A 109,872-nucleotide genomic window follows, 5' to 3' on the forward strand; every position below is an offset into this window, starting at 1 on the left:
CTCTCACCTCCTTGGCATGTCAATTTCCCACTCTTGAGTGCATCATCCCCCAAAGCATATAAGCATGTTATTGCTTTTTCCCTAAGAAAAATATTCCTCTCCTGATCCCATTGGTCATTCATAGATACTATTCTATGTTTCTGTTCCCCATTTCTGCCAAAACTGGAGATACCTGCATTTTTTTCCAGTTTCTCTCATCCATTACTCCTAGAAGATTGTTTTTTCAAGGTCACCAAAGACCTCCATATTGCTAAGTCCCTCAGGCAATACTAGACTTCTTTCTTTATTCTTAGTCTTCATCTTACTTGACCTATCAATAATATTTAGATCCATGCAGATGTTCACTGTTAGGGACTGAATGTTTATGTCCTACCCTAAAAATATATGTTAAAAATCTACTCTCCTGTATGATGATGTTAGGAGGTGGGACGTTCGGGAAGTAGTTTTAGATGCGTTCATGAGGATGATGTTCTTAGGGATGGGATTAGTACCCTTGTAATGAGTCACGAGCGAGCCTGCCTCCTTTCTCTGCTTCTGCCACATGAGAATACACAAAGAAATCTGCACCCCAGAAGAGAGCTGTCACCAGAATCTGACCATGATGCTCCTTGATCTTGGACTTCTAGACTCCAGAACTTTGAGAAATACATTTTTATTGTGTATAAGCCACCCATGTGTGGTATTGTGTTATAGTAATCAGTACTGACTAAAACACTCTCCTTGGTACAACTTCACCACTTGGCCTGCAATATACCACATCGATCAAGTCTCTTCTTCCTCAGTGTTTTCTTTGCTGGTTCCTGTTGTGTCCCCAAACCCTAAATATTAGAGGCTTCACGTCTCCATGCTTACATCTCTTCTTTTTGCTGTTATCACTCTCCTAAATACCTTTTCCCCTGATGATCCTCAAATTTAAATCACCAGCCCAGACCTCCCCCTGGACTCCCATCTCCTATTTCTCTACTTGATGCCCTTGCTAGTATGTCTAACAAACGTCTCTGACACATTATATTCAAAACCAAAATCGTGATCCTGTTACAACCTTCTCATTCCATAGTCCTCTTCCCATAGTAAATATGAATCCTGGGGCGCCTGGGTGCCTCAGTCATTTAGGCGCCTGACTTCAGCTCAGGTCATGATCTCATGGCCAGTGAGTTGAAGCCCCATGTCTCGCTCTCTGCTGACAGCTCAGAACCTGGAGCCTGCTTTGGAGTCTGTGTCTCCATCTCTCTGTATCTCCCCCTCTTGCACTCTGTCTCTCTTTCTCTCTCTCAAAAATAAATGAACATTAAAAAAAATTTAAAATATATATAAATTCTATTTTTCCAGGTGTAGGTTTTGAATATCTTGGAGTTTTTTTGACTCCACACTTTGTTTATACCCTACCCTCATATCCAGTCTGTCAACAGGTACTGTTGGCCTTACCTTTAAAATATGTCTAAATCAGACTCAGTTTCATCCTCTCTGAAATTACCACCCTGGTCCAAGCTACCATCATTCTTCATCGAGATCACTGTAACCGCCTTCTCATTGGTATCCTGCTTTCTCCCTCTTTGGCTCATAATTTTATTATTTTTTTTTAAGACAGAAGCCAAACTAGTCCTTTAAAAACTGAAGTATGACTATGTGACTCTTCCACTCACAATTCTGCATTGTCTTCCAGCTCTCTCAGAGTAAAACCCAAAGTCATTACCCTGTGGCTTACGAGATCTTATATTGTCTGCCCCCATCCTTGCTAGTCTTTGACCTTATCTTCTACCAGTCTCTCCTTCACTTACTTTGCTCCACCTATATTGACATCTTTGCTGGTTTTCAGACACATCAAGTTTTTATCTTAGAAACTTTTCAAGAAACTTGGAAAGGATTTCTTCAACTATATACATGGATTGCAGCCTTCCCTCCTTCTGCCCTAGAGCAAAGTCTGTCTTGTCAATAAAGCTTTCCCAAAAATCCTAACTAAATTACACCTTCTTTTCCAACTTTGAATTCTCATACCCATTTATTTTTTTCCAAAATAATCATCCTGAGCTCATATATTATATCATTTTGCTTATGTTTTGGTCAATTATCTGTTCCCCAATTCCCCCATTGAGTATTAGCTCCATGAGGGCAGAGAGTGTGGTCTGTTTTGTGATGCCTGTATCCCTCTTGCTTTGAACACGGCTTAATAAATACATGTTCAAAGATCGAATACCTTCATATCTTTGTATGAACTCTTTCCTCTGGGTTTTCCTGAATGCTGCTTATTTTGTAATTTTTTAATCTTTTTGTAATACAGCACCCTGTCATAGAGATTTTCCTCCCTTATGAAAAGAGCTTCTAGTCGCTATTACTAAAATAAGAATAATAATCATAAGCTGTTATATTAATTATACTTACTCTGATCTAAATGCTTTATCTATTTTATAGGCACCATAACAACCCCATGAAGTAGGAGCTATTGTAATATCTATTTTACAGATGAGTTGACACAGGACATTTAAATTTACACAGGTAGTACGTGGGGGAGCCAGGATATTTTAAACTCAAGGAATGTGGCTCTAAAGGCTGTGCTTTCAGCCACTGTGTTATGCTGCTTACAGATAGAAGTTGTGTTAAGGAGGTCTGCAGAAAAGGTGGATAGAGACTTTCATTTGACTTCTGGAAGCCAGCCAGTTCCTCTTAGTGATGGCATCTGAGCGTTCTCGGAAAGGATTGGATAAATTTGCATAAAGGAGACTGTGGATATTTCAGGAAGAAAGGTCGAGTTATGATTTCATTCTGGTACATTATGGTGTGGGAGAAGGTGACAACTCTTATTGTCATGGTGAGACATGGATCAGAAATAGTTCTGAGTTGTGGCAAGAAGCAAAGAGAGTGCTCTGTTTCTATGATGTGGCAAACCCTGGAACTAGTCCTAACCCAGCCAGCTAGCTCTCCTGTAAGGATCTGGGCAGGTGAACTGAAAACCTGACTCAGGGAAGCCTTGAAAACTGGGCCCATTAGGGCAAGACATCATCTCAACCGAACCCTATAGCCATCCTCATAGGGCCTTTGGGCAAAGTTTCCTCTGCAGGAGCACAGCACCCTACAGTCTTCTGTTCAGTTCTTGCCATTAGTCCTAAAAAAGGTTCCTCTCACAGCCTGAACTCCATAATGACTAACCCTTGAGGTGACAGGCACTCTGTAATCACCTGACTTGACCTCACCACTCTGGGGCTGCCTTTTGCCTTAGGAATATGCATAGGCGAGGGAATGACAGAGCATTGATCCTCAGAGTCCTGGCCCCTTCTCTGAGCATAATGCTGGGGAGTGTGTTCTTCCATCCTCAGAATCTTTATGGCTGTGAATAGATGCTGCCTTACTCCTTGGGAGAACTTCTGAACCCCCACTACCATGCTTCCAACACAGCCTGCTGATGCCAGGTTTTAAATGTCAAACTGGGTTAGGGCAAAACTGAAACCCACTGCTGTTTTGATGTATGAGAGAGAAGAGAATTTGGGAGATTCCGAATGAGTGAATGTTCTGTTATAGAACCTGATGGTCGGTAACTCCAAGCATAGCAGAGATAGCGTCCCATTAATTGCACACAAACCTTAAAGAAAAATGACCAGGTGGACTTCCAAATCCATCACAAATGTTATCTAATTGACTTCCTTCAGGCTAAAAGTGAAACGGCTGTTTCAACATTCCTTGCCTTGATCATAATGCTGTTAGTCATTAGTTGATATCTCTGTCTCTCCCCACTAGCCAATAAATTCCTCAAGGGTAAGAACCATCTCTATGGATCTACTTACCCTTAGAGTTAGTCATGCCTGACATGGTAAGACTGTTAATATATCCTTGATAATTGACCGGACAAAGGAATGAGTCATGAGTGGACAAAGAATTTCTCTTTTCAGATTATGTTATTGCTACAGGGTATACATTTTGTTTTAACAAAAACTTTATCAAGAGACGGTGTCATATCGAAGGAGGGATTTATGGCAGATATTTTGGCGCAATTGTTCTTTACAAACATTATGCTTCAGAAGATGTTTCCTTTATACAAAGTTGGTATCTAATATACATATGTGAAAACAACTGAACTGAATTTATGAAACAGTAGAAAAAGCAGATCTGGTCATAGTCCCATTTTTGCCACTGACCTTGAACAAGGAGGTTGCCGTCTTAAGTCCCTTCTGGCTCTTTTGTTCTACAGCTTTGTGAATTGATATGTGGAAGTAAACTATGCATTTGTTTCCTAGTAAAATTAGTGAAAAGGCTGATAAAAACACCCAGCCCCCCTCAAAGCAAAGCCTACTTCTCTAATAAGAATGTAAGGATGTCTCTCTCAGGCTCCATTGGGTATGGATTATTTTGCATTTGTGTCACTAATCTCAGAAAAAGCTATTGTTTGAACATTTGGCTCATGATAGATATAAATAGAAACCCATATACTTTCTGGTGTTCAAATGGATGTAATTCTAACACCTTCAGAAAACCTCATAGATTGTTGGAAAAGCTCCATGAGAACAACAGTGACATTTTAACATAACCTATTGTTGGATTTGGAGGGCTTTATAGCTCCATTGCTAAGAGAATAGAATAATATCTTGGTAAACTGGCATCTCTGAGGATCACTAATTGTTAATTAACCTTTACATTGTTATCAGTTTACTGAAAATACCATGATAGTATTGCTTTGACTGATCAGAAAAATTCTACCACATATGTCCAATAAATACCTGCATATAAGTTCCTAGCACAAAATCTTATATTGATTCACTTACTGATATTAATGACTGCATAATGACATATATGTATATTTTTTGCAGCTCTGCTGTTACGTTTGAACAGATTCAAGCCTAAAGACCTGTGCCCTGAAGCAAATCGAATGCTGCTAGTGTAGAGGGAAGAGGACAGGTGTGATGTAATCAGAAGGGCTTAGAGTCTTAATCAGATAAACCAGTGAATTTTTGGGTTATCTCTCACGTTGAAGTAATTTTCAAAGTAAATATACTTTGCAATAATAAGATTTGGGGTTAGAAAGTCATGTATATTTGGGCCATTAGTTTTGCATCAGAGAAAAAAATCTCCAGGTTTAAGAACTGTCAGGAAAGAAGGGAAAATAACCTCAGCCCCCAGGAGTAGAATCTGGGACTGTAACAATAAACCAGGGGTAGAGAAGCCATGGTCAAACATCAGGAAACATTTGGGAACCTTGCAAAAGTTGTACCTGCTCAGAAACTCAGATCCAATAGGGCTGGTTTGGCATGGGCTTTAGGAATCCGAGTTTTTAACAAGCACCCTACCAAATAGAAAGTTCTTGACAAGTGAGGAGTGATTCCCATGTAAAACTTCAGTCATTTGTGTAAAGACTTATTTTTCCCAAGAGAATAAACAGATTTTCTTTATTGTGTTCAATGCCTCAGACTTTAAGGGTGTTACGTATGTAGGCATAGTGACCTCAGGATAACTTAAAGAAGTTATACCTTGTTGTCAGCTCAAACAGAATTTTTAATTTTTTTAATGTTTATTTATTTTTGAGAGACAGAGCATAAGCAGGGGAGGGGCAGAGAGAGAGAGGGAGACACAGAATCTGAAGCAGACTCCAGGCTCCGAGCTGTCAGCACAGAGCCCGACGCAGGCTTTGGTCCCTAATTGCAAGATCATGACCGGAGCCCAAGTCGGATGCCTAACTGACCGAGCCACCCAGGCGCCCCTCAAATAGAATTTTTAAAGCATGCTTGAGAAGTTTGAGCCAAATTTCCCACATCAATTTTTTTCCAGTTTGAATTTTTCTTGGAGAGGCAAAGTTTATTGATTCATTTCCCATTTATAATCTAATTATGTCAAACTGTATTTTAGTAACTAAAGGTGTCAAGATGAATAAAATAGTCCCTGTCCTCAAAGAGCTTATAATCTCTTAGTGGGTGACAGGTGTATAGGTAAATAAATGTAATAAAATGTGGTTAGTGTTATTACCGAACCTATTCCATAGTATGGTTGGAACAGAAAAACTGAGTCAACTCTCATGGGATCAGAAAAGTGTCCCAGAAAGGCTGTAAAGGAAGGAGATGCTTGACCTGATTTTTTTTTCTTGCTTTATTGAGATATAATTGACAAATAACATTATGTGAGTTCAAGTTGTACAATGTGATGATTTGGTACACATATATATTGTGAAATAATTACCATAGTAAGTTTGGTCAACACATCCAACACCTCACATTGTTACTTGTTTGTGTATGTGGGGTGAGGGGTGGTAAAAATACTCTTGTAGCAATTCTCGTATTGTTAACCATTGTCACCATGCTGCACAATCCCCAGAACTTCCTCATCTTCTACTTGAAGGTTTGTGCACTTTGACCTACATCTTTCCATCCCTAGCCCTTGGCAATCACCAGTTTGCTCTTGGTTTCTATGAGTGAATTTGACTTTTTTAGATTCATAAATAAGTGGTATTATACAAGATTTGTCTTTCTCTGACTTATTTCACTTAGCATAATGCTCTCAAGGTCCATCCATGTTGTCACATATGGAAGGATTTCTTTTGTTATGGCTGATAATATTTCAATATGTATATGATTATTCATATGACATATCCATATGATATGTCATATATATATTGAAATACTATCATATGACACTATGATATCATATGACATATCATATGTATGTATATAAATCACACACACACACACACACACACATACACACACACGCACACACACAAACACATCTTCTTTATCCATTCATCTGTCAGTGGATACTTTGGTTGTTTCCGTGTCTTGGCTATTTTGAATATGGCTGCAATGAACATGTAGGGGCGGATATCCCTTGGCGGTAGTGGTTTTGTTTCCCAAGAGAATAAACAGATTTGGTTGTACATCCAGAGTGGGTTTGCTGGATCATATGGTAGTTCTGTTTTCTGTAAGTTAGTTAGTTAGTTAGTTAGTTAGTTAGTTAGTTAGTTTATGCCATCTCTACACCCAGCATGGAACTCAAACTCATGACCCTGAGATGAAGAGTTGGATGCTCCACCGACTGAGTCAGCCAAGTGCCCTGGTAGTTCTATTTTCAATATTTGGAGGATCCTCCATACCGTTTGCCATCGTGGGCATACTAATTTATATTCTTACCAGCAGTGCACAAAGGTTCCCCTTTCTGTACATTCTCACCAACACTTGTTATCTCTTGCCTTTTTAATGATAAGAATCCTAACAGCTGTGAAACAGTATCTCATTATGATTTTGATTTGCACTTTCCTGGTGTTAGTGACGTGGAGCCCCTTCATGTATCTGCACGCCATTGTGTGTCTTTGGGAAAATCTTTGGGAAAATGTCTATTTAAGTTCTTTGCCCATTTTTAAATTGGATTATTTGTGGGTTCTGCTATTGAGTGATATGAGTTCTTTAAATATTTTGGATATTAACTCCTTATCGGATATATGATTTGCAAATATTTTCTCTTGTTCCGTACATTCACATTTGATTTTGTTGATGATTTCCTTTGCTGTGAGATGCTTCTGAGTTTCATGTAGTTCCACTTGTTTATTTAGTTTTTATTGCTTGTGCTTTTGGTGTCACATCCAAAAAATGTTGTCAAGACCAATATTAAGGGGCTTTTCCTGTTGGTTTTCTTCTAGAGTTTTACAGATTCATGTACAACATTTAAGTATGTTGAGTTAATTTTTGTGACTAGTATAAAATATGAGTTTAATTTCATTCTTCTGCATGCAGCTACCCAGTTTTTCCAGCACCATTTATGGAAGAGACTGTCCTTTACCCATTGTATATTCTTGCCTTCAATGTTATAAATTAATTGACCACCCATATGCATGGGTTTATTTTTGGGCTCTTTATTCTGCTGGCCTATGTGTCTTTTTTTTATGCCAGTACCATAATATTTTGATTGCTGTAACTTTGCGATACAATTTCAATCCGGAAATATGATGCCTCTACCCTTATATACTTCCTCAGATTGCTTTGGCTATTTGGAATCTTTTGTGGTTCCATACAAATTTTAGGGGTTTTTTTCTACTTCTGTGAAAATGCCATTGGAATCTTGATAGAGATTGCATGGACCTATAGATGACTTTAGGTAATATGGACATTTCAATGATATTAATTCTTCTGATCCATGAACATAGGATATCTTTTCATTTGTTTCTGCTTTAATTTTTCATCAAAGTTTTATAATTTTCCGTGTACAGCCCACTGTCTCCAGAAATGTGGGTGCTACCGGGTCCTATAGAATATGTAGATCCTTCAAATGCCCCCACTCTTCTTCGTGTTGTGGCCTCTGTGGCCTCTAGAGGAAATGGGGGAAATTCCCTCTGATGCCTAATATACAGACAGGTCTAGTTGGGGAAACCCACGCAGAGGAACTCAAGTTGGTATTTAGCCCAATACTGACACCATCTGGATGGAAACAGGAACAAGCTAAGCAGCCACTGGGCTGAACTCAGAGGGATTTCACTGGTGATCACTCATGCGTTCTAGCCATTAAATCCTTTGCAATGACAGGTGGGCTGTTCTAAAGAGATTAGCCTCAAATTTAGACGCTGGGAAGCCAAAGGGCAGATTATCATAACTAAGCCCTGTGGTATCAGGATATGGCATCAGGACATCTGGCTCACCTGCAAGAGCCTGAGGTGATCCTCCCTGTTTTCCATGTCCTGGCTCAGAAAGCACTGGTTGGTAGAAAGGAAAAATGGAATATTGAAGCAGCAGATTAAATTATTAACAGGGAAAACCACCTTGTTCTGGTGTACTAATGTGCTGTCACAGGCTTTAATGCATTTGAATGATCAAACATATGCCCCATATGTCAGACTGGGGACCCCTGCTAAGGCACCCAACACTATAAAGGTATAGAAGTTAGGGAGACCACTATGGCCCCAACTCTCACTGTGGATTCATATGTTATGCTGCTGAGAACACCAAAAGGTGTTGTCTACTGGAATTTGCCATGGGATGCCCCCTAGGATAGGTGAGGTACTTTGTGCCCCTGGGTGAGAGGGATCTATTCGATCTCTACTGGGATCCTGTTGTTCTGCTGAAAGTCAGACCTGTGTAAATGCACTATACCTGGAATGGAGCACACCCCATCGAAAGAGGGAAAGACATGGGGGTCCTAGTATGGCATATTCTGCCCCAGTCTATCTCCTCGTGCCTGACAGTGCTGCTTCCCCCTGCCTACATGTATGGCATGCACAATCAGGTGAAGTTCCTAAAGCTGCTGGTCTCCCTCTCCTTCAAGGCCATAAGACACTGACACACCCCTGACAATCACGAGGCTGATCCCTACCCTGGGTATAAGCCCTAGCAACTGACTGTGCAATACATACAGCAGATCAAGTACAGTTACTGTGGAGCCTTGGAATGGATGGATTGGCTATTGCCAGGATTTGCCCTTAAAATAGAGTGACTTGGCAAATGTAGTAACAGCATGTACTATGTTTGTTTGTTTGCTTGCTTGTTTGTTTGTTTCTTTTTTTGGTGGAACCTTTGGGTTTTCTCTATATACTAAGATCATGTTATTTGCAAATGGGTGATTTTACATCTTCCTTCCTGATTTGGAAGCTTTTTATTTCTGTTTCTTGCCTGACTGGTGTGGTAGGACTTCCAAGACTACGTTGAATAGAAGTGTAGAGAGTGGACACTGTTGTCACCCTTGTCTTGCTCTGGATCTTATAGCAAAAGCTTTCAGCTTTGACTACTGAATGTGATATTTGCTGTGGGCTTGCCATATATGGCCTTAATTATGTTGAAGTAAATTCCTTTTATACCAAATTTATTGAGAGTTTTGAATTTTAAGTTCTTGTGTATCTAAGTTCTCCATATCCCTGGGTAAGGGCTCAAATGGGGCCTGGGTAAGAAAACACTGACATCGGCCTCTAAGGTGACCTCGTGTTGTGCTTTTATCCTGAGAATGAACTGGCCCTAAATGCTGTCCCTCCATAATTCTCCCCAAGTCCCATCAGAGAAGATTCCAGGGCTGGGTTCTCCGTCCTGGTTCCAGGGGCCCTGGGTGACTCCTTATGCCCATTCAACAGCTAGGACACAGAGGTCATGGGAGACACTCCTGTGGCCCCAGGTACCCATCCCTGCCTGGCTTGCCCATGCCCTGCTGGAGGGTGATGCCAGGGCAAGAGACAGTGAGGTGGCTGGGGCAGGGGGCAAGGGCCAAGGGCAGCCCGGCATGGTGATTCCCTTTGCTTGCAAGACCATGGCTCACTGCTCCATCCACCAGCCCAGGGATCTGCTGCCCCTGCTGCCTCTGGATGCTGTTGCTGCTGCTTCCCGGCCCCAGCCTGCACCAGCACAGGTGAGGAAGGGATCTGCCCTTTGGGGACCCACAAGTCCTGCAGAACACCTCCAGCTCTTTCCTGGGGTGTCCAATGCTGCCTTCCTTCCATGGGAACCTGCTTCGGATTCTGTGTCTCCCTCTCTCTGTCCCTCCCCCACTCATTCTCTGTCTCAAAACTAAGTAAACATTAAAAAAATTTAAAGGAAGTGTGCTTGTATCTCTGCCTTACTTTTTATTTTTTTTTAATTAAATTAAATTTAATTTTTTTTGTGCCTTGCTTTTTAAAAACAATTATATCTTCATTGAAGATCATTTGATATATATATATATACACACACAGTATGTATTTGTATAGAATATGTGTACATTATGTATATTATCAATATAAATTTACTTCCAAGTTTAATATTTGTGTTACTTATATACATTCATATAATAAATATATATTTATATATTTTAATAAATAAATGACAGCATATTTATTATATATTTTTAAAATACATTTAGATGTATAATAATATGAATGACAATTTATTATAATTTATACCATGTTTAGATTATAAACATATTTATTTACTAAATATGTAAGTAAGGCATTAATGCCTAAACTGAGTTCTCTATTTTATTTTATTGATTTATTTTGAGAGAGAGGTGGGGGAAGGGCAGAGAAAGAGGGAAAGAGAATCCCAAGCAGTCTTTGAGCAGTCAGCTCAGACCCCTACGCAGGGCTCAATCCATGAATGGCAAGATCACGACCTGAGCCGTTATCAAGAGTTGGATGCTCAACTGACTGAGCCACCTAGGCACCCCTAGAATTTTTTTTCACTGATCATTCTTTTCAACTGCTGTATAGTATTCCAATATGGAAGTACCGTGAGTTATTTAGCCAGTACCTCACCGATGGAGCGATCTCTCTGGGAGACTATCAGTTCTCTCACCGATGGAGGTGGTTTTCAGTCCTTTGCTATTACAGACAATGCCATAATGAATACTTTTCTACATCTTTGGTTATGTATGCAATGACACCTTTCTCTCTTCTTCCCCCCCCCCCCCCGCCTTCCCCTGACCTCTCCTCCTCCTCTCCATCTGGCCAACTCATGGCATTGGGGAGGAGAGACACAAAATGTGACAATTGGTGGTGATGTGACAAAGGCCTGAAGACAGAAACTGGACACACGGTATCCAGGCCAGAATTATAACAGGAATCAACTTGCATTAATTTCGGCAAAAACAGGAGGAAGTTAGGAGGACTTTATTGGGAGATCCAGGAGTAGCACGCAGAACCCCCAAATCTCAGGATCCAGAAAGCCATCAGCCAGGTAGTTAAGTTTCTCTTTGTCTTGTTTCTGCTTCTCTCTAGAATCACATCCATTTTCCCTTTCTGTTTCCCAGCACTGTTTGATCCAGTCTGTGCATGGAGGCCAATGGGATTCCCCACAGGACTCGGTATAGATGTTCTCAGCTCAGACTAGTTGGCTTTTTCTTGGTCCCAGAAGGCTGATGAGGACCAGATTCGCTGGCAACATGATTTGCATAAGATGCAAATCTGAATGGATGTGTCTGTCTTTGTTTTACATTGTTGGACAAGGTACCATCATTATAGAAAGCAGTCTTGAGCCCCTTAGCAAGGAATTGAAACACTTTAAGCTGACCCCCTACTTGACCTTTATTTCCAGTGTTTTCTCCTCAAAAGCTCCAAGTTCTGGCCATGCCAAGCATCAAATCAGTTTCTGTATACACCAAGAGTACATGCTTCAGCCAGGACAGTGTAGGTTGGATTTCAGCCTCAGCTCACCCATCGTTTGGTTAGCTGTACAAGCAGCAACAGGAAGTCAGAGTCAGAAGTGATTTGGAGAAATAGAAATCCCTTGATCGTGGCGTGGGTGGTGATGAAGGTTAATGCTGGGTTTCCCTGTATATGGGGATGGTGCTCTAACTATTTTACTCAAATTACAAAAGACATGATGGTGTTGGCAATACAGGATTTGGAAGAAGGCATCCAATGGATGGCACCCGGTCTTCACAGGCACCTTGCCTGTTCCTTTAGACTTCCCTAGTTTGTCTCAATTCCGGATAGGTGGCTAAGCAGGTTACGTCCTCTGCAGGTACCATCGACCATCAGAGTTGGTGCAGCTGATGTTGCTGATGGAGTGGATGTCTCTTATCAGAGGCGGGCCATCACCACGTCCCGTTGATTCCACTACATATTGCCAGGACCCTGGAATATTGCCTTTCTACTTTTCTCCTGGGATAAAGCAAATAAATGACTATCTTCTGCCACCAGCACTGGTTCCCCTGATGTGTTCTCCACAGAGCAGGTGGGGTTATCATGCGAAAATGCAGATCTTGGTCAGGTCACTCCTGCTTCAATGGCTTTCTGGTGCCCTCAGGCTTAAATTCACTGCCCTCCTCCCCTCCCTCTCCTCCCTGGCAAATCCTGTTGGATCTGGACCTTGCTACCCTTCAGCCTTAACTTCCACTTCTGGCCCTGTCTTCCAGTCTTTTTGCCTAGCTCACTAATGTGTGATCCTTATCTGGAACTTAGTGTAGGCATAACTGCTTGTATTAGTTTCCTCTTGTTGTTGTCACAAATTACCACCAATTCAGTATTTGAAAGCAAGAAAACTTTATTCTCTTATACTTGCAGAGGCCAGAAGTTCAAATTGAGCCTTAACAGCCTAAAAGCAAGGTGTTGGCAGGCTGATTCCTTCTGGGGGTTCCAAGAGATAATCTGTTCCTTGCCTTTCCCAGCTTTTTAGCTTGTGGGGCTTATTGACCCTTCCTCCATTTTCAAGCACATCACTCCAGTCTCTGCTTCTGTCATCCCATCTCCCTTTTCTCTTCCCTGGTCTCTCCCTCCATCTACCTGTTAGAAGAACACTCATGATTACAGTTAGGGCCCCCTTGGATAATCCAGAGCAATTTCTCTGTCTCAAGATCCTTAATCACATGTACAAAGTCCTTTCTGCCAGGTACTAGGTTTGAGGTTCCAGGGATTAGGACTTGGATATCTTCGGGGGCCATTATTTAGCCCACCGCCCTGCCTTCCTGAATCCAAGGCTATAGTAAATACATTAGACCCGCCCCTGGTTCCCTTAGGATGCCATACTTCCCAGTTACATGCATGACAATCATCCATTGAGGAAAGGACTGGTTATACACTCACCAGCTCTCTTTCCTGCTCTGAGCATGTAGGAACACTACATTTCCCAGAGTCCTTTGTGCTTAAGTTGGGACCATGTGACCGAGTTCAGCCAATGGAATATGGTGGGAATGATGTATGCCACTTGCCAGGCATGGCCATAAACTACCTCACTCCATCCTTCTGCTCTTTCCTTTATGGCTCTATATGGCCTCCACATGGCTCCCACATGGCTCAAAGTAAAGGATTTTATGATGGTGGAGCTACATGATGGGAGAGACCTGGATTCCTAAGTCACCATTTACTGGGTTAAGCCACTGAGATTTTGTGGTTATGCAGTACAGCACATGACCTGCCCTGACGGATAAATTAAGTCTTTTTTGCTTCTTTCTTTTACCAAACTAGGGGCTCTCTTATTTCCTGTTGTATCTGCCACCACCAGCAGAGTGCTTGGCACGATGTGAGCATTCAATAAAGGCTTGTTAAGTGAATGAAAGACAACTGGATTCAGGATGAGGACATGAGGGGGGGTAGGCAAAATTAGGGAGAAGTGTCATCGTCACCATGAGAGATGATGAGGGCTGAAGTGAAACAGGAGGAACAGGGATGACAGGAAGGAAGGATCTGATGTTTGTTCAGGAGGGAGAATTGACAGAACTTGGTGACTGACAGGATATGGAAGTTGAAACAAAGGGAGGCACCAAGGACCTCCCGGTTTAGTGTTTGGACACATGGCTGGCTGTTTGGGTACCAAACTTTCCAATGTACAGGGGTTCTGATTATGTAGGTGAAAGTACAACTTGTATAACGTTATGTGACTGTTGCTTCTTTGCAGACAGTACAAACGTGTGTATAAGTTTCTCCTGGAATACTGTCGGTGAGGCAGTCTTGGTGATAGGGGGATTTTCATTCTACCGTGGTTGGTAGTAATGCCATTTGAACTGTTTGGTAGGTTGAAGCTATCCTCTAAATGTTTGTGTCCTCTCAGGGGCGCCTGGGTGGCTTAGTCAGTTAATCCTCGGATTCAGCTCAGGTCATGATCTCACAGTCTGTGAGTTCAAGCAAGTCTGTGAGTTCAAGCCCCACAGTGGGCTCTGTGCTGACACCTCAGAGCCTGGAGCCTGCTTCAGATTCTGTGTCTCCCTCTCTCTGTGCCCACCCCCCATGCTCATGCTCTGTCTCTCTTTGTCTCAAAAACAAAGACAAACATTAAAAAAATTGTTTTTTAAATATTTTTGCCCTCTCAAAATTCCCATCTGGAAATCTTAAGGACCAATATGATGATATTAGAAACTAGGACCTTTGGGAGATGGTTAGGTCATGAGGGTGGCATCTTTACTAATGGAATCACTGTTCTTCTAGAAGAGACCCCACAGAGCTCTATCACCCCTTCTGCCATGTGAGGACATAGTGAAAAGGTGCCACCTATGAACCAGGAAGAGGGCTGTCACCAGAATGTGTCTGTGCTTGTGTCTTGATCTTGCCAGCTTCCAGAACTGTGAGAAATAGATTTCTACTATTTACAAACCAACCAGTATATGACATTTTGTTACAGAAGCCAAAATGGACTAAGACAGTTGGTATAAAAAAAAATAGCTACAGTGATTCACACATTCTGCATGCATGTCCCTTTTCTTTTCTTTCTTTTTTTTTATTTTCAGAGAGAGAGAAAGAGAGAGAGCAAGTGGTCAAGGAGCAGAGAGAGGGAGAGACAGAATCCCAAGCAGCCTCCCGCTGTCAGCACAGGCCTGACAAGGGGCTCGAACTCACAAACTGTGAGATCATACCCCAAGCTGACGTCAAAAGTCAGATGCTTAACTGAGTGGGCCACCCAGGCACCACATGCATGTCCCTTTGCAATGCAGCCTTGCCACTCTTCCATATTCTCCTTGAATATAAACTGCCTTTGTAGCTTGTTTTGTGCCAACAGAATGTGGCACAGTGATGACGTGCCTGTGCTGACCCTGGGTCTCAATAAGTCTCACGTGCTTTATTTTGGTGACTAGGAACCCTGCCCAGGCATCATGTGAAAAAGCTTGGGCTAGCCTGATGGCTTATGAGAAATCTCATGGGACAGAGAGGAGCTGTCCCAAATGAAGGCTGTCCCAGACCAACCAGCACCCTGGTGACCTGGCAGTTTAGCAGCAAATGCATGAGTGAGTCCAACCAAGACCAGAGGAACCATCCAGTTGAGGCCAACCTAAGTTGCCAATCGACGGAACTGTTGGTTAAATAAGGAGTTATTATTTTAAGCCACTAAATGTTGGGATGATTTGTTACATGGAAAAAACTATCTGATACAATCTGTATTTATAGGCATTTGTTGGAGCAGAGAGACATGGGTCCGGGGAGTTGTGTGCTTTGCATCCAGCCGTAGCTAATTCCTGGGTGTATACCTCATCATTTTAGCCAATGTAGCTAGCTGGAAAATGCATGACCCTAAAACCTATTTTGGTTTCACAGCACAGTTGGAGGGACTTAAATTATTCAGAGAATTGCCTCAAACTACCACTTAACTTGTGAACAAACCCTACTGTGAGGTTCTTACATTAGTCATCCCAGACTCTGGTATTTCGTCTCCTCCTGAGCATGGGTTGCTGTAAGGCTGTCCAGACTGCATGCCCAGGAAGCTTGCCCTGCCTCTATATTCTATCTTGTCCTGGAGATCTGAGATCCTGGAGAGCAAGGATGTTGTCTCAGCCTTCTGTCTCCCCAGGACTCAGGGCAGTGCCTGCCACCTGCTAGGCTTCTTCAGGTTTCCTGTCTTAAGAATGACTGTTTACTAAGCACTGCCAAAGTTCCATTTCACTGTGCAAAGTGGTCTATGCAAGATATGGAGTGTTTGTGAAGGTTGGAGGGAAGATGGCGGCGTAGGAGGACGCTGGGCTCACCGCGCGTCCTGCTGATCACTTAGATTCCACCTACACCTGCCTAAAGAACCCAGAAAACCGCCAGAGGATTAGCAGAACGGAGTCTCCGGAGCCAAGCGCAGACAAGAGGCCCACGGAAGAGGGTAGGAAGGGCGGCGAGGCGGTGCGCGCTCCACGGACTGGCGGGAGGGAGCCGGGGCGGAGGGGCGGCTCGCCGGCCAAGCGGAGCCCCCGAGTCGGGCTGGCAAAAGCGGAGGGGCCGGACAGACTGTGTTCCGACAGCAAGCGCGACTTAGCGTCTGGGAGGTCATAAGTTAACAGCTCTGCTCCGAAAGCGGGAAGGCTGGAGGACAAAGGGAGGGAGAGCTGCTGAGCCCCCGGACGGCAGAGCTCAGCTTGGCGGGGAACAAAGGCGCTCGCCAGCGCCATCTCCCTCGCCCATCCCCCAGCCAAAATCCCAAAGGGAACCAGTTCCTGCCAGGGAACTTGCTCGCTCCGAGCAAACACCCAACTCTGTGCTTCTGCGGAGCCAAACCTCCGGCAGCAGATCTGACTCCCTCCCGCTGCCACAGGGCCCCTCCTGAAGTGGATCACCTAAGGAGAAGCGAGCTAAGCCTGCCCCTCCTGCCCCCGTGCACCTTGCCTACCCACCCCAGCTAATACGCCAGATCCCCATCACCACAAGCCTGGCAGTGTGCAAGTAGCCCAGACGGGCCACGCCACCCCACAGTGAATCCCGCCCCTAGGAGAGGGGAAGACAAGGCACACACCAGTCTGACTGTGGCCCCAGCGGTGGGCTGGGGGCAGACATCGGGTCGGACTGCGGCCCCGCCCACCAACTCCAGTTATACACCACAGCACAGGGGAAGTGCCCTGCAGGTCCTCACCACTCCAGGGACTATCCAAAATGACCAAACGGAAGAATTCCCCTCAGAAGAATCTCCAGGAAATAACAACAGCTAATGAACTGATCAAAAAGGATTTAAATAATATAACAGAAAGTGAATTTAGAATAATAGTCATAAAAGTAATCGCTGGGCTTGAAAACAGTATACAGGACAGCAGAGAATCTCTTGCCACAGAGATCAAGGGACTAAGGAACAGTCACGAGGAGCTGAAAAGCGCTTTAAACGAAATGCAAAACAAAATGGAAACGACGACAGCTCAGATTGAAGAGGCAGAGGAGAGAATAGGTGAACTAGAAGATAAAGTTACGGAAAAAGAGGAAGCTGAGAGAAAGAGAGATAAAAAAATCCAGGAGTATGAGGGAAAAATTAGAGAACTAAGTGATACACTAAAAAGAAATAATATACACATAATTGGTATCCCAGAGGAGGAAGAGAGAGGGAAAGGGGCTGAAGGGGTACTTGAAGAAATTATAGCTGAGAACTTCCCTGAACTGGGGAAGGAAAAAGGCATTGAAATCCAAGAGACACAGAGAACTCCCTTCAGACATAACTTGAATCGATCTTCTGCACGACATATCATAGTGAAACTGGCAAAATACAAGGATAAAGAGAAAATTCTGAAAGCAGCAAGGGATAAACGTGCCCTCACATATAAAGGGAGACCTATAAGACTCATGACTGATCTCTTCTTTGAAACTTGGCAGGCCAGAAAGGCTTGGCACGATATCTTCAGTGTGCTAAACAGAAAAAATATGCAGCCGAGAATCCTTTATCCAGCAAGTCTGTCATTTAGAATAGAAGGAGAGATAAAGGTCTTCCCAAACAAAGAAAAACTGAAGGAATTCGTCACCACTAAACCAGGCCTACAAGAGATCCTAAGGGGGATCCTGTGAGACAAAGTACCAGAGACATCACTACAAGCATAAAACATACAGACATCACAATGACTCTAAACCCGTATCTTTCTCTAATAACACTGAATGTAAATGGACTAAATGCGCCAACCAAAAGACATAGGGTATCAGAATGGATAAAAAAACAAGACCCATCTATTTGCTGTCTACAAGAGACTCATTTTAGATCTGAGGACACCTTTAGATTGAGAGTGAGGGGATGGAGAACTATTTATCATGCTACTGGAAGCCAAAAGAAAGCTGGAGTAGCCATACTTATATCAGACAAACTAGACTTTAAATTAAAGGCTGTAACAAGAGATGAAGAAGGGCATTATATAATAATTACAGGGTCTATCCATCAGGAAGAGCTAACAATTATAAATGTCTATGCGCCGAATACCGGAGCCCCCAAATATATAAAACAATTACTCATAAACATAAGCAACCTTATTGATAAGAATGTGGTCATTGCAGGGGACTTTAACACCCCACTTACAGAAATGGATAGATCATCTAGACACACAGTCAATAAAGAAACAAGGGCCCTGAATGATACATTGGATCAGATGGACTTGACAGATATATTTAGAACTCTGCATCCCAAAGCAACAGAATATACTTTCTTCTCGAGTGCACATGGAACACTCTCCAAGATAGATCATATACTGGGTCACAAAACAGCCCTTCATAAGTTTACAAGAATTGAAATTATACCATGCATACTTTCAGACCACAATGCTATGAAGCTTGAAATCAACCACAGGAAAAAGTCTGGAAAACCTCCAAAAGCATGGAGGTTAAAGAACACCCTACTAACGAATGAGTGGGTCAACCAGGCAATTAGAGAAGAAATTAAAACATATATGGAAACAAATGAAAATGAAAATACAACAATCCAAACGCTTTGGGACACAGCGAAGGCAGTCCTGAGAGGAAAATACATTGCAATCCAGGCCTATCTCAAGAAACAAGAAAAATCCCAAATACAAAATCTAACAGCACACCTAAAGGAAATAGAAGCAGAACAGCAAAGGCAGCCTAAACCCAGCAGAAGAAGAGAAATAATAAAGATCAGACCAGAAATAAACAATATAGAATCTAAAAAAACTGTAGAGCAGATCAACGAAACCAAGAGTTGGTTTTTTGAAAAAATAAACAAAATTGACAAACCTCTAGCCAGGCTTCTCAAAAAGAAAAGGGAGATGACCCAAATAGATAAAACCATGAATGAAAATGGATTTATTACAACCAATCCCTCAGAGATACAAACAATTATCAGGGAATACCATGAAAAATTATATGCCAACAAATTGGACAACCTGGAAGAAATGGACAAATTCCTAAACACCCACACTCTTCCAAAACTCAATCAGGAGGAAATAGAAAGCTTGAACAGACCCATAACCAGCGAAGACATTGAATCGGTTATCAAAAATCTCCCAACAAATAAGAGTCCAGGACCAGATGGCTTCCCAGGGGAGTTCTACCAGACGTTTAAAGCAGAGATAATACCTATCCTTCTCAAGCTATTCCAAGAAATAGAAAGGGAAGGAAAACTTCCAGACTCATTCTATGAAGCCAGTATTACTTTGATTCCTAAACCAGATAGAGACCCAGTAAAAAAAGAGAACTACAGGCCAATATCCCTGATGAATATGGATGCAAAAATTCTCAATAAGATACTAGCAAATCGAATTCAACAGCATATAAAAAGAATTATTCACCATGATCAAGTGGGATTCATTCCTGGGATGCAGGGCTGGTTCAACATTCGCAAATCGATCAACATGATACATCACATTAACAAAAAAAAAGAGAAGAACCATATGATCCTGTCAATCGATGCAGAAAAGGCCTTTGACAAAATCCAGCACCCTTTCTTAATAAAAACCCTTGAGAAAGTCGGGATAGAAGGAACATACTTAAAGATCATAAAAGCCATTTATGAAAAGCCCACAGCTAACATCATCCTCAACGGGGAAAAACTGAGAGCTTTTTCCCTGAGATCAGGAACACGACAGGGATGCCCACTGTTTCACCGCTGTTGTTTAACATAGTGCTGGAAGTTCTAGCATCAGCAATCAGACATCAAAAGGAAATCAAAGGCATCAAAATTGGCAAAGATGAAGTCAAGCTTTCGCTTTTTGCAGATGACATGATATTATACATGGAAAATCCAATAGACTCCACCAGAAGTCTGCTAGAACTGATACATTCAGCAAAGTTGCAGGATACAAAATCAACGTACAGAAATCAGTTGCATTCTTATACACTAACAATGAAGCAACAGAAAGACAAATAAAGAAACTGATCCCATTCACAATTGCACCAAGAAGCATAAAATACCTAGGAATAAATCTAACCAAAGATGTAAAAGATCTGTATGCTGAAAACTATAGAAAGCTTATGCAGGTAATTGAAGAAGATATAAAGAAATGGAAAGACATTCCCTGCTCATGGATTGGAAGAATAAATATTGTCAAAATGTCAATACTACCCAAAGCTATCTACACATTCAATGCAATCCCAATCAAAATTGCACCAGCATTCTTCTCGAAACTAGAACAAGCAATCCTAAAATTCATATGGAACCACAAAAGGCCCTGAATAGCCAAAGTAATTTTGAAGAAGAAGACCAAAGCGGGACGCATCACAATCCCAGACTTTAGCCTCTACTACAAAGCTGTCATCATCAAGACAGCATGGTATTGGCACAAAAACAGATACATAGACCAATGGAATAGAATAGAAACCCCAGAACTAGACCCACAAACGTATGGCAAACTCATCTTTGACAAAGCAGGAAAGAACATCCAATGGAAAAAAGACAGTCTCTTTAACAAATGGTGCTGGGAGAACTGGACAGCAACATGCAGAAGGTTGAAACTAGACCACTTTCTCACACCATTCACAAAAATAAACTCAAAATGGAGAAAGGACCTGAATGTGAGACAGGAAACCATCAAAACCTTAGAGGAGAAAGCAGGAAAAGACCTCTCTGACCTCAGCCGTAGCAATCTCTTACTCGACACACCCCCAAAGGCAAGCGAATTAAAAGCAAAAGTGAATTACTGGGACCTTATGAAGATAAAAAGCTTCTGCACAGCAAAGGAAACAACCAACAAAACTAAAAGGCAACCAACGGAATGGGAAAAGATATTTGCAAATGACATATCGGACAAAGGGCTAGTATCCAAAATCTATAAAGAGCTCACCAAACTCCACACCTGAAAAACAAATAACCCAGTGAAGAAATGGGCAGAAAACATGAATAGACACTTCTCTAAAGAAGACATCCGGATGGCCAACAGGCACATGAAAAGATGTTCAACGTCACTCCTTATCAGGGAAATACAAATCAAAACCACACTCAGATATCACCTCACGCCAGTCAGAGTGGCCAAAATGAAGAAATCAGGAGACTATAGATGCTGGCGAGGATGTGGAGAAACGGGAACCCTCTTGCACTGTTGGTGGGAATGCAAATTGGTGCATCCGCTCTGGAAAGCAGTGTGGAGGTTCCTCAAAAAATTAAAAATAGACCTACCCTATGACCCAGCAATAGCACTGCTAGGAATTTATCCAAGGGATACAGGAGTACTGATGCATAGGGGCACTTGTACCCCAATGTTTATAGCAGCACTCTCAACAATAGCCAAATTATGGAAAAAGCCTAAATGTCCATCAACTGATGAATGGATAAAGAAATTGTGGTTTATATACACAATGGAATACTACGTGGCAATGAGAAAGAATGAAATATGGCCTTTTGTAGCAACGTGGATGGAACTGGAGAGTGTGATGCTAAGTGAAATAAGCCATACAGAGAAAGACAGATACCATATGGTTTCACTCTTATGTGGATCCTGAGAAACATAACAGAAACCCATGGGGGAGGGGAAGAAAAAAAAAAAAAGAGGTTAGAGTGGGAGAGAACCAAAGCATAAGAGACTGTTAAAAACTGAGAACAAACTGAGGATTGATGGGGGGTGGGAGGGAGGGCAGGGTGGGTGATGGGTATTGAGGAGGGCACCTTTTGGGATGAGCACTGGGTGTTGTATGGAAACCAATTTGACAGTAAATTTCATATATTAAAAAAAAAATAATGTAGCAAAGGACAAAAAAAAAAGATATGGAGTGTTTGTAATATTCCTGGGAAAAGCACCATTCTTTTTTTAAAGTATTTGTTTGTTTATTTATTTATTTATTTATTTATTTATTTATTTATTTATTGAGAGAGACAGAAAGAGCAAGCAAGTGCATGGGGGAGGGGCAGAGGGAGAGAATGAATTCCAAGCAGGCTATTCGGAGAGACATGGGTCCTGGGAGTTGTGTGGTTTGCATCCAGCCATAGCTGATTCCTATGGATACACCTCACATTTTTAGCCAATGTAGCTAGCTGGAAAATGCATGACCCTAAATCCTATTTTGGTTTCACAGCACAGTTGGAGGGACTTAAATTATTCATAGAATTGCCTCAAACTACCACTTGACTTATGAACTAAACCTGTGAGATTCTCACATTAGTCATCCCAGACTCTGATATTTCGTCTATAGTAAAATGACCAAAGATTAGGCATGATAAGTTTACCATTTTTTCTCTGGTAAGAAATATTTACACACACACACACACACACACACACACAAGACTAACATAGTTTAGAAAGTGATTGTTACACAAATAGAGTATACAACCTTTAAAAGAGCTACTTATAGAATATCTATTTCATCAACCATAATTTTTTTCAATTTTCTATGGACCAGTGGAAACTTAACTATGGAAAACTTCAATATAGTTCTTGGGACTGACATTTGACAACTACCTGGGTTTTTTTTTAGTTTATTTATTTATTTTGGTGGGGGGTCAGAAAGATAGGGAAAGAGATAATCCCAAGTGGGCTCCACACTGTCAGCTCAGAGCTCCACATGGGGCTTGATCTCAGGAATTGTGAGATCATACCCTGAGCCGAGATCAGAAGTTGGATACTTAACCGACTGAATCACCCAGGCACCGCGAAAACTATTTTTAAAGAGAATCTACCAAAATTCTTCCTGCGGTGGGGTGCCTGGGTGGCTCCGTTGGTTAAACTTGATCTCAGCTCAGGTCTTGATCTCAGGGTTGTGAGTTCAAGACCAGCATTTGACTCCACACTAGGCATAAAGCCTGCTTAAAAAAAAAATTCTTCTTGCTACATTGCTGAGAATGCTTACATACATGTAAGCTAGGACTGATTTGATGTCAACACTTTAAGAGATGCCTTTGCCTGTGTAGGCGGAGCAAAGCATCCCCCTGTAAGTTCCCAAATGCTTGACCCCTCATTTTTCCAGAGTTGCATCCCTTACATAGAGGACTCGCTGCAGAATTGGTGAGGCCCCGTGTTGAGAAATCATTTAAGAGTTTCACGACAATGGCAGAGCAGCAGGCGAAGCATGGGGCCCTCCTGAGCATGGGTTGCTGTAAGGCTGTCCAGACTGCATGCCCAGGAAGCTTGCCCTGCCTCTATATTCTATCTTGTCCTGGAGATCTGAGATCCTGGAGAGCAAGGATGTTGTCTCAGCCTTCTGTCTCCCCAGGACTCAGCGCAGCGCCTACCACCTGCTAGGCTCCTTTAGGTTTCCTGTCGTAAGAATGACTGTTTACTAAGCACTGCCAAAGTTCCATTTCACTGTGCTAAGCGCTCTATGCAAGATATGGAGTGTTTGTAATATTCCTGGGGAAAGCACCATTCTTTTTTTAAAGTATTTATTTATTTATTTATTTATGTATTTATTTATTTATTTATTTATTTATTGAGAGAGAGAGACAGAGCAAGCAAGCGCATGGGGGAGGGGCAGAGAGAGAGAATGAATTCCAACCAGGCTCCTCGGTGTCAGCGTGGAGCCCAACATGGGGCTTGAACTCACCAACCATGAGATCATGATCTGAGCTAAAATCAAGAGTCAGAGAGGCTTAGCCGAAAGAGTCACCCAGGTGTCCCGGGAAAGACCCATTCATATCCACATCTTATAGGTGGGGAAACTGAGGCTTAGAGAGGTTAAGCGACTCATTTGAGGTCATAAACCTCATACAGAAAGAACTAGGATTTAAACATGGGGCGGTTCTCAACTGATTTCGCAATGTCTGCTCATCACCTGTGTTTAGTTGTGGCAACTGGGAGGTGCTACTGGCATCTAGTGGGTAGAGTCCAGAGATGCCTCTGAACCTTCTACGATGCACAGGACAGCCCCCCACATCAGCTCCCCCCATCACAGAATGATCCACTCTAAAATGTCAATAGCATTGGGGCACCTGGGTGGCTCAGCCGGTTAAGCTACTGACTTTGGCTCAGGTCATGTTCTCACGGTCCTCCAGTCTGAGCCACTCATCTGGGTCAGGGCTGACAGCTCAGAGGCTGGAGCCTACTTCAGGTTCCGTGTCTTCCTCTCTCTCTCTCTCTCTCTCTGTCCCTGCTCTGCTCACGCTCTGTCTCGCTCTCAAAAATAAATACATAAACATTAAAAAAAAAATGTCGATAGCATTGAAGCTGAGAAACCCTGTCCTCATACCAAAACCCACGTTTCCTAAACACAAGACACTTCATCTTATTTTCTGCATTTTTCCTTTATTAATAAATACTATAATGTATTTATTCTTCTTCTTAAATGGACTTTAAATTGATGTGCACCTTAAATGTTTTTCCCCTGAAGCCAAGTGTTTGATGTGTCATTAATTTTTTCTGACACACATTAGCAATAAATATAAAATTATTTACAAACATGTTTGGGTACCACCAAAAAGCATCTCACCTACTACTTGTAGTCTGGGGGAACCAAAATTTAGACCCACTTCACTTCTCTTGTAGTTTCCTTTCTCTTTTCAGAACAAGAGAATAAAATATATCAAACCAGCGTGTTGCCCCAGCACGGCAAGGTGCTGGCCACATTTTGGCTTCTGTTGGAGAAAGTCATCGAGGGGACATGACCTTCAGTTGACCCCTGAGCTGGCGGTGGGCAATCGGAGGCTCATCATCCCCTCCCCTATCCTTGCAATGTATATTCCAAACACTGTTCTGGCACCAGGAGTCTGCTTCAAGGATGCAGCCTTGAGAGAGCAAAGTGCTGCTGAGACCATCTGGACGATATACTACTGACCCCTACTGCGGGTTGTGTGTAATATAAACTTGTAAGATTCTGGCAGGCAGGTGGAGAGATCCACTTGCCTTGCAGGGCCCAGGGCAGGCCTTGTAAGTTCCCTTGCTTATTACCCCCACCATCCACCCATCTGGAGACATCTGCCTCTTCCTTTGGTCTCTCCTTGCCCTCTGTACATGGGGGTCCAGTTTTGATCTCCCCCAGCCCCCAGGCAGCTCTTAAGGTTTGCAACCAACAGCTTGTGTGTCATCTCTTTTCTTTTTTGCAAGGCTAACAGTTGCTAAGAAACCTTTTTGAAACCCTAAGAGTCACCCGATGAGGACTATTAAGAATCAATGCCTTCCGGTGAGGGCCACAACACAGAGAGTCTAATTTGTGAAGTTGCATATAGACTGACGTGGGCTCCGAGTCCTGGTGAGCAAACCTCCTTTGTAACATCGGTCCTTCCCCTTAATTATTGGGGAGTATGGTTGCAGGTTCCTTGCAAATTGTGCTGCAGACTGACATAATTAAGCCTAGAGCCAACGAGATTCTTCCTTAGATACTAAAAGTGCCTGTGTTGTAAATAATAATGTCATCATCTCTTTCATAGAAAGCACTTTCCTGAAGAGCTGCATGTTAATTTCAACACATTTGCAGGAATTCATTTGGGTAGTGGTGGGGGTGGTCTTTGATGATGATTTTTCATCTTCTATGAACTTGACAGGTGTTTCAATTAGGAAGTGAATAACCACCACCATCCCTACACACACACACACACACACACACACACACACACACACACACACACCCCGCACCCCTCCCCACCGGGAACCCTTACAGAAATGCTTTCTCAACCACATCTTCTAAATGGGGACATGTTGTCAATAATCACACTTCTGTTAGGAGGCAGTGACTCTATTTACTGAGTTGACATACCCAGAGGAAAGTGGCTTTCTTCCTTTAGAGAGGAAAATGAACCTGATTCCCCCCTTCTTGTACATATTTTTCAAAGGCTTGGGAAACAGGTGTGGGCAATGTTCCAGGCGGGAACAGCAAGGGAATTTGGGGTGGATGAAGTTCACAGAGATAGCAGGTTTAAAGTTTGGGATCTGGCAAATAAGCCACAAAGGGTCCTTCTATCAGGTTGGCTTCTTTCCCAAGCAGGCTCCCTGCACTCTCCTTGTGACAAACAGGGGGCAGTCTCTGTTAAGTAAAGCCTGGAATAGCAGCCAGAGTAAATCTCCCCTGGGGACCGAACTCAAATATTCTGGTGACAGGCAATATTTTACAGATTGGAGACAGATTCTAAAATGGACTTTTCTGTCTAGATTTTGTCTCTTTTCACGAAGGTGTTTTTTTCTGTTTGTTTGTTTTGTTCTGTCTGTCTTGTTTAAAATCAAATTTAAATGTGTCTGAACAACCCCAACTCTTGCAGGAAGGTGTCTGTGACCTATCCTCCTACCAGGCCCTTGTCCTAGGCTCCCAGCCCTGATGCTTGCTGGGAGGTGCCTCGGTGGGGTGCAGTGGGGGTGGGCAGGCAGGAAAGCAGAGGTTAGGAGTCTGGCATTCTGCACCCAGCCCTGGCTTTCCCATTTGCTGACCATGTGACCTTGGAACAAAGACCTTAACCTCTCTGAGCCTCAGCCTCTTGGACCTTGGCAGGCCTGCTGGAAGGGTCCTTTCCAATTCTGATTTAGTGCCTAGAAATATCCCAATCCTTCTGTGTGGTCCTGACAGCAGAAACTCCATTGTCTGTCCCTGTTGTTTGCATTTCTTTCCTCCCTTGGTTTCACACCAAGGGTCTTGCATAAGAGTTTAGTAAGTTCATCAAAACAGCCTATAAATAGTTTTTGAGTGTTTCTCATGCTTCTTGCTGCTGTAGGTGCTGGGAGATGCTGCAGGACTCAAGGCCCCTTTCTGCCCTGGAGTTTACCGTTCAATGTGCGGAGATAGGCAAAAACCAAATACATAATGTAATGTCAGATGGACAGGGAGTCTGGAGGCCCAATTTAGGCAGGCACTACCTGCAATGGTTACAACACAGACCCTGGAGTCACATTTCTTGGGTCAGATGCCAACTGTGTAGCGTCCCTTGCTGCTCTACTGTGGGCATCTGGTTTAATCGCTTTGGGCTTCAGTCCCTCCCTCTGTTGTGTGGGCCTCGCAGTATCACCTAGAGATAGAGTTACAGGAGATCAGTCACTCCAGTGGTTTAGCAACTATTCCCAGATTGTCTGCGAGATGCTAGGCATGCTTTGAGCATCTGTGAGGAGGTGACTTTAGAAAACACAAGCTTAGTGGGTATATTGTAGGCATCAGATGTCAGCCATCATTAGTTCTCACACACCAATGCTTGTGTTTGTAGAGGTTCACACAGTGGTGGTGGGTGTGGGTCGACCCATATGCCACACTGCCGTATTTTGGGAACCTCATTCCGATGGCTCTGATGCATTTAGACTAAACAATCTCACACTTTGTCCAGGTGGGTTTGGGACATAATACAGCCCGCGATTCAGGGAGTCTCTGAGGGCTGGCATACTCCTGGATATGCTGGGTCAGTGTCAGCCTGGTTCATTTTTTGCTGGAACAGGGTCATTCTATGCTAGTCTTTCAGAAGACAGGAGGTGACATTCTTCCAAGAGAAGGCACAGTGAGCCAAACTCCCTGTCATTTTGAGAAAACTTGCAAAGGAGTTCAGTAACCACCTCCCCACCATGCTTTTTCGGTTAGAGAACCCTCTATGTCATTTTATTGGTGGCCCAACTTTTTGGTGCTTTGAAAATGCCCGGAGAAGCCCCTGACTGACGCCCAGTGGAGGGGAGCGTGGTGGAGACATCATTCCCCTGCAAACCGCCCAGCTGACTGCAAGGTGTATACTTAGTTAATGCAATTTAAAAACAAAACAAAACAAAACAAAACACAGGGGCTTGTGGAGATCTAAATTCAGTGTAGCAACTTTGGTGCAAATCCTGTTTTGGGGCTATTGGAGTCAAACTCAAGCAGAGGAAAGAAGTGGGATAAATGAGAGAGGGCCAACTGATTCCAGCTGGAATCAGCTGAGTGGAGAGGGCAGATTTGGAAATGCTGAAGGGCAAGGACCAGAGGCTGGAAGCCCAGGAAGCAAGGCCGGACTGCACCACCTCGGGTGAGGATGTCTGGGGAGCTCCTTGAGCAAGGGGCCAGCTGACTCCAGAGACCCACGCGCGAGCTCCAGATGCGGGAGGGTGGCTGAGGCTAGGTGTCCAGGCTTTGTGCTGCACTGGATCTGGGCGTGCTGTGTGCCCTCCTGTAGAACGCAGGGAACGCCCCCGCGAGGTCTTAGAAGGACACAAGTGGCAGGTCCTGGGGCCTGGGAGAGTCCCAAGGAAAGACCTTCCGGGACGTGGGACGTGCCCCTGCCTGGGCCTGGTCTGCTGCCTCTTCCTACCCCCTGGGCTTCTTTGACTTCAGTTCCTCCCACGGCCCTCCCCCGGGGGTCCTTACCCTGGGGCCAGTGGCTTGCCACCCCGCCTTCCCAGCTCAGTCTTGGTCCTAGGCAAGTCCCAGGGAGTAGAACCACCCCGGACGCGCGCCTGGCTAGAGGGCTCAGTCGGGGAAGGGAAGGGCGAGACGGCCCGGGCACCCTGGAGGGGCGATCCTGATCAGACTGTGTCTCAGTCTGCCTTGGAGTGGAAGCCACTTAGTCTGTCCCTACCTAACCCCTGCGAATCCCCCCTTCCCTGGAGGGCAGATTCCAACCGCAGCTCCTGCGCACTCACGCCTGAAAAAGCCAGGGGCTGAGCCGCCTCTTCGCCCGGAACAGGTCTGAGCCGCGCCTCCCTCCCGGAGAGGGCGCGGGAGGTCCCGCAGCCATCCTCCACCTGCTGGGAAACCCGAGCGGTGCCTTCAGCCCCAGTGGCTGCCGACGCTCACTCCTCCCCGCCAGCTAGCCTAGCTCAGCTCTGCACCCCCGCCCCGCCCCCGCAACTCGCTCCCGCCAGCCCTGCAGACTCACCTCTTCGCGCCCCCGCCTCTTTGGAGCTAGCGACCTTTCCACCCCTCGTTCCCTCCTGCCCCCTCCCCCTTTCCTCCTGCCCTCTCTTCATACCAAAAGCGTTGCTTGGCTCTCTCCAGGGGACTTAGCAAGCTGGAGAGCTGAGAGGGATCCTGAGAGCGGGCGCGGGGCGGCTAGTCCGGAGCGACCCACTCGCCGCTGCTCTCCGGCCTCCGCCTCTCCCTGTAGGGGGCCGGACCTGCACCCGGCGCTTGCCCCCACTCGTCCTCCCCCAGCCCCGCCAGGCGCGCTCCTCCCCGCCTGGCCCCTCCCCTTAGGCGCGCTGCGCGCGGCGCCCGGGAGGCGAACGCGGGCTGAGCCCAGCGCAGGGGCCGCCCACCACCGAGCGCCCCGAGCCTCTCCCTGCCTGTGCGGCTGGCGGCGGCTCGCAGCCCCCGGCAACAGCCTCGGCGGCTTCGGCCGCGCCTGGAGAGGCGGCCGGCCGAGCCCAGGCTGGGAGACAGGATCCGTAGCGTCCTCCGGCTGCTCCTCGGCAGCTTCTCCCCGAGCTGTGCGCCCGCGTGTGCCGGGCGCAGGAGCGAGCGGGGCACGGGCAGCTGGCTCAGCTGGGCTGCGTGGTAGTGCTGGCGCGGGGAGGAGGGCGTGCAGCCGCTCTGGGGGCCGCCTCGGAAGAGGCCAGCGAGGGCGCGGGGGTCTGGGACGCGTTCCCCACCCGAGCGCCCACGCCGAACTTCTGCCGGGGCTACTTCGATATCAGGGACGAGTGGGACCAGCCGTTCAATTGTTCCTCGGGCGACTTCATCTTCTGCTGAGGGACTTGTGACTTGCGGTTCTGCTGCACATTTTAAGAAGCGGCGACTGAACCAGAGCACCTGCACGGACTCTGACATTCCGCTGTGGCTCAACACCCGCAAGCCCCCCGCGCGCAAGGACGGCCCCCAGCACCACCCCACGAAGGACAAGACCAACCTGATCCTTTACATCATGTGCGGGGTGCTGGTCGTCATGCTTGTAGGCATCTTCACCAAGCTGGAGCTGGAGAAAGCGCACCGGCGGCAGAGGAAGCCAAGTCCAGGTAGGCTGCCTCCCCTCCACCCAACTCCGTCGCCTCCCCTCCAGGCGCCGCTCTCCCTCCTCTTCCCTCTCCACCTTTCCTTGGGCAATGGCGCTCCCCCCACCCCCCAACCCCCATCTCCGCTGGCGGAGATCGCCAGGGCAGCCAATTTCGGCTCCAAGCGCGGAGAAGGGGCGCTGGGCTCCGCACAGGTGTGGACTTGAGCGCGTGTGTATGTAGGGGGTGGTCTCTGCACCACCCCTCACCCTCTCGCTGCCCTTTCCCACCTAGGATTCAAGCGGATCTGAGACACATAACAGCCCGGGAGCTCAGGGCCCCGGAGTCTTGGGTTTTGGCGAGGGGTCTACCCCTCGAATTCCAGATGCCAGCTTCTAGGTAAACAGGGCAGGCGGCCCGAAAAGGAAGGGCGGCCGGTGTGAGGGAGGGAAGCAGTGTGTGCCGCCTGCAACTCGTAAGGCTCGCGAAAACGAAGCGAGGGAGGTGGAGAGAGAGAGGGGAGGGCGAGAAGAAAAGCCTTGCCTGGAGCGGCCTGTTTCTCTCCCTGAGCTGCCAGGTTCCTGGAATTGGGACCTTGGTTGTCTCCCCGCCACCCGGACCCCTGCCCGCTTTCCGCTGTCGCCACTTCTCCCTGCTGGGCTCCAGGGCCTCCTCCCTGTGCTGCGCCCCTTGCAGGGGTTGGTGAGGACTCCAATGTCGGGAGGCCCCCTCCTGCCCCCCTGATTCCTCAGCCTTCCCGGTTGCCTTATTCATTATGCAAGTCCCAGCGGGAGCGAGTTGTAGCAGATGGGAGAAGGCACTTTGGGGATTAATGGAGCGATTTTCCTTTTGCTTTTTAAAAAAGTGTCTAAATTGATTCGCACAACCCATAACTTTGGAGGCAGAGGGCGCAGCCACCGGGAAGCAGCCCCCAGACGCGATGCAGGTCAGGGTTGGCAGGAGGTCTGGGCGGGCGGGGTTGGAGAGCGACTGGCGGTCTTGGAACAGCTGGATGGCTGGGCGCTAGCTAGCTGGATCTTGCCCATTGTGGGCAGCGGGGTCGCCATGTGTTCCCCCCCTCTACACACAGACACACACCCTCCCCACACCTCTGGCGGGGGCCCATGTGTGCTCGTGTGGACACAGGAACTCGGTGCGCCTGCCTAAAAAACCTGAACAAAGAGACCCACCCAAAATAGGCGAAGGAACATTACCACCTCACTAGTAATTATTTTCTATTTATACGCAGAGTATCTGATGATTTTTTTCCCTCCAGAGGGGAGGGATTTGGGCCAAGAGGTGAGAAAATTCCTCTTGGTTTGGTTCAGCAGGGAGGTGTGGGTGGTTGTTGGGATCTTGAAGCACAAAAGTTAGCTTGGAGAGGATTCAGGAAACTCTGACCAACTGAGAGAGTAACACGCTGGCCCCGCCCACCTCCTGCATCCCCAAGATGCCCTGTCCCCAGCCCCACAGGCGGGAGTTTCACTTCCCCGCAGTCCCTGCCAGTCCCTGTAGTTTCCCTGGGGTCTGTGTTAAGGTGAAGGAAACTAGGGCGGCGGGACTGTGGCAGGCGACGAGTGTGGCCTTGGTAGGGAGAGAGTCCCCCAGGGATAGGTAGGCTGCCTTGCAGATTCGTATTAATTCCTCTGATGAAGTATCCACTGAGCCTTTCCCTTGCAAACCAGAGCTTCCAGGAGCCCTCCTGGGTGTTTGGGTGGGGGGTGAAGGAGGGTAGGAAAGGCAGGAGAAGGGGAGGTGGGAACGTGGGAGCTGAGCTAAGGGTGGGCGGCTCCCTTTGGCCTGCAGAGGGGGAAGGTGATGTGTGATCTTCAGGCTCTGTGTGATCTGGGTATTCCTGTTGAGACAGAGCTCCACTGAAGACCTGAGGGCTCAGGAGGGAATCTTATTCCTGTCTTGCCACCTTGCAGCTCTGTCTGGAGAAAGAATCCCCCCAGCTTAGTTGGTTGCAGCCACTTCTTCAGGGACCACCAAAGCGCTGGTTGGGTGTTGAATATCGGGGCATCCACACCTCTGAAAGAGCCTGGACACAAGACTCTCCTGATACACAGTTTGGGAATTCCAGAATGCCATGGAAGGACATTCTCTTGAAGAGAAAGGATAGTTGATTTTTATTGGCAGTTTCCCAGGTGTGGTTTACAACCCCAGCTGCTGTTTAGGACCACCTGGAGTGCTTTAAAAAACAAAGCAAAACAAAACAACCCTCTTGCTAGGGGCCCACCCCAGGCAATTTAGATCACAATTTCTAGGGTTGCTGAGTCTGTGTACTTCTGTAAAGCTCTCTAGGCTTTCCAGTGTGTGGCCAGTTACTGTTACTGAAAAGGAAAGAACATTTGCCAGGCACTGCACTAGAGTGGTGTGTGTGTGTGCGTGTGTGTATGTGTGTGTATACACTCTGGTGCCTGTGTGTGTAAACACTCCTTTAGTGTGCATGACCACCTTAGGAGACAGGTGCTAATAGTTCCTGCTTATAGATGACAAAATCATGGCTCAGGTTGGGTGGCTTCTCCAAGGTCACCCAGTTAGTTATAAAACTGCAGTCCCCAGCCCCCTGATTTCAAGTGTGTTTTCAGTTTGAGTGAGCATTGGGTGGGGGTGGGCAGCTTCCTAGAATGCATATTCTTGTGTTCTGTCCAGAAAGGGAAACATTCCGGGTCAGTAAAGGTCTGGGATGAGCCCCAGAAATCCACATGTAGCAGCCTCCCTGAATGGCTCCTCAAAAGTGGCCTACATGTTTAAGGAAGACTGTTCTTGAGTTTGGGACTATTTTACATTCTTGGAGATGGATGCATTAAATCCAATGCCACTCTCTTATTTGCATTTGCTTGTGTGTTTTCTGCACGTATTTCTGCTTTGAGTATTTGTGTATTTGTGGTGCTGGGGGCTGCCCCCAGGACCGTCCAAATGCATGGTGCCCTGTGTATGCAATTAACCATTTCAAGTCCCAGCCACAGGTCAGGGGGTACCTGGGTGGCATACAGCAGCTACCTGAGAGCTTCCGGGTGAAATTACCATCTTAGCCACAGCCTCTTAATTAATTTTGTCTTGGGCTGTGCGGGTCCCTGAGATGAAGGGTTCATTCTCATTTCATCGGAAAGCAGCCCCACGTCACTGACTGCTCCTCGTGACCTGTGCACTTGAGGCATCCTAGAAGAGGCCTCCGTGATGTTGTTTTTCAGACCCAGAATCCTGGGCATGTTGGCTGCTCCCTTCTGGGCCGACTGGGACCTGAAAACAGGAGAAAGTCTCTAATTCCAGGAGCTGCGGGGGTCTTGCCCAAGATAATAGGAAGAACTTCACAGACCCTCATTCACCAGCCACAGTAGCGTTACATCCTGTCATATGTATCGGAACAAGTGACTGCAAACAGTGGCCGGCTCTGGTTACCCAACCACGTAGACATGTTTTGTTTGTCTGCAAGGTATTGCTATTTATGTATTCTTTTTAAAAAAAATTTTTTAATGTTTATTTCTTTTTGAGAGAGAGAGAGAGAGACAGAGCATGAGCAGGGCAGGGGCAGAGAGAGAGAGGGAGACACAGAATCTGAACCAGGCTCTAGGCTCTGAGCTGTCAGCACAGAGCCCAACACAGGGCTCGAACCCAGGAACGGAGAGATCAAGACCTAGGCTGAAGTCAGAGGCCCAACCAACTGAGCCACCCAGGCACCACTATTTATGTATTCTTATTTTTAAGTTTGTCTCTCTCTCTCTCTCTCTCTCTCTCTTTTTTTACTGTGAAACATTTTACACATACAAAAGACAAAACTTGAAAGAAGGTAAAAATGTCTTTAGGGTTTTTCACTCCCGGTACGACTGCCATTGGGCCGGCTCATTCTCGGTTGTGGGGGGCTGTTCTGTGCATCGTAGGGTGTCTGGCAGCCTGCTTTGACTCCCCCCACTAGGTGCCAGTAGCACCCCCCTTACCACCCAGCTGTGACAGTTAAAAAAAATGTCCTCAGTCATAGCCACATGTCATCCAGGAGTAGAATCACCCCAGTTGAGAGTTACTAATCTAGGCCACGCAGTTACGAGTATCTTGTCATATCCGCTTTAGCACCCACTCTGTATTTTCATTTGCTCTCTCCCTTTTTCCCTAAATACTTCAGCGTGGATCGCCTAAGAACAAGGACATTCTCCCACACAACACAATCCCAGGATCGTACTCAAGAAGCAGGACAAAAACTCTAATACCATCATATAGCCAATCACGGTAACATTCTCCTGGTCATGCCAGAAATGTCCTTTGGAGCTTGGGCTTCCAAACTCTGATCCAGTCAAGGCTCACTGCATCTGGGCTGTAAAATTTCTTCAGTGTCTGTTATGTATTGTGTTTGAAACCCAACTTAGAACCAAGGAGATTTCACATAGAAATCCCAATTTCTGACTTCTCTTGAGAAATTGGTAGAACCGACAACACCGGACGTGCGTTTTCCCAGGGAAGCTGTTGGTTGCCTCCAGGGGGTGACTTCCCTCTTTAGGAAGCTCTCAGGTTCTCCTCCGTCTCCACCCCCACCCAGTTCCCTTAGTGCTGGTCGGCCCAAAAGGGTGGGCCTTTTGGCCTGTGCGTGCCTTCAACTGATTAGACGAGGCCCACCTGAGTGATGGAAGGCCATCTACTCAGTCTGTTGAATGTCAGTGTTCATCTCATCCAAACACCCATTCTCAGAAGCATCCAGAATGACCTTTGACCAAATATTTGGGCACCCTGTGGCCCAGTCAAGTGGGCACTTAATAGTTACCATTATAGTTATTTTAGGAACTTACTACTCAGAGTGTGTCCTGTGGAGCAGCCTCATTTTCATGACCTGGGAGCTTGAGCAGAAGAATCTTATGCCCCGCCTCAGACTTACTGAAATAGAATCTGCATTTTCTCAAGGCCCCTAGGTAGCATGAATGCACATCGTTTGAGAAGCACCCAAACTATGTGCCACAAAAAGATGGCAAATCCTTGGGAATTTTTTGGTTTACAGCACATAGTTGGTGATTTCCATGGTCTTTTATTTATGAAGCTTTATGGACACGTATTTTCAGATGTTTTTTCGTATGTACCCTAATCCGTATGCATTTGTTGTACTAATAAGTATGTGCGTGTACCAGTGAACAGTTATTAAGTACATTATAAAGCATACCTAAATACAAATTTTAAACTGAGCTGAAGGTGCAGTAAATATTATTTTAAAATTTGTTTGTAAGGGCAGTGACGTCATGCAATCATTAGCTAACATCAAAGCATGATGTATGTTGAGGAAGAAACTTACCATTAATAAACAGTCCATATTTTGAATATTTTACAGGAGAGTTTTGGTTATTCTTGGCTGACTTTGCTTTGATCTGAATAGAACATCATTGTTTGTAACCTTGTGACAAGCTAGCTGTTGAAGAGAAGGGGAGAGTCGATGCGATTGTTTTCTTGTGCTTCCTCTCTCAGTATTTTCTTCAGCCTGCGGTTATGTTATGGGGTGGGGAGGGGCGGTTTAAGCCTTGTGCCTGCTTAGTGATGGTTAGCCTCGCTAACCCTAGATAATGTATCTGCATATCTCCTCTTGGGGGGCACATAGCTGTAATATGGGCAACATACACCAATGATGGTCCGCTGCCAGTCACTGTTCTTGGTCTGAGCTTCCCAATTCTCACTGTCTGACGTGGGCATATCAAGTGAGGGTGCCAGCATCCATACACATATTGCGTTGATTCCTCACTTTAACGACTAAAGACCATACACAGGAGTTCTCAGATTTCCTGTCCTTATGCCGAATCCTTTTATGTGGTGCGTAGAGTGAGTGGACTCTTCTTTGATGACTGATTTTCCAGGATATGGAGGAGGCCTCTTAAGAACTCTCATCTCAGTTGCATGTCCTGGGAAGGGCTGCCTTGGGGAAAAGCATCCTTGGCTTTTGGGCTGGGTTTTCAGGAATTTCAGCACTCCGGGGAAGCCCAGGGGATTTGCATAGAGTAGCGCTGACCAAGTTCATGGTAGCTGTCCTGATAACCTACTTTGTGAACCTCTTGAAAGCCTGAATAACATGGAATCTGGGGGGGATTCCTTAGAGAAAGTGGTGAAAGCTATGACTTCTTGCTCGAGAAAAATGCACAAACAAAATTTCCACTCAGCTCCCGAGGGGTCCAGGGACCCCCTGAAGCTCATGATGAAGAACCTATTTAGAAGTGAAAAAGGCAAATCAGGTTTGGAGGGGCTTTCTTTACCTCAAACATTCCCTTTCCTGCAGCCTCCTTGAGTTTCAGACTCTGCTTACAGCACAGAGTGGGGAAGGAGGCTGAACTCTGATTTCATAGACACTCAGGTTTGTACCTCAGTTCCTGCAGTGATGCGCCGGGTGACCTTGAACAGTTTTTTAGCTCCATAAAACGGGTAGGATAATCCTCAGGGACCTGTGCAACACTCCCATGAAGCAAACCCTACACACACTGGGCACACAGAAAACACACATACACAGTTGTGGTCAGAAACACCCAAAGTGTCAGCAAATTCACACATACAACCAATACACTCACAGACATGAAACACAGATACGCACAGATACTCCCACAGGGACACATGTACCCGAGAGATACGGGTAATACAGTCACAGACACAGAGATTTGCACAGCAGATATATGCTCATTCAGAGACACAGATACAGATACACATGCATACAGATAAACACAAGAGGAAAATAATGAGGGAGCATAAAGCAAGCTGCCAGGCCTCATACCCCAGCCCCCACCCCCAGGTGGGCTATGTGTGATAGCCCTTGGGCACTCCTGGCTGCCCAAGAACAAAGCAAAAGGAAAAAAAAAATCCCAAATGGTTAACTGATAGAGATCATAGTCCTGCAGGGCTTGTCTCCATCTATTTACAAATATCTTAGTAAATCATGAGAAAAAGGCCATCGTAATCTCCAGAAACCTATGGACTTGGTTTCCTAGAGCCCCAGCAGCATCCCTCCATAGTGATGTAGGAAACTAAGGCAGAAAGAAATGGGAGGTAGAACTACATTTCCTTATAACCTGCAGCCCATTGGCTTGAGGCCAGCAGAATGAAACATCTCTCCCTCTGTCTTACTGCTAATGCTTTGCTAGAGGGCAAACAACCCTAGTTTGACAATAGCTAGGCAGCCAGTATCCTGGGAGTATTCTTTTTTTTTTTTTTTCTTTTTTTTCTTGGGCGTCTTCTTTAGCGTATGAGTCTCATTGGAAGCTTCCCCTGGACTTGACCTCCTCCCAGCTCCATAGTATATAACTAGTCTCTCCTCATGGTGCCTGGGCAGCTCTTCAGCTAGGGCCACTGGTCCTGTCCCCATGCTTTAATGAAATCACCACCTTTTTTGCACCAAAGACGACTTCAAGAATTCTTTCCCCATGAACCCACTGTCACCCCAAAACCTCATCAGAAAACATGAAAACAACCAAGTAACAGGAAATTCATGTCCACAGTCAATATACCCACAGACACAGAACTCCAACTCACAGGTGCATGATGCAGATTACACACACACACACACACACACACACTCACTCACTCACTCACTCACTCACTCCAGGACAGCTCTGGCACTCTAATGGAGGCCACTACAAGAAGAAGGGGTGCACAGACCCTGGTATGACCTGTCCCATCTAAGTTGTCATGGAAGGGGGCGTTTTCCTGGTTCCAACCCTGTGCTGGGCATGTGCCCCATGTCAGTGCCTTACCAAGGGTTGTGCCCAGGCCTGGATTCCAGAGAGTGGCCAGGGTAGGGTGGCCACAGGGACAGGGGCACAGGGTAGAGACAGGGTGCACTTAGATTGGGGGTGTTGCATGGGGCCAGGTCAAGTGAGGGAGACAGGCAAGTCTCTCCAGGATCCTTGGGGTGTGTCAAAGTGGGCTGTGCCTTCTCCCACCGCAATAATAGCACTAATGGCATCATCAGGACTAGTATATGACAGCATTATCATGACCACAGAGATGAATGACCGGCAGCCTGAGGTGCAGGAGCCGGGCTGTGACCTTGTCCTCTGGTTTGGCCTCAGCTTCTGTACAGGCTGACCTGGACAAAGCGGGCTATGGGGCCAAGCATCTTTGTGGCCCCTGCTCTCTCTGGAGTCTCCACGCCCCAGCTTCCCACTCTCCCAACATCCCCTCCCAGACCCAAGTCAGCAGGGAGCCTTTTCTCAGCCTGGGTCCAGCCTTCCCCTTGAGGGCTCCGAGCCTGATTCCTCATCCGTGCAAGGGATTACAGATGGTACTGCCACTGGGTCCCGAGAGGTGATGTCCGCAAAGGCAAAGGCTTGGCACAGGTCTGAAATTGGAGGGAACTGTGGTTTTCACCTTTGTTGCCTTTAACAGCTGTGCAACTTTTAAGGCACCAGACTGGGAAGACACATGCCCCAGGGAGGTGATGGCGCTGATACCCACTAGTGCTCAGCATGTGACTTCCTCTTGTCCTCAGCACAGTTCTGGACACAGGCATGGACACTCCCATTTTACTGAAGGAAACCAGTCCAGGGTCACACAGCTGGTAAGCAGCACACTGGATCTCAAACTCTAGGTTCCTGGCCCTGCCCCCAGGGGCCATGAAGGGCTCCCCAGATGGGAGGCTGACATTGGCTTTGGGGACACTTCGTCACCTCCATGAATGATCTCACTTGTTCAAGGCCCCCCAGACTCTGTCCACTGCCTCTTCTTTCCCAGGTCCCTGCTCCAGTTATAATCAGGGTGACCCTGGCCATCCTTCTTGGAATTCCCTAGGCCTCCTTATTGTCAGGGCCTCTCTCCCATTCACTTTTGGGCCAGTCGGACTCCACCCCCTCTGTTGCTGGCCTCTCCTTGTATAACCAGGACAGCCCAACCCTGGGGCTCTTGAGGCAGGCAGCAGGATCTAAAGGGAATGTAACGCTCTTGGTTTTTCACTCCTGTTTTGTTTTGGTTTTGGTTGTTTTGTATGGTTTCTTTATATTTAGGCTGGAGCCCTTGCTTTGCTATTTTAGCAGTGCCAGAGTGGTTCCTTTTACAATAAATTTATGTAAAAATAAAAGTGAGGGGATTTAGAGCAATGATTTTCAGTTGGGGAATCATTGAGTCAATCATGCAGAGAAACTATTTAGGAAGCTCAGCTCAGGACAGAGCCCGGGAGAGATGATTACAGTAGGTTTGCCTAGTCACCTGGGTCCCTGGCCCCTGCCCACCTGCTTGGCCTTCCCTGGCCAGCACACCTGGTGTTGCCAACAATCTGGGTGTTGTCCCGGGTCCCCCAGGAGAGAAGCTGATGAACTGTTTCTCTTAAAATGCTCTCATTCCTGGAGATTGCAGGAGATCCCTTGTGAGTCAGCTGGATCCAACCCCCCGCCCCTGCATCCCCCGTAAGGTTCATAATGTACAGCCCATGCCAACAGGTAGGAGGGTCACACAGATAAGTGACAGATCTACCACTGTTTGTGGTGTTAAAATGTCTAGGTCAATTAGAGATGATTTGGGGACCAGACAGTCTTCTCACACCAACATTCCAGGATATTCTAGGCCAGGAGACATTCTAGATTACAATTTTATTTTGCTCCTATCATTCAGTTCAAATATAGCTCTTTTGCTTTGGGATTTCTTGACTCCTATTCTACTTGTAGAGGAGCTTCTCAATTTCTAAACATACGGGAATTTCTAGTTTCCTCTTTATTAGTGATTTCTAGCACATTCTATCACTGAAACATGCTTTGTGTGATTTCCTTCCTCTGAAATCATTTCATTCCTCTGAAATTTCCCTTATGGCCGTAATAAATAGGGTGAATGTTTGTAACCGTATCCTCTGTGCCTGAAGTGAATGTGTCCTCTACAGTGTTATGTCCATGTGGACACGTATATGGATCTAGCTGTGGGATTCAGATGGTTTGCTATCAAGATGTCTACCTTATGGATGTTCTATCTGTTTTGACTGAGAGAGGGTTAAACCTTACTGTCTGCGTGTGCATTTGATTGTTCTTGCAGCTGTGTCCTCCTTTGCTTTCTCTGTTGTTCAGCTATTGCCCATGGGAGATGGGAGTTCAGAAAGGAAGGAGAGAACACTCAGAAGAGGTGACAGGGAGCTGGGTTGGGAGGGCCCAAAAACCAGAAGGTCGGCCAAGTTTCCAGAGAGGACCTGTTGTTGGGATGGCACGTGGTGGTGCACCAGGCGGGAAGCGGCTTTTTAAAAATGAGGTCACATGGGGTGTCCGTATTGCTCTACCAGGGGTGAGGGCAGCTGATTGGTCGAGAGAGAGTATCAAGGCTCTGGGTTGCTAAGGCAACACCCAGACAGGTGAGGGCTTGGAAGAAGAAGGATCTTCCTCTGCTCCACCTGCTCCTGAGAGTCCACTTAACCTGCTGTTTATGTCCTGCTTACCTAGTGATTTACTGACCTGCTGACCTACTAACCTGTCTGAAGCCTCCCCCCACCCCTCTTGTACTTGATCTGATCCTGGTCCTGTCCCTGACCCCCTTCTTCTCCTGACACACCCCTTCCCTAACCCACCCCCTTTTTATACTCTTCCCCCATCCCCAATTACCACCCCTCCCCCCTTTCCCACCCCTCCCCACTCCTCCCTTGCACACCTACACCCCATCCTCCGTCTCCACCTCCCGCCTGGAACCCTGGAGTCCCCTTAAAGGACCAGGACAGGAAGATGCAGAGGCTGTTTTTCTGGCTCCTTGTGCTTGGGTGTCCTGGTTACCCAAACACAAATGTGAGTAAACATGGGACATCGGTGGATTCTTCCTTCCTATCGGGTTCTTTCACACTGTGGTTAAACAACAGCTTCTCTATGGGGCTTTTGACGGGAACTTCAGAAGAACTTCATTTCTTCCTGAAGACTGAGGACCACAGGGCAGGTTTCTCCACCAGCCTGAAGTGGTTGTGGCCACAGCTGTCCGCATCAAGTTCTGGGTCCTGTCTGTGCTGCTTGGTCCAAAAAGAGCAGTGGTGACAGGATGTAAACCCGATCATAGTAGGTTTATAGTGCCAAGAAGGAAGGATTTGTGAAGATACTAAAAGCTATTGAGCTGATTGACTTAAATAGGTGTTTCTATGATGTGTGAATTATTTCATTAAAGTTGTTTTTAAAAATGTCAAGAAATCTTATTTAATAGGAACTATGGATATTAGACCGGCTCCTGGAAGCCCTGTTAAGATCCTGCTTCAAGCTTTGTAAGCTTAGGGTCCATCTTATATGTAGTTTGTTTTCCTATCAGCACATTGTTCGTATTTGTGAAGTTTGGTAGCCCTGGGAACAGAGGTAACTGGAGCATTGGTGTTGGTACAGAGTGTTAAAAAGTGAAATGTCTTTGGGCTCTGTGCTTCCTGGTTTGTTGACTTCTAGCAACTTCTGAGTCAGCCCTTTGCCTCGGGTCTTGGAGGCTGTCCCCCGGGACTCTGTGTCCAACTGTGTTGATGGGAGCCTCATAAGCCCAGCAGAAACTAAGTGGCTGCATCTTGCTTGGACATTTATGATAGGAAAATCACAAGGAGCAACACGATCCGGAAGTGAATGAATTGTTGTCCTTATTTTAGCTAAGTATGTGCGGAGTGTTGATTTACTCAAAGCAAGGAGCGTTCTGAATGTCCTTAGGATTGTCCAAATATAATGAAACACCTGGTTCCCAGTGTGAGTATTTCACTCTATCGTTGAAAAGCAAAACTTGTACCCCTAGGAGAGTGAGAGAGGCAGACAGACAGACAGACAGAGAACACCATAGAGATAAGTAGATTTCTTTAGATTGGCACGTACCAGATCCTTAGAGCGGGATCTGGAAAGTCCCAGTAGTCAGGAATAACCCTTGCATTGAGGCAGAATCATTCCACACGAATGCCTCCCATCTAAATAGAATCGATTCTGTTTCTTTTGAGACTATGAAGGAGGAAAATTCTTGATCATCTTTATGAGAAATTTCCCCTGGTACCTAGGCTGCCTCTCACAGATTGGCTCGGCTCTCTCTCCCTACCTCATCTCTGAATTCTTCCACCAACTAACTTGTCTTGCATTTCCCACCTCCACCTACTCATGGCCGTTGACTGTGAGAACCTAGTGTTACTGGCCTCATTGGATCTAATCTAGTTCAGCGTCACCTACTGATATCAGCTGCCAGACAGCTGCCAGAGGCACCAAGAGTGCCCACAGCCGAAGATGTTTTACCTTCGTGACAAGATGGCCTCTGTCTTTGGTGCATTTGAGCCCCATGACCAACCATTGTGCTGACAGCTACTGCTTTCTTTCAGACAGTGGCTAGTCAAAGACGGTGAGTGTGTATTTCCCACCATTACACATTTTTGTGATCTCATCTCTGAGAGCTGAAGATGAAAATGTTATAGATTTCAGAGGCTACTTTCTAGACAGATTTCTTTGCACAAAATTAAGCTTGGTATGTGAATTAGTATGAATTGCATTGCGAGTGTTTTGCTCCTAAAATGCTTCTAAGTCCAGTTTTTGTAGAATGAGATGTGTACCACTGTTTTGGTTTACCATACCCAGGAATTTTGTATTATTTGAGAGATCCATTTCCAGAGTTGCTACTGATTGTTTTTGGCACAATACCATGAAATAGAAACATGAATTCCTTTCATTGGGCTATTTGAAGATGCGTGTTCAGGTAACTTAAAATCCCACAGATATTATCAAAATATACATGATCACCTGATTATGCAAATCTTTATGTACCTCAGAAATCTGACATTTTGAGCTGTGATTCAGAATCAAAGTGAACATTGAAAGAAAATATCAAAAAGTGAACCATAATGTGCAATTTATTTTCTTGGAAAAATAATCCCATATTATTATAATAGCAGTTGCCCGTCTCTCTCAGATATATCCATATCTGTAAACATCTTTCTCTAGAACAATCTCATTTGTATCTCTAGTACATTTTGTGTTTTTATTTCCTTCCATTCTTCCATGAATTTGGGGCACAGTTTGGAGATATTCCAAAGGATTTTATCCAGGTACTTCGTGAATGTACACTAGAAGTCATTGACTTCTTATCTACTATAAATTTGCATTTTCTTAATTTTTCTATTTTACATTGGCTTACAAATTCTTACTATTAAAACACAGTTGTAATATGTTTGTCAGCAAAATGAAATTTCTCAGTGTTGTCTTTTACATCTTTCCTACAGCTTCCGGGTCGTGTAATTTGTATAGGGTAACAACACCTTTTTAAAGAATACAGTTCATTGATATTTGACATATGTAAGCAGCAATGGAACCATGACCACAAGATAGCAAACACAGTCATCACCCCCACAAGTTTGTTCCTGCTCCTTTGTAAGCCATCTGTCCTCTTGATCCTGTATGAGGAGACATTTGTGAGGTGTGCTTATAACCTCCTGGAGGCTGGTAAAGGGTTTATAAAGATGATTCTTTGTGACAGATAGATTGTAAACATCTTTAAGACTCCTCATCATCTCTGATATTATTTCAGCCTGTCCATATTTTGCCTGACCATTTCCCTCTTGGCTCTGATGTGTTTGAAATTCTTTGGAAACATAACATTATTACTGCCTCCGTGGGAACTTGTGCTTGTCTAATTTACCCCTGGAGAACTGTTTTTGTTGTGAGTATACTGAAGTATACTTATAGATAGACTTGTAATCATGAGTAAGCAGAAAATTTTAAAGTCACTGGACCTTTTATATGCACTCAGTATTACAGATATCCCTCTAATATATTCAATTTTCATTATCATTTAGATCAAAATACGTTAAAATTTCTGTAGAAATGACTTCTTTGCCCTATATGGACTTTTTTTTTAAATTCAACTGTAATTAACATACAGTGTAATATCAGTTTCAGATGTTCCATATGATTCAGTGATTTCATGCATTTCTCAGTGCTCATCACAGATACACTCTTGATCTACTTCACCTCTTTCACCCATCCCCCCACCTGACTCCCCTCTAATCCATGTCTTCTTGAGAAGGTTGTTGTTTAATCTCATTTTTTTCGTCATTCTTCAACTGAGAACTTTTTGTTCTTGATGTCTAGTTTGAGTCATTTGTGGTCTGAGAACCTGTTTCCTATGATTTCGTTTACTTTGTTCAGATCTCTCTGTGACGTCTCAAGTACCGGCTACACTTTTATAATGTCTTCAGGGAATGACTCTGGTCAAGGAAGCACTTTTTGCACTTTGTGGAAACGTTTGTTGTCATTTCTGTTGTTGCTTGTTTGTTTTCTCTAGCCATCTCCCACTTCCTTTCTGATTTGAAAATCTTTGTTGGTGGTGAAGTGGGAAAAATCATAGGACCTGATTTGATAGAATTGTTTGTCAGTTCAGGAAATCGCCAACTGCAGGAGACATTTCTCTGGTGTTTCTGGTGAGTCAGAGGCATCTTTTAGTCTAAAGATTTTACCTTTACTTTTATTTTGTCTGAAACTCCCAAATAATTTGTGGTTGTGGACTTTATGATGGCTGTTGGACTTGACAAAAAAGAATTGCAAGTAAATGGTGCATTGGTTATTAATTTAAAATAAGTCTGCCATTTCCATTATTGAAGATTAGTGGTTTGGTGTCTGTTTAATAGAATGGAACAGAGCTTTTGGTAAAAAATAAGATATCTACCCTAATTCTCTTCCTTAGAAATTGTTGTTGAAATATCAGCAAGTAGAAAGGAAATGTTTTCTATAGCTTATTCTACCTCTAAGTTTTTAGTATGCTAGGCCATGGCTACGTTTTTCTAGGGTGTTTCCTGACACAGAGGAAATAAAAACAAAATTAAACTATTGGGGCTACATCAAAATAGATCGCTCCTGTTCAGTGATGGAAACAGTCAACAAAACTGGAAAGCAACTTACTAAATGGGAGATGATATTTGCAAATGACCTGGCTCGTAAAGTGTTAGTATCCAAAATACCTGAATAAACTATACAACTCAACAGCCAGAAAACAAATAATACAATTTACAAATGGGCCAAAGTCACAAACAGACATTGCCATGAAGAAGACATTCAGATGGCCAACAGACACATGAAAAGATGTTCAACATCATTCATGGTCAGGGAATTGCAAACCAAAACTACCATGTGATATCACTTTACACCTGTCAGAACGGCTATAATCAATAAGACAGGGAAAAAAAAACTAGTGTTGGTGAGGATGTGGAGAAAATGGAACCCTCATGCACTTTTGCTGGGAATGCAAATTGCTATTGCCATTTTGGAAAACAGTATGGAATTTCCTCAGATAATTGAAAATAGAACTAATTTGTGATGCAGCAATTGCACTACTGGGTATCTACCCAAAGAATACAAAAGAAAAAAAAAACCCACTACTTCTAAAGGATATATGCATCCCTGTGGTGGATAAGTTTAGGAATCCCCTGGGCTTACACCAATGGGTTAACAAGGCACAAAGAAATACAGTCAATATAATGCTCACACCCGAATTTGGGTAAACCAGATTGGCACTCCAAGAATAGGGGGGTGCAAAGACATCCTGAGAATAGGGAGGCGCAATGGTGCCAGGAATAGGGAGGTGCAAGGGCACCCCACAATAGGGAGGGGTGCTGAACCCCCCAGAATAGAGAGAGAGAGAGGCAAAGTCCTGAAATAGAAATGGCACAAAGGTGCCCAATACACAGGAATAACAAGATTAGATATTCAGGGTGAAAGCACCCCAAATTTAGTTCTATAGCAGAAAGCTGCTTTTATAGGAGAATAGGGCCAGGTTAGGTAAATTGGTGAATTGGACTTTGGACCACTGCACCTCACGCAAAGCAGCCCAGAGCGAGATGGTTAACAAAAGAAAAGGTGGCTTATCAGCCTTGAGGTTATTCCCCCTATCTGTCTTATCCCCTAGGCTGGCAAAGATAAACAGGCATGGCGCCTCCTGTCTGCTGTTAACAACCATTTACCCAACTGCCGGGCGCCTGGATTTTGTTTTATATTGACCCAAACCCCAAACACTGTATATCTTCAAAATCCCCTTTCCCCCCTCACATCCACAAGTTAATGTTCCTAGTTTCTTTGTCTCTTTGTACACCCCCATCACGTTTGCAAGGCTTCTGATCTGAATAAATACGGGGCAAGGACGCTTATTCAGGGCTCTTGTCTTTTTCCTGGACATTAGCCATCTCTCGTTTGAATCCTGCGTCTGCTCTTTTGCTGGCCAAAAGAGAATTTTAGACTTAGAGTCTATGACACACCCCTATGTTTACTGCAGCATTATTTACAATAGCCAAATTGTGGTAGCAGCCCAAGTGTCCATCCAAAGATAAATGGATGAAGAAGAGGTGATATATACGTTAACAGGCACACGTGTGCGCATGCACACACACACACACACACACACACACACACACACCCTAGAATATTACTCAGCCATAAAAAGGAATGACCTCTTGCCATGTGCAACAACATGGATTGATATAGAGGATATACTGCTAAGTGAAAGATAAATACCATATGATTTCACTCGTGTGGAATTTAGGAAACAGAACAAATGAGCAAAGCGGGGGGAGGGGGGGGAAGAGAGAGACGAACCAAGGAAACAGATTCCTAACTTTAGAGAACAAAGTGATGGGTTACCAGGGGAGGTGGGTGGGGGGGATGGGAGAAATAGGTGATGGGGATTAAAGAGTACACTTACCATGATGAGCCCTGAGTAATGGACAGCATTGTTGAATCCCAATATGTACATCCAAATCAAATGTAACACTGTATACTAACTATACTAGAATTGCAACACTTAAAAAAATAATTTATTTTGCTGAACCACACCTTTATTATAATACCACATTGGATGATGATTTTGACTTTTTTGTCATGAAATATACTTTTATAAAAAAAATATTGTTTCTACATCAAATTTAATTTTACTTATCCCTCTTCTAGAAAAAGAGTGGAGTATATGAAGGTAAGATTTCAGGCTTCTATTTTCCTTATAATCTATTCTTTTTAAATCTCTTAAAAGATTCAAAACCCTGACGTGGGGCTCAGTCTCACAAACCATGAGATCATGACCTGAGCCAAAATCAAGGGTTGGATGCTCAACCGACTGAGCCACCCAGGTGCCCTGTAATCTTTTCTTAATACAGCTGTTCACTGTGGTTTCTAATTCCTCTAGAAGTAAAGACATTGACTTATCAGGTCTAGTTAGCCCCTTAACTAGTTAGCCCCTTAGCCTCCTTGTTTGCATCCTAAGTGACAACACAGACTGAGTTGCCACCAACTGAGACAGGTGACCAAGTAGAGGAAAAAATCAGACAATTAGAGAGAAGCAGATGAGTTTAACTCTGGTCAGAAGTGTTTAAGAATCCAGTGGCAGGAGTATTCTGGTATGACCTACCTACTGGGGGAAGTGTACAGATCAAGGCACTCTCTGAGCCTGTCAAGAAGCTCAAGGCTTAGAGAAGAGGTCAGATATTGCCAGGCCACGTGTGTGTCACTAGAGAGGTTTAAAACATGTGTTATGAGTCCTGGGTGGAGAGAGCCTCTAATGCCAGTGGAGAGTGAGGGTAAGTGAACAAGATGCCAAATGGGGCCAATAGATTATGTATGGGCTTCACGGACTGTGCTGGTTAAGTGACCCGGCACGTAGTGGGTCCTCAAATGCTGGTGTTGCTATGGGGAATACAGCACTGCTGGTATAGAGAAGGGTGACCTCAGGGCAGCAGAGCTCTAACATTGTACAAATAGAAGGTAAGCTTGCAGTTTGGGACTGAACGATAGAATTCAATGCCTGTCAGAAGATTCTGGAGTACTGAGCCCTGTTCTAGGTGCTGTCCTTGTGCTATCCATGTGTAAGTTGAGTATTTCCTACATGGTGTTTACCAGTGATGCAGGTGGTAACGTTTGCATCTTGGGCTTTCACCATCTTGTGATTTGGGGAGTTATCTAGGGTTCTAGCTACTAAGTAGTAAAGCTGAGATTTTACCCAACTGTGTTTGATTCCACGGCCATATACACCTGAGTGAGCATCCCACTCTGGTTCTCATGGACGGGACCCTGTGGAGCAGCAGAAAGACATTGGAGGCCTCTGAGTGCCAAACAAATGACATTTAGAATAATTTCTCTCTCAGTATTTGTTTAAATGTTTATTTACTTATTTTGAGAGAGTGTGTGCACGAGTGGTGGAGGGGCAGAGAGAGAGAGGGAGAGAGAGAGAATCCCAAGCAGCCTCCATGCTTTCAGTACAGAGCCTCACATGGGGCTCAATCTCACCAACCGTGAGATCATGACCTGAGCCAAAATCAACTGATTAGGCACCCAGGCGCCCGCCTCTCTTGTTATTGTTGTTATTGTTATTGTTATCTATCTATTTAAAGGATTTATTTATTTTTGAGAGAGAGTGAGAGTGCAAGTGAGGAGTGGGCAGAGGGAGAGGAGGACAGAAGATCCGAAGCAGGCTCTGTGTTGACAGCAGTGAGCCTGATATGGGGCTTGAACTCGTGAGTGGTAAGATGATGGATCTCAACTGACTGAGTTGGATCTCAACTGACTGAGTCACCCAGGTGCCTCTTTCATTATTTTTAAAGTGTGATTGAAAATGGGGGAAAACCTTGAATAAATTAGGTGGATTATTTTTTCTTTTTGACTTTTGTTTTTAAAGTAATTGCACTGATGTGTTTATTTGATCATGAAGGACAGAATACAAGTATGTAGGATACTTGGTTTTTCTCCATTTTTCCTCTGGTGAGGTCAGAGCAGTTTGAACTGTTCATATATTCTAAGAATAATGATGCTTAATGATGGGATATTAGGGGACACCTGGGTGGCTCAGTTGGTTGTGTATCTGACTTTTGATTTTGGCTCAGGAAATGATCGCAGGGTCATGGGATTGAGTCCTGCCTCAGACTCCACACTGATCCTGGAATATGCTTAAGATTCTCTCTCTCTCCCTACCCTTCACCCACTCATGTGTTCTCTCTCTCTAAAAGAAAAAAGAAAGAGGAGAGAGAGAGAGGGAGAGAGAGAGAGGAAGAAGGAGAGAATGAGACAAAGAAAAATAAAATGCCATTAACTAAAACTTGCTTTCTTCAGGGACCACAGTAATGCCAAATGTTATATGTGACCACAGTGCCAGATCATGTGCCTTTGCTATTGACACAATGGGTAATGTGATTTTACTGGTTTTGGTACTAACCTTAAGAGATTGCTGTTGTTTTGTTTTGTTTTGTTTTGTTTTTTTGTGGTTAATTTAAGCTCAATTTTCTGAAAAGATTAAATACTACATGAAGGAAAATGCAAAATGTGCAGAAAAAATATCCCTTTGTGAACAGAAGGTATAACCATCCCCCCCACCATTTTCTTTTCATTTTCATGATTTCACCTGGAATTGTGTTCACTTCTGGTTCACTGATTTTGGCATCTCCTCTTTCATCCTGGTGTCCCATTTCATTCCATTCTATACCAGGCTCAATTCAAAGCAATCATCACATATGTAAAATACTACATTCTTTATTTCTATAGTGACTTACCCACCAGAGATAGTGTAATTAATATTTTTGTCAGTGTAATTAATATTTTTGAATTCTGAATCCTTTATTACATATTTGTGTAGATCAACAGAGCAAAGAAATGTGGCAAAATAAGCTTCCTTCTTACGAAGCACATAGATGTAAGATAAAAATCCCTTCTTTGTCCTGGGTGCCTGGGTGGCTCAGTTGGTTAAACATCCAACTCTTGGTTTCAGCTCAGGTCATGGTCTCATGGTTTGTGAGTTTCAGCCCTGCATCGGGCTTCTTGCTGACTTTGGGGAGCCTGCTTGGGATTCTCTCCCTCTGCCTCTCTCTGCCCTTCCCCTGCTCACTTGCTCTGTCTCTCAAAAAATAAATTAAAAAAACGTATTAAAGTCCCTTCTTTGTCCTTTAAAAATGGAAATAAAAGTAATGAGTAAGTATTCCTGATGACTATGTGTTTTGTTGAAGAATAACAGTGAGACACTTGAGCGCACTAATGAATTTTTTAATAACATCATTCCAAGTGTGCATGCTTCGTTGCAATCTGAGAGAAATCAGAATGCCAAGAATCGGGGCTTCCTGAGTTACCATAATTTGATGTTTGCACCCTTTTGGTCATTGGGTGAATTTAGCCCCTCAACCTTCCATGCTGTTCACTGCTGTTTCAAGCAATAACACCACAGTACTTCTTTTATTTAGGAGTTAGGCAGAATTTGTTTTCATAAGCCTGGCTTAATTTTTGTATCATTCAGTGCTGCCGGGAGAGAGCACTAGAGGTTTCTTGCCATGTTGAACAGTTCTGTTCCTCCTAATGCAGAGCAGAGAATTTTGAAACAGAATCTGGTGACAATATTTTTCTTCCATAAAGAAAAGTCATTCATTGGAGCTGTTTGGCTTGAAAGATTTTACACTTTCTTCGATTTCTCATCGTCATCCAGTCACAGTTCCATTGTCTGGAAACCAAGATAGTTGCTCTGAAACATTTACACCTTCTACTGTTCTCTTCATCCTTCGTTTCTTTATGTGTCTGGCTTTTCTCTTTGGCCCCAACTGGATTAACTGTTTTTAATGATACAGGGATTGACAGAGCACATTCTATTGACAATGCTTCTTTGTGACACATTATCCTGTGTTTGTTTGGAAAGTGTAGTACACATTTTGTTTCTATCCTACTTGCAAATTGGGGAAAGGAAAAATCTACAAAGAACTTGAAAGGTGCTATTTTAGTAAACACTTCAGAAGTTTCAGAAGTAAATTCCCTCTATTTCCTGCAGGATTTCCATTGTACACTTTAGCTTTGAAGAAAAACCAATCTTTCATGTCTTAGAATATTTGATTTATATGTTATCTACTGAGTGATCTTCTTCTTGGGAAGAACTCACTAGAGAGGATGTTTTGCTCAGGTTCACCTCTCCCTTAATGAAGTTCATACCAGCGAAGTGAAATTGAAGTCTGAAGAACAGGAAGTGAAATCGAAGTCTGAAGAAACAGCCTGTGCAGAAAAAAAATGCTCAGCTTAAGATCCACAAGAATCAGGTAAAAAAATTTACTATCAAATGTTATATAAATCAGAAATGAGCATCATTACTTCCTTTTTAAGTTTTTCTTCTGTAACTGTGGTAAAATACTTGCATTAGAAAGTTTCCCATCATAAACATTTAAGTGTACATTTTAGTAGTGGTAAGTACATTCGTGTTCTTCTATAGTCATTCCACACCTTTCTCAAATCTGTCTTCAAGTCAGGAGATATGAGTGCACGCGTCAAGGATTCGGTGCAGGGAGTCTTGACATCTCGTAAACATAACGTGGAAGAGGTGTTGCTTGGAGGGAAGAAAACCGCACTTGGTAGAATGAGTTTGGTTTGGGAAAGCAAAAAGTGGCTTCCTGCCTTGGGAATCCTGTCCTTTCTCCTCTCCCCCCTCATGGCCACACTCATGGTAACAGGTGCACACACCCAAGTACACTGTTTTATGCTGGATAGGCAGCAAAAGGGAACTGGGGGACAGCTGTGATGCACTTAGGTGTGTGAAAGGGGCAAAGGACGCCAAATGGGACACGCTGAAGAAGAATGTAGACGTTCATGATGGAATGTGGGGACAAAGAAGCTCACAGAAGAGTAAGACTTTTAGGAGTTAGTTGTTACAAACACCATTGTAAGAACAGATGTGTCAGTGGGGATCATTTTCTTTCTTTGAGCACATTTAACACCAACCATACTTTTACCATGGTAATCAGTAAAGAATTGTGTTTCTCCCTTCTGCCTTGATTTCTGTGATCTGCACCTTCCTGCACTTTGTGGAAACCCCAGGGTTCATTTTCATTGTCCTTTACATTTCAGTCCCATTGTAGCGACATGAGTGCCATGTGTATATATATTTTTTATTAAACTCTAGACATTGGGTAGGAAATATTGGGAGGAGAATTCAGGTGTACTAGGATGGTATCTTGCTGCAGATGAGATGGGAGTTTATGTCTGGTAGGAGATCAGGGGTGCCAGCATTACTGAGTCCTGTGAACTCAGTTTTCCTTCCTTTCTCTCTTTTCCCTTGCCTTGCCTTGCCTTGCCTTCCCTTCCCCGCATTCCTTTTCCAGGAGACAGTATTCTGAACGTGGGCAATTCACATCATTTTCTTTTTGTCAGTGTATTTTGCATTCTTCTCAACTGGTGTCTTTGAGGCAGATAGCAGGAGTTCCCTCGTGAAGTGTAGAGATGTCCAGTAGGTCATTGTACAGTGTTAATGACACCATGTCCAAGAAAGATGTCTCTATGGCAATGTCATGGCCCGAGCCTTGATTGAGAGTTTAGGGCTCTTGGGAGAAATCAGACAAGTCAGGAACCCCTGCATCATCCTTATGTGTTTAGTTGTGATGAGTAGGTCAGGCTTGGTTTTGTACATTGAAAAGAAATACACTTGTGCAGTCCCAATCACAAGAGCCTGAGTGCATCTCGTGTGGGCTTTTTATATTTATGTGATGTGTTGATGAGTGGGAATAGAGAGCTGTGAAGAGAAGCTCAGAGTTGCCAAAGACTTGGCCAGCACACTAGAGTTTGACTTTGTTTAGTCCCTTAATGGGGGGCATCAATGATTTCCCCTGATTGTGTTTGTGGATCTGTGTGTTTATGGGGAAGGGGAGAGGGCACATTTGAGGCCTGCCTTCAGATTTCAGGGAGGGAAGAAAGGCCGAATTTCACATGGGCTACCAGGTAATGTATGTTTCTTTCCCCTCTAGGAAGCTGGGACTGAAAGAATGGGAGCAGGTGGAAGGGGAGAAGCAGCTGTCAGCTGCAGAAGAGAAAGTAAAATTAGCTGCAGAAGAGCTACCTAGCTACTGAACTACAAGGGAGTTCAGCTTCTACCAGCAGCTCACACGAAGCCCATTGTATTACTTTGAAACGTTGTACGACGTTTAGAGCCAAGTAGCACACAAATATACACAAACATTCAGGAGACATGTATTCGTATAGAGACTTCAAAAGAAATGTGACATTTTCCAGATGCTAAGTTAAAAATATGAATCTAAACAAGTCACTAAAGATTTCCTGATCCCTGATGCTGGCCAGACTATGTGGAAATGTGGTTCCCGAACATGTTTCTGGAGGTGCTGGAAATGATTACAAACCTCAGGAAGCAGTTTGGTGGAGGACGAATCACATCGACAAGTATGACCATCCCATTTTAGAGACCCACTTGTTGTAACCATGAGGAGAACAATAAGGATACAAGGAAAAGAAGATTTGAACTTTATTTTTATTGTTATCTTTTAATGTTTGTTTATTTTTGGGAGAGAGAGGTAGAGTGCGAGTGGGGAGGGGCAGAGAAAGAGAGAGGGAGACACAGAATCTTAAGCAGGCTCCAGGCTCTGAGCTGTCAGCACAGAGCCCAACATGGGGCTCCAACTCATGGACCTCGAGATAATGACCTGAGCTGAAGTCCGACGCTTTACCGACTGAGCCACCCAGGTGCCCCATGAACTTTATGATGAAAGATCCTCATTGCAGGATTAGGGAGCTGTCACCACGGATAAGGAGACCGTGTCAACGTGGAGCCCCACAGGCATTAAATAATAAATCCAAGATGGTGTAGCAATGGCTTTGAGCTTTCTGTACTCTCCGCCTCATGTGAAATGTGTCTTATATGATTGGGCCGTGTGCATGAGAGATCAGTTCTTATAATGGGAATCTGGGCCAATTAACATCACCCTCAACATTGTGCTTCATCTGGTGAAAGTGACTGCGCTCCCAGGAGAAGAGTAGAAGGAACACGAGAACAGCTGCAGCAGTCAGAGCTCACCTTCGGACACCTGGTAGGCTGCACTCTGCCCAGTAGTTCCTGAGTGCTTCAGCACCTAATGCAGATGATCATAGCAGGCCACTGAATCTCTCCACATGGGTTTTTATTGATGTGCTGACTCTTTCCGATTGCTCTTTGTGAGAAGGTGGCTCTGGACAACTGGGTTAGAATGTTTTTCTCTCCTCCTCTTGTGCACACCTTGCCACAGCTGGATGTGGATGTGTTTCTCTCTCCCAGCTCAGGGCTCGTGATCTGGAGAGGGTGGTGGTGGAGCAGAGCAGGGAGGTCACCTACTCGAAATGCAGGTGCAGGACTTTGACGTATTTCTTTCAAGGGTGCTGTGAGGTTTTTAAAAAGGCGAAACTGTTCGGTGTCCAGTGGAGGCCTGGGTGTGATAACTCTTAGCGAAACTGATTCATCTCGATCTTCAAGACTAGAAGTCATCCAAAGACAGAGGCTTCCAGAGGAATTCAGGAGGCACAAACCAATGGCAAGAGGACCTGACAGGGAGATCCCTCCATGGAGAGGTATGGAGCACATTGTGGAATGCAGTAGTTTAACTTCTGAGGCAACATCCGCACAATCGGCTGCTTCTTCCAGTGGGTGTCATTGTTTGGTCTCCTGCAAAAAGTCCCAGGTGGTTACTAGAGGGCACAGGTTGTCTCACAGTGGTGACAGGACACTGTTTCCCTCAGACACCCCCAGCCAGCAGGGCTTTTTGGGTCTGTCCCTGTGGGTGGTGGAACTCACGCCCCTCCAATGTCTGTGGACCCCCCTACAACCTCCCAGTTAACACTTAACTGGAGAGTGGGTGCCAGAATGGACATGGGTCAGCCCCCCTTCCACCTTGAGACAATGTTGAAGGCTTTTTCTTTTGTTTCACATGAATAACGTGAACAACAGCATGAATTGGAGGCTGTATGTCCCGATAAGCTTTCTTGATTTGGCTTTTGGGTAAATGCTCCATAGAAAATACACTTTCTATAAAGAAGCCCTGTTGAAACCAGGAGGAAGTGAAGGAGACAGGCACTGTTCCTGCTTCATTGCTGTTCAGCTATATTAGTGTTGATGTTGGATTTTTCACCTTTTACCCTAACACATCTCAAAAGTTTAATATCTGTTCTGTAGGTCAACGTAGCTGCCAGAGCATTCCTGCTTCATTGCTGTTCAGCTATATTAGTGTTGATGTTGGATTTTTCACCTTTTACCCTAACACATCTCAAAAGTTTAATATCTGTTCTGTAGGTCAACGTAGCTGCCAGAGCATTTCCTTCTTTCCCAGAAGTGCCCTCCATGGGGCACTATCCCATGGGCGCCCTTTATCACCATTCATGGGCTCTGGGCCAACCCCATCTTCTCCACCCTGGTGGCCTCTGGGACCTCACCCTCCACCTCCACCTCCACCGCCACCGCCACCGCCACCTCCACCTCCACGTCCACCTCCACGTCCACCTCCACCTCCACGTCCACCTCCACGTCCACCTCCAGCATTTGGTAAGATGATATGAATAGTAGAAGTTGACTTGTAAAACACCTTTCATCTTTTTCCTGTTGAGTCTTTGGGGGAAGATGCAGTGATGGCATCACAGGGCTTTCAGGTCAACCTGACTGAGGGCATTGTAACATTCTCAGGACATGCATGAAATGGGCTGTCATTTCCACATGGTGAGCTGGGCAGCAAGTGTCTCTTCTAGAGAAGAAACAGTCCTTATACAGGTTGACAGACCTAGCACTCCTTAGGATGTAGCTTGTTACAAAGACCACGTGTTGGGCTCTCTGAGGGATGAGACACACCCCTAAATTTATTTCTAGCTAGTTGAGACCTGAGCTGTTCACAGTTGCTCGATCAGTTATGAAAACACCTGAACCAGGGCCCTGTGGAATCTTCCTCAAGGATCAGGATCAGATCTTTTCTCTTGATTATAATATTAGTCTAAGTACATTTCTATTCGGAAATAGTTATATAATACCTGCTCCCATGTGGAAGGCAGCTTATAGATAAGCTGAAAGATTGAACAATTCTCCTGGAGCCAGAAGAAACACACCCATGCTCTTCTGTTGAGGATTTATTGATGTTTTCCACCAATTGACACTCTAATTTTAATTCTTATCTGTCATGAGATGGTGATTTATTTCCCCTAATGTATATTAAGAAATGGCTGTTTTGGTGACAATTTCCAGTTTTCTCTTTGAGTTGACCTGTTGAAAGTTATTTGACTAATTATGAAGAACAAGAACCAGGGCCCTATGGTTTCTTCTTTAAGATGAGGGGATGGATCTCCCCCTTATCGTAGGGGTCACCTGAGGCTTGTGGGTTACTCTCTGCCTCTTCATGGTCCTGAGTGTGGGGAAGAGTTTAAGATGTCACAAGATGTGGTGTTTGTTTCAATTCTGCAGTCTACTAAAATCAGAATACACCTCTATCCCTTCTAGAGCCTTTAGCCGATCCAGAAGCTGGTGTCACTCCCGTGAGTCACAACAACAAGCACTCTACCAAAAATGCCAAGAAGGACAAGGTAAATGCTGGGGCCATTTTCAGCTGTATGTCTGTCTGGACACCCTCATTTTCAATACAGCATGCTCTCCAGCCTTTTCCCTGTTATATGTGTTGTGTGATATATCCACCTGTTTCTATTTGCCAAATGCACAGCCTTAACCCAAGAGTCTACAGGCTTCTCTCTTTTCAGCCTGTCACCTTTTTCTGGTAAGTTTAGTAGCCAAAGGAACTTAGAGATTGAGAACCCTATGGCTTTTCCCATGTGGTCTGGAAATAACACCAGGAAGATAACACTGCACCCCATACTAAAGTCTCTAGGCTTGTTGACTCCTACCATACCGCCTCTCTGTGGGATCAGTGTTGTTGTTATTTTCCTCTTTCTGGTCATGCAATTACATGTTAAAGCTATCTGTTAATTGGAAATGCAAAAAGACACCCCTCTATTTTTATATTGTGTGCCCTGTACAATTTAGAGTGGTCTTAGACAAAGTTATTGTCATAACTCACCACCTTCACATCTTCGTTGGTCAATGAGCTGTTTGGAATCCTTCAAGCTGTATCTTAGGTAAAAATATTCTGAACACAAGGTCCTTCAGTTGTGTCTCCAATCTGTGTTAGAGCTGGTATCATCACTCATGACACATCCCTGGGAATTGGTACCAAAATCAAAACACGTTCTCATTAATTCTGTTAAACGAATTCCTTCCCCTTTTTCCCCATACGATGTATTACTCTGTGTCTTGCAGTGAGCTCAAAATCAGAATTCCTTATGAATTCAGATAAACACATGTGGGCTTAGTAGACATTGACAAGTAATATGTTTGTCACAGCAAACACTTTCTCAGTTCCCCTGCAAGATGCCAGGCATCCCCAACTCCCCAGTGTCCTCTTAGGCCTTTGACAGCACATTGAGAGATGGGGAAGACCCCTTTCTCAGGGAAGGAAGCAGAGGGGGCAAAGTGAGGGGTCTGCTGGCAGAACTTTTCCCCAGTAGCAGCTGTGATTTTTTTGTGCAGATAAGGAACTATTTATTTGCACTCGTGTGTGTGTGTGTGTGTGTGTGTGTGTGTGTGTGTTCTGAAGATGCCCAAAACATAGCTTCTACAGTCACTGTAGTGGAAGGATGCAGGGTGATCTTGGACATAGATGTCTGCCTGTCTGAAATAGGCTACTTCATTTGTTTGGAATTACTTCTTTCAATCCTCTAAGATGGGATCATTTTGTTCTACATTCTCAGACATGGACAGGGACATGTGGTGACAGTTTAGCCTCCTGCATTTATTCGTCTAGGCTGTAGGTGGTACCCAGTGGGAGGGATAGAGTTTTCAGGTAGTGAAGCTACTCTCTTGGATCCTGGTGGCAGAGAAGGTGGCAAGTGCTGACATGTTCTTCTCTGGGTTTCAGCTGCTTTGGGTATTGGTTCTCTTGTCTGGCATATGAATGTACCTGTCACTTCTGTTCTGCAGGGCAGTGTGGATCCGTGGGGACCTCCTCCGTTAACTGGAAGATTCTGCACATCCTACCCTAGAGGCCACCCTATGGGTTCCTGGGCACATCCACCTCCTGAACCTTGGTGGCCCTGAGAACCACCTTAAACCCCTCCACCTGCACCCGTTGGTAAGATGATCTGAGCAGTATGAGTTGATTGCAAAGCACATTCATCTAATTTTTGTTGTTGTTGAGTCTTGGGCAAAGTGCAGAGGTGTTACCACAAGGCATTATAATGCAAGAGAAATGTGTCTGCCGCCATCACCACGTTCCTTGAGTTTCTCATGATTGACTTATCATCCTTGTATCATTTCCCCCACCTTGTGTTGGTACAGGTGTCTCTTGTGGAGATGGAATGGGGCTGTATGCAGAAAAGCAGGCCTAGCGCTTCAGCAGATGTGTGCCATACACAGTCCATGTGCTGGGCGGTGGGAGGCATGAGGCGCAGCCTAACATATATCCATCCAGTTGAGCCCCCAGTCATCCACAGTTGTTTGAGGAGTTATGAAAACACCTGAACCAGGGCTTTTATGGGTCTTCATCAGAGTTTAAAGAATGGCTCTCCCTTTACCTTGGGATCACCTGAAGCATGTGGGATACCCTGTGCGTGTGATTTGGGATCTGACTGGGCCAAAGAGTTTCAGTTGTTTGAGGAATGAGGTGATGGTTTTTGTTTTTTGTTTTTGTCTCTGCACAGTCTACTCCAATCAAAAGAAACCTTCATCCCTTCTAGGGTCTTTTGCAGATCCAGAATTTGCTCCCGTGATTGACAGCAACCCTGAGTACCAAGAAGGTCTACCAAAAGGACCAAGAAGGACAAGGTAAGTGCCATGGACATTTTCACTTGTAACTCTTTGGGGAAACCCTCATTTTTCTGTTCAGCACTCTCTCCTGGCATTGTGTCTGTTTTGTGTGTTGTATGATATGTCTGTTTGTTTTTCTTATTTTCCAAATGCTCAACCTTAACCCAAGTGTCTACGGGCTTCTCTATTTTCATTCCGTCAACTCTTTGTGGTAAGTTTAGAAGGCAAACATGGTTAGGGCTGAGGACCTGAGGGCTTTTCCAGTATGTTCCTGGAAATAACCCAAAGATGATGACACCACACTCCACCTGGAAGTCTTCTGGCATGCCTCCTTTTTACTGGACCTTCTCAAAGTGGAATCATTGCTTTTGTTGTTACTTCCTGTTCTGTTTCTGTGTAGGAGATAAACGTGTTCAGAAAATCTGTGGTTATCCTTATGGTATGAAAATGCAAAATGCCTTCACTCCAACTTTATTTTTGTATGTATAATTTAGAGTGTTCTTAGACAAAGTAAATTTCATACCCATCAACATTTAGCCTTTTTTTTCTTTTTTCTTGTTCTTTTTTTCCTTTTTTTTTGTAAATGTGCTGCCGGAATCCCTTCACATGTGCCCTGGGTCTAAATACTCTGAACTATAAGAGGTGACATATTTGTCCTAGAAAACATTCATGGGAACATGAATGGTGAAGAGAGAAAATCCGTTATTACCTGCATCTTAATTCCCCAGTGTGTCCTTCGTTTATGTTCACATGAGCACATTCTCTTGGGTCCTATGTCAGTATTGCAGGTGAAACATGGAAAGGTAAAGCAGAAATGACAGTGCATTTGTGTTAATTCTGTTATCTGGAATTTCAGTTCATTTTTCCAGAGGACACGATTATACTGCAAATTGTACTGTACTAAATCTGAGAAGTACCACTGTATTAAAATAAATTAACTAAGCCTAACTAACATGTATAGGTAACATGTTTCTGTAAGAACATGTTTTTCTAAGTTCTCTCTATGACTCAGGATCCCCATTGCCCCATGTGTCTCTGTGCCCATGGATAGCACTTCCAGAGAGGAGGAGACCCCATTGTCAGCAGAGAAGCAGATTGGGCACAGGCAGGGGCTTAGAGGCAGAGCTTTGAGCCACGAGGGCTATGATTCCATGTGTGGAGACTGGGATTGTCCTTCCTTCTCAATCTGTAGTTCTTCACATACAAATAAGCAGGCTCTGTGGTGGAGGGGGTGAGGGGTGGTGGTTGATCCTGGACTTAGATGGCTTCATATCAGGAATATGCTATTTTATTAATTTACTCCATATTCACTCCACAAATCCTTTAGGACAAGAGCCCTTGCTGTTCTACATTTGCAGACAAGTTGGGACACTAGTTTCTTCCCATAGCCTCTGTTCCCCCTCCCCAAAGCTCTCAGCAGAACCCAAAGTATGGGTAGAGTTCTTTTGATGCCGATGCTGCCCGCTTGGAACCTGGGGGTGGGGAAGCTGGCAGGAGATTCATTCCATAAATCCTCTAGGACAAGAGCTTGCTGTTCTACATTTGCACACATGTGAGAACACTGGTTTGTCCCCATAGCATCCGTTCCCCACCCCCAAAGCTATAAGTGGAACCCAAAGTATGGGTAGAGATTTTGGCACTGATGCTGCCCTCTTGGAACCTGGTGGTGGGGAAGCTGGCAGGAGATGAGCACTGCTTCTTTGGGTTCCCACTTTTTGCTGGTGTTGGTGCTTTGCTCTGTCCTATGAACATAGCTTTCATTTCTGTTCCGCAGGCCATTATGAATGCAAGAGGGCCTGGTCCTTCCCCAGGATCGCCTTGCCGTCTGTCCCCCATGGACCACCCTTCACCATGAGTCACGGGCTATGGGCCACCTCCGCCTCCTCCACCAGCTCCTCCACGTACTCAATTTGGTAAGATGACCTGAACTGGATGAGTGACTGATAAAGCGTATTCGTCTTCTTCATGATTGACTTTGTGGGAATGAGATGGTTGGGAGGGCTTGGCAATTCCACTGCAAACCTGCCTGAGGACAGTGTCATATAAATCCAAGGTTTCTCAGGACATACGTACAATGGGCTTTGCCATTTCCCTGTAATGAGGTGAACTATAGGTTGCTCTTGTCAAAAAGAAAGAGCATTTTTACACAAAGGCAGACATATCAGCCGTACTGGTGCATATTTTACAGACACAATGTTGTGGGTTCTGTGACAGATGAGATGCACCCCTATCTTTAGGTGCCTCAGGTGTCCTGTGTGAAATGGGGCACGTGTTATATGACACGGAACTTGTGGTCGCTTTAGTGGAAGCAGCAGTGAAGGAATGGGGGAAATGTGAATCACACAGGAATAGAAGGAAAGTTGTGGAAGGCGAGCGGAGTTTGAGGAAGTGCAGAGGGGAGGGTGTTGGGGTCAGTGGTATGGATTTGGAGGCCTTTTGTGACAGGGCCCACGGCCTGGGCAGGGAGCTTGAGGATATCCGCGAAGAACTGCTTCATGGGTTCAAGCACAGTGTACAATGCAGTCATCATCTCTGGAATGCCAAGGTTACCACAGTGCACCCAGTTCCTTATCTAAAAAACAAGGATTGTTGTTTCTCTTGGTTTTCTGAAGGGTCCACACTTGTATGAAGGCATGTCCTGGAGATTTGGTAAATTAAACTTAGTCTTAGGAAACGCTTGTCTGCCTAAGTTTGTGTGTCTCAGTGAGACTAAATGTGAAGGCACGTTGTAGATCAGCTGTGCCGCTTCCTTGGCCTTCAGCCTGAGTCAGACTCTTGGTGGGAAACTCAGGGGCGAGGAGGAGCCGCCCCTGCTGTACTCTGGTCACCACACCCATGCGTCTGCTGTCACCATCCTGCCTGCAGGTTTGCGCCTCCGAAACTTCCCTCGCAATCTCCTGAGGCTTTGCCTGTGTTCCTGCTGTGTCAGCTCTAACACCAGCTCTCGGCGGTCATCTCAGAGCCTCAGGTTTGTAATCTGAGAAACAGGGACAATGTTGGTTTCTGAGGTCAGTACGATGAAGAGGTGAGAAGCACTTAAGGAATTTGTAAAATGTATGGGATGAGTGGACACTCACCCTTCTCAGGGTGGCAATGAATGTATCTCCACACAGAAGGTCATCGACAGATGTTCATTCAATTTCATGAAACTAAGAGTGTAATGCCTGAGGCTGAGAGGTTGGCAATCCCTGTTTCAAAAAATATGGCAAAGACCCCTGTGTTTTTTCTTTTTAAAATTCAGGTCCTAATTTGCAAAAAAGAAAAAGATAACTGTGATCCTGTGTACATTCAGGAGTCTATATCTAAGATTTGAAGACAGTCATCTTCCCTTGTAGGTAGACACACAGATGCGGCCACGCAATTAAGTGTTCATCCAAGGCCGCAGATATATTGTTGAAGACATAATGCATAGAGGAGAACACAAGATCCCATTGCAATAACCCCAAATGTCTTTGCCATACGGGAGAACTTGAAGTCTGAAGAGGACCCTGAACTGTGACAAATGGGCTGTGGCGATGTAATATATTTAGAAAAGTTGTCTGATATGTGTATTTGACCGAATTCTTTCCCTGACCAATCCTGTCCCCTCTATTTTGTCTTTCCTCATTTCCCCTGACAAACCCATCACCGTTCTGTCTTTGTGTCAGTATCTGCTTCCGGGAGGACCTACGGTCATTCTATTTTGATGTACACAGTATGACTCCTGTATACACGGTCACAAACAGGTAGAATCTACAGTAATAGGGGCAGAAGATAAGGGACTGTTTGAATTGTATTGACTGCACATGTCCCCCTGGTTCCTTCTGGGGTGGTGGCCACAACCTTCCTCTGGATCTGGTGACAGTTGTGTTCACTCTTCAGTAGATACTCGCAAGCACATGGCACCTGCTAATCACCGTGGTGTGTGGTGATCAGCAGGGCAGCTATCAGTCCCCAGGAAGTGGCTGATTCCTGATTGCAAGACATGGATGAGGGGTCAGCAGTGTCTCTGGTAGAACAGCGAGGAAACCCTGCATTAATCCACGTTGTGGACTTTTCCCACCTACTCGCTATCTCACAGCACCAATCCAGGTGGGCACTGAGGAAGACTAATGGTGGTAGTTTTGGAGTAAGTCTTATGAGGTCCCATATTCCTCCCAGTGTATTGTGCTCCCAGAGCACAAGTGAGGGAGGGGGAGACAGAGAGGGAGACACAGAATCCAAAGCAGGCTCCAGGCTCTGAGCTGTGAGCGCAGAACCGAACGAGAGTCTCAAATTCACAACCCATGAGATCATGACCTGAGCTGAAGTCAGACGCTTAACCGACTGAGCCACCTGGGTGCCCCTCCTCCCACTGTTTCCTTAGTGACAGATGGGTAGGACAGAGTTCAGTGACATGATACTGTTCCTCCCTCACCTCCAAGGAGGATTTGGTTGTAAGCATCTGGCTCTTTCTGGGTCCTCAAAGCCCATGCATTCTGCCACAGAGCCCCTGACGCCTGCAGGGCCCTTCTTCCTCCCAGGTTGCAGAGGCAACCAGCCCTCCAGCAACATTAGGGACATGGCTGGGCCATCAAGGGGTCAAGGCCTGGCTGTCCACACGCTTCCCAGGAGTGGCTTGGAACAGCAATGCTGCAGTAAAGGTCAGCATGAGCTGCTTCTGTAAACAGGATTCTCACCCACTTCGTTCAGGGCCTGCGCTAAAACATGACAGGAGAGAGGGGGACACAGGATATGTGGTGCCCTGCTTCCTGGACAGGGCTGCACAGAGCAGAAAGCTGAGGGCCTGTGGAGAGGAAGAGGAAGAGACAGGCAAGGAGAGAGGCACTGAGTCAGCGATGGGGGAATTGGGCATGTCTGAGAAAGTGAGACGAAGAAACAGAGGGAGACAGGAGTAGAGAGAAGCAGAGACAAAGAGGAGAGGATGGAGCTGGTCACGGTGTGTGGAGAGGGTGATGGGCCATGCAGGCGGGGGCTCTGTGAAGATGCTCTTAGTGTTGGGGGCAGAAAGAGTAGAATACCCGGGCATGACAGTTCCATGAGTACAAGGCTCCAACCTCACTGCGGCATGCTCTGTAGAGGCCATTGCCCCTGGGAAGATGGGTCCCCCCTCATTTTGCCTGGCATGTTGGGACCCAGTCTCAGGATCGGTCATGGAGAGAGATGGCTTGAATCAGAGTGTGCAGCTCATCAGCAGGTGAAGTCCAGAGTGTGCCCGACGGGGAGGAAACTATGATCTGTCTCCCCGCCCTCCCCCAATCCCTGCTCCATTGCCCCTGCTTGAGCATGACCTTCCTTATGTTCCAAAACCAGGAGTCAGGCATTGTGCTGCCCCCAGAGCCTGCAGCCTGGAACTTGCAACGATGGATTATTGCCCTCAACCGAAAGTATTTTAGAATAAGGTCCGTATTCTCCTTCTGGAACTAGTTACGTGCAACATGATAGTGCATTGCTATTCTTACATCTACTGATGATCTCTGGATTCTGGATTTTAAGTGAGGAGTTTAAAATGCCACAGCTGGAGCCAGAGGGAAGATGGCGGCGTAGGAGGACGCTGGGCTCACCGCGCGTCCTGCTGATCACTTAGATTCCACCTACACCTGCCTAAATAACCCAGAAAACCGCCAGAGGATTAGCAGAACGGAGTCTCCGGAGCCAAGCGCAGACAAGAGGCCCACGGAAGAGGGTAGGAAGGGCGGCAAGGCGGTGCGCGCTCCACGGACTGGCGGGAGGGAGCCGGGGCGGAGGGGCAGCTCCCGGCCAAGCGGAGCCCCCGAGTCGGGCTGGCAAAAGCGGAGGGGCCGGATGGACTGTGTTCCGACAGCAAGCGCGACTTAGCGTCTGGGAGGTCATAAGTTAACAGCTCTGCTCCGAAAGCGGGAAGGCTGGAGGACAAAGGGAGGGAGAGTTGCTGAGCCCCCGGACGACAGAGCTCAGCTTGGCGGGGGACAAAGGCGCTCGCCAGCGCCATCTCCCCCGCCCATCCCCCAGCCAAAATCCCAAAGGGAACCAGTTCCTGCCAGGGAACTTGCTCGCTCCGAGCAAACACCCAACTCTGTGCTTCTGCGGAGCCAAACCTCCGGCAGCGGATCTGACTCCCTCCCGCTGCCACAGGGCCCCTCCTGAAGTGGATCACCTAAGGAGAATCGAGCTAAGCCTACCCCTCCTGCCCCCGTGCACCTTGCCTACCCACCCCAGCTAATACACCACATCCCCAGCACCACAAGCCTGGCAGTGTGCAAGTAGCCCAGACGGGCCACGCCACCCCACAGTGAATCCCGCCCCTAGGAGAGGGGAAGACAAGGCACACACCAGTCTGACTGTGGCCCCAGCGGTGGGCTGGGGGCAGACATCGGGTCGGACTGCGGCCCCGCCCACCAACTCCAGTTATACACCACAGCACAGGGGAAGTGCCCTGCAGGTCCTCACCACTCCAGGGACTATCCAAAATGACCAAACGGAAGAATTCCCCTCAGAAGAATCTCCAGGAAATAACAACAGCTAATGAGCTGATCAAAAAGGATTTAAATAATATAACAGAAAGTGAATTTAGAATAATAGTCATAAAATTAATCGCTGGGCTTGAAAACAGTATAGAGGACAGCAGAGAATCTCCTGCTACAGAGATCAAGGGACTAAGGAACAGTCACGAGGAGCTGAAAAGCGCTTTAAACGAAATGCAAAACAAAATGGAAACGACGACAGCTCGGATTGAAGAGGCAGAGGAGAGAATAGGTGAACTAGAAGATAAAGTTACGGAAAAAGAGGAAGCTGAGAGAGAGAGATAAACAAATCCAGGAGTATGAGGGGAAAATTAGAGAACTAAGTGATACACTAAAAAGAAATAATATACGCATAATTGGTATCCCAGAGGAGGAAGAGAGAGGGAAAGGGGCTGAAGGGGTACTTGAAGAAATTATAGCTGAGAACTTCCCTGAACTGGGGAAGGAAAAAGGCATTGAAATCCAAGAGGCACAGAGAACTCCCTTCAGACATAACTTGAATCGATCTTCTGCACGACATATCATAGTGAAACTGGCAAAATACAAGGATAAAGAGAAAATTCTGAAAGCAGCAAGGGATAAACGTGCCCTCACATATAAAGGGAGACCTATAAGACTCGTGACTGATCTCTCTTCTGAAACTTGGCAGGCCAGAAAGGCTTGGCACGATATCTTCAGTGTGCTAAACAGAAAAAATATGCAGCCGAGAATCCTTTATCCAGCAAGTCTGTCATTTAGAATAGAAGGAGAGATAAAGGTCTTCCTAAACAAACAAAAATTGAAGGAATTTGTCACCACTAAACCAGCCCTACAAGAGATCCTAAGGGGGATCCTGTGAGACAAAGTACCAGAGACATCACTACAAGCATAAAACATACAGACATCACAATGACTCTAAACCCGTATCTTTCTCTAATAACACTGAATGTAAATGGACTAAATGCGCCAACCAAAAGACATAGGGTATCAGAATGGATAAAAAAACAAGACCCATCTATTTGCTGTCTACAAGAGACTCATTTTAGATCTGAGGACACCTTTAGATTGAGAGTGAGGGGATGGAGAACTATTTATCATGCTACTGGAAGCCAAAAGAAAGCTGGAGTAGCCATACTTATATCAGACAAACTAGACTTTAAATTAAAGGCTGTAACAAGAGATGAAGAAGGGCATTATATAATAATTACAGGGTCTATCCATCAGGAAGAGCTAACAATTATAAATGTCTATGCGCCGAATACCGGAGCCCCCAAATATATAAAACAATTACTCATAAACATAAGCAACCTTATTGATAAGAATGTGGTCATTGCAGGGGACTTTAACACCCCACTTACAGAAATGGATAGATCATCTAGACACACAGTCAATAAAGAAACAAGGGCCCTGAATGATACATTGGATCAGATGGACTTGACAGATATATTTAGAACTCTGCATCCCAAAGCAACAGAATATACTTTCTTCTCGAGTGCACATGAAACATTCTCCAAGATAGATCATATACTGGGTCACAAAACAGCCCTTCATAAGTTTACAAGAATTGAAATTATACCACGCATACTTTCAGACCACAATGCTATGAAGCTTGAAATCAACCACAGGAAAAAGTCTGGAAAACCTCCAAAAGCATGGAGGTTAAAGAACACCCTACTAACGAATGAGTGGGTCAACCAGGCAATTAGAGAAGAAATTAAAAAATATATGGAAACAAACGAAAATGAAAATACAACAATCCAAACGCTTTGGGACGCAGCGAAGGCAGTCCTGAGAGGAAAATACATTGCAATCCAGGCCTATCTCAAGAAACAAGAAAAATCCCAAATACAAAATCTAACAGCACACCTAAAGGAAATAGAAGCAGAACAGCAAAGGCAGCCTAAACCCAGCAGAAGAAGAGAAATAATAAAGATCAGACCAGAAATAAACAATATAGAATCTAAAAAAATGGTAGAGCAGATCAACGAAACCAAGAGTTGGTTCTTTGAAAAAATAAACAAAATTGACAAACCTCTAGCCAGGCTTCTCAAAAAGAAAAGGGAGATGACCCAAATAGATAAAATCATGAATGAAAATGGATTTATTACAACCAATCCCTCAGAGATACAAACAATTATCAGGGAATACCATGAAAAATTATATGCCAACAAATTGGACAACCTGGAAGAAATGGACAAATTCCTAAACACCCACACTCTTCCAAAACTCAATCAGGAGGAAATAGAAAGCTTGAACAGACCCATAACCAGCGAAGACATTGAATCGGTTATCAAAAATCTCCCAACAAATAAGAGTCCAGGACCAGATGGCTTCCCAGGGGAGTTCTACCAGACGTTTAAAGCAGAGATAATACCTATCCTTCTCAAGCTATTCCAAGAAATAGAAAGGGAAGGAAAACTTCCAGACTCATTCTATGAAGCCAGTATTACTTTGATTCCTAAACCAGACAGAGACCCAGTAAAAAAAGAGAACTACAGGCCAATATCCCTGATGAATATGGATGCAAAAATTCTTAATAAGATACTAGCAAATCGAATTCAACGGCATATAAAAAGAATTATTCACCATGATCAAGTGGGATTCATTCCTGGGATGCAGGGCTGGTTCAACATTCGCAAATCAATCAACGTGATACATCACATTAACAAAAAAAAAGATAAGAACCATATGATCCTGTCAATCGATACAGAAAAGGCCTTTGACAAAATCCAGCACCCTTTCTTAATAAAAACCCTTGAGAAAGTCGGGATAGAAGGAACATACTTAAAGATCATAAAAGCCATTTATGAAAAGCCCACAGCTAACATCATCCTCAACGGGGAAAAACTGAGAGCTTTTTCCCTGAGATCAGGAACACGACAGGGATGCCCACTCTCACCGCTGTTGTTTAACATAGTGTTGGAAGTTCTGGCATCAGCAATCAGACAACAAAAGGAAATAAAAGGCACCAAAATTGGCAAAGATGAAGTCAAGGTTTCACTGTTTGCAGATGACATGATACTATACTTGGAAAACCCAATGGACTCCACCAAAAGTCTGCTAGAACTGATACATGAATTCAGCAAAGTTGCACGATACAAAATCAATGTACAGAAATCAGTTGCATTCTATACACTAATAATGAAGCAACAGAAAGATAAATAAGAAACTGATCCCATTCACAGTTGCACCAAGAAGCATAAAATACCTAGGGATAAACCTAACCAAAGATGTAAAAGATCTGTATGCTGAAAAGTATAGAAAGCTTATGAAGGAAATTGAAGAAGACATAAAGAAATGGAAAAACATTCTGTCCTCATGGATTGGAAGAATGAATATTGTTAAAATGTCAATACTACCCAAAGCTATCTACTCATTCAATGCTATCCCAATCAAAATTGCACCAGCATTCTTCTCAAAGCTAGAACGAGCAATCCTAGAATTCATATGGAACCACAAAAGACCCCGAATAGCCAAAGTAATTTTGAAGAAGAAGACCAAAGCAGGAGGCATCACAATCCCAGACTTTAGCCTCTACTACAAAGCTGTCATCATCAAGACAGCATGGTATTGGCACAAAAACAGACACATAGACCAATGGAATGGACTAGAAACCCCAGAACTAGACCCAGAAAAGTATGGACAACTAATCTTTGACAAAGTAGGAAAGAATATCCAGTGGAAAAAAGACAGTCTCTTTAACAAATGGTGCTGGGAGAACTGGACAGCAACATGCAGAAGGTTGAAACTAGACCACTTTCTTACACCATTCACAAAAATAAACTCAAAATGGATGAAGGACCCGAATGTGAGACAGGAAACCATCAAAACCGTAGAGGAGAAAGCAGGAAATAACCTCTCTGACCTCAGCTGCAGCAATTTCTTACTGGACACATGCCCAAAGGCAAGGGAATTAAAAGCAAAAATGAACTATTGGGACCTCATCAAGATCAAAAGCTTATGCACTGCAAAGGAATCAATCAACCAAACTAAAAGGCAACCAACGGAATGGGAAAAGATATTTGCAAATGACATATCGGACAAAGGGCTAGTATCCAAAATCTATAAAGAGCTCACCAAACTCCACACCCAAAAAACAAATAATCCAGTGAAGAAACGGGCAGGAAACATGAATAGACACTTCTAAAGAAGACATCCAGATGGCCCACAGGCACATGAGAAGATGCTCAACGTCGCTCCTCATCAGGGAAATACAAATCAAAACCATACTCAGATATCACCTCACGCCAGTCAGAGTGGCCAAAATGAATAAATCAGGAGATTATAGATGCTGGCGAGGATGTGGAGAAACAGAACACTCTTGTACTGTTGGTGGGAATGCAAACTGGTGTAGCCGCTCTGGAAAACAGTTTGGAGGTTCCTCAAAAAATTAAAAATAGACCTACCCTATGACCCAGCAATAGCACTGCTAGGAATTTACCCAAGGGATACAGGAGTACTGATGCATAGGGGCACTTGTACCCCAATGTTTATAGCAGCACTTTCAACAAGAGCCAAATTATGGAAAGAGCCTAAATGTCCATCAACTGATGAATGGATAAAGAAATTGTGGTTTATATACACAATGGAATACTACGTAGCAATGAGAAAGAATGAAATATGGCCTTTTGTTGCAACGTGGATGGAACTGGAGAGTGCTATGCTAAGTGAAATAATGCATACAGTGAAAAACAGATACCATATGTTTTCACTCTTATGTGGATCCTGAGAAACGTAACAGAAACCCATGGGGGAGGAAACAGAAAAAAAAAAGAGCTTAGAGAGGGAGGGAGACAAAACATAAGAGACTCTTAAAAACTGAGAACAAACTGAGGGTTGATGGAGGTTGGAGCAAGGGGAGGGTGGGTGATGGGTATTGAGGAGGGTACCTGTTGGGATGAGCACTGGGTGTTGTATGGAAACCAATTTGACAATGAATTGCATATTTAAAAAATAAATAAATAAAAGCATTAAAAATTCTACATTTATGAATTTAATGTGCAATCTCCTAATATTCCATATAGGATATACATTTTTCTTTCAACTACATGTGGGATTTTCTCAGGACTAAAACATCTAATGTATGCATATACACAAAATATCAAATGAAGAAATCCACTATAACGAAATGAAATCATACTGGTGAACATAGATTACATTTTTAATGGCACTACTCAAGGTGGGGTGATATTTTCAACTGGGGGGGGGGGAAGTTAACAGACACCTACACCACAAATCGTGAAGTTACAGCAACTTGCCTGCGCATCAGAAGGTCTGTCTTCTTTCTTACAGGGACAGAAAGGAGCCTTGAAAGTATGTGTGGTTAATGTAAAACTCAGGCAGGTCTGTGAATCTCTGAGAAAATGAGAAAGAAAAAAAAAAAGGGGGGGGAATGTATCAAACAGGGGATCTAAGCATCAATTTTCATAAAGAAAAAATACCATCAGGCTTTTTCTTCTAAAATTGATTCACGATGTTTGTTTCATACAGTCTTACCCATACTGAGAAGTGGCCTTGGTATGTTCTTTGACCATCAGCAGTCTGGGAGGGACGCCGTGAATCAGCTTTTAGTAAAACCTGCAATCAATTTAAAAGAATTTCAGATGTTCACGAGTTCATGAGAAATCAGAAAACATGCCAAATCTCAACTGAAAAGGGGATAAGGTAATGAGGATGTTTTTAAGATCTTATTGATGAGATTCCTTCCAATGAAGACAAGAGAGGATAACTGTAACAAATTCTGTTGCAGGAATAATATTGAACATTCAAGAAACGGGCGGTTCCCTACACAACATACTGTCAGGTTTCCAGTTGTTTCCAACTACTACATTGTTGGGAAAAAATCCCCACTGAAAGTTCATAAAAGCATGTGCGACGTGGAGGGCACATTGTGTTTTCACCTCTGGCTCTGGTTTCGGCAGGACTCAGAGAGTGGGTCCCAGCTCCTTCTTCTAGAAAGTGCTGAGAGTCAACATTTGGCGGCTTCACTTCCCAACTGAATGCGGCTCCTGTTCCTCCCAATTTGTGTCAGGATTTCTCCCCCGAAACAAGCCTGAACCTGGAACAAACCAAGACCAGCCTCTGTGACGTGGCGTCACGGGACCCCCTGAATCCACGGATCTTCCAGGGAAATACCGGCAGGGGAAATGAGGAACAAACCACGGAACAGCCCAGAAAAAGCGAGGGACTGTGCCGCCAACCGACCACCCGCGCTTCCAGGGAAGCCGCCCAGGCCCTGCCCCCCCCCTGCCTCAGGACTCAGCCCCATCACCTAGGAGACGCCAAGGGGCTGCGAAGCCTCCAGGGACTCCCCCAGGCCCGGGGGCGGAACCTGCTGGAAACGCAGCTCTGGCTCTTTGCCCACACTCAGAAGCACTGGGTCCTCAGAAGCAAGGAAGCCTTAACAGCCCGGGGGCGCCCTGGATCAGAAAAGCCTAGTGGGCGCCTTCTCAGGCCATCACTGGCCACGCAGAGGCCGGCACCTCCCTGGGCGTGGTGCGTGCGCGCCCTCTGCCGGCCGCCGTGCGAATTCCTGCAATGCTCAAGGCCATGGCTGCTCAACTGGAAGTACTGACAGTGCAGCTGGTCCAGTGAAGGCTGTTCTGGTCAGGAAGGGTCTTAGCGAAGGGCTTGGGACACAAAGAAACCTTTTCCTTCTCCCTTTTACTGAGTGCAGAATGAAACCGAATTTATTGACGTAATGATATCATGTGTAATGCTTTAAGCAGCATTCGCAGAAATACAGACTGCAAATTGACACCTGCTGACCCACAGGTCATGGTGTTTAGCACCATAATACTTGGGTTAAATAAAAAAAGTTGACACCTCTGAGAAAGAGATACAGGCTCCCAGCTATGGAATGAATAAGCCATTGGGATCCAAGGTACAGCCCATAGAATAGCGTCAATCCTGTAAGAAAGCGTTGCATGCTTTCGCAATATAGCTACCCTTGTAGAGGTACCTGGAGAGCGTAATGTATACACACGGAATCACCATGATATATGCCTGAAACTAATACAACATGGTGAGTCTACTATATTTCAGTTAAAAATGACAATATTTTTAATTTCTCCTTCACCATTAAAAATTATTTCTAATTGAGAACATGAAATTCCATTTATACCACATTCTCTAATGTCACCATCTTGATGTGGAGAGCTTATTTTTCTTGTCAATGTCTTTGAGGACACAAATGTGACAAGGTGAGAATGCGCATCAAGAGGGAGCTACACATCTGGTATAAATTTTCTGCCTCTATATGGGTAATTTCAATAAAAAGTGCTTTAGGGATGAAGATGGATGAAATCATTTCCATCAGACTCATAGGTAGATAATTGTGCCTTCAAATAATAATTGCCATCTCTTCATATCAGAGGAAGGCTGGGTGAAGATAAGGGTTTCTCTTTTGATGTAAGAGAAGGCTGTGGTGTTTTAAACTGCTCACCTACCATCCAGAATCCAGAGATTAGCAGCCCTCGGCCTTCTACTCTGTGCAGCCCTGTCCAGGAAACGGCACCACATCTCCTGTGTCCCCTCTCCCCTGTCATGTTTTAGCTCAGGCCCTGATCACAGTGGATGAGAATCCTGTTTAGAGAAGCTGCTCATGCTGACCTTTACTGGAGCACTGCTGTTCCCAGCCACCGCAGGGAAGCATGTGGACAGCCAGATTTTGAGCCCTTGATGGCCCAGCCATGACCCCAACGTGGATGGAAGGCTGGTTGCCTCCATAACCTGGGAGGAAGGAGGGCCCAGCAGGAGTCAGGGGCTCTGGGGCAGAATGCATGGGCTTTGAGGACCTGGAAAGAGACATGCTTACACCCAACTCCTCCTTGGTGGTGCGGAAGGAATGGGTATCATGTCATTGACATCTGCCCTGCCCGGCCCTCAAAAAGGAAACAGTGGGGGGGGGGGGCGGGGCGACTTGGTGGCTCAGTCACTTAAGTGTCCAACTTTGGCTCAGGTCATGATCTCAGGATTTGTGAGTAGCCCCGTGTCGGGCTCTGTGCTGACAGCTCAGAGCCTGGAGCCTGCTTTGGATTCTGTGTCTCCCTCTCTCTCTGCCCCTCTCTCAATTGTTCTCTGTCGCTCTCTCACTCAAAAATAAACATTGCATCAAAATAAAAGATAAAAACAGAAAACACTGAGAGGAATATGGGCCATTATAAGAGTCACACCCACAACTACTACGAGTCTACCTCAGCTCCCACCTGGATTGGTGCTACCGTGAGGTAGCTGGTACGTGGGCAAATCCACAACACGTGGATTCATGCAGGGTTTCCTCACTGTTCTACCCGAGACACTGCTGACCCCTCATCCATGTCTTGCAATCACGAATCAGCCATGTCCTGGGGACTGATAGCTGCCCTGCTGATCACCACACACCACAGTGAGTAGGAAGTGCCACGTGCTTGTGAGGATCTATTGACGAGTGAACACAACTGTCACCAGATCTGGAGGAAGGTTGTGGCCACCACCCCAGAAGGAATCAGCGGGACATGTGCAGTCAATACAATTCAAACAGTCACTTATCTTCTGCCCCTATTACTGTAGATTCTACCTGTTTGTAACCGTGTATACAGGGGTCACACTGTGTACATCAACACAGAATGACCGTAGGTCCTCCTGGAAGCAGATAATGACAGAGATACAGAACTGTGATGGGTTTATTAGGGGAAACGAGGAAAAACAAAATAGAGGGGACAGGAATGGTCAGGGAAAGAATTCAGTCAAATACGCATATCAGACAACTTTTCTAAATATATCACATCACCGCAGCCTATTGGTCACAGTTCAGGGTCCTCTTAGAACTTCACATTCTCCTGTAAGGCAAAGAGATTTAGGGTTATTGCAATGAGATCTTGTGTTCTCCTCTATGTATTTTGTCTTCAACAATATATCTGTGGCCTTGGATGAACACTTAATTGTGTGGCTGCATCTGTGTGTCTACGTCTAAGGGATTAAGACTGTCTTCAAATCTTAGATATAGATCCCTGAATGTACACATTCTCATAGTTATTTTTTCCTTCTTTGTAAAGTAGGACTTGAATTTAAAAAGAAAAAACACAGGGGTCTTTGCCGTATGTTTTGAAACAGGGATTGCCAACCTCTCAGCCTCAAGCATTACACTCTTAGTTTCATGAAATTGAATGAACATCTGTCGATGACCTTCTGTGTGGAGATACATTCATTGCCACCCTGAGAAGGGTGAGTGTCCACTCATCCCATACATTTTACAAATTCCTTAAGTGCTTCTCACCTCTTCATCGTACTGACCTCAGAAACCAACATTGTCCCTGTTTCTCAGATTACAAACCTGAGGCTCTGAGATGACCGCCGAGAGCTGGTGTTAGAGCTGACACAGCAGGAACACAGGCAAAGCCTCAGGAGATTGCGAGGGAAGTTTCGGAGGCGCAAACCTGCAGGCAGGGTGGTGACAGCAGACGCATGGGTGTGGTGACCAGAGTTCAGCAGGGGCGGCTCCTCCTCACCCCTGAGTTTCCCACCAGGAGTCTGACTCAGGCTGAAGGCCAAGGAAGCGGCACAGCTGATCTACAACGTGCCTTCACATTTAGTCTCACTGAGACACACAAACTTAGGCAGACAAGCGATTCCTAAGACTAAGTTTAATTTCCCAAGTCTCCCAGAACATTCTTCATACATGTCCAGACCCTTCAGACAAACAAGGGAAACAACAAACTTTATTTAGATTATGAACTAGTTGCACTGTGGTAACGTTGACATTTCAGAGATGATGACTGCATTCTACATTGTGGTTGAACCCGTGCAGCAGTCCTTTGCAGACTTCACACTGTCCTCATGCTCCCTTCCCAGTTTGTGGGCCCTGCCAGAGATGGCCTCCAAGTCCATCCTACTGACCCCAACGCCCTCCCCTCTGCACCTCCTCAAACTCTGCTTACTGTGCTCAACTTCCCTTCTATTCCTGCGTGATTCAAGTTTCCCCCAGTTTTGCACTGGATCCTTCAATGGTACTTCCACTATGGTGACCACAAGGTCTGTGTCATATAATGCATGTGCCCCCTTTCAGACAGGATACCTGAGGCAGCTACACTTAGGGGTGCATCTCATCCTTCACGGAGCTCAAAACATTGTGTCTAAGACAGGCACCAGTACTCCTGAGACATCTGCCTTTGTGTAAAAAGCCTCTTTCTTGTAGACAAGAGAAACCTACAGCTGACCTCATTATAGGGAAATGACACAGCCCATTGTACACTATGTCCTGAGAAACTTGAGATATGTGACACTGTCCTCAGGCAGGTTTGCAGTTGAATGGCCAAGCCCTCACAAGCATCCCTACACATTCCCACCAAGTCTTTCACGAAGAAGACGAATACGCTTTATCACTCATCCAGTTCAGGTCATCTTACCAAATTTAGTACGTGGAGGAGTTGGTGGAGGAGGCGGAGGTGGCCCATAGCCCGTGACTGGTGGTGAAGGGCGGTCCATGGGGGACAGCCTGCAAGGCGATCCTGGGGAAGGACCAGGCCCTCTTGCATTCATAATGGCCTGCGGAACAGAAATGAAAGCTATGTTCATAGGACAGAGCAAAGCACCAACACCAGCAAAAAGTGGGAACCCAAAGAAGCAGTGCTCATCTCCTGCCAGCTTTCCCACCACCAGGTTCCAAGAGGGCAGCATCAGCGCCAAAATCTCTACCCATACTTTGGGTTCCATCTATTCCTGATAGAAAGGCATTTAAGTCCAGAATCACCTTCCACCCCACATCCGCCTCCACCACAGAGGCTGCTTATTTGTATGTGAAAACTACAGATTGAGAAGGAATGACAATCCCAGGCTCCACACATGGAATCATAGTGTGGAGACGTTGGCTCAAAGCTCTGCCTCTAAGCCCCCGCCTGTGCCCGATCTGCTTCTCTCCCGACAATGAGGTCTTCTCCTCTCTGCAAGTGCTATCCATGGGCACAGAGACATGTTGGGGAATGGGGATCCTGAGGTCATACAGAGAACCTCGAAAAGCATGTTCTTAGAGAAACATGTTACCTATACATGTTAGGTAGGCTTAGCTAATTTATTTTCATTTAGTGGTACTTCTCAGTTTAAGTGCAGTACAACTCGCAGGGTACTTTTGTTCTCTGAAAAGATGAGCTGAAATTCTAAATAAAAGAATTAACACAAATACACTTTCGTTTCTGGTGTACATCTCCATGTTTCACCTGTAACAGTGACACAGGACATAAGAGAACGTGCTCATGTGAACACAAAGGACACAGTGGAGAATTACAATGCAGGTAATTACGGATTGTCTCTCTTCACCACGCGTGTTGCAATGCGTGTTTTCTAGGACAAATATGTCACCTCTTGTAGTTCAGAATATGTATACCCAGGGCACACCTGAAGGAAATCCAGACAGCACATTTACAAGAAAAAAAAGGGCTGAATGTTGACGGGTATTAAATTTACTTTGTCTACGACCACTCTAAATGACACATACAAAAATATAAGTTGGAGTGAAGGCAGTTTGCATTTTCAAAACATAAGGATAACTGCCGATTTTCTGAACACATGAATCCCCTAGACAGAAACAGAACAGGAAGAAACAGCAAGAGCAATGATTCCACACTGAGGAGGTCCAGAAAAAATAAGGCATGCCAAAAGACTTCCAGGTGGAGGGTGGTCTCTTCCTCCCTGGGTTATTTCCAGGTATATACCAGAAAAGCCCTTGGGTGCTCAGCCCTAGGCACGTTTGGTTCTACACCTTCCACAAGGAGATGACAGGCAGAAAATAGAGAATCCCATAGACACTTGGGTTAAGCTTGTGCATTTGGAAAATGGGAAAAACAAGCAGACATATACAACACAAAAAACAGACACAAAGCCAGGAGAGAGCGCTGAACAGAAAAAAGAGGGTTTTGCCAAAGAGTTACAACTGAAAATGTGCACAGCATTTACCTTGTTCTCCGTGATCCTTTTGGTAGAGTCAGTGTTGTTGTTACTCACAGGAGCAACATGTGGATCTACAAAAGGCCCTAGAAGGGATGCAGGTTTATTTTGATTTGAGTAGATTGTGCAGAGATTAAAAAACAAAAACAAAAACACAAAAACAAAAAAAATCCAAAAAACAAAATCCACTCTCCTCATTCCTCAAGCAACTTAAACTCTTTGGCCCAGTCACATCCCAAATCACATGCACAGGGTATCCCTCATGCTTCAGGTGATCCCAAGGTAAAGGGAGAACCATTCTTTAAACTCTGATGAAGACCCATAAAAGCCCTGGTTCAGGTGTTTTCATAACTCCACAAACAACTGTGGATGACTGGGGGCTCAACTGGATGGATATACATTAGGCTGCGCCTCATGCCTCCCACCGCCCAGCACATGGACTGTGTATGGCACACATCTGCTGAAGCGCTAGGCCTGCTTTTCTGCATACAGCCCCATTCCATCTCCACAAGAGACACCTGTACCAACACAAGGTGGGGGAAATGACACAAGGATGATAAGTCAATCATGAGAAACTCAAGGAATGTGGTGATGATGGCAGGCATTTTCCTTGCATTGCAATGGTCTGTGGTACCACCTCTGCACCTTGTACAAGACTCAACAACGGGGCGCCTGGGTGGCTCAGTCGGTCAAGCATCCGACTCCGGCTCAGGTCATGATCTCACAGTGCGTGAGTTCCAGCCCCACGTCGGGCTCTGTGTTGAGAGCTCAGAGCCTGGAACCTGCTTCAGATTCTGTGTCTCCCTCTCTCTGACCCTCCCCCATTCATGCTCTGTCTCTGTCTGTCTCAAAAATAGATAAACATTAACAAATTTCTTTAAAAAAAGACTCAACAACAACAAAAATTAGATGAAGGTTCTTAGCAAGCCAACTCACACTGCCCAGATCATCTTACCGAGTGGTGCAGGTGGAGGGGTTCGGGGTGGTCCCAAACCTGGTACAGGAGGTGGATGTGCCCAGATCAAAGGGTGACCTCTAGAGTAAGGTGTGCAGAATCTTCCAGTTAATGGAGGAGGTTGCCACAGATCCACACTGCCCTGCAGAACGGAAGTGACAGCTATGTGCAGATGCCACACAAGAGAACCAATCCCCAAAGCAGCTGAAACCCATAGAAGTCCGGGTCAGCACCTGCCCCCTTCTCTGCCACCAGGATCCAAGAGAGTAGCATCAGTACCTGAAAACTCTGTCCCTGCCACTGGGTACCACCTACAGCTTAGGCAACTAAACACAGGAGGTTAAACTAATGTCACCACGTGTCCCTGCCCATGTCTGAGAATTTAGAACAAAATGATCCCATCTTACAGGATTAAATAAGTAATTCCAAACTAATGAAGCAGCATATTCCAGACAGGAAGACATCCATGTCCAGGATCACCTTGCATCCCTCCACTACAGTGACGATAGAAGCTCTGTTTTTGGCTTATTCCGAACACAGAAAAATTGAGTGCAAATACACAGCTCCTTCTCTGCACATGAAATCACAGCTACTCTTGGGGAAAAGTTCTGCCTGCCGGCCCCACACTTGGCCCCCTCTGCTTCCCTCGCTGAGAAAGAGGTCTTCCTACTTTCTGCAAGTGCTCTCAAAGGCCAAGAAACCACTCGGGAGTTGGGGATGCCGGGAGTCTTGTAGGGGACCTGAGGAAATGTTTGCTGTGAGGAACATATTACATGTCAATGAGTACTAGGCCCACAAGTGTTTACCTGAATTCATAAGGAATTCTGATTTTGTGTACACTACAAGACACAGAGTAGTACATCCTATGGGAAAAAAGAGGCAGACATTCATGAAACAGAATTAATGCAAATGTGTTTTGACTTTGGTATACATTTCCAGGGATGTGTCATGAGCGATGGTATCAGCTCTAACACTGACTGGAGACACAAGAGAACCTGCTCATATGAATAAAACTGAAGGACCTTGTGTTCAGAATACTTTTACCTAAGATACTGCTTGAAAGGATTCCAAACAGTTCATTTACCCATGAAGACGTGAAGGTGGTGAGTTATGGCAATGACTTTGTCTAAAACCATCATAAATTGTACAAGGCACACAATATAAAGATGGAGGGAAGTCTTTTCACGTTTACAATTAACAGATAGTCTTCACACATGAATAGTGTGACCAGAAAGAGGAAAATGACAACAACACTGATCCCACAGAGAGGTAGTGTGTTAGGAGTCAACAAGCTTAGAGACTTTGCTATAGAGTGCAGTGTATCTTCCTGTTGTTGTTATTTTGAACACAACAAGGGAAAAGCCATAAGGTGCTCAACTTCAAGTTCCTTTGGCTACTAAACTGACCAGAAAAAAGATGACAGGCTGAAAAGACAGAAGCCTGTAGACTCTTGGGTTAAGGCTATGCATTTGGAAAATATAAACAGGCAGACATATGACACAACACACAAAACAGGGATAAGGCGGCAGAGCATGCTGTTCCGCAAAGGAGGGTTTCCTGACAGACTTACAACTGAAAACGGCCCCAGCATTTACCTTGTCCTTCTCGGCATTGTTGGTAGACTGCTTGTTGTTGTGACTCATGGGAATGACACCAGCTTCGGCTAAAGGCTCTAAAAGGGATAGAGGTTTACTCTGATTTTAGTAGACTGTGCAGGATTCACACAAACACCACATTTTGTGACGTGTTAAACTCTTGCCCACTCTCAGGACCAGGAGGAGAGGCAGAGAGTAACCCATAAGCCTCAGTTGACCCCAGTGATAAGGGGGAGATCCATCCCATCATATCTTAATGAAGAAACCATAGGGTCCTGGCTCATGTTCTTCATAATTAGTCAAATAACTTTCAACAGGGCAGCTCAAAGAGAAATCAGGAAATGGTCACCAAAACAGCCATTTCTCAATACACTTGAGGGGTAATCACTCAGCATCTCATTTCAGATAAAAATTAAAATGAGAGCGTCAGTTGGTGGATAACATCAAAAAACCCTCCACAGAAGAGCATGGGTGTGTTTCTTCTGACTCCAGGCAAATTGTTCATTCTTTCAGCTCATCTATAAGCTGCCTTCCACATGGGAGCCGGTATTATGTAACTATTTCTAATGGAACTGAACTTGACTGATATTATATTAAGGAGTAAAGGAAAACTATGGGTGTTTAGCAGTGAAGCTGCAGAGTTGCACTGATAACATCAGAAGACAAAGCTATTTGGAGCTTGGATTCAGGAATGTAGGTGTACATTTCACAAAAATAAAAATAAAGGAACATTAAAAAGAGTCAATAAATGACCTTCTCTTCAAACTAAAATCTTCACATTGAGTCCGGGTGGGAAGAAGGATGAGGCCCCTGTCCTGTCATCCTTTCCAGGCTCTTCAGACAGGGGGATGCTAGAGGAGGTGGGAGGGTCACAGTCAGAGGAGGGGCATGAGCTCCAACAGTCCCAGGGACAAGTGCCTCACTGCTTGCAGTACCAGAGGAGGACACCCTTCTGTCACCCCTTCAGACCACCTGCTGTCCTTAGTGTTTGCGGTTCTGTCCAGGACACACGATGATCACCCACAGGAAAAGGCTTTGCCACAGAAATGAGGCTGCTGCACATACCACGTGACCCTTACCTCTCCTCGCAGGGTTCTGCATCTCTGGACTTCCAGGCATTGGTCTCTGTCTCCTGTATCTCTCAAGCAGCCTCTTTCCTTCCATCACATCCAGTCTTAGATACAGAAAAAGAATAGACTTCTGTAAGAGTTGCAATGCCACGTCCTCTGACTAGACACTAAACAGCACAGCTGTCATCCCTCAAAACACCCATAAAAACTCATGTCACGCTCCCACACCTGTGTTTCAAGCGGGCAACCTCTCGGCTCTGTTCCGCCATTTTCCTCTCCCAGATCCGAGCCTTGATCTAGGGGAGAAAAACACATCCACCTTCAGTCATGCCAGACTGTGCACCAAAGAGAGAGAGGAGGAAAAAAGAAAACACTTACCCAGGTGTCCTGAGCATTATGCTCATAAACTGCGACCTGAAAAAGCAACAAGGAAAAGTCCGTGTTTAGGAATTCCAAGGCCCACTACACTCAACCACATGAGGTACTAAGGGTTCAATATGTCAGGCAGAACTCACGTTACCTGGTGTGTGAAGGTGAGTTCTGCCTTCTGCAGCTGTTCTCGTGTTTGTTCAATTTGCTGTCTGTGAGATACAATTGGTTTCATCAAATAAGGCCTAATAATAGGTAGGATTATAAATAATCTGCTCATGTTCCCGTCATCCTCATATCTTCCCCCAATACAATTTATCCTTTCACATGAAACACTTTTCACACAATTATAAATGTACAGAACCAAAGCTATTGTTCCAGACTCTCCTTACTCATCATTCCAAGCCCGTAGGGTTCAGAGGTCATAGAATTCTTTTCCATTTTCAATCTTGCCCTAATTCATCATGTGACAAGTGACTTTCATCATAAAGCCAACATAAAGCTCTATTCTCCTTTAACTTGTGTACTCACCAGGTTTCCTAGGGTTGCAAAGACCAGGACCATCAGGTGGTACTACCTTCTTGATGGATAGGATTTCATCCTATGACACACTGCTTTCCTATAGATTATGACAACTGACACCACCCCTCAGGAACGTTGGCATGGATGAAGTTTCTACATGGGCAGGTCAATGCTGGAGACCCAGAAATGTTTAGTAACTTAATTGTTTTATTCTTTCTAATACTTATCTTTTCCTGTCTGTTAATTCTCTACGGATATGTCCTCTGAATTTGTGGTTATATTACTATATTCATGGAGTCTACCCATTGTACAAAGGTTAGAACTAAGAAACGAACAGGGGTTTCATGAGCCACTGCTAATTAGTATCTGAACTCACTTGCACTTGTGTATGTCCCTTGTAGCTATTTTCAGATCGTCCTCTGCAGTTGCCATCTGATTCTTCATTGCCACTAGTTCACAGTTTGTCATATCCAGATTCCTAAGATGGGAAAGATATATACATAGTCCAGTAGCCAAGGTCCAGAAATTCTGCCTTTTTCCTTCTCAGCTCTCTTAAAGCCTAGATTCCAATATCCCTATCCCCTCCCGCAACGATGCACAGACTGACAACACAGTCAGAGAAATGAAGACCCCATTTAATGTTAAAGAACATTCAACCTCCGTCTGCTGCCAAGTCGCCTACAATCAGAGCCGCCTGTCTAGTTCTCTGCTTCTACTCCTTCATCGTCAAGTCATCAAATAACATTGCACCTTGTGCCTTCCCAGAGTTGGTCTTTTGTTTGAGATGGAGAAGGCCTATTTCAGGTCAGTGTGAAAACCTGTGCCTGACCAACTGTACCCATTAGGATGAGGCAGGGGATCATCATTGCCTTGCACCTCCACAGGGCAGTGCACTGAATCTCAGTCCAAAAGTTGTACCCTGACACAGACACTGAGTATGAAAGACAGCCTTCCAGGATATGGCTTCACCAGCATTGCAAATCACTCCCACACATCACTAAGGTTCAGGAGTGCAACCCCTGCCCCCTCTTTCAAAGATCCTGGTGGAGGGAAAGGCCAATCTTAGAGTGGCAATATATGCTGAAATATAACATGATGTGAACTGTCCCACAGTCAGGCTGTTATCTTCAGGAAACAGATTTCAGATGGAAAACTATCAACTTCATGGAGTCAGTCTACTTGAACAAGACTCAGTTCATGGACAGTGAAGGCAGCAAAGGGAAATGCTTAGAAAGGCTGGTTTGCTGTGTTGCCCTCAGACTATTTTGTGCATGGTGTTGCTTTAAAGGGTTTCAACTTGGCACTGGATGTACTCAAGAATCACATGCAAAACTGAAAGACTGTTAGTAGTGGACACAAAAGCACTAGACAGAGAAAGGTACATGCATTTCCTTCTGGCCTCTCAGGTAGTCCTTCAGCAAGTGTTTTCTGGGGTGGCTGTAATGTAGAGGCTCTGTTGTAAGGGGGTGAAGATAGAAAGGTGGTCAGGGTGCTCTACCTGCTCCCACAAAGAGCTTACACATTAACAAAAACAAGATGCCAGTGAGACAGAGCAGGCTCCACCCCGGGTGTGGAAAGGACTAACAGAAGCTGAGTCTCCAGGGAAGACAAGGAAGCATTTCCTTTTCAATGTGAATAAGGGGCTCTAAAGGCCCCCCTCCTGAGAACAAAAGGAAATACTGGACAAAAGAAGAAACATGCGCCTGGTGCACCAAATTTCTAATGAACCCATGAAGACACACTTCGTACGAGTCTCACTTGCAGACTGGATGAAGAGATGCAGTACTGATGGCATCCCAACCCACAGTCTAGAAAGAAACTCCCATGGTTTCTGCAGCAAGATAATTCAATGTTTTCCCTAAATATTTTTGACCCAAGTCTGGTGCTGAACAAAGATGACCTAATTCCTGGCTGATAAGACCATGGGATGGGATTGAAACCTATAGGACAATGTAAATGGATCCGGAGGGGATCCTGTTATCAGTGTGCTTAATGCCAGTATCTTCCCTCTTCTACCCCAAGTACATGACACAAGAATGTGTGACAAGCACTAAGGACAGAAAGGAAAATGCAGGTTATAGGAAGCCAGGTAGGAAGGGCAGGCACAATTCTCCTGAATGCATTTGGCAAAAATACTCTGGATCCAATTCTAGAAGAAATATATTTATCTATAGCAGCCACCACATTCATTCATACAACAGTACTCGGGACCATTATCACATGAACGTCTTACTTTGCTGTAGCCATTTTTCTTTCTTCAGAGGATTTATCAAGGATGTCTGCTCTCTCCTTCAGCCTTTTGGCTTTTTCTTCGCTGATTGCTTTAAGAGAACTCAAAGCATTATAAATGTCTTCCAGGGCCTTTTTCCTTTCTGTAAAAAAAAAAATGGATTATTTTGTGCATGTGCATATGACCTGAGACTTGGTTTGGGGGTGACAGGAAAGGGCAACTAGTGTGAAGGCAACAAGGCATTCTTTCCCTTCCCAATGCAAAGTCATTGCCACCATATGGGGATTTCTCCCCAACAGACAACATACCTTCCAGTTCACATTTATTGGACCTCGAGGCTCTCAGTTCTGGATCCTCAAATTGACCGTTTGCATCTTCTGACTTTAGGACAGATATGAGAAAATACATTCAAGAAATAATGATCGCACAACAATGTGAGTGCAACAGGACTGTGCATGGCAACAAAGAAAGATCCTGGGGCATAAATACAACAAGGAGAAGGCAAAGAACATGGAAAATAGTTCAAGTCAAAGGGCTCACAAATGGCTTTCTTAGGAGAATATTCCTCTGTTCACACTGAACATTGTTGAGCATTAAGAGAAGAAGGCAGTATACAACTTGCTATTGCCCTTCATCTCTCAACTATCTTGGGGGATTTTCTCCATATCTTGGAGGGCAGGTCTGAATGATGTGGTAATGACCTAGTTGTGAAAATAAAAGATACTTCCTAGTCCTTGAAATAGCAAACTCCTCATGGTGGTCCTAGTGAAATTCCAGCTGTGCAGATGGAGGTTTGTCTCCCAGAGGCCCACTCTCTACTGTGGTAAACAGCAAGCGAATATGCTATGCTCACCTCACCCAATGAACAAAAAGCCTCCAAAGTCAAATTACAGGAAAAGCAGCCAACTCTTCGCACTTCCTGATTCTTGACATTCCTCTCTCTCTCTCTCTCTCTGATTGCAAGGTAACATGTGCACTTTGAAGGGTGTCATTTAAAATTTTATCGAAGTGCTCAACTTTTCTGATGTTCTCCTTCAACAAAACATGTTGAATGAGTCGTAACAATTCATTAATTTTACTTGTGTTTTTAGAACGCAATCCAGGCAAAGAAAGGATTCTTACTTTCAACTTAAGAGCTTCAGCAGAGTGAATGTTACTTTCTCTCTTAGCTTCTTGAAGATGTATCTTTAATTCATTGATGTAGATACAAAACATATGAAAAAGGAATCAGAATTCAAAAATAGCAATGTGGTAGATAAGCCTATGTCTAATGTGTGACTCCTTTCACAAATAAAAAGGTAGTTTTTTATTCCATTTGTGAAGCTTGTCTTGAATGGGAAGTATTTATAGAACACATGAAATAGGTCAGTAGGATGAACTACAAGAGGTAAAACTAATCAAAATGAAGTCACAAGAAATATTTGAAAGGGCAATGCTACCTTCTCTTCCCACATGGATATTGCTTCCGCCAGCTCTGGGTTTTCTTTCTCGAACGGGTTGATCTTTGCAGTTTTTTGCTGTAAATTAACTAAAAGGAGATAAAACAATTTTTAAGGTTGTTACCAAACCAGTGACATCGAATAATCCCACTGTATTAGCAGCACAGACACACGATCTGACACATGGGTGTAACTAACTTTTTAGCTTTCTCATTGTGCCTGAAGAAAGCAAGTTTCAGCAGCATTTTAAACCCAAGAAACCTCATTTCACTGACATTCCTATACGTGTAAGCTCTAGAACACTGACTCCTCTAACAGACACAAAGTGCAAACTCCTCTTATATTGGCCCAATGCGAGAGCTCTCATGCCCTGAGGTCACTCTTCTCATCACCACCACCGCTGCATTTACAGTGATCAACACCAACCAGTCTTTGAGGGCTTGTTAAGCGTCAGGTAGCCACCTTGCCTCTCAACAGACAGCACCACAGAATCACCACAGTCCATGGGGTCCGTGCAGAAGAGATTACCCGCCATTTGCATCAAGTTCACTTTTCCCCTGGCATGAATGGCTCCCTCCACCTCAGACTCAAAACCTTGGTTTAACCCTCTCCTGTGACACACACCCTGCCTGGCAATACCTGGCTTCTTCTCTATGCTTAGGCTTCTTGACAGACTCAAAGAGGGTTTTCTCATCTTCACATTTCACCAAAAGCCAGGTCATGGCAAAGTACTCACTCCACACCTCAGGCTCATATCATCACTTCTTTCCTAATCATTTCTATGCAAAATCACACTCATTCTGTTCTCCTTCCTCCTGTGATGTTTTCCTCCCCTGGTCTCTTGTCTTAAGAGAGGCAAATCCCTCCACATTGTCACTTAGCCTCTAACAGGGAAGAGAAAGGTTTTCAAGAGTTCACAAGTCAATTAGACATTAGAAGTCACCATATTTATCCCTAGTTAAAAAATTTAAACCCTACCGTCCCGCGCTGGCCTGCGAAGTGGGCTGGAACGTAGCCGTCTCGAAGGTGCCCTGAGCTTTGCCTTCCTGCAATCTCGGCCTGGCTCGGTGGGAGGTCGGCTAACGGGAGTTTCAATTCGAACTTAGGTGTGTGGTGCCTTGAAGGGAATGCCGGCGAGACAGTTTGCGGTTTGTCATTCCAGGGTTCTCGGCTTGATGGAAAGCGAAAGAAACTCAATTTTCAGCAGACGTGCAGCCGCGGACCAAAAGAATATCCGCAACACGAACTACAAATAAAACTTCAAAAAAAAAAAAAAAAAAAAATTTAAACCCACATCAAACACGAGTAATGAAAAAAAATTACAAAGACTACTAAAACCTAAAATCTTACCTTGATGTACTGGAGGCTGTGTCTGAGAGAGGAAGAAACAAAATTAAGTTTGAGGTCAAAACATGTTAATAGTAAAAACTTTTTCTTCCTGATAAAATACTGACATGTCATCCAATGAAATTACAATGATCATTTTGTTCAGCATAATGGATTCATAACAATATAAGAAAAAAGTAGAATTTCATATTTAGTTCATGATTCTTTATAAACCGTTTCTGATAAAAGCATAAAGATTCACAGCTTATTTTGACCAAAAGATAGATTTACATTATATTAAATAAATATCAAAATATTTAATTCTGTCAGTGCATAATGCAGACAGTTTTAAAAATACATAAATAAAACATTTGTCTGATTGTTTTCCTCTTGTAGTCAAACCCAACATCCACACTGAAGTCCAGAACCCAGGATCATTTGAAATGCCAAAAAAAGAAAAAAAGAAAGAGAGAGAGAGAAAGGGAGAGAGGAAGAAAGAGACAGACAGAGACAGAGAGAGAGATGGAGGGGGACGGTAGGGGGGCGAGAAGGAAAGGGAAGGGATGGGAAGGAGGAAGGAAGCGGCAAGGAAAGAAAAGGAAAACCTTTGTACTAACATACGCTTCGTTCATTCTCAAGAAAGCTTTCTGAAATGTTACACAGGGTTGGCTGCTTTCCGAATCAATAAACAATTACAACATGTCAGGTGCTATGATTTTCCTAGATCACTAAAAACAGAGGGTCTTCCAAAAACACATCATCAAATGAGAAAGAGAGTGGAACATGGCTAGAGAAAAAGCACAGGCACCAAAAGAAATGATGGCTAACATTTCAAAAACAAAGCAAAAAGGGCTCCCATTGAGAAGGTATAAGAAAAGCAAGAGGAACTTAATTCCTATAAAGGTCCTGGTCTAAGGCAAGGGTTAACAGTTTCCATACTGGAAACTTCTGGAAAAGTGAACAAAAGAGAGAACAGGTATTAAGGAGTAATGGTTGTCTGGGCAAAAGTAGCAATAACAATTTAAAGCCTGACCGCACTAGTATTTCTAAAAGCACGTCAATCATGGAAAAAGACATCCTGTGATTGTCTTGTGTCCACTGAAAAGTAACAACCATAAGATAATGACTGTGGGACTGAAGGATGCTTCCCCACTCCCAGCCCCTCACCCTTTGGAAAAGTGCCTTTATAAGCCTGGCACACCACCCTTTTGGGGGAGCGATATTCCTCTTTCCTGGTGGCTCCACTGTATACAACTTATCTCTAATAAATGCCACCTGCTTTGTTTCCCTTTCGATCAGTGTTCATTACTAAGACACTGAGACTGGAGAACCTGGTCTTGGTGGTCCAGTAACACCCACACCCAAGTCATCCCCTGATGAATTATAGCTCAATAAAATCTAGGCAAGACTCTCCTTTAACAAAAGGTAAAGCCACATTTTCGTGATCCGTAGGACGTATATCCCTATTTGAAAGTTTTAAATGATGATGTGATGCTGAAGCGAGCCCCAACATCTTGCCAGGATATTGGAATATCATCATGGTATCAAAAAGTGAGTCATAAAAATGTTGTTATAGGAAAGTGTATCTACGGAGGGCAAACAGGAAACCATGGATAGTCCTTTAATGTCACATGTTTCCTTTCCGAAGCAGGGGAAATGGAAACAGAGATGGCCTTACAAATACTTAATATGCATATTTTCTTTTTGAAGGGAAAGATTTCTAAATTGGCAGGAAAAGAGGAAAAAACAGCCACTTATAAATAAACTCATGCTGTTCTGTTCTTGTTTAGAAGGCCTGCCCTCCACAGAAACTATTTCTCCAAAGCCTAATGGGGTTTTCCTGAAGATAAGCAATACAGATGAAGGGTAATACTCAACGACAATGCTCTTCCTCCTTCCTGTCTCATAGGGGAGTAAACTCAGCCTAAAACCTAGCCAGGTAAAGACAAAACTTGACACTAAAAGCCTTCACCTCAGTTTTTTTAAACAAGGACGTGACCCCAAGCTTCCCAAAAAACTTAACAAGGTACCCTAAAAGGAAAAACCACATATTTTGAACACAGAATGCAAGCATTAGAATCACACTTCCTATGGCAGAGATGGTGGGATAATCAGGCTGGCAATGTAAAACCGCTCTGATTAATAGGATAATGACTCTAATGGAAGAAGTAGTCAGTATGCAAGAAGAGGTGGTGAATGTGAGCACAGAAACGATAACTCTAGGATCCAAAAGGACTTCTAGAAATCCAAAACATCATAACAGAAATAAGGAATGCCTTTGTTGGACTTACTAACACACACAACACAGCTGAGGAAAGACTCAACAAGCAGAAGGAAATGTCAAGTAGAAACACCCAAAACAGAAACACACAAAAATTAAAAATACAACGGAGAAAATCCAAGACCAGTGTGACAATGACAAAAGGTGTAACATACACAAAGTGGGAATACCTACTTATACGTTTGAAGTGAATATGACTGAGAATTTTCCAAAATTAATGATAGTCATAAACCACAGATTCAGGAAACTCAAAGAATTTCAAGCAGGATAAATACCCCCCTCCAAAAAAACCAAACCAAACCAAAAACAAATCAAAACAAAACAAAACAAAAAAACACAAAAAACACAAGACTATCCCTAGACATATACTATTCAATCAAGAGAAACTTGAAAACAAACAATTTTGGAAGAAGCTAAGGGGTAGTGTTGGGGGCTGGAGTTGCAGGGAGATGGAAGAAATAACACCTTACCCAAGAGGAACCAGGACAAAAAATACTCAGAATTCAGAAACCATGCAATCAAGAAGAATGAAATGTTTATACTGTTAAAAGAAAAGAACCCATCCACCTACAATTCTGTGCACATAAATTGTCCTTCAAAACATGTACAAAGTAAGGGAAATTATTGGAGATACTGAGGTCAATAATAAACGCTTAATTCTCCAAGAAAACATAATCCTTAATGTACATGCATTAACAACAGAGTGCCAAAATACATGAGGCAAAAACTGATACAACTGATAGGAGAAATAGACATATACATTTTTATAGCTGAAAGAATTCAACACCCTCTATCAGTCATTGACAGATTGAGCATAAAGGTATTCAAATTTAAGAACACAGTTGGACTGAACTGCATCACCAATCACCTAGATCCATGACCATCTGTAGAACACTTTCTACAATAGAAAAATACACAGTCTTCTCAAGCTCATATAGAACATTCACTGACACAGACCATGTTCGGGGTCATAAAATACACCTTAACTTGAAGTCAACAAAATCATAGAAAATACGTTCTCAGAACACATATGTAAGCTAGACATCAATAATAGAAAGACAACTGAAAAACTACAAAATATATGGGAGATATTCTAATAGAAGATAGAGAATAGAGACAGAATAGAGAAATTCTAAAAGAAGAGGGTCAAAGAGACATTTCACAGAATTACAAAAATAGTTCCATCTAAATGATAATGAATGTTGGAATTACTACCATTTGTGGGATGCAATGAATGCCGTGCTTAAAGGGATATTTGAAGTACTGAGTGCATACAAATGGTCTAGTAAAAAATGTGTGCTTACCAAAAAACTTCTGCTTACTTATGCTTAAAAGCCTATCTGTAAGTTATTGTAGTATACTCACAGCAAGGACAACTCTCCAGAGGTAAATAAGACATGCACAAATTGCAACGGTGGCAGTAATAACGGCAAGCTTCCACAGAGTTCCGAAGACACGAGAGCCACGAGGGAAATGGTCAGCCAAAATAGGGACAAGCTGAAATAATATTTGAGATAATGAGGAATAGCAAAGACATTTATAATATCTGTCACAAAGAATCATTTTTATAAGCCTTCAACCAGCCTCCAGGAGGTTATAAGCACACCTCTCAAATGCCTCCTCCTGAAGGAGAGGGAGGACAGAATGCTTACACAGGAGCAGGGGCAAACCTGTAGGAGTGATGACTGTGTTTACGATCTTACTGTGGTGATGGCTTCATTGTTCCTTACCCTTTCAGTAGACAAGAAGTAAATGACTTCTGTTGTACATTCATGAAGTACCTGGATAAAATCCTTTGGAACATTTCCAAAAATACACCAAAATTTACGGAAGGATGGGAGAAAGTAACAATAAAAATGTACTAGCGATTCAAATGAGACTGTTATAGAGACAGATGTTTACAGATATGGATATAACTGAGAGATGTGCAGCTGCTCTTATAATAATATGGGTTTATTCCAGCAAAAATAAATTCTACATTATTGTTTAGTTTCTAAAAACACTGAGGTTTTCTTTTTTCTAATGTTGATTTATTTTTGAAAGTAGAGAGAGCGGGGAGGAATGAGAGAGAGGGAGACAGAGAATCCAAAGCAGGCTCCACGCTGTTAGCACACAGCCTGATGCTGGGCTCAAACTCACAAACCTGAGCCAAAATCGAGAGTCAGATGCTTAACTGACTGAACCACCCAGGCTCCCCAGAAGGTTTTACGTTCGAGGTTTACTTTGAATCTGAATCACAGCCCAAATTGTCAGATTTCTGAATTAAATACAGGTTTGCATAATCAGGTGATCTTGTGTATTTTGATGAAATCTATGAGGTTTTAAGTTACTTGAACACACATCTCCAAATAGCCAATACAATAAATTCAAGTTCCTATTTCATAGTGTTGCACCTAAATCAATCAATAACAACTATGGAAATTACTTTCTAAATAACACAGAAGTCCTGGGTATGGTCACCAAAACAACAGAACACATATCATTTTACTGAAACTAGACTTACCAGTCCTTTAGGAGAAAATACACTCACAATGCAATTCATACTAATTCACATACCAAACTTTAATTTTGTGCCAATACACTAGCCTCCAAAATGTGTACCATTTGTATCTTCTGCTCTTAGAACTGAGGTCACTAAATTGCGTCCTGCTGGGAAATGTACACTGTCTTTGAGTGGCCACTGTCTGCAAGAGAGCAGGGGCTGTCAGCACAGTGATCATGGGGATCAAATGCGGCAAAGACAGAGGCCATCTTGACATGAATGGCAAACATCCTAAGTCCTGGGCACTCTTGATACCTCTGCCAGCTATCTGTATGCTGATATCATTAGTTACTGTTAACTAGATTAGATCCAAGGGAGCCAGTAACACTTGGTTCCCACAGACAATGGTCATGACCAGGTGGAGGTAGGAAATGCAAGACAAGTTAGTTTGTGCAAGAATTCAGAAATGAGGGAGGGAGAGAGAGCTGAACTGATCTATGAGATGCAGCCTAGGTAGAAGGGGGAAATTGCAATAAACAGAACCAAGAAATTTCCTCCTTCGTAGACTCAAAAGAAACAGAATAGATTCTGTTGTGCCTGGAGGTATTCATGTGGGAGGATTCTGCCTCAATTTAGGTTGTTCCTGCCTTGGGACGTTGCAGATCCCTCTCTAAGAATCTGGTGCATGCCAATCTCAAGAAATCTACTTTTCTCTATGGGTGTCCCCTGTGTCTCTGTCTCAGGCTCTTGGGAGTACAGGTTTTGCTTTTTAATGATAGAATGAAACATTCACACTGGCAACCAGGTATTTCTTTATAGTTGGACAATCCTAAGGACATTCAAGACCCTTTTTGCTTTGGGTAAATCAACACTCTGTACATAGTTGGCTAAAGAAAGGACAAGAATGCATTCACTTCCTCATCACATCACTCCTAGTGATTTTCTTATTATAAATGTCCAAGCAGGCTGAGGCCACTTTATGTATGCTGAGGTTGTCATCTACCTGGTTGGACACAGAGTCCTTGGGGGCAGCCTCTAAGACCAGAGGGAGAGGGCTGATGCACAAGTTCCTAAAAGCGAACAAACCAGGAAGCACAGAGCACAAACGACATTTCACTTTCCAACACCAACACTTCGGACACCACGGTTCCCAGGGCTACCAAACTTCACAAATATGAACAACGTGCTGATAGGAAAACTAACTACATATAAGACGGACTCTAAACTTACAAAGCTTGAAGAAGAATCTTGACAGGCCTTCCAGGAGCCATCTAATAGTATAAAATACTATTAATACTATTAAATGGCTCTTATTCAATAGAGGTTCTGACATTTTTAAAAATGATCTTAAGGAAGTATAATTCAAACATCATACAAGCCACTTATTTAAGACAAAGATCTCAGTGGCTTTTAGTATCTTCGCATGTCCTTCTTTCTTGACATTATGAAGCTCAGGTTTCCATCCTGTAAACACTACTCCTTTTGGACCAAGTGGCCCAGACAAGATCCACAACTTCATGTGGACAGATGCGGCCAGAAGCCCTACATGCTGGTCGAGAAACCTTGCCCTGAGTTAATGGGTTTTCAAAAAGAACTGAGTTCTCATCAAGGACTCCATGAAAAAGCTGTTTTTTTTAACCACAGTCTGACAAAGATAAATAAATACAAAAGGAAGAAATCACTGATGTCGGATGTGTACTCACATTTGTGTTGGGGTAACCGGGATACCCGAGTAAGAGGATATAGAAAAGTAGCTTCTGAACCTTCATATTCTGGTCTTTCAGGGGGCGCCTGGGCACCAGAGAGGAGGTGCCGATGGGGGTGAGGAGGTGGTGGGGGTGGGAGGGGAAGGGACGGGGTGGGAAAGGGGGTGAGGTGTGGGGGCGGGGTTTAAATAGGGATGGGATTGGGGAGGGGGGTGTGGCAGGAGAAGAAGGGGGTCAGGGAGAATACCCGGATCAGATCAAGTACAAGAAGGGAGGGAGGAGGGTTCAGACAAGTTAGTAGCTCAGCAGGTCAGTAAATCACTAGATGAGTAGGCCACAAGTAGCCAGTTAAGTAGACTGTTAGTAGCAGGCGGAGCAGACGAAGATCTCTCTTCATCCAAGTCTTCACCTGTTTGAGCAATGCCGTAGCAGTTCAGACGCTTTATGCTCTCTCTCCACCAATCAGCTGCCTTCGCCCCTGATAGCTCACAAAGGACACCCCGCGTGACCATGGCTTTTCAAAAGCCCCTTCCATTATGTACATATCTGGGGGCATGTGCGTCCCTATGGGAGTGTCTATGTATGTCTGGGTTTTGTACGTGTATATATTGGTTATGTGTGTGAATTTGCTGCCCTTTGGGTCTTACCGTGTGTGGTGTGTGTGTGTGTGTGTGTGTGTGTGTGTGTGTGTGTGTTCTCCTCGGGGTGTCACTGGCCGTGTCTGCAGTGTGGGTCTGTGTGTGAATCTGTCCATCAGCCCCATACCTGTGTTCCCAGGTGAGGCTGGGTGTGATTCTGTGCTTGTGGTGTCTGTTTATTTCTCTGTGAGAATGGGTGTCTGTGAACCTCAGAAATGAGCTGCCACAAAGGGGACTCCCCACAGGTGACCCCCAGCGATGGGTGAATATGAGACAACCCATCTCTTCATTAGATTCTGCTGGGAAAACTGTATATCTACATGCAAAAGAATGAAAGTGAACCCTTCCCTTACATGATATACAAAAATCTACTTAAAATGGCTTAAAGACTTAAATGTAACACCTGAAACCATCATACTTCTAGAAAAAAATCAAAGAGGAAAGCTCCTTGACTATGCTCTAGGCAATGAGATTTTGGGATTGGCCCCAAAAGCATACGAAGTAAAAGTAAAAATAAACAATTGGGCCCACATCAAACTAAAAAGCACAGGGAAGGAAAGGGAAGGAAACCATCAACAAAATGGAAAAGCAACCTACAGAATTGGAGAATACAGTTGCAGACCATCTGCAAGAAAGAGTTAATATACAAAACAAATAAGGAGTTCATATGAATAGTTAACCTTCAAAATAAAACTACCAGTTATGTTACCAGGAAAAAGAAAATGGCTTATTTCGGAATAGCAGAGAACTGCCACTTGGGAGAAGGAAGCTATAGCAAGTCTGGAGAACAAAGGAGAGGAACACTTTTATAGAGGAAAGGAAGAAATTGGGAGGGCTATGATATAGTAAAAGTCCATTGGAGTAAACTGGGAGATCCAAGTATAGTGGCTTTTCATTGCTTAAGTTGTGACCGTCATCAGCTGCGCCTTCATGAGGGAAGAAGAAAGACCTTTCTTTCTCTTGCTGAGATAGTATAGCAGTAGCTGAAGAGGTATCAGCTTACAAGATATGTCTCCTTCCAGTGGGTCTGCAGGAAATGACACGTGGTAGAGCCTGTGAGCTTCCCCCTTCTGGCCCCCTGACTCCATTTCCTTTAAGGTTTTATTTTCTTTCCAGTTCATTAGCATACAGTGTTGCATTCATTTCAGGTATACAATAGAGTAATTCAACACTTCCATTTTAAATAAAGTTTCCTCTTACAATTTTCCCAAAGTCAACAGCAAAGAAACCGTATAACAGGGTGAAAAAGTGGGCAAGGACCCAAATAGGCTTTTTCCAAAGAAGACATACAAAAGGCTAACCGGTATAAGAAAAGATGCTCAACATCACTAATTGTCAGGGAAATGTAAACCAAAACCACAATGAGCTATTACCTCACACCTGTTTGTTAGGATGGCTATTCTCCAAAAGTCAAAAGATAACAACCGTGGGCAAGGATGTGGACAAAAAGTGAACCCTTAAGCACTATTTCCAGGAATGTAAATTGGTACAGCCATTGTGGAAAACAGTTTGGAGGTTCTCAAAAAGTTAAAAATAGAAATACCATATGATCCAGCAATCCCACTTCTGGGTGTAGATCACTATCTCAATGAGACATCTGTACTCCCATGTTCATTGCCATATTATTCAGTAGCCAAGATATGGAAACAACTTTAAGTGCCCATCAAAATAAAGAAAAATGGCCTGTGCATTCAGTGGAATATTATCTGGCCAGAAGAAAGAAGGAAGTTCTACCATTTCTGACAACGTGGGTGAACCCAGAGGACATGATTCTAAGTGAAATTTGTCAGACACAAACAGACAGATATTGTACAATCTCATGCACATGTGAAATCTTCGTCTAAAGAAAAGTTAAACTTGTACAGACACAGAGTTGAAGGGTAGTTACCAGAGGCTGGAGGGTGGGCAAAGGGGGAGATACAAAACGTACAAACTTTCCATGGTAAGATGCACAAGTTCTAGCGACCTAACGTACAGTACGGTGAGTACAGTTAACAATACCATATCGTATACTTGAAATTTACTAAGAGAGCAGATCTCAAGCATTCTAACCACACCACAAAAACAAAGTAGCTATGGGTGGTGATGGATATGTTAACTAGTTTCATTGTGGTTATCACTTCACAGTGTATCCATATATCAACATATCCCATTGTAAGTCTCAAATACATAAAATTTTTATTCATCAAAAATAATAAATAAGTAAGTAAATAAAGACCAAAATAAAGAGATAAATGAACAAAATTCCAATGTGTGAAAATGACTTTGGATAATGCCTGAAACCTAGTAACAGCTACCAGAGATACAAGAGGACCTGGGAAATAGATACATACGCGGTACTTCAGTATACCTGGAGCAAAAAGGTGAGGAGAGAATACAGGCTTCTTTTAAGAGATGAAGCTGGAGAAGTAACCAAAGCCTGTTTCTGCAGGACCTTGCAAACCAGTAAAGAACTTTGTGCCTTTTCCGGAAAGTACTGAGAAGCCATTGAAGACTTTCAATCGTTCACTGACTGATTGCTGAGCTTTCATTGTTAAAAGATCATTCTGATTGGAGATGGAGAATGGGTTGACGTGAAATGGAAGTGGGTGGCAGGAAAAGTAAACAGGCCAATTTTAAGGCTGCACATGAGATGATGGTGGCCTGGCCTATGTTAGTTGCGCAAGACTGGAAGTAGTGGGAAGATGAGGCAACTGTTTCAAGACATACAAGTGAGAGGTCTTGATGATTAGCTATTGGGGTTGGGAGAGAGGGAGAGGTCTAATGGCTCAGTTGCTACAGTGGGATCGAGAAGGGCAAGAGACAACTTGCATTGAGCTACGACAGGGTGACCTTGGTGGCAATGATACAACTGGGAGGTGAAGGCCAGAACCCAGATGACCATATGTTGAGGAGAGGCTGGGAAGTGAAGAGTGGAGTCAAGATTATTGACTTGTCAACAGTACTGCTTGTTGCCACCTAACATCCATTCCCACCTTCTCTCATATTGAGAGAATTCCTGATATTTAGTTGGGTACATGGCTTTGTAGACTAAGACTTTACATTACCATGAAGTGTCAAGTTATGGGCAACAGAATGCAAATGGAAGTGAGGTGTGCTATGGGCAATGGCGTTAAAAGAAAGGATATGCTCTCCCCTCCCCATTTTCCTTGCCTGCTGGCTGCAAGCAGATCTGATGTGCTGAGTCATCTTTGACCTTGTCAGTAAGGAACCAGAGAGCAACAATACAGAATCCTGGGTATCTGACACGATAGGGTAACCATTCTGGGTTTGAACATATACCTAGACTGTTACATGAAAGAGAAATACATATTTTGTTGAAGCCATGGTTATTTATAGCTCCTGTTAGAGCAACCCGCTCTATATCCAAACTATTACAGAATTTGATACAAGAAGGGAGTGGCTGATAGTTTAGAACCCAACATAAGTGGCATATGTTTGGTGGGCAGGCAGTAGGTGGGAAAGCACAGGTATTACAGGCTGCAGGTCTGGTGACAGTTTTTATGTTGTGACAAAACACTAAGCTGTTGTCTATGATCATTCTCATGGCGGATCACATGCCATCAGAACCTGAAACTCAAGAAGAAATTAATAGAAATATTTGGAATGTTGGTGTCTGGTGGATGCATTTTGCCACTTTCACCAGGAACCTGCCACAAGCAGATCTCAGGCTAGGGTCAGCCAGTCTGCCAGCACTGATTCAAGGGTATACAGCTCTTCTAAGGAAGCTCTTCCTGCCTGTAGATGACAATCCAATTTGGCGGCAACGAGAGTGACGACTAGTGCCTCCAAAGCCTGAGAGAGGCAAAAACTTCTGCACCCCAAACTCAAGGAATTACAAGTGGCTTTCAATAGGTAGCCTAAGCAGGACAGGACACCCAAGCCTTTCTCAGTCACCTCCCCAATATGGCTGACTCAAGATAAATTGGCTAAGTGTAAAATAGCTGTCATTGATTTAGTAGGGAGACTTGGTAAATCCCAGAACAAGCTACACAGAAGACCAGAGTTTTCAGGCCCCAAAACTATGCCTGAAGAAAATATTTCAGTATGATTATTTACATATGGAATTTGACAGACATAAAAGTAGACCAGAAGCCTAAATTTTTGAGGGAATTTTCTTGCAAAAGAAACCATAGCCTAGGAAAATGGGGAGGAGAGAGCATATCCTTTCTTTTAACGCCATTGACAACAAGGCATAGACTAGTTTGACCTCTAATACAATCCTTACGATCCCCTTTTTGCGCCACAGGAAGTGGGCTGCAAAAGCCATCCTATCCTCAAGAAGGGTATATTCTTCCAAACATCCACTTCAGATTTGTCCACAGAGGATGATGAACATGAAAGAATGTTCCAGAGGGAAAGACAAAAGCTAAAGATGACAGTAGAGGAAGCAACTCCTCCCAGACAGCAGAATCAGGACCTACTGAATGAACTGAGACCCCAAAGAGTGCCAGGACAGGGTTCTGCCATAATTCATGCCCAGGGGAGTTGGATCATTGCTAGGCACCTATGTTACCTCATTATTCACTCTTCTCTTTCCAGTATTGGAGTTTTTAGAGCAATACCTACTCCAGGGACATATATTGGTTGGTTTGGAGACTAGACATAACTCATGCTTTAGTTTATAGTTTGTCAGATAGGAACTCTATCCCTACTGAATGGAGAGAACCAAGGAGTAACAAGAGATACTAAATTTTGACCCAGATGTAGTCATTCTATGAGACCTGGAGGTTATATTTCTTGAATATGACAATGTTCTATGCGTGGGGATGATGCTCTGTGTGTATTTGCGGACAGTTGTTTAATCAAAGGGGTAGACCCTGACAGAAACTGTTAGTGGTCACTCAATAGTCATGCCCTCAGTTCTCTCATAGACATGGAATGCCCTATTTCTGGCTGAACACATAACCACTCAAAAAGAAAGACCACATTTCCCAGCCTCTCACGAAGCTATGTACAGCCAGGCGACTAAGTTCAGACCAATTAAATGTGAGCAGAAGTGATATGGAAAACTTTCTGGTTATTCTCTGAGGCTAGAGGCATGTCCTCCCCTTTCCCACGTTCACTTCCCACTTCCTGAATGTGGACATGATGCTGAGTTGTCTCAGTTCTACCCTAGAGGTGGTGGAGCACCTTCACAGAAGGAACCTGAGTCCCTGAGAGGGTGGGGCTGCTAAGCCAGCTATGGACTGCATATGCCCAGACTATTCAGGAAGGAAGGAATAAATTACTGTGTGCTTGTTGAAGCAACCGAACCTATATCTAACCAGACATTACTCTAAAGGATTTGTTCATATTGTAGACAGTAGGAAGCTAATAACAGCATTTGAACTCTCATGATTTGTTACAAGTATTTTTGTTCTAATGTTGAGTAAATTGATGATATGCCAGTATCACCAAATGAAAATCACTAATCCTGAGTTTCTAGAACTTGAATAAATCTATCAATAACCCAAAGCAGTCATTGTTTCCTCTTTTCTATGTTTGCAAACGTGGATGGGAATTGGGAAGAAGGCCAACCACCTGAAACAGATACATTTACACATCACACAGTTAGAAAAATGAAGGTAAAATTCCAACAAAGGATACATGTTCAATATTTTGTGAAATACTGGGACTGCTTTGAAATGTATACTATCAATACCTCCTTTTAAATAACCTTCTTAGATTTTGCGAACTCGAGACTCTAAGGTCTACCTTTCCCTCTTCTGCTGAGTATCACAAGGTCTCCTCTCCCGATCTAAATGCTACAAACTTTGTTATGAGACAGTCTTATGGGACAATATCTAGAGGACTTTATATGTGACAGTTTTTAAAAGAAACCCTGACATTTTTGTGGGTTCAGTGTTCAGGGCTCAGAGTACTTGTGACTGATGAGCAACCTCTTTCCTTTCATCAGTGCAAGACTTTGTGATAAAATCTTACTCGACTTCTGTGTCTGTTATCTTAAAATCTACTGCACCTGGCACTATAGTCTGTGACCTATTTCTCTTGACATACTATTAAAAGTCAAGATATATTCATTGTTTCATTTTCCCTCACGGCCCCCAAGCCCCACCTTCCACAGGCAAAGGAGATGGTCTTTTAGGCCTAGGAGCCAATGAAAGTGATCCAGTACTTGGTTTGTTCCAAGTCTGGGAAAGTTCCTCCTGCCCCAGAGCTGGCATCGAAATTGCAAAAGGTAAGCAGTTCTCAGAGGAGACAGAGACAACAGCTCCCCCATCCTCCCAATATCTCAAGTCCCTCAATAGAGTCTGTTGTTCAAGTTGGTAGGTATTTGTGTTCATTTTCTTTCTCTCCAGTAGTCTGACTCTTGTTTGTATTCATAAAGAAATTGTTGACCTTATGGATTCATTCGCAGCACTATGACCTCAAAGATCTCTCTGAGACACGTACCGACACACTGCCTTTTCTCCAACTTGCCTAGGTGGTTCCCTGAGACAAATGTGGAGCTGGTTTCAAATCTTCTCTGTGACTTGGTGTGCCTGATGAGGACCAAGGAGAAAAACTGCTACTTGGACCTTCAAATTTTCTGACTCCAAGACCCGAGGCAAAACAATTCTCCACACTTTAATTTGATAAAGGATGTGCTAAACCAAAGGTCCCAACTTGAAAAGGTAAAACCAAAAAAGTTTTTCAACTTTGAAATGTTGGCAAAGACCCCCTGGTAAGGTGTCTGTTTCATAACCAAAGATCATGAGATTCAAACCCCATCCATGCCTGGCCCTAGAAAGTACAAATTCCCAGGAGAGGTGTTCTAGCAAGTGACTAAAAACACAGGCTTGGCAGCCAATCAGGTTTGTGTTTAAATCCTGGCCTTGTCACTAAAACCAAATGTCCTTGAGGAAACTGCTTAGCTAAAACCTTAGTGTTTTATCAGTCAAATGGAGATGTTAATGGTACCCGTTTCTTAGTGTTGTTGCAGCGATTAAATGAGATAATCAATGACGCCAAAGGAGAAGAAGACAAATGGAGCTCTGGAAGAATGATTAATCTCTCCCAGAAAGTGGCTAGCATCCTCTCTGATACATGGGCCCTCAGCCATGGGGACCAACTGATGATATTCCTGCCCCCAGCACCAGAAACCTACTGGAGCTGCCTGGCCTGGGTGCGATTGGGAAAGACATGGGAGAGGGGCCCCTGGGACAGAGGCTCCTATGGGATTCCAGTCTCAGTCATTCACAGAATGGAGAGATGGTAAAAGGATGTCCATCTGATGCCTGAATTCTTCCCATTGTGTGGGGGGTCTATAAACAGGCCTAAGGTTTCATCTCAGCTCCACGAACTGCCACTTTTGTAATATCATCCCTCTCTGAGCCTCAGTTTCCTTATTTGTGAAATGGGCACAGTAATAGAGTCAGACGTATGTGTTTTTGTGAGAATGAAACACAAATTATCCATAGAGAGTACTTAACTACCTTGTAGGCCATTTATCACCTCAAGGAAATCTTAGCCTCTGAGAGGCTCCAAAATATAAATATTTTTTGGAATTAGGAGGTTCCTAGGAAACTCAAAGGACATGTTCCCTGGAGATCTCCCATGAAGTGTTTGCCATTATAAGTTACCACAAATGGCTCAGCCTATCGCTTTTGCCTGATAATAGGCTTGTAGTTAAAAAACAAAATATCCGAAAGAGCATTCAAAGAGCAGGTATCCTTGAGAATGCCAGGCGTGGGAGGCACAAAGAAGACAAGACAGGAGTGAGCCACACCATGGCTGAAAAGAAGCCCTTGAGTACTTCAGGAAGTAAGTCCTATTTTTTGAAGGCCCTACGCTTGGAGGCTCATCTTTGCCATGTAGTTCCTAAGAGTTGGGGTGCCTGAGGTAGCTCACAAACCCCTCAGTCCTCTGGGACAACTTCTGTATTACGAGATCCTCCTGACTGTGGGTCACCACACCTGGAGTGGGGTTTCTTGTGAGACTGTGTCTCTGCCTCTCCTGTTTCCATATATTTTGTCCTTTTATCCGTTATTTTACAGACACTGTTAAGCTATCTTTCAGATCCTTTTCAGAGGGAATTGTTCCATAAGCAGCTGTTGAATTCTTGTGTTCATGGGAGGAGGTGAGTTCAGGATCCTCCCATGCTGCCATCTTGACCCCAGCTCCACAGTCCATACGCTAACCCACATGTGAAATAATACATTTTTAAAACCACTCTTTGGACAAAGAGCAATGAGACGTTTCTTCTTAACGTGTATTCTGAAATGCTATCAAAAGTCTATAGAATGAAAATCACTGAGCTAGAAGCTGGAGCTAAAGACAAATGAGACAAAGTTCTACCCTCAGAGGGCTGAAACACTCCTAGGGGAGATGAGATCGATGAAGGAGCAATTTCATGCAATCAGGAAGGTCCTAGGTAAGTTGACAAGGAGTTCAGAAGGAAAAGAAACTCCCTTCAGCTAGAAAATCAAGAAAGGATGCTGCAAGGAGGTAGCACAACATGCATATTCCCACTGCAAAGAAGCCACTCTGGGGGACTATACCTTTGTTTTCATTGTATTGCTTCTGCCTAAAAACAGTTTAGGACTATACTTTGGGAAAGGGTCACCAAGGAAAGCAGCGTCATTACTCTAAACTTTCCTTTTATATTCAAAAGTATACTTCCCAGAATGAGATTTCAATATCCCACTTTGAATCATGGATAGAACAACTACACAAAAGATCAACAAGGAAATAGGAGAGTTGAACAACACTGCAAAACAACTATGTTGATTCAAAGTGGATAAAAGTTGTTTGTTTGTTTGTTTGTTTGTTTTAATTTTAGACAGAACGGAGAAGTCTTTCATTTAAGCCCAAGTTAAGATAGCCACCCAGGATACAAAATCTTCACAAAGAAGAGACTTCTCTGAGGAAGGAACAGTCAGTGCAGGATTACATATGTTTTTTTCACACGAAGCATCATAAATCATCATGGCCAATGACATTCCAGAAAGTTATAGACTTTATCTCATGTTTTAGGATCTGCAAGACTGTATGGCTTTAATCTTATGGAAACCAGGGACATGTTTTTCTTGTTCTTTATGTTTGAAATGCTCCTTTTTGGTTATTTTTATTTTTATTTTTTGAAGCTTTCAATTTTTTATTTTTTTAAAAAAATGTTAGAGAAGGAGGGAGCCAAACCGTAAGAGACTCTTAAAAACTGAGAAAAAACTGAGGGTCAATGGGGCAAGGGAGGGAGGGGAAAGAGGGTGGTGGGCATTGAGGAGGGCACCTGTTGAGATGAGCACTGGGTGTTGTATGGAAACCAACTTGACAATAAATTTCATATTTAAAACATACTAAAAAATGAAAAAAATGTAAAAAAAAAGGTGAAATGGACAACACTTAAAAGCCGTCATTCTGACCATTTGAAAATGGACAATCCAGTGGCTTTTACTATAGTCCTGATGTTGCACAACTATTACCACTAAGTCTAAAATATTATTATCATTCTGAGAAGAAATGCCATATCTCAATTCCTGCCACGCCAATTCCCTGGCAACCACTAGTCTACTTATGTCTCTTGGTTCTGCTTGTTCTGGAGATTTCATATAAATGCAATTATACAAGACATGGACTTTTGCTTCTTTCACTTAGCACAATGTTCTTGAATTTCATCTACACATGTGACAGTACTGCATGCCTTTTGATGACTAGACAATATCCCCTTGTACAGTTTTACCACCTTTGATGTATCTGGTCACCAGTTGATGAACAACTGGGTTGTTTCCACATTTCAGGAATTGTGAATAGTGTTCCTATGAACATTTATGTACAGGTTTTTGTGGGAATATATGTCTCAATTCTCTTGGGTTTATACCTTGGAATGAAATTGCTGTGCCATATGACAACTCCATTTTTAACTTATTAAGAAATTGCCAAACTGTATTCCAGAGTAGCTGTACCATTTCACATTTCCACAAGCAGTGTTTGAAAGTTCTGATTTCTCTACATGTTTGCCAACGTTGATTTTTTTCCTTCCAAGATTTTATTTAAAATTCGTTTAATGTTTATTTATTTTTGATACAGAGAGAGAGAGAGACAGACAGAGCATGAGCAGGGGAGGGGCAGAGAGAGAGGGAGACACAGAATCCAAAGCAGGCTCCAGGCTCTGAGCTGTCAGCACAGAGCCTGACGCGGGGCTCGAACTCACAGACCACGAGTTCGTGACCTGAGCCAAAGTGGGACGCTCAACCGATTGAGCCACCAGGCGCCCCTCCTTCCAAGATTTTATTTAAATCCAACTTAGTTAACATGTGGTGTACGACTGCTTGCAGGAGTAGAATTTAGTGATTCATCCCTTACACACAACACCCAGCGGTCATCACAAGTGGGCTCCTTAATGCCCATCAGCCATTTAGCCCATCCCCGCAACCACTTCCCATCCACCAATACTCAAGTTTGTTCTCTATAGTTAGAAGTCTCTCAGGGTTTGCCTCCCTCGCTGTTTTTATCTTAGTTTTCCTTCCCTTCCCCTGCGTTCATCTGTTTTATTTCTGATATTCCACATGTGAGTGAAATCATATATTTGTCTTTCTCTGACTGACTTATTTTACTTATTTCACTTATGAACTAGTTCATAAACTAGGTCCATCCATGTCTGTGCAAATGGCAAGATTTCATTCTTTCTGTAGTCTGAGTAATATTCCATTATATACATATACACCGATTCTTCATTATCCATTCATTGTTCAATGGCCATTTGGGCTCCTTCCATACTTTGGCTGTTGAGGCAATGCTGCTATAAACATCGGGGTGCATGTATCCTTTTGAATTGGTATTTTTGTATTCTTTGCGTGAATACCTAGTACAGCAATTGCTGAATTGTAGGGCAGTTCTATTTTTAACTTTTTAAAAATGTTCATTTGAGAATGAGTGTGTGTATGTGATTGGGGGCAGGGGCAGAGGGGGGCGGGGGGGAGAGAATCCCAAGCAGGATCCATGCTGTCAGCGTGGAACCTGAGGCAGGGCTCAATCTCATGAACCATGAGATAAAGACCTTAGCTGAAATCAAGAGTTGAATGCTTAACTGAATGAGCCACCCAGGCGCTCCTATTTTAACTCTTTGAGGACCTTCCATACTGTTTTCAAGAATGGCTGCAGCAGTTTGCATTTCCACCAACAGTGCAAGAGGGTTCTTCTTTCTCTACACCCTTGCCAACACTCATTGTTTCTTGTGCTCTGGCAACCATCAGTTTTGAACAGGGACTCTTTTTATTGTCTTTAAGACATTTCCATCTGAGACACAAAAGACAAAGGTGGGAGGCGTGGCCAAGGCCCACACTGTACACCAGATGCTTTTCCAAAACCAATAGGCCTGTAATAGGGTATGTCAGCTTTAGTACAAGACAGACATTGTCATCATCAGTTGCTCCCAGAAATATTCTAATTCTCCAAGCTTGTGAAATCAAGGGAAGCCTCTGCTTGACATAACCATAGAACAGCCTGCGGCAGACAGATGTACCCTGCATGTGCCAGTCACATAATAGTCCCCAAATATGTGATAAATGGATGGAAGAAACACTTTCGAACAACCAGAAGAAAAGAGGAAGGAATGTGTGTGTCCAGTGCAAATCCAGGGATCCACAGCAGTGGCTATTTTCACACAAGAGGCACCAACATAGAGGAAGTTTCCACAACCCCCTTGCATCACACAGTGTCAAAATCAGGCTGTCTTTCAAATAGCAATTAATCTGACACCTACCCATGTAAATTATTGACTGCTTGAGAGGAAAAGGTAATGGCAACAATGCTCAGAGGGCTCAGAGTCCATTTCCACCAAAGCTGCTATTTGGTTGCTGGCCCAACGGAGAGGTGATAGCCTAGAAGGCTAGTATTGAAAGAGATCTCATGTGCCTGCCAGGATGGTTCCGGTAATGGTATCGCCTTTAAAGATATGATTGAAGCCTTCTCGTTTGCCATTTTCAGGAATCACCTTTATGCCTGGAACCCTTCAGCTGACTGTCAAGGACATTTTCTATCAATCATACACATCTAAGTCCCAGGGCATGGTAGTCGATGAGGCTGTGGCCCCACTTGTGGACCTTGTTGTGTCCAACTATGCCCCCTTGAAGACCAATCTCTTGGTATCAGATAAGAGCTATGACGGGTGGTTAAATTTCAAGGAGTCGATTCACTGAATGGGCACTAAAAACAAGATGCTGAAATAAAGAAAATGTCTATTTTGGAAGATGAGATGATGTGTGAGACGTGTTAATGTAACTTGGGTGGTGTAAAAGGAGACACAGGGAAGCTGGACAGCAATTTCTAATCCTGCATCCAGAGTACTCCCCTACACAAGATTTGTGAACTGTCTTGTTAGTTCTCAGTCTGAGTGGAAGGTCACATCTCCTGATTCATACCTAAGTATTCCTTCTGGGAGACAACCAATAAATAGCTGATAAAAATATGAAGGATCAGGAAGCATATGAAAAACAAGGAACACTCATCCTCCCCAGTAAGTGGGAGAAATACTTATTAGAACAATGGGATGATGCCACATCCACCCTCAGGTAAGCCAAAACTTGAGTTTGATCGCTATAAATGTGGTCTCTAGATGTAGACCCTGAGCTTGTCTCATCCTGGAAATGCAGTGAGATCAGCACCAAATCATTCTGAACAGCTAGCAAAGAGATTTGAACATTAAGACAATAATCTGCATCACTTGAGCCACAGAACATGGCAGGTATGTGGTGTGGATAGGTGAACTGCTGGAGAGAAAAGCCGGGGAGGGGAGGGAGCTGTTTGTGGAGAGAGAGGACAGAGAAAAGGAAAGGGGGAGAGTGCAGCCCACTGGGATGGTACAAGAAAAGCACTCCCCTGAACGTAGCTGGAGAGAAAGGGAGAGAAAGTGAAAACACTTGCAGGGGACTGGACAGGAAATCTGTGAAACCACACGAAAAAATTTGGAAAGACCAGGGATACCTGGAGATTAAAGAACATCCTACTATAGAATGAACGGGTTAACCAAGAAAATAAAGAGGAAATACAAAAGTACATGGAAGCCAATGAAAATGAAAACATGACAGCCCCGAACCTCTGGAATGCAAGAAAGGCAGTCATAAGAGCAAGTATGTAGCAATCCAGGCCTCCTTAAAGAAGGAAGAACGGCCTCAAATACACAATGTAACCTTACACCTAAAGGAGCTGGAGAAACAAGAGCAAATAAAGCCCAAAACCAGCTGAAGAAGGGAAATAATAAATATTAGGGCAGAAATCAATGATATTGAAATTTTCAAAAAAGAAGTAGAACCGATCAACTAATCCAGAAGAGGGTCCTTTGAAAGAATTAACAAAATAGATACACCCCTAGCCAGACGGATCAAAAAGAAAAAGGAAAGGACCCAAATAAATAAAATCATCAACGAAAGAGGAGATATCACAACAAACACCACATAAATACAAACAATAAGAGGAGAATACTATGAGCAATTATATGCCAACAAATTGGGCAATCTGGAAGAAATGGAAAAATTCCTAGAAACATATAAACGACCAAAACTGAAACAGGAAGAAAGAGAAAACCTGAACAGACCCATCACCAGGAAAGAAATTGAATCTGTAATCAAAAATCTCCCAACAAACAGTCCAGGGCCAGATGGCTTTCCAGAGGAATTCTACCAAACATTTGAAGAAGAGTTACCACCCATTCCTTTGACGGTGTTCCAAAAAATAGAAATGGAAGGAAAACTTTCAAACGAATTCTACAAAGCCAGCATTACCTTGATTCCAAAACTGGACAAAGACCCCACTTAAAAGGAGAACTACAAATCAGTTTCCCTGATGAACATGGTTGCAACAATTCTCAACAAGATACTAGCCAACCAGAACCAAAAACACATTAAAATCATTATTCCCCACAGTCAAGTGGGATTGATCCTGGGATGCAAGACTGGATCAATATCCACAAATTAATCAATGTGATAGCTGACATTAATAAAAGAAAGGATAAGAACCACATGGTCCTCTCAATAGAGGTTCCTGAAAGCATTTGACAAAACATGGCACCCTTTTTAAATAAAAACTTTCAAGAAAGCAGGGATAGAAGGATCATACCTCAAGATCATAAAGGTCACACTGCTAATATCATCTTCGATGGGGAAAAATGAGAGCTTTCTCCCCTAAAGTCATGAACTCCGCAAGGATGTCCATTCTCATCACTGTTTTTACAGAGGGTTGGATTTCCTAGCCTCAGCAGTCAGACAACGAAAAAAAATTAAAGGCATCCAAATCGGCAAGGAGGAAGTCAAAATTTCACTCTTTGTACACACCATGGTAATCTATGTGGAAAACCCAAAAGACTCCATCAAAAAACTGTTAGAACTTATACATGAATTCAGCAAGGTTGAAGCATATAAAATCAATGTACAGAAATCAGTTGCATTTCTATACACCAACAATGAAGCGGCAGAAAGCGAAATCAAGGAATTGATCCCACTTAAACTTGCACCAAAAAAGATAAAATACCGAGGGATAAACCTAACCAAAGGGGTGAAAAATCAATACACTAAAAACTACAGAACACTTAGGAACGAAATTGAAGAAGACACAAGAAAATGGAAAAACATCCCATGGAGTGGAAGAACAATTTAACAGTTGTTAAAATGTCAATAATACTCAAAGCAATCTACACATTCAGTGCAATCCTTATCAAAGTAACACCATCATTCTTTCACAGAGCTAGAACCAACAATCGTAAAATTTGTATGGAACCAGAAAAGACTCTGAATAGCCAAAGAAATCTTGAAAAAGAAAACCAAAGCTAGAGGCATCACAATTCTGGATTTCTAGCTGCATTACAAAGCTGTAATCATCAAGACACTATGGTACTGGCACAAGAACAGAATAGAGAATGGAACAGATTAGAGAACCCAGAAAGGGACCCACAAACGTATGGCCAACTAATCTTTGACAAAGCAGGAAGGAATATCCAATGGAATAAAGACAGTCTCTTCAGCAAGTGGTGCTGGGAAAACTGGACAGTGATAGGCAGAAGAATGAACCTGCACCACATTCTTACACCATACACAAAAATCAACTCAAAATGCATGAGAGACCTAATGTAAGACAGGAAGCCATCAAAATCCTCAAGGGGAAAGCAGGCAAAAACCTCTTTGATCTTGGCCGCAGCAACTTCTTACTCAACACGTCTCTGCAGGCAAGGGAAACAAAAGCAAAAACGAACTATTGGGACATCATCAAGGTAAACACTTTTGAACGGCGAGGGAAACAAACAATCAGCGAAACTAAAAGGCAACTGACAGAATGGTAAAAGATACTTACAAAAGACATATCAGATAAAAAGGTGAGTATCCAACACCTATAAAAAACTTATAAAGGGCAACACCTAACAAACAAATAATGCAATGAAGAAATGGGCAAAAGACAGGAATAGACGCTTTTGTAAAGAAGATATCCAGATGGCTAACAGAAAGAAAAAAAGATGCTCAACGTTACTCATCATCAGAGAAATACAAATCCAAACCACAAGGAGATACCACCTCACACCTGTCAGAATGGCTAAAATTAACAACTCAGGCAACACATGATGTTGGTGAGCATGCATAGAAAAGGAACCCTTTTGCATTGCTGGTGGAGATGCAAACTGGTGCACCCACTCTGGAAAACAGTATGAAGGATCCTAAAAAAAAAATAAATTAAAAACAGAACCACCCTACGACGCAGCAATTGTACTCCTAGGTATTTATCCAAAGGCTACAGGACTGTGATTCGAAGGGTCACCAGCACCTCAATGTTCATAGCAGCATTACCAACAATAGGCAAAGTATGAAAAGATCCCAAATATCCACCGACTGATGAATGGATAAAGAAGATGTGGTATATATACACAGCGGAACATTACTCCGTGATCAGAAAGAATGAAATCTTGCCATTTGCAACAAAGTGGTTGGAACTACAGTGTATTATGCTAAGTCAAAGAAGACAAAGACAAATATCACATGATTTCACTCATATGCAGAATTTATGAAACAAAACAGATGAACAGAAGGGAAGGGAAGAAAAAATAATATTAAAACAGAGAGGGAGACAAAGTGTAAGAAGCTCTTAAATACAGACGGAAAAAAGGAGGGTTGCAGGTTGGGTGTTGAGTGGGAAGATGGGCTAAATGAGTGAGGGGAATGAAGGAGGACACTTGTTGGGATGAG

At 44.0% G+C, this 109,872-nt stretch overlaps 1 protein-coding gene, 3 long non-coding RNA genes and 1 pseudogene across 6 annotated transcripts; 2 read left to right on the plus strand and 3 right to left on the minus strand.

The window, feature by feature from the left end:
• Nucleotides 1-13,127: 13,127 nt before the first annotated feature.
• LOC122236713 lies at nt 13,128-29,375 on the minus strand. Its single transcript, XR_006214916.1, has 3 exons — nt 29,292-29,375; nt 28,963-29,067; nt 13,128-13,141 (listed from the first exon to the last, which is right to left on the minus strand). It is a non-coding gene; the product is annotated as an uncharacterized LOC122236713 (long non-coding RNA).
• Nucleotides 29,376-29,660: 285 nt separating this feature from the next.
• On the plus strand, nt 29,661-53,436 carry LOC122236252 (annotated as a pseudogene).
• Nucleotides 53,437-55,400: 1,964 nt separating this feature from the next.
• LOC122236710 lies at nt 55,401-62,567 on the plus strand. 2 transcript variants are annotated; one of them, XR_006214912.1, is made up of 6 exons: nt 55,401-55,440; nt 56,380-56,462; nt 57,910-58,060; nt 58,629-58,752; nt 60,509-60,647; nt 61,600-62,567. It is a non-coding gene; the product is annotated as an uncharacterized LOC122236710 (long non-coding RNA). The 2 variants fall into 2 exon arrangements; XR_006214913.1 differs by having other exon boundaries at nt 58,665-58,752.
• Nucleotides 62,568-70,238: 7,671 nt separating this feature from the next.
• On the minus strand, nt 70,239-73,070 carry LOC122236712. The gene is made up of 4 exons (XR_006214915.1): nt 71,467-73,070; nt 71,096-71,253; nt 70,692-70,772; nt 70,239-70,550 (listed from the first exon to the last, which is right to left on the minus strand). It is a non-coding gene; the product is annotated as an uncharacterized LOC122236712 (long non-coding RNA).
• A 770-nt stretch (nt 73,071-73,840) lies between these two features.
• On the minus strand, nt 73,841-93,228 carry LOC102952653 (transport and Golgi organization protein 1 homolog). 2 transcript variants are annotated; one of them, XM_042979406.1, is made up of 17 exons: nt 93,087-93,228; nt 90,267-90,398; nt 86,645-86,666; nt 85,295-85,383; nt 84,164-84,236; nt 83,859-83,997; nt 82,002-82,103; nt 81,255-81,315; nt 81,113-81,148; nt 80,963-81,030; nt 80,744-80,838; nt 79,665-79,741; nt 78,070-78,211; nt 77,124-77,200; nt 75,581-75,719; nt 74,509-74,611; nt 73,841-74,014 (listed from the first exon to the last, which is right to left on the minus strand). In XM_042979406.1, exons 1-17 carry the CDS (start codon nt 93,150-93,152, stop codon nt 74,005-74,007), a joined length of 1,431 nt encoding a protein of 476 aa, XP_042835340.1. In that variant the 5' UTR covers nt 93,153-93,228; the 3' UTR covers nt 73,841-74,004. The 2 variants fall into 2 exon arrangements, with proteins under 2 accessions (XP_042835340.1, XP_042835341.1); XM_042979407.1 differs by lacking the exons at nt 73,841-74,014; nt 74,509-74,611 and adding an exon at nt 74,629-74,864.
• Nucleotides 93,229-109,872: the final 16,644 nt, after the last annotated feature.

Source organism: Panthera tigris, chromosome A2, assembly GCF_018350195.1.
Source record: "Panthera tigris isolate Pti1 chromosome A2, P.tigris_Pti1_mat1.1, whole genome shotgun sequence".
Taxonomy (NCBI): Eukaryota; Metazoa; Chordata; class Mammalia; order Carnivora; family Felidae; genus Panthera; species Panthera tigris.

What these genes read in the sequence shown, in the direction of transcription:
- LOC102952653 (XM_042979406.1), bottom strand. Translation starts at nt 93,152, where the DNA reads ATGAAGGTTCAGAAGCTACTTTTCTATATCCTCTTACTCGGGTATCCC. An exon ending in GTTGCCCGCTTGAAACACAG is followed by an intron (nt 80,839 to 80,962) that starts GTGTGGGAGCGT and finishes TCTGTATCTAAG; the next exon opens with ACTGGATGTGATGGAAGGAA. An exon ending in AAAGGATCACGGAGAACAAG is followed by an intron (nt 75,720 to 77,123) that starts GTAAATGCTGTG and finishes TCTGTTCCGCAG; the next exon opens with GCCATTATGAATGCAAGAGG.